Below are 143,191 nucleotides of genomic sequence, written 5' to 3'. Positions count from 1 at the left end.
AGGTAACGAGTGGGTTGAGAGAAGGGGCCGTTTGCTCAATACAGGCAGACACAGACACCCCTCCCAGTATGGCCTAGTGGAAAGAGCACGGGCCCGGGAGTCAGAGGATCGGGGTTCTAATCCCGGCTCCACCACTTGTCTGCTGTGTGGCCTTGGATAAAATCACTTAACTTCACTGGGGCTCGGTTCCTTCATCTACAAAACGGGAATCGTGAGTCACACGTAGGATGTAGACTTTGTTCAACATGATTAACTTGTATCTACCCCAGTGCGTAGTACAGTGCTTGGCACTTAGTGTTTAACAAATACCATAAAAAAAGACCCATGTGCAGGAGTGCCCATACACACACACAGTACTCGTGGTACCACTCTGAGAGCCGCTCCCCTCACGGCCCAAGACCAGGATCCTCTCCAGCAGGACCGGGGTGCTTAAGGCCTGCCACCACATCAGTTTGGCCAGTTCGGGGGTCAGGGAGCTCCTGCTGAGAGGCCCGGGGCCCCAGTCCCCACCCTGGGCTTTCCGGGGGCCACTTGAAGCATGACTGCAAACTCTTGTCAGTTCCACCTCACTCCCCAGCTGCCACCTCGGCCAACGCCCCTAGGGGCTTCTGGAAAATTCCCAGCACCGCAAGGCCACATCATGGCCACACCAGAACTCCTGGGAAATGGCCATCCCAACTGCCGACAGTGAGATGAGGAAGAACCAAACAATCGTACTATTGAACACTTACCGTATACAGAGCGCTGTACTAAGCGCTTGGGAGAGTACACTATGAGGGTTGGTAGACATGTTTGCTGCCCACAGCTAGCTTACAGTCTAGAAGGGGAGAGGAGGAAGAAGCTGTGGAGCCTCATCCCTCAATCCTCCCCTTTCTGACTGCCACTTCTTGGCAGTCACTGGAAACTTGAACCCTGGAGGTCATTCAGGTGGTGGGGTAGTCAGCTAAAGCAGACTGGCTCAAGGAAGAGAGAGCAAAAGGGACTGGAGGAACAGGAATATAGAGAGGATCTGCCCCAGCTGTTTCTCCTCAATTCACTTGGCCCTGGCTCTCCCCCCAACAGCCCCAGGACCAAACCATTTGCAACCGAAAGCTCCATGCCGCTTCTTTCTCCACCAAAAGCCAGATGGATCCGTTCCAGCTCAGCATTCCCGTCAGGAGACAAGCACAAGGTGCCACATCCCTAATGCCTGCCCCGAGGAGGGCAGCTGGAGGAGGGAAGGGGGGCAGGGGAGGGTGCAGAGGGCCTCTGGCAAAGTCTCTTGCCTACGGACGTGGAATTTCAGCAGCAAACATTCCCCGCCGTCTCCCTCGGAGGATTTTTCTAACACGCCTTGCAAAGCTATCAAATTTTCAACACCGCAGGGTTCTTGGCTTCTGCCTTTGCAGCGTCCCTGAGAATTAGCTGCTGGGCCTCTAATGACAGCTCCGGGAGCTCAACCTACGAGGTGACAGGTGGGGCCTGGGGCAGGGCTGCCTCCTCTGCCAGGCCAGGACTTTCCTGCCAGCCTTAGTCAAGCCCAGAGCCCTGGCTCGATTCTCCAGGAGCCCTTCCTCGATTTATCTCCCCATGATTGTCATCATTAATGGTATTATTGAGCACTTACTATGGGCAGAGCACTATACTAAGTGCTTGCCCATCAATCTGTGGGCAGAGTCCTAGGACCAGTAGACAGAGTCCCCTGCCCTCACCTCTCCCAATCCTTGGGAGTGAGCTGACGCTTGAAATCCCTTAACTCCCCTCTCCAACTTCCTTAGTAGGGTTAGACACCTGAAGAGCAAAAGGGCCCTCCCTGGTCACTGGGGAAGCAGCATGGCATAGTGGGTAGGGGACGGGCCTGGGACTCAGAAGGTTATGGGTTCTAATTCTACTGTGTGGCCTTGGGTAAATCACTTGTCTGTGCCTCACTTAACTCATCTGTAAAATGGAGATTGAGAGTGTGAACCCCATGTGGGACAGAGACTGTGTCCAACCCTATTTACTCGCATCCATTCCAGCACTTAGTAAATTGCCCGGCACATAGCGCTTAACACATACCACAGTTATTATTATTATTATTATCACTGCTGGCATCCTGTTGCCCTGCCATTCCTAGAAACCCTTCCTCCCACCCCATCCTCAGATTCCAGTTGGGCACAGGAGTAGAAGAAGCAGCAGCCATGGGAAGGACAGCCACGTGTTAAGCTAAAGAACACACTATCACCCACCTGCCTGAAGGCTATTTACACAGTTCCAATTGATTTGTTGTAACTTGTAATTATTTTAGCTGAATCTTTTCTCATGCTCCATTTGTTTCTCACTTGTGTGCAGACAAGGCGCAGAGAAAGCGGCACGGGTGATGGACGTTTACCCTTGCTATGTGCAGAGCACTGTACTAAGAGTTTGGGAAAGTACGACAGAATTAGCAGACACGTTCCCTGCCCGTAACTAATCCCAGATTTCTCTCCCTTTCCTGCCTTCCTTTTTCTCAGTGGTATTTGTTGGTGCTTACTATATGGCAGGCACTGTACTAAGTGCTGGGGTAGAAACAAGATAATCAGATTGGACACAGTCCCTGCCCCATATGAGGCTCACAGTCTTAATTTCTTTTTCATAGATGAGGTAAGTGAGGGACAGAGAAGTTAAGTGACTTGGCCAAGGTCACACAGCAGGCAACGGGAGGAGCGGAATTACAACCCAGGTCCTTCAGACTCCCAGGCCCGTATTCTATCCACTAGGCCACGCTACCGCTTCTTCTCCCCTTCCATTTTCTTTACGTGACTCTTTCACTGACTTGCTCGCTTTATTTATCCTCCCTTCCAACCCCACAGCACTTCTGTACATACGTTTAATTTATTAATATTGCTGTCTCCCTCTCTAGACTGTAAACTCACTGTGGGCTTATTATTTCTTATCCGGGTCTGAATAGTTTGCCTTTGCCCTAAGTGGAGCTATGGAGGACACCACTCTCCACCTGTAGGCTGCTGGGTCTGGGTTGAACTCAGCGAGATGTGACTGAGGAATCGCAGCTGAGCATGCAGGCGTCAGTCCTGGACTCGCTCGAGCTCAGGATATAGTTTGTTTCAGGGCTTGCTAGGGCCCTGCCGTGCCAGTAGGCAGTGAGAAGAGACCAGGGATCAGTGGGCAGAGTCCTGGGGTCTGTGGGCAGAGACCCAAGGCCAGTCAGTGAAGCCCCAGGACCAGTGGCCAAAGCACTGAGAACAGTGAGCAGAACAGATGAATCTCCAAGGTGTAAAGTGACACGAGAAAGGGAACAAAGCCCTCCTACCTTTCCCTTCCCTTATTTAGGAAAGGAGCTTCGCCCAGGCTGAGCGAGGCTGAGACGGGTGACTCTGTGGGTCCATGCTCACAGTTCAGCTCGGGCTCCTGGAATACTGCCCTGACGTATCTATGGTTCTCCCGTCATTTCCACCGCTATCACAGGCTCCGGGGATGGGGCTCCCACAGGGCCAGGACACTCAAAGACCCGGAGGATCAAGACTGCTGAGGTCGAGGCAGGTCACGGGAGGGGGAAGGGGCTGCAGGGGGCAGGGAAAGGTGGCAGCACATAGCTTGGTCCTCATGGATTATAATAATAATAATGATGATGGTATTTGTTAACCGCTTACTATGTGCAAAGCACTGATCTAAGCGCTGGGGGGGGGGGATACAAGGTGATCAGGTGGTCCCACATGGGGCTCACAGTCTTAATCCCCATTTTACAGATGACGGACCTGAGGCACAGAGAAGTCAAGTGACTTGCCCGAAGTCACGCAGCAGACAAGTGGCAGAGCAGGGATTAGAACCCATGACCTCGGACTCTCAAACCCGGGCTCTTTCCACTGAGCCACGCTGCTTCTCGCACCTGGAAACAGATGCAGGAACAGTGCAATCTATATACACTGCAATGTGCAGCATGATGTAATGATGTCATCCATTGCAGCATTCACAGCGTGACATGACGACATCAGGCGTCATGTAAGGGGCCCTGCAAAACTGAAATAGTCTAGAGACCCCCAGGAGGGCAGAGTGGCTCAGTGGAAAGAGCCCGGGCTTGGGAGTCAGAGGTCATGGGTTCGAATGCCGGCTCGGTAACTTGTCAGCTGCGTGACTGTGGGCAAGTCACTTCACTTCTCTGTGCCTCTGTTACCTCATCTGTAAAATGGGGATGAAGACTGTGAGCCTCACGAGGGACAATCTGATGACCCTGTATCTACCCCAGCGCTTAGAACAGTGCTCTGCACATAGTAAGCGCTTAACAAATGCCAACATGATTATTAATCTGGCCCTGTCCTTGACTGACTATGGAATAGCAGCAGCTATTCCACAAATAATGCTAACCCTCTGCATCCTCCCCTCCCCATACCTTCTTTTTCCCTCCTTCCATTCTCCTTTGTTCCCCCTTTCTCCCATCATCCTCATCTTCCCCTTTCCTCTTTCCCCCTTTCCTTCCTTCCTTCCCCTCTGCCCTTTTCTTCCTGTCTCTGTCTCCCTCCAAGTCCATTCCCTCTGCTGGGCTTGCCCACTTCCACCCCTACTAGCTTCCATCTAAGCCTAGATCTAAGCCGGTTGGGCTGAGGAACCTTTTCAAACCTTCCATTTGGAGAACTGCTAGTTCAGGAAATGGAAAGAAAGATAGTATTTTTATGACTGGATTTTATTTTATGCTCTTTTGACCTAGTTATGATGCTGTTTTATTTTACAATGTGTGCTTGTTAAATGTTGATTTCTTTCACCCGAAGCTTAAGCCTTCCTTTAGCTACAGTGAAATACTTTTCATCTCCTTTCTTAAATAAAAAGAATTACCTGTGGATCTTGTGCTCTAGGTAGCAATATCCTTATTTGGGACCGAATGAACAGGAGTGGGGAAGGAAAGCCCCTCGAGGAATAAGTTTTCCTTCCAGACACAACCCGGGCTAGATTAGTGAATCCCAACTAATTCCAGTGCAGATCTGGGGGAGGGTGATGACCGTAATAATAATTGTGGTACTTGTTAACTATGTGCCAAGCACTGTACCTAGCCCTGGAGTAGGTACAAGATCATCAGCTCCCCTGTGGGGCTCCCAGTAGGAGGGAGAACAAATATTGAATCCCCATTTTGCAGATGAGAAAACTGACGTATACAGAAGTCAAGTTCCTTGCCCGCAGAAATCGAGTAACTTGCCCAAGGTCACGCAGCAGCCAAGTGGAGGAGCCAGGATTAGAAACCAGTTCTGCTGACTCACAGGCCTCTCTCCACAAGGCCATACTGCTTCTCCAATAAATGTAAATCACTGGGTGGTGACAGGGAATATCACACGTTCAGGTGTGCTCTAGCTCAGAGGGGCTGAGTTCCTGAAGTTTACAGAGACCTTAACACGTTCAGACAGAGTCGGTCAAGTCTACCACACTCAGAAGATGTCCTTTAGGGTTTTCATCCCGAAAAAACTCCAGGGATAAAAGCCTGACACATCAGTAATCATTTTTCTCCACTTATCAACGGCACAGAAAGGTGACAAAGAGAGTGAGGGATCACGGCGGCCCTTGGGGGAAGTGGCTGGATGAAAATGTTTGAGAACCACGGATAGAGATTTATAACCACAACCCTCCAGTTATATGCGAAGTGTATATGAATATGCCAAACGCCATCATTTCCTTTGTCCACACAACAGGGAAGAGCAGGAGTAATTCTCTCCTTTTTATAAGCAGCAGCACGGTTCAGTGGATAGAACACAGGCCTAGGAGTCTGAGGACTTAGGTTCTAAACCCGGCTCTGCCACATATCTAGCCCCTGCCACTCCCCAGGCCTCGAATTCTCCATTCCCCCACTTCTTTTGCACCACCACTGGGACAGATCAGCTCCAGATCATCTCTTCTGTAGCTAAATAAATATATTAATGCTAACCTTCTACTTACCAGTCTTACTCCCGCACCCCAATTAGACTCTAAGCTCTCTGAGGACAGGAAGGAGCCTAGAACAGGGCTCTTTCCCCAGGGACACCCAATAAAGACTTTTTGACTTGTCTGTCTGTTGACTTGAAGATTCAGCTGTGAGGCCTCAATTGTCTGGCACACTGAGGTAAATTTGTCCTGGCAAGCGAAGCCAAGTGAAGCAATAATAATATAATGGGTTTGATAACCTCAGTAAAACAGTGCAGCTTTCCGATACTGCTGTTCTCCTAGGCAGATTTATCCCGCTAACATACGCGGAGAAGATAAATCAGGACCTAGAGCCGGGGGAGAAGCTGAAACAGAAGTGGAAGTTGAAGCTATAGCAAAGTCAAATTCGTGATCACCTCGGTGATCACAGATCACACCTTGGGAAGCAGTGTGGACTAGTGGAGCGGTATGGCCTAGTGGAAAGAGCATGGGTCTGGGAGTTGGAGGATCTGGATTCTAATCCCTGCTCTGCCACTTGTCTTCTGCGTGACCCTGGGCAAGTCATTTTACTATTCTGTGCCTCAGCTCCCTCATCTGCTAAATGGAAATTTAGTACCTGTTTAACCTCCTACTTAGACTGTGAGCCCCATACGGGACCTGATGACCTCGAAGCGGTGCTTGGCACATAGTTATTGTTATTCATTGCTATTTATAGCATATTTATTGCTATCGTTCTTGTCTGTCCGTCTCCCCGGATTAGACTGTAAGCCCGTCAAAGGGCAGGGACCGTCTCTATCTGTTACCGATTTGTACATTCCAAGCGCTTAGGACAGTGCTCTGCACATAGTAAGCGCTCAATAAATACTATTGAATGAATGAATGAACATAGTAGCCACTTAACAAATTCCATTTTTTGGTGACCGGAGTAATTTTACTGCAATAAATTAAATGACTTGAGAAAGAGGATGCCTAACCCGTAACCAGGAAATCTCCATTCATTTAATATACTTGGCTGAGGCTCATACAGTCTAAACAACCAGAAAAGCAAACGTAAAAGGCAGATAAATACCTTGGATTTCCAAGCACCATTTCCCCTTCAATGCTCAAAGCATTTTTCTCTCTGATGCCCTGTCTCTTCCCGACATCTCTGTTGAGGAGGAAGGAGCGGGAAATGTCCCTCTACAGAGGAGTCAAGCAGCTTGAGGAAGTCTTCCCATCTGTGTCAGAGAGCAAAGAGGGCCTGCAGGTGGATGGGGTTCCAGGTGAGGTGAGAGAGGCCAATTTAAAGAGAGGTGAAAGGGATGACTCCCACAGCCCTCAGGTTGAGATTTGAGGAGCGAGAGCCATCTACTTTGTTGCCATGGAAGTGAGTTTCAATCAATCAGATTTATAGAGCGCTGACTGTGGGCAGAGCACTGCTTGGGAGAAGACGATGTAACAGAATTGGTAGACACGTTCCCTGCCCATACTGCCTTCTCCAGCAATCTTTCAAGTTTCTCCTCTAGCTTGAATGACCAGCCCAGTCCCCTCAAAGCCCACCTCAGATCCTGTGGAATAGAGAAGCATCATGGCTTAGCGGAAAGAGCCCAGGCCTGAGAGTCAGAGAACCTGGGTTCTAGTCCTGGCTCTGTCGTGTACCTTGGTCAAGTGACAAGTTCTCTGTGCCTCAATTACCTCATTTGCAAAATGGTGATAATAATAATAATAATCGTGGCATTTGTTAAGCACTTACTACGTGCCAAACACTGCTCTAAGCCCTGGGGCGATACAAGGTAATGACACTGTCCCACGTGGGGCTCACAGTCTTCATCCCCATTTTACAGATGAGGTAACTGAGGCCCAGAGAAGTGAAGTGATTTGCCCAAAGTCAAACAGCTGACAAGCGGAGGAGCCGGGATTAGAACCCATGACTTCTGACTCCCAAGCCCATGCTCTTTCCAATGAGCCACGTTTCTTCTCCTAATTCAATACCTGTTCTCCCTCCTGCTTAGGCTGAGCCTCATGTGGGATCTGATTATCTTGCGCCTACCCCATCACTTAGTACAGTACTTGGTACATAAGTGCTTAAAAAATACCACAACTAAACACTTGTGTTCTCTTAGCCACCTGTAGCACTCGGGTACACGTTGTCTTACAAACTTCACTACTTAAGCCCTCTCATATACATATTCTCTTCCTCCTATTCGTAATCCATTTTAGTGTCTGTCTCTCCTACTATACCGCTTTAAGGAAGGGATCGTGCCTTCTAACTACCGTCCTCTCCTAAAGGCTTAGCACAGTGCCATGGCACAATACAGTACAGTATAGTAGGTGCTCAATAAATACAATCGATCCTTCTACTGATTAGTGCCAGCTTTGCCACTGATGTGCTGTTTGGCTTTGGGCGAACCAGCTATCAACCAATCACTTGATGGTATTTATTGGGCACTTAATGTGTACAGAACTCTGTACTAAGCACTTGGGAAAGTACACTCTGATAAACACAACCCCTGCCCTCAAGGAGCTTACGGTCTGCAGTTATCCTCCTTGGACTTCACTTTCCTCTTCTGGAAACTGGTAGCAATAATACTTGCACAGCAAAGATGATGTGTGGACAAAGTGAGATAAATGTATGGGCTGTGCAAAAATGAAAGCACTCTATAAATTCAACTATTCTATGACTCCTGCCTGAATCTCTGGCTTTCTGACAACATCTCTTGGAGTCTGGCTGAGCGTTTCTTTCCTATCTTTCTTCACTCTTTCTCCTGGAAACCACCCCCCCCCCCCCCGGCCCTTCACTCGCCCCCGACGCTCAAAAGGAAAAGCTGGCACTTATGGTCGCCCAGGATACACACATAGAGACAGACGCAAAGTTTGCATCTGGAGCCACCGAGCAGATCCAGCCAACTGTCTACACTTCCTTCCCACAGATTTTGATTTATTTTTTTTCCAGATCCCGAGGCAAAGTTCCCAGGTGCATCCGGATTCATTTCCCAGAAATGAAATTCAGTGTGTGTCCAGAACATCCATCTCTTTGTGATGCGAACATCTGGACTGCCTATCCACGGAGTACCTGGCTCCAGAAAGGACCACTCCAGTCAAAATTTTGTCCTCCTTCCTCAACTTCTCTGAGGCTCTGATGCTTAAAAAAACTTGGGACCAAAACATCAGTGAAACTCGGAAACTGAGTGTGTCTTCATCATTATCATAAACTCCTAGCGCTGGACGGGAGTTCAAAAGGTAACCTGGTCCAGTCTCCTGGCTCCAGGGAAATGAGGTCTAAACTGTCGTGTTTGTAAAGCTCCACAATACTCCCTTTTCCTAGGTTTAATTCTGTATGCAGTCCATTTTGCAGTCTCATTCAGTCCATTAGAGAAGCAGCATGGCTCAGTGGAAAGAGCATGGGCTTGGGAGTCAGAGGTTGTGGGTTCTAATCCCAACTCCACCACTTATCAGCTATGTGACTTTGGGCGAGTCACTTAACGTCTCTGTTCCCCAGTTACCTCATCTGCAAAATGGGGATTAAGACTGTGAGCCCCACGTGGGACAACCTGATCACCTTGTGCCTACCCCAGCGCTTAGACCAGTGCTTGGCACATAGTAAGCGCTTAACAAATACCATCATCATTATTATTATTATTGTTTTTCCTTTCCCTTTTGCCGTGACCTGTCCAATTAGCCCCCTCTGGGCCTCACCTCGGCCTCTTTTGGTCTCTCCCACACTTGTTCTGCTTAGTAAAAGCTTAGTACAGTGCTCTGACAGTAAGCGCTTAACGAGTACAATGAAACAAACAATAAATACCACCGAATCACTGATTGATTGATTCTGCTGAGACCCTTGGCTCCTTTGAGGGGACTAAGAAGGAAGGCAAAACTTCAGCCCTCTAACTGTCCTCGCTTTGACCCCATTCAACAGGGAATGAAGTTCTTAGGGGAAAGAAGAGAGGCTTCACTGCTCTGTGCCGGGTTTATATCTGTTTCACGGTACATGTTAAGCATTTTCCGTCCATCGAGCACTGTTCTAAGTGCTGAGGAACACACAGTCAGTCAGTCGTACCTACTGAGTGCTTACTGTGTGCAGAGCACTGTGCTATGTGCTTGGGAGAGTGCAATACAACAATATAGCAGACAAATTCCCTGCCCATAGTGAATTTATAGTTTAGAGGATGAGCTTACAGTCTAGAGGACCGATTATTCAAGATAAGCAGGCCGGACACCGTCCCTGCCCCCCTGTCCCACAGTCACAGTATAAGTAGGAAAGAGCACGGGTATTTAATCCCAGTTTTTACAGTTGAGGAAACTGAGGCACAGAGAAGTGAAGTGACTTGTCCAAGGTCTCACAGCAAGCAAGTGGCAGAGTTTGGATTAGAATCCAGATCCTCTGACTCCCTGGCCAGGGCTGTTTTCACTAGGCCACGCTGTTTCTCAAGGTCGTTACGCCAGCAGTACCAACTGGTCTCTGCAGCTGGGTACCACCTCGCCCATCTCCATGGATGCAGAGAAGAGGCGTAGGAGGCTGTGTTCAAGGCAGCAGGCTGGGGGAAGAAGACAGGGTTCATGGCCTCTCACTCACCCCCAGGCCTGTGCCCAAGCTCCTGGGGGAAGACAGCAGGGTCTTCTTTCTGATGTGGAACTGCCAAAGTTGCCAATTCCGTGTGCTGGGTTCCTCGAGGCTCTTTCCCACAGAAGGGAGGCTCTGGGGCTGCCTGCTCTGGGCTCAGTGCCAGCAGGCTCTGGCATTCTCGCTGGGTGGAGGCGGAGTGCAGAGAGCTAAAGAGCAGGATGCAGGCTGAATTTCAATGCCAGCGAGGAGGCAGAAAAAACCCGTGCTGCTTCGCTTTCATGCGGGAGGGTCCTGGAACAGAGGGAGAGCAGGAGAATGGGTGTTCGCTCTGTGTGTGTGTTTTGTTATTTGGGGTGCATATTTATATATCTGTGCATGTGGGCGGGGGAGGACAATAGAGGTTCTATTTGTGACCGGGGTGTGGAAAAATCTCTGCACCTCTGAATGTGGGCCTGTGTGAGTGTGCTCTATGTAAAAGGATGCATACGTGCGTGAGGTCAGGGGATGTATTTCTGGCCCACATGGGGTTCACAGTCTAAGTAGGAAGGAGAGCAGGTATTTGATCCCCATTTTAAAGATGAGGAAACTGAGGCAAAGAGAAATTAAGCGACTTGCCCACACACGGCACGTAGTTGCGTGCAGTGTGCTTAGTGAAGCGACGTGACCTAATGGATAGATCATGTGGCTGGGAGTCAGAAGGAGCTGGGTTCTAATCCCAGATCCACCACTTATCTGCTGTGTAACTTTGGGTAAGTCATCTAACTTCTCAGTGCCTGAGTTACCTCATCTGTAAAATGGGGATTAAGACTCTGAGCCCCATGTGGGACGCGGACTGTGTCCAACCTGATTAGCTTGTATCTAACCCGGAGCTTAGTACCGTGCCTGGCACTTAGTGAGGGCTTAACAAATATCACAGCAGGCAAGAGGGGGAGTCAGGTTTAGAACCCAGGTCTTCCAACTCCTGGGCTCTTTCTGCTAGGTCCTGCTGCTCTTCTGAGTGGGCATATGTGACCCCTCTCCAAAGCCCTACTGAGAGCTCACCTCCTCCAAGAGGCCTTCTCAGACTGACCTTCCCCTTTTCCCTCTGCTCCCTCTCTGCTTCCCCTCCGCCCTCCGCTCCCTCCTCCTTTCCCCCTTCACTTCCCCTCAGCGAAGTCCCCTTTCCCTCTGCTCCTCACCCTCTCCCTTCCCCTCCCCTCAGCACTGTGCTCATTTGTAGATATTTTCATTACCCTATTTATTTGGTTAATGAAGTGTACATCCTCTTGATTCTATTTACTGTGGCTATGTTGTCTTATTTTTGTCCATCTGTCTCCCCCGATTAGACTGTAAGCCCGTCACTGGGCAGGGATTGTCTCTATCTGTTGCCGAATTGTATATTCCAAGCGCTTAGGACTGTGCTCTGCACATAGTAAGTGCTCAATAAATGCGATTGAGTGAATAAAGGAATATGTGAATGTAGTGGGATCTTCCCACATCTCCGTGGGTGAGAGAGTGGCAGTGTCCACCGTGACCCGCCCAGCCCCTAACCCCACTGCAGCTCTTTCCGCAAGGGAAGATCCCCCAAGTCTCATCAAATCAATAACCTCTGTGGGATCCTGCTGAGCCTGCCAGATCAGTGAACCCCTCCACCGCTACAGCTCAGGCCCCTCCTGTCCCCCAAGAGACTGACCCCGCCCCACCCCCAACATGACTGGAGTCCTGGCTGATCCCAGAACATCCCACATGCCCGGCTCCGGCCCTCTCTGGAGTCTCCCAGTGCACCTCAAGAACTGGATCGTTTGCAACACTGGGCCAGAATGTTGCATGCCGGGTCAAGAGTCATTCATTCAATAGTATTTATTGAGCACTTACTATGTGCGGAGCACTGTACTGAGCCCTTGGAATGTACAAATCGGTAACAGTAGAGACAGTCCCTGCCCTCTGACGGGCTTACGGTCTAATCGGGGGAGGCAGACAGACGAAAACGATAGCAATAAATAGAATCAAGGGGATGAACATCTCATTAAAACAATAGCAAATAAATAGAATCAAGGGGATGTACATCTCATTAACAAAATAAATAGGGTGATGAAAATATATACAGTTGAGCGGATGAGTACGGTGCTGAGGGGAGGGGAAGGGAGAGGGGGAGGAGCAGAGGGAAAGGGGGGAAAAGAGGGCTTAGCTGAGGGGAGGTGAAGGGGGGGGTAAAGGGGGAGCAGAGGGAGGGAAAAGGGGAAGCTCAGTCTGGGAAGGCCTCTTGGAGGAGGTGAGCTCTAAGTAGGGTTTTGAAGAGGGGAAGAGAATTAGTTCACAAGAGTCCACATGAGAACTCCGTTAGAGAGTGCACTCCAGGGACGATTGTAGGTGGGCAAGTGGAGAAGCATTATGGCGTAGTAGATAGAGCACGGGCCTGAGAGTCGGACGGTCATGAGTTCTAATCCTAGCTCTGCCATTTGTCTGCTGCGTGCCCTTGGGCAAGTCACTTAACTTCTCTGTGTCTCAGTTACCTCATCTGTAAAATGGAGATTAAGACTATGAACCCCACATGGGACAAGCTGATTACTTTGTATCTACCCCAGTGCTTAGAACAGTGTTTGGCACATAGTAGGGTTTAAGAAAAACCATTTTTTTAAAAAAGTGGACAAGGAGGTGTCCGTGGGAGCATATGGGGGCTGGGGGGATGGGATGGGGGGGGGGTGAATGTGTGTGTTTGGTGGCTGAGGGGTAGGGGAGATGTTTGTAGAACCAAATGCTCCTGCATGGGTGACTGCATCTGAGTGCCTGGGAGAAACCACAATTAATCAACTGATGAGAAGCAGCCTGACCGAGTAGATAGAGTTTGGACCTGGGTGTCAGAGGGACTATGGGTTCTAATCCCGGCTTCGCCGCTTTTCTGCGGTGAGACCTCGGACAGATCCCTTAACTTCCCTGTGCCTCAGTTACCACATCTGGAAAATGGGGATTGAGGTTGTGAGCCCCGTGTGAGACAGAGACCGTGTCCAACCCGATTAGCTTGCATTTACCTAGCATTCAATAGAGCACCTGGCACATAGTAAACGCTTAACAAATACCATAAGAAAACGATATTTATTGAGCATTTGCCGTGGGCGGTACACTGTACTAAGCGCTTGAGAGACTACAGTATGACAGAGTTGGTAGACACGCTTTGTGGGTTTCAGTTGTTTATACTGGCAAGCTCTGAGAAGTGTCTGGATGTAGTCATGTACTTGTGCACAGGTGTGAAAAAGTCTGCATGTACCGGTATGATGTGTGAGCGTGTTCATGTCTGAAAGATTCCTGAGGTCAGACACCATATACTCTGCACACTGCTTTCTCCAAATGTGATGGGATTGCTCTATCGTCTGCCTGCTGAGCACATGCTGGAAGCATTTGGGGAGGTATTCAAGGGGAGGGGGGAGCAAAGGAGGAGAAGGAGAAATGGAGGTGAGCTCTGAATCCCTTCCCAAGAGGGAAACGGTGGCTCGGCAGTAAGTAGCAGATCTTCTCTAGCCCTGAGAATGCTTCCTGCATCCTTCCTGCACCCCCCCACGCCCCCAGTCGATGGGTCCCGGCTTCCTTCTTGATCCCTCAGTGGCCCCCAGCCTCACTGGCCCTGTGGCTGGTCTTCCCCGTCTCCCACCCCACACGCCCTGTTACCAAACGACGTGACACAGTGGCAAGGGCACGGGCTGGGGCGTTAGAGGACATGGATTCTAATTTCGGCCCCACCGGTTTCCTGCAGTGTGACTTTGAGCAAGTGGCTTAGTGCAAAGAGCACGGGCTTGGGAATCTGAGGTTGTGGGTTCTAATCCCGACTCCACCGCTTTTCAGCTTTGTGACTTTGGGCAAGTAGCTTGACCTCTCTGTGCGTCGGTTACCTCATCTGTAATAATAATAATAATAAAGATGGCATGTGTTAAGCGCTTACTATGTGCAAAGCACTGTTCTAAGCACTGGGGAGGATACGAGGTGATCAGGTTGTCCCACGTGGGTCTCCAAGTTTAATGCCCATTTTACAGTTGAGGTAACTGAGGCACAGAGAAGTGAAGTGACTTGCCCAAAGTCACACAGCTGACAAGCAGCGGGGTTGGGATTTAAACCCATGACCTCTGACTCCCCAGCCCATGCTCTTTCCACTGAGCTATGTTGTTTCTCTAAAATGGGAAGCAGCGTGGCTGAGTGGAAAGAGCCCGGGCTTGGGAGCCAGAGGTCATGGGTTCGAATCTCAGATCTGCCACTCGTCAGCTGTGCGACTGTGGGCAAGTCACTTAACTTCTCTTTGCCTCAGTTACCTCATCTGTAAAATGGGGATTAACTGTGAGCCTCAAGTGGGACAACCTGATTAGCCTGTATCTCCCCCAGCGCTTAGAACAGTGCTCGGCACATAGTAAGCGCTTAACAAATACCAACATTATTATTATTATTATAAAATGGGAATTAAGACTGTAAGCTCCACATAAGGACCACCTGATTACCTTGTATCTATCCCAGTGCTTAGAACCCTGCTTTGCACAGAGTAAGTGTTAAACAAATACCATAATAATCATTATTATTATTCTCTGTGCCTCAATTACCTCACCTGTAAAACAGGGATTAAGACTGTGAGCCCCATGTGGGACAAGGACTGTGTCCAACCTGATTAGCTTGTATCTATGCCACTGTTTAGAACAGTGCTTGGCTCATAGTAAGTGCTTAACAAATACCATAATGATCATTACTATTATCACTAAGACTGTCCACTTGGATGGCTCCCTGTATCCCCGCTTCCTCTTTATGCACGGGCAAGTTTCCACCAGGAGCTTGGCTGCTCCCGCTGACATTTCCCTCCTTGCACTTCTCAATCCCTCTCTCTCTCCCTCTCTCTTCCTCTATTTCTCTCTCTCTTTGTTTAATGAGGTATGGGAGGTAGGAACGGGCAATGGGATTTACCTGAAACTCCAGACTCTGTCAATCTCCATTAGAGGTCCAGAGATAGGAACAGTCAAAGAAGTTGGTACATCTCGAGGCCGTTACTGCAAATGGGTTTTATTAAGGGGAAACAGTCAACCTTCTCCCGTGTACTCCCAATCCAGAGATGCCCTGCCTTCTGGCCTCAACTTGGACTGGACGGGGGAAAAAAATGCTAAACTGAGATCCAGCTCAAACCAGGCAGTCAAGTCATCTATTACAGCTCCCAAAGGACAAAGGAAGATCGGGCCAGGGCGGTCCCGAAATTCATCTTTTTTTTTGAATCAAGAGAAGCACTCCAGCAGTTGGCACGATCACTACTGTGTACCACTCTAGCTGAGACTACTTCCTTCTTCTGGAGGTGTCTGCCTTGGTTTCTGGCGAGGGCACCCTTAGGCATCTAGTCAAGAAAAACTGCCTTTGCCACCGTCGACTTTCTGCTCTTCTCTTTTCTTTCCTCTTCTCCCACGCCCTTCTGTGTCACATTGACTTGCTTCCTTTATTTCCCCCCTCCCACCAACCCGCCCCATCCCAGCCCCATGAGACTTAGTTACATATCTGTCATTCGTTTATTTCTGTTAATGTCTGTCTCCCCCTCTAGACTGTAAGCTCACCGTGGGCAGGGAATGTGTCTGTTTATGGAAGCAGCATGATATAGTAGGTAGAGCACGGACCTGAGAATCAGAAGGTCATGGGTTCTCATCCCTGCTCCTCCGTTTGTCCCCTGTATGACCTTAGGCAAGTCACTTCACTTCCCTATGCCTCGGTTAACTCACCTGTAAAATGGAGAATAAGATCGTGAGCCCAGTGCGGGACAGGTACTGTGTCCAACCTGATTTGCGTGTATCCACGCCAGCTCTTAGTATAGTGCCCGGTACATAGTAAGCACTTAACAAATACCATTATTATTATTATTATTGTATACTCTCCCAAACGCTTAGTACAGTGCTCTGCACATAGTAAGCGCTCAATTAATACGATTGAATGAATGAATGAAGGGTCACCCTCTGCTAGCTAGGAGAAGCACTGCACACTACTGGTTTATTTATTAAGTGGTATTTATTGAGAGCTTTCTCTGCCAAGCACTGTACGAAGTGCTTGGGAATTTGACAATATAGTAAGTAGATACAATCCCTGCTCTATCAATCAATCATATTTATGAGTGCTTACTGTGTGTAGAACTCTTTACTAAGTACCTGGGAGAGTACAATACCACAGAGTTGGTAGACACATTTCCTGCCCGCAATTAATTTACAGTCTAGAGGGGGAATCTAGAGCAAATGAGTATAAAGATACGTAAGTAAGTGCTGTGGGGTGGAGGGTGGAGTGAGAACCTGAGGTCTGAGAAGCAGCATGGCCTAGTGGAAAGACCACGGGCCTGGGAGTCAGAAGGTTCTGGGCTCTAATCCTGGCTTGCTGCATGACTTTACCCAAGTCACTTAACTTCTCTGGGCCTCAGTTACCTCATCTGGAAAATGGGATTAAGACCGTGAGCCCCATATGGGACAGAGGCTGTGCCCAACCCAATTATCTTGTATCTACACCACCGCTTAGTACAGTACCTGGCACGTCGTGAGAGCTTAAAAAATTGTCTTATGCTGTTGAGTCTTCTCCGACCCATAGCGACACCACATCTCTCCCAGAACGCCCCACTTCCATCTACAATCGTTCTGGAAGTGGATCCCTAGAGTTTTCTTGGTAAAAATACAGAAGTGGTTTACTAACGTCTCCTTCCTCGCACTCAACTTGAGTCTCTGCCCTCGAGTCTCTCCCGTGTCACTGCTGCCCAGCACAGGGGAATTTTGATTTGTAGCAGATTGCCTTCCACTCACTAGCCACTGCACAAGCTAGGAATGGAATGAGTAGGCATCTGCTTGACTCTCCCTCCCGTAGTCGAGACTGGTAGAGTACTGGAAGCTCTCCAGGTGCGACCCTGAGAGGGGCCTTCAAAAATACCATTTAAAAAAAAGTTTGAGGAGTAGGGACTCAAGTACATCCTAGTAGTGGCTGGTATTGAGGTTCTTTCACCAAGTAAGTAGAAAGAGACCCCTACATTATGGGCACCCAGAGTCGGGGACAAGAATGAGAGAAACTAGGAACCTACCCCCAAAAGCAGGAATGAGAACAATGAGTTCAGGAAAAATAATGAAGCGTGGATCAGAGAGAAAATCTCCGAACCCAGGAGAGAAAGATCTCCCAGTTTGTCCCTGTAAAACTTGGGGTGAATTATAAAAGTAATGATAATATTGGTGCAACAAATTTATTTATGCTAATGTCAGTCTCCCCCTCTAGACTATAGGCTCACTGTGGGCAGGGAATTTGTCTGTTATATTGTACTCTCCCAAGCACTTAGTTAGTGCACACAGTAAGCACTCAATAAATATGACTGACTGACAGTTGTTAAGCATTGACTGTGCCCAGCACTGTGCTCACCACTTAGGTAGATATAGATCTAACCTGTTGGCATATCCATACCCCAGGCAGTGAGGCCAGAAAAGGCTCCTTCTACCCTGGTTCTGATCTCAAAGAAAAGGAAAAGATTGTAGAGCAGTGAGACATCCCTGCACCCATCACCAGTAGCACCACCGATCAATAATTCCCAAGGGACACTGCTTTAGAGAAGCCTTCTTGGGCCAGGGTCTTGGCTTTCCAGGGGTGGACCCTCTGTTCCTCCTCAGAGTCTCTTCTGGAAACTGAGAAGCAGCGTGGCCTAGTGAATAAAGCTTGGGCCTAGGGAGTCAGAAGGACTTGGGTCCTAATCAGGGCTCTACTACTTGTCTGTTGTGTGACCTAGGTCAAGGCACTTCACTGGCCTCGGTTCCCACATCTGTAAAAATGGGGATTGAGACTGTGAGCCCATGTGGGACAGAGACTGTGTCCAACCCAATTTGTGTGTCTCTACCCCCCACTTAGTACAGTATCTGGCACATAGTAAGGGCATAACAAATACCGTAATAATAATAATAGTGATAATTATTCAGTGTTCATCCTCTCATGGGTGTCCTTGCCCCCTTCCCTCAGCCCCACGGCACTTGTGTACAGATTTGTAAATTATTTATTTATTTATCTTAATGTCTGTCTCCCCTTCTAGACTGCAAGTTTACTATGGCCAGGGAACACGTCTACCAACTCTGTTGGATTGTACTATCTCAAGTGTTCAGAACAGTGTCCTGTGCAGAGTAAGCACTCAGTAAATACCATTGACTGAGTGATTGATTGATTGATTCAATGATGCCCACCAGCCCCCCTTTCTGGGAGTGTCTTAGCCTGGGCTGGCTAAGTTGTTAGCAGATCTGCCCATGGGCAGTGAATCGTGTTTGCTGTTTCCCAGAGCTCCTTAATGTTAGAGGAGCAAAGGGCTCAGGAAAATCTGGAACAGGGCAGGAAAGCAGCATCCTGGGCAGACAGAGCAAAGGATCCCATCTTTCCTTGGGAAAATCTGAGCCATCTCCCTTCCCCAGAGCCCCACCAGAGAAAGAGGGAATGATGGGGAGAGAGAGAGAAAAGAAGAGGCAGAGGAAAACAGGGATAGAAACAGAGAGTAAAGAGACAGAAGCAGTGGGAGACAGAAATAGAAATAGAGGAAGAGACAGTTGCAGAGATGGGGAAGAGAGATGGAGAACTAGAACAGACACAAAGAGCAAGACAGATCCAAAAACAGATGGGAGAAAGAGAAAGTCAGTGAAACAGAAACAGATAGCAAAAAAAAAAAATGAGAGAGACAGAGGCAGAAACAAAAACTATAGACTGTAAGCTCGGTGTGGGCAGGGAACATGACTACCACCTCTGTTGTCTTGTACATTCCCAAACGCTTAGTACTGTGCTCTGCACAGAGTAAGTGCCTGATAAATATCATCGATTGATCGAAACAGGGATAGAAAGAGGGGAGAGACAGGGAGAGAACCACAGGGGATTCACACAGAGAGAAAAATCATCATCCCTGGTCACTTGTCACCTGGAAGCCCAGCTATGGATTTCCTCTGGGCTGTGCCCTCCACTATCCCATTCTAGCAGGGGCTCAGAGCAACGAGCCAGTTAGCAAGAGCTGGGCTAAGGGGAGAGCAGAGCCAGGCACACCCCTGGGAAAGGCCATGGAAAACACTGGAGATGGAGAGTGAACCAAATCTGGGGAAAGGCCCCCCCTCCAGCCGCCCCCCGGGAAAGGCCATGGAAAACACTGGAGATGGAGAGTGAAACAAATCTGGGGAAAGCCCCACCCCAGCCCCCCTCATCCCCTGCTAGTTTACAGTTCCTGTCTGCAGGGTGTAGACATTCTCATAATCAATTAATGATGATGTTCTTTAAGCACTTAATATGCGCCAGGCACTGGGGTAGGTATAACGTACACAGATTAGATGCAGTCCCTGTCTCCCATGGGGCTCACTAACAGGGAGATAAGTATTTTATCCCCCATTTCATAGTTGAGGGAAATTGAGACACAGAGAACATGAGTGACTCTCACAGCAGCTGAGAGAAAGAGCTGGGACTAGAACCCAAGTCTCCTGACTCCCAGTTTTGTGCTCTCTCCACTAGGCCACACCAACTCCCAGTCCATTGATCTCTGATTCATCTGGGGGTGTGATAAAGAAGGAGTGTATGACCAGCTCCTCTGCCCAGCTTGGCCTACTGATAGAGCACGGGCCTGGGAGTCAGAAGGACCTGAGTTCTAATCCCTGCTCTGCCCCTTGCCTGCTGTGTGACCTTGGGCAAATAACTTCACTTCTCTGTGCCTCTGTTACCTCATCTGTAAAATGAAGTTTAAGACTGTGAGCCCATGTGGGACAGGGATTGTGTCCAACCCTATTTGTTTGTATTCGCCCCTGTGCCTGGCACATAATAAGCGCTTAACAAATACCATTATTATTATTATTATATTAAGATCCCCACCATGGCCTTCCCACTTTCTGAAGGTGGAACTGAGGGATGGAGATGCCATGGAGTCGGTTTCAGGAGTCAGAAATAAGAATCTAGGGCCCTGTCCCTACCTGCAGATCTCAAACAGCCTCATCTGACCTTGGGAAAGGAATCTCAAGAGCGTGAAAGTTAATAGAAAGGAAAAGGAAACAGAATCGATCAATGAAGAGAGGAAAGAAGATAAGGAGGAAGTTTCTGACAAAAGCAGGTTCTCTGAGATGAGGAGGACCTCTTTCCTAACCAGCCTTGTGTTGAAGGAAGCCTGCACTCTCTTACACATGTCAACTTGTTATGGGCAGGGATCGTGTCTGCTAATTCTGGTGCCCACAAGGAGCTGACAGCCTAGAGGGGGAACAAGGAGCAACAGACCTAAAGGGGAGACATTTGTCTTCAACCTATAGACCGAAGTGGGTAGATTTATTGGGGTCATCGGCTCCAAACCCTCCAATCAGTTCACTCAGCTCTCTGGCTGCTCCTAGCCTATGGGGACTGGCTGCTCGTCACACCCCTCAACCAGGAATCCAGCACGTGATTCCTTTCATCCCGTGGGTAAATAGAGGCAGGGACACCGGCCCAGTGCATAAGGGGAAATCGGACCTGGGCAGCATGGAAGAGAACTTGGCCTGATGTGGTGGGGATGTGGAGCAGAGATGGGTGCAGCGGGGCCTTGGGGAGGGAGACTGGAAGAGGCAGCGGCTTCCCAGTACCAGTCTTGATTGACTTGGGCTGGGATTGGCAGGAGCGCCTGAGTCCCTGACCACAGGAGGAATCAGCCCTCCACCAGACCATGCAATATTGCAGCCTGGAACACCTAAAAGAGAGGTGAAAGAGCCCTGAAGAATGATGTTAGGATGGGTTCCTGGGGAGAAGTGAGGGAAAGGCCCCAGAGCAGGTGGGAGCAGATGACAAGGCAGGAGCCCTGGCTTTTTTTTTTCCAACAGTGTCTCTTAAGTGCTTAATATGAGTCGAACACTGTTCTAAGTGTTGGGATAGGTAGAAGTTAATTAAGTCGGACACAGTCCCTGTCCCTCATTGGGTTCACAGTCTCAGTAGGAGGGAGAACAGGTACTCTTGCGGAAAATGAGGCACAGAGATGTGAAGTGACTTACCCAGTGTCACACAGCAACCAATTGGCAGAGCTGGAATTAGAACACAGGTCCTTCTGACTTCCAGGCCCATTCTCTCTCCTTCTTAGCTTGCAGGTAATGCATCACCAAACCAGCAGGAATCTAAAATTCCCTGTCTGCACTCTCTTCTCTAGGTCTGAATAGACATTCCCCAGGGATCCTGTTTGCCAACAAATAGTCCTAGGAAGGACTGCTCTATTCCTGTGGGCAGGCGTGGCCGGCGGACCCAGCCTAGGAATGCCAGAGAATGCCAGCCGGGCCTACCGCCAGCCCTTGTCAGTGATTCCATCCGATCACATTGGACTGAATCCCCAGGACCAGCAGTTTAGTACTGCATTTTTGTCAATTGGAAAATGACTTCTCTATTCAGAAAAGAGGCAGGGCAAGAGCAAGATGTCCGGGAAGAGGGTCGGGGGGAGGGGATGAGGCCAGGAAAGGTGGGGGCCATCGGGGAGTGAAAGTCTAACCAAGCTCATCGCTCCTGCCCTATTGTTGGAGGGGAGGAACGACTCCTCAGAAGAGAGACTCTCCCTAAGAGAGAGGATGGGCATGGGTTGAGCTGGAGAGAAAAAAAATACAGGAATGGGGTGAAAATGAGAGTGAGAAAAAGGGACAGTCAGAAACAGAAAGACCGAGAAACAGAGTCAGAGTGAGACAAAGAGAGAGAGAGGGCTGAGAGACAGGCAGAACAGGGAAGGGCGAAAGAGTGGGAGGGGAGGAAGAGCGGAACAATTAGAGAGTCAGATGAGGAACTCTGAATTTGTCCTTTTTTTCAGAAATGTGAGTCAGCAAAATTAAGAGCGTATAGGACAACCTGACAGAGAGTGACACATGAAGAAATACAGACAGGCACAGAAATGTTAAAAGGTTGCAAGTTTCACCGTCATCGCTGAGATGTACCAACAGAGCCGTGGCAAGAGCAAGGTGAGGGGGAAGAGAGTGACAGGCATGCTATGAGTTGGAGAGGGGATTGGGGTTTCATTAAGAAAGCATCCTGGAGGAGGAGGTGGCATCAAGTTGAGATGTGACTTGTAAGAAGGGTCACGGCAACACCGTACCAGATTTCAGGCAGCGATTTCTGTGAAATGTGAGTGGGAGGGAGAGAGAAAAAGACAGAGAGAACTAAAGACACAATTGGATAATAATAATAATAATGTCGGTATTGGTTAAGCGCTTACTATATGCGGAGCACTGTTCTAAGCGCTGGGGTAGATACAGGGTAATCAGGTTGTCCCATGTGAGTCTCACAGTCAATCCCCATTTTACAGACAAAGTAATAATAATAATAATGTTGGTATTTGTTAAGCGCTTACTATGTGCCGAGCACTGTTCTAAGCGCAGGGGTAGACACAGGGGAATCAGGTTGTCCCACGTGGGGCTCACAGTCTTAATCCCCATTCTACAGATGAGGGAACTGAGGCACAGAGAAGTTCCTGAGGCACAGAGAAGTTAAGTGACTTGCCCACAGTCTCACAGCTGACAAGTGGCAGAGCTGGGATTCGAACCCATGACCTCTGACTCCCAAGCCCGTGCTCTTCTCACTGAGTCACCATTATTGTTATTAACTCAATGAATGTCTTTAATATTGCAACAGCAATTGCAATAGTAAAAACACTATTGATTGATTGAAAGAAAAGATTGATTTTCCAACCGATCAGCGGCAGGCATAAGAAGGGAGGGCAGCATAAAGGCTCTCAGTGCTCAAACTGGCTGGAGGGGAAGGTTGTAATGGGCAAGGAAGATGTCTGTTAATTCTGTTGTATCTTGCTCTCCCAAGAGGTCACTACAGTGCTCTGTGCATAGTAAGTGCTCAATAAATAGAATTGATTGAAGAGGTCCACTCACCACCAAGACCTTTTTCGCTGCCTTAGATCGCCTTCTGTCTTTGCCGCTACCGCCAAGGTCACTCACTGGTCATTTGGGTGTGGCTAATTAGCATCCATAAAAACCTCCATCCCCTTAAAACACGGGACTTACAACCTATTTAGTCCCATTTTGCAAGTGAGGAAACTGAAGCTCAGGGAGGGCAAGTGACTTGTCCAAAGTCACCAGGTAGGCCAGCGGGGGAGCTGAGATTTGAACCCAGATCCCTTGACTCGAACTAGAACTGAGATGGGGTGGGCTGGAAAAATCCCTGAGACTAGATAGAGAACACTTCTCTCTCTCTACACCTCACCATCTGCCTTCACTTTCAAGGGAGTCCTGAGTATCAAGCCATATTAGCAGACATTAATAGGTCTAAAGCCTTTTAATAAGCTAAAAGTAACAAACGGGCTGGGTGATATTGTTGTGGAAGAATTGGGGATTTTTTTTGGTGGGGTTTTCTTTTTTTTTTTGGAGGGGGGACGTTAATTGAATCGCTGCAGCCCCTCCACCTACAAGCAAGTCTCGCACCCAGGCGGGATCAGCTCCCGAGAGTTTGCTTCCTTCTGTACAATGCAGATGCTCAGAATGCTCATCTGGAACCTTCTGATTTGCATCTCCAAAGAAATAAAATACATTCAATAAATGCTGTTTATTCTCCCGTCTGTTTTTGCTTGGCGAGGCTTGTTTTGGCTCCTGAGATTTCCGGGAAGTAATAGCAGGGTGATTTCTATTGTGTCTAGTTCATGGGGGTCTGTGAGACCTGCGACAACTGAAAACTGGGGGAGGGGAACCCACATAGGAGGGGCATGGAGAGAGGGGGGAAACACACAAAATCTGCCTGGCACAATTGCTGCTGCATTTACATTAGAGTTGTAGCCAACCATGAGAGAAAGAAAAGGTAATTAAATTCTGGAGCAATTACTGAAACTTCTCAAATATGACAAGAGGATTAACTTTTAAAAAGGAAACTGAATCCTATCTCCTCCAGGAAGACTTCCTGGACTAAAGTTTCCTCCTACACCTTTTTTCCCCGTCCCTATGCCTCTCCCAAGCACTTAGTCCCACCCCTTTAGCATTTATATACATATTTTTATACTCCCACCTCCACCACGCCACATCCTCACATTTGGTTGCTTCCTATGCCTGAAATTAATTTTAACATCTGTCTCCCCTGCTAGATTGTTAGTTCCTTGAGGGTGGGATCGTGTCCCCCAACTCTACTGTTCTCTCCCAAGCGCCTGGTATAATGTTCTGCACAGAGTAAACACTCAATACATACCACTGATCGATTGAAGTGAAGAAAGGAGGAGCCCAGGTGCTGAGAGAGCCTTTGGCTCTGCTTAGCTGGGGAGGGCATAAGGCTGGGTCGGAGGGAGAAGGAACCCTGTCTGAGAAAGGTTTGAACTCTGTTTTTCCCCAGCTTATCAGTTCCCTATCCCACCTAGTGTTTCTTCTGCCCTGAAGAAGTGGATGCTGACTGTAGTAAGGATGACATTTACTAAGTGCCTGTGATGCACAAAGTACTATATTGAATGCTAGGGAAAGGTTCCAGGATGCTGATTCAGCCCTGATCCCTGCCCCACAGGGGATCTGCAATCTAAATTAGAGGGTAGGGGCTGGAAAAGGGCAGTTCCACAGGGAGAGGAGGGAGGTGGTAAATTCAGCGAAAGTCCACACCAAGAACAATAAATCCAGGGATCCAGCCTTGCTGGGAGAGAATGGTCCTTGGGCTTGGGCTTCTCCCAGATCCAGAAGGAAAAGGGCTCTGTTTTAGGTGTCACAACCTTCCCGATGTTGTAAATGGAGGTACATCCCAGCTCTGCCACTTGTCAGCTGTGTGACTGTGAGCAAGTCACTTAACTTCTCTGTGCCTCAGTTACCTCCTCTATAAAATGGGGATTAACTGTGAGCCTCACATGGGACAATCTGATTACTCTGTATCTTCCCCAGGGCTTAGAACAGTGCTTTGCACATAGTAAGCGCTTCACAAATACCAACATTATTATTATTAGGTAGGCTGCCTCTGTCCTTTCCAAGTTCCAGGGAGAGTGGGCTTTCTCCAATCAGTCGATCGTATTTATTGAGACCTTACGGTGTGCAGAGTTCTTTACTAAGCATTTGGGACAGTACAACAGAGTTGGTAAACATGTTCCCTGCCCACAAGGAGCTTATAGTCTAGAGGGGGAGACAGACATTTAAATAAAATTATAGCTATATACATAAGTGTAGTGTAAGACCTTATAGACCTGAGCTCAGCTTAAGAGCTGAGGGTGTAGCGAATAAAAGATGCAAATCCAAGTTAAGGATGTCACAGAAGGGAGAGGGAGGAGGCAAAATGAGGGCTTAGTCAGGGAAGGTCTCTTGGAGGAGATGTGAAAGGGAAAGTGAGCAAAGTGGGAAGGGGCAGGACGGAACAGTCACCCAGCAGAGCCCCGTCTCCCCCAACCCCCTCCAACCCCGTGAGGATCCCAGAGCCTTGAGGACTTGGTTGGAGGCTGACTCTCTCATCAAACCTGTGCCAGCTCTCCCAGGGAATCATTGTCCCGGCTGTACCGAGCACCGACTGTTGGGCTCAGATCCCTGCCCTGGCCACTGTGGGCAGGGACAGAGGAAAGGGATGACCCAGTCCTTGAAAAGCAGACAGCCTAAATGGGGTGGCATGGGGGAAGAAGCCTATCCCACTACTGCCCCCTGTCAGTCGCTCAGTCAATCATATTTATTGTGCAGAGAGCACTGTAGTAGACCCTTGAGAGAGTATAATATAACAGACACATTCCCAGCCCACAGTGAGCACCCACACACACCCAGAAAGAGGTTGCTATGTTCTCCTGACTGGTGAAGATGGAAATAATGGGCTCTATCCAAGACTCCCACCCCAAAATCTCAAGTACTCCCTTTCCTTGGGTCGATTGCATCCCGTTAGCATCTCTAGCTATAGGATTCCCCTGGGAGAGAGGAAGCCATTCCCAGGTGTCCTGGGTTCCAATACTGAACTGCCCATTGACACTCACCCAACACTTCCCTGAGCCTGAAGCACCCCTCTGCTACCTGGGGCTGAAACCAGAAGCCTCTAAATAAGCATGTGCCTAATAGAAACCAGGCAACGGGCCTAATGAGACTCAGGCAGCTGGCCTAATGTGACATCTAATCTCTGTCTCTCCTCTCTCTTCCTCTTTGGGTCAGCTTCCCATTTCCATTGAGTAGGTTGGCTCCAAGCAGGTCCTGATTCCTCCTTACTATTACTGACTGAATTTACCGAGTGCAGACCATATTCAGAGTACTGATCTCTCTGCATGGAGGGAGTTGGGGGGAGGGTGAATAAGAGGAAGTGGGGAACACAGGGACACTTGACTCCCATGGGAATTTTTAACCTGAGTGGAATTTCTGTACTGAATGGTTTTGGAGGCATCACCTTAGACTACAAGCCAGTTGAACAGCCAGATGTGACTCCTGGGTTCTAGGTGTATGTTCTTTTGCAGAGAGAAGAGATGAATCAAAAAAGCATTTTATTATAGGAAGATTTTTTTTTTCCCCTCTTAGGTTGTTTTTCTGGGGGTGTAGCTGCAAACAGCCAGGCTGGCCAATCTGGGCCTTTGTGGTTGGCTGGTAACCATGGCAACCATCAGTATGCTTCCCCTCCAGCCTCCCCCTTTCTAGCTTCCCTGCTCCTCCTCGCTCCTCTTTCATGCGGAGTTATGATTAAAGAAAGGGCAGAGAGGGAGCAAGGATGTGGATTTTTGATCACCCCCAGTCCTGAGCCTGCTCCAGGTTCACCCTGACATGCCGCAAGATGGCTGAAAAGTCTGGGTGTTTCTCTCTTAGGAGAGCTAGAGTCAGGGCAGGAGCAGAGGAGTGGTGGTAGGTTAAGGGGATGGCCCTAGAGAGGACTTGATAGGGGCCAGAAGGGTTGAGCTCCCTGGCTCCTGCTGCAAGATTGGCCCACCTGGCCCTCCTGCCAGCCCCACGCCAGCGGAATTGGTGCCGTAGGCATCAGCTGCACTCGGGGATCTAATTACATGCTTGGCATTCTGTTCTCTCTGAGACCAGGTATTAGTTTTTTTAATAGAAGGACAAGAAGCAGGTGGGAGAAGGTGGAGCGAGAGAGAAGGGATGGAGAGAAAACTTTGAAATGTTCCTGCCAAGGTCCTGGAGGAGGGAATGCTGTAAAAGAGATTATTCCCAAACCCAATGGACCAGTTGGGAATACCAGTCCCAACTCACAATTTGAAAATAGTCTTTCTATTTGCATATAATGTACATGTTATCTATGTACATCAATGTATCAAATGTATACATTTGATCATACATACATCATGATATGTTACATACATACATACATCAATGTATGTTATCAAAACACACAAAAATCCCCCAGGACTTCTGGCTCTTTTTCTTCCCATCGACCACGCCCCTCTTTTTCTCCTCCCAGTATTCCCAACCCAGACCTTCGCTCTCAATTTCCCCTGGGGGTCCAGTGGTCTAGAGGATGAGGCTCTGTTTACAGGGAGAGGGGAGTAGGAGGTGGGCGGGGGTCTGGGCTTACCTGCAGCCTTGGGGAAAATTGAGGGGGCTGAACCCATCATCTTTGGGAGGAATGACACCACCACCCAACCCTTGTCATCTCTGTCTCTCCCATCCCCGTCAAACACTTTCCAACTCCCAGCTGTCTGTCAGCAGCTGCTTGCTGGGATATAAATAACTAATCATTGGCAGAGGTGCCTGGGAAGCTGGGGAAATGACGAGACTCAAGGGAAGAAAAGGGATTCCTGGGTCCTCTGCGGAAAACTGAGAGAGAGTCAACCCCTGAATTTAACTAGGGAGAGATCTCTGCTGTTCGGAAATGCCCAAGCCCTTGTCTCTTTATCCCCAGCAACCATCCAGGAGGCCGGAGTGGGCAGGAAATATACCCTTCCTCCTACTCTTCAGGCTGGGGAGGCCAAGTGAGAGGTCCTCAGTCAGTCAATCATATTTATTGAGCACTTACTGCTCTCAGAGCACTGTAGAAGAGTACCATGTAACAATAACCAGACACATTCCCTGCCTACAGTGAGTTTACAGTCTAAAGGGGGAAATAGATGGTAATATAAATAAATAAATTACAGATTTGTACATAAGTGCTGTGGGGCTGGGAGGGGAGATGAATAAAGGGAACAAGTCAGGGTGGGAGTGGGAGAAGAGGAGAGAAGAGCCTAGTCAGTGAAGGCCTCTTGGAGGAGATGTGCCTGCAATAAGGCTTTAAAGTTGGGGAGAGTCATTGTCAGATATGAAGTGGGAGGGCATTCCAGACCAGAGGCAGGATGTAGCCAGAGGTCGGCGGCAAGATAGACGAGATCTAGGCACAGTGATGGGTCCACTTCTTTGTTGTGTACTTCTCAAATGTTCAGTACTGGGCCCAGTGGACCCTTAAGTACTACTACTATTAAAAAGAACTTGCCTGATGTCCCCCAGTTCAGTGAGGGCAGAGAACCCAGGCATCCTGGCTCAGTCCTGCACTCCCTTTCCTAGAGAGTACTGCAGGAGAAGGGAGAACAAGAAGCAGTATTTGCTCAATTTGTAATGCTACTGGTTAAGCACTTATGCTGTGTCAGGCACTGTGCTAAACTCTAGGATGGATACAATCTAATCAGGTTGGACACAGTCCATGTCCCACTTGGGGCTCCGTCTTAATTCCCATTTTACAGATGAGGTAACTGAGGCATGGAGAAATGAAGTGACTTGCCCAAGGTCACACAGCAGACAAGTGGAGGAGGTGAGATTAGAACCCAGGTCCTTCTGACTCCTAGGCCTGTGGTCTAGCCACAAGATCATGCTGCTGCTCTAAACATTGAAAAGAGTTTGCCTTGAAATGTCTCTAAGTGGCCTTATAAAAGTTGGGGAGGGGACCCTCCCTTCTCTCTCCCCACTTTGCCCCAAGATCAGTTGGAACCTGACTTGGAGGTGCTCTTCCCCTCCTAAAATCCAAGTGGAAATTCAGCTAAATGCTGCTGGAGACACAGAACTGACATCTCCATCCCTTCTAACCTAGGGGCCAGGGTCTCCTTAGAGGGCTGGGGCAGTAAGCTGAGAGGTGAGGGTAATAATAGTAATCATTATCATTGTATTCGTTAAGTGCTTACTATGTGCCAGGCACTGTATTAAACAATGGGGAGAATACAAGCAGATCGGGTTGGACACAGTCCCTGTCCCACATGGGGCTCACAATCTCCATCCCATTTTAACAGTGAGGTAACTGAGGAACAGAGAGTGAAGTGATTTGCCCAAGGTCACACAGCAGACAAGGGGCAGAGATGGGATTAGGTATTATTAGATATTAGATATTATTATTAATAACAATAATAATGATGGTATTTGTTAAGTGCTTACTATGTGCCAAGCACTGTTCTAAACGCTGGGGTAGATACAGGGTAATCAAACTGTCCCCTGTGGGTCTCACATTTTTTAATCCCCATTTTCACAGATGAGGTCATTGAGGCACAGAGAAGTTACGTGACTTGCCCAAGGTCACACTGCAGACAAGTGGCAGAATCAGGATTAGAACCCACGACCTTTGACTCCCAAGCCCGAGCTCTTTCCACTGAGCCAAGCTGCTTCTTACCCATAACCTTCTGACTCCCAGGCCCATGTTCTATCCATACACCCAGCTGGTGGAGCATGGTGTTCGGACACAATGCGGGAGGGTGGCTAGAACATGGGTCTGGGAGTCAGAAGGACCTGAGTTCTAATCCCAGCTCTGCCACTTGTCTGCTCTGTGGGGGGGCATGGGGCTGCAATCTTGGCCTTTCTCACCAATGCAGACCTAGTCCTGAGCCCTTACCCAGCAGGAAACTGCTACTCCCCAGCCTCAGCAACCTAGGAATAGGAAATAGAAGGCAGAGTGGAGGTCAGATGGAGGGAAGGTAGAGCAGAATCTAAGACCCAGAAAGAAAATCCAGCCTTTCCCTTGAAAATGTAAAGATGAAGACAGGAGGATTTGAGGGTTATGGACAAAAGGGTGAAGGGGGTGGGATGAGGCATTTATGGATGGCTTGGTGAATACGTGTGTGAATCTGTTAGGGGGCCCGTGTGTATACAACCCCTTAATGACTGGGTCTATGCTAATGTTTGTGCGCATGCTGTTTTGCGTGAAGATAAACAAATATCTGTAGGTGTCGAAGTCCATGTATGTGTTGGAGTTTCTGGTAAATGCGTATATAACTGTGTCTAGGTGTGTGTGCCCTGCATATGTATTTGAAAACCTGTGACTATATTGTGGGTGTGCTTGAATATGTGTTTATATGTATTTGTGTGACTTCAGTGGAGGAGGAAGGGAACACCAATCGTGAGGATGACTGTCTGACAAAGCGAGGCAGAGACAGAGACGGAGAGGCAGAAAGAGAAAGAAAACAGGCAGAGGCAGATGGACTTCAAGAGGGAGAGGCCAAGAGAGGAGAGGGGTAGAGGGGACAGAATAGGGGCTGCTTGGGGGTTGTCATGGAAACACTGACAAATTTGACTGTGCTGGTAAATACCAGTGTGTGTGTGTGTGTGTATGTATGTGTGCGTACCTTTCGTTTAGCTGGAGCCCTGAGGCAAGCGGCACAATCAAGGAGAGAAAGGGACTGCAGAGCCTCTTCTGGGGAGAGATGTTCCCCCATCCTGTCTCTTTCACTTTTTCAGGGAAGTCCCCAGGGCCAGGACCTGAGTCGTGCTGCTGTCACTGGGACACCAGCAGGGTCAGAGGCCTGGGGTCCATCCCCTACCCCACTGGGATCCGAAGGTCAAATAGCCCAGCCACGGGAGGGTGAGGTACACCCATCTTGGCTAAACAGCAATGACAAAGCCAGGAGGGAGAGATCCGGAAAGGTCAACTCATCCATCCCCCCTACCTCCAGCCAGCCAGCTGGGCTGCAACCAAGATTGCTCCTTCCCCTTTTCCTAAAGAAAATAGAAAATTCTGAAGCAAAAGAAAGACTCGATAGTTTTCTCTCATTTTCCCTGTTCCCCCCTCTCTCGTTCCTGCCCTCTCTTTCCCCTTCTCTCAGGTTTTCTCTCCCTCACCTGTTTCCCTCCCTCCCTGAATTTCTCTTGTTCCCTCATTCGCTCTCCCTTGTTTTCTCCCCACCCTCCCCCTACTCGAATCGATACGGAAGCCAGGGGAGTAGATGGAAAAGTACCGCGGAGGGCACACGGGGAAAGGAGCCCAGGGATTGGGTCCTTTCTTTCTTCTACATTGAAACCAGAACAGAAATTCCTAGGACCACTTGCCTTTTGGGTTCAGCCAGCCCAGCTGGTTCACTCAGTCCCCACAGCTTCCACCTTGACATTGCCCTTCTCTACAGGAGCCCCAAGCCAGCTCAATCCAGATCAGGGGGAAGGGAAAGCCGGGGCAATTGAAAATATCTGCAAGAACCACAGCCAGATTGGAGATCCCGGGCGATCAGCTGGACAGGAAACCAGTGGCTCTCTGTGTCCAGAGACATGGCCCGTTGTGGAGAGAGCCAGGATCTTACTGCCCCGGGGCCTTGAGTGCCTAGCTCGGGGCGATGGTGGTGTTGATCAGAAGGCTCCCCCTGAGGCTGGTCTAAAGTATGGGAATCTGCCTTTGCCTGAATCACCCGCACCAAAACCCAACGAAGTGATGAGTGTTCGAAAGGTCTGCCATCCGTTTGCCATTGAGCCCTAAAACCTGGCCTCACTGAGGGGTGACTCAGGCAGTTCAAGGTGTGGTAAAGCAAGGTCAAATGCAGCAGTTTTTCTTGGGGGAGTTGGGAGAAGGGGAGGGGACTGAGAGGAATGTGTTCCCAACCCCTACCTGGATGTTACATTTCCCAGAGTTTTTTGCAGCCACAATGCAGGGAGCTTCAGGCTGGGGCTTGGTAGCCATTGTTGGGGTTTGGACCTACGGCCACAACATAATGATGGCTTTTGTTAAATGCTTACTATGTTCCAAGCACTGTTCTAAGCACTAGGGTAGATAGATACAAATTAATCAGGGTGGAGACAGTCCCTGTCCCACATAGGGTCCTATTCCCAATTTTACAGCCCAAGTAATTGAGGCCCAGAGAAGTGAACTGACTTGTCCAAGGTCACACAGCAGAAAGTAATAAACATAGTAATAACGATGGTATTTGTTAAGCACTTACTACTAATAATAATAATTAAGGCATTTGTCAAGTGCTTACTATGGGCAAAGCACTGTTCTAAGCACTGGGGAGGATACAAGGTAATCAGGTTGTCCCACGTGGGGCTCACAGTCTTCATCCCCATTTTACAGATGAGGCAACTGAGACACAGAGGAGTGAAGTGACTTGCCCAAAGCACAGCTGACAAGTGGCAGAGCCCGGATTAGAACCCTCGACCTCTGACTCCCAAGCCTGTGCTCTTTCCACTGAGCCAGGAAAAAAGCTTCTTGTGAAAGTAGAAGAGTAGCGATTAGAACCCAGTCCCTTTCGACCCCCTTTTGACACCAATAGGCCATGTGGCTCCTCATGCCTGATAGCTGCTGTTTGTTGACTCCCAGAGCTGGTGGCGGGTGGTCGGGTGGGGGATGGTGTCTGAAAAGATAGTGGATAGTGGTTATCCATGGTATTCAGTCGAGGTACCAGAGAAGATGGGTCCTGCCTTTCAAACTAGAGGGAGGACCCGGGAAACAAGCATCCACTCAGGAGTTCGTTATTCCATCCATTTCAGAAGCACAAGCTCTGTTACCTTACAGGGCATGACCCGGGGCCCAGTGGGGCCATTCCCAGAGCTGGAAGCCCCCTTTAATCTAAATCTTTAAAAAAAAAAACAGAAATACCTCACACCTCTTAGCTAGTTTTCCCCAGCCTCTACCTGTGAACTTTAAGCCTCTTGTTGTGGGTGGGGAATGTGTCTGTTTATTGTTACATTGTACTCTATCAAGTGCTTCGTACATTGTTTTGCGCACAGTAAGCGCTCAAAAATACAAATGAATGAATGAATGAACTGCCCAGGAAGAGACTCGGTCAATAAATCAATTGTATTTATTGAGTGCTTACCATCTGCCGATCATTGTACTAAGCACCTGGGAGAGTACACAGTGTAAGAGAATTGATAGACAGATTCCCTGCCCAAAATGAGCTTTCAGTCTAGAGGGAGAAACAGACATTAATATAAATAAGTCAGTTACAGATATGGACATAGTATATGGACATAGATATGGACATAAGTGCTGTGGGGTCGAGGGAAGTGCGAATAAAGGGTGTAAATCCAAATCACGGGCAGCGCAGAAGGGAGTGGGAGAAGAGGAAATGAGGGCTTAGTGAGGAAAGGCCTTTTAGAGGAGAGATGATTCTAATAAAGCATTGAAGGTGGGGAGAGTAATTGTCTTTTGGTTATGAAGGGAGAGGGAAGAAAGTCTGGTTTATTGAAGACCTTGAGGGATGGTGGGTTGAAAAGCACTCAGTATACTGCTCTACATACAGTAAGCCCTCAATAAACACCCTTGATTGATTGATACAGCCTCAATATACCCTAAGAAGCACGTCTCTTCTTCCCTGACAGAACGTAGTAGTGAGACAAATGTCATTTATTCAACAAGCCCTCTGCTAAGCCCTGTGAAAGAAATCCATGGATGAGATATAAACGTGGTCCCTGGTCCCCAAAGGGCTCACTATGTAGACTGTGAGCTCATCCTCTAGACTGTAAGCTCATTGCGGGCAGGGAACGTGTTTGCTAACTCTTGTTTCATTGTACTCTCCCAAGTGCTTAGTACAGTGCTCTGCACGTAGTAAGCATTTAATAAATCCCACTGATTGCCCTGCTGGATTGATGAATATAATTCAAAAGACTCAGCCACGAAGGAAAACAGGGGTTTTTATGGTATTTGTTAAGCACTTACTATATGCCAGGCAAGGTACTAAGCATTGGAGTAGATAAAAGCTAATTAGACTGGACACAGCGCATGTCTCACATAAGGCTTACAGTCTTAATCCCCCTTTAACAGATGAGGGAATTTAGGCACAGAGAAGTTCAGTGACTCCTCTAAGTTCACACAGCAGACAAGTGACAGCGTAGGAACTAGAATCCAGATCTTTTTTTTTGTATGGCATTTATTAAGCACTTACTATGTACCAGGCACCATACTAAGCACTGTACTGAGGTCCTTCTGACTCCCAGCCCGTGCTCTATCCACTAGGCAACACTGTTTCTCCAGAAAGAGGAACCCCATCTCCCTATGAATGAAGATTGTAGGCTGTAGCTGGATGGGAGCAGGCTGGGCTGAAGGGGAGGAGACATTCCAGCTCCGACGCTGAGGAAGTGGAGAGAGCTGCCCCGCAGAGATGGAGGCTTCAGCTGGCCCAGTTGCAAAATGGTCGTTGATTAGGAGGAAAACACGGGACAGGAACCCCAAGCCCATTCACAGCAATCTCGGGAGAGCGCAGGAGCCAATTTTAATCAGCCGAGAGACACCAGTCTCCAATAAACCACTAACCAATGCTGGAAAAATGGGCTGCTGTGAATGATTTCCAAGCCGTAATAACCTGCTGGTAAATCAAAGCGCAGCACATAAAGAGCACAATCAAATATACATAATTGTCCACTAAGGAGTTGCAATACGCAGGTCTGGCTAGGCAGCCTGTGGCTGGCTGGAAGAGAACTTGGGCTGTGCACTCCAGGGCCTCTGTGACTAGACCAGGGATCGTGGCCTCGCAGGTGGATAGTGGTCCTTCGGGATGGGCCCTGATGTTACTTCATCCCCTGGAACTTTCTGTTCTGAGGAGATATCAGAAGGAAACAGCCAGAATTCGGTTTATTAGCTGAATAGAAGGGAGCAAAACCACTAATAATAACTGTGGTATTTGTTAAGAGCTGGGCTAGATTCAGGATCATCAGGTCAGACTCAGCCCTTGTACAACGTGAGGCTCCCAGTTTAAGGGAGAGGGAGAACAGGTATTTCACCCCTATTTTTACAAAAAAAGAAACTAAGGCAACAAGAAGTAAACTTATTTGTCCAAAGTCACACAGCAGGCAAGTGGCAGAGCCAGGATTAGAACCCAGGTCTCCAAAGAGCCATTGAAGTGAGCTCAGACATAAGGAACAGTGGATGGTGACCTTGTGTTCCCCGAGAGCTCCCAGCTTCTACTAAGTTCGTTCATTCAATTGTATTTACTGAGCGCTTACTGTGTGCAGAGCACTTTACTAAGCACTTGGAAAGTACAATTCAGCAACAGATGGAGACAATCCCTACCCAACAACAGGGTCACAGTCTAGAAGGGGAGAGACAGACAACAAAACAAAACAAGTAGACAGGCATCAATAGCATCAATATAAATAAATAGAATTATAGATATATACACATCATTAATAAAATTAATAGAATAATATATTTGTACATATATATACAAGGCTGTGGGGCGCGGAGGGGTGTAGAGTAGAGGGAGGGAGTCGGGTCGATGGGGAGGGGAGGAGGAGCAGAGGAAAAGGGGGGCTCAGTGTGGGAAGGCCTTCTGGAGGAGGTGAGCTTTCAGTAGGGCTTTGAAAGGGGGAAATATGCTAGTTTGGCGGACGTGAGGAGGGAGGGCATTCCAGGCCAGAGGTAGAACGTGGGCCAGGGGTTGACGGTGGGACAAGAGTGATCGACGCACAGTGAGGAGGTTAGCGGCAGAGGAGCGGAGTGTGTGGGCTCAACTGTAGAAGCAGAGAAGGGAGGTGAGGTAGGAGGGCTCAAGGTGATGGAGAGCTTTGAAGCCAATAGTGAGGAGTTTTTGCTTGATACGAAGATTGATAGGCAACCACTGGAGATTTTTGAGGAGGCGGGGTGACATGCCCAGAGCGATTCTGAAGAAAGATAATCAGGGCAGCAGAATGAAGTATAGACTGAAGTGGGGAGAAACAGGAGGTTGGGAGATCAGAAAGGATGCTGATGCAGTAATCCAGTCTAGTTACACTGGAAAGAAAGAGAGAGAGAGAGAATAAGTTGTCAGTGCAGCCCAGTGGAAGTCCATTAAGCTGGGAGTTAGGCAACCTGGGTTCTGGTCCCCAGTTCTGTTCCTAAGTGCTGGGTGCCCTTCCACAAGTCACTTAGCTTCTCTGGACCTTAGTTTCACCTTCTGTTAAGTGGAGTTAATTCCTCCCGTTGCCCTACTTGTTTGGGTGAGATCTTTGCCAGAGGTTTGGGGTAATAATAATATTAATAATGATGATGTTGATGATAATAAGTGATATTTGCTAAGCAGTTACTATATGCCAAGCTCAATAGAAGATATAGGATAATCAGGTTCCACATGGGGCTCGCAGTATCAGTAGGAGGGAGAACAGTATTGAATGCTCATTTTGCAGATGAAGGAACTGAGGCACAGAGAAATTGTGACTTGCCCCAAGTCACACAGCAGACAAGTGATTTAGCCAGCATTAGAACCCAGTTCCTCTAACACCTAGGCCTGTGATGTTTCCACTAGGCCTCCCTGTTTCCTTGGGTCAGGGAGTGCAGCAACATGTGACTGCTTGGTATTTACAAATATACCTGTTCAATTACGATGCTCCAAACTGCAGTAGAATTCACCTCTGGGCTATAGTGGGAAGAAGGTAGGAGGAGTTTGGGATGTTTACTATGGGAGCTTGACGAAAACCTGATCAATTTCTGCTCTGAGCCCTTGGATGCCCCTCAAGATCTGACTCTCGGCCCTAGCCTACAAAGGTGCCGGTGCCAGCTTGCTCACCATGCCCTGATCTCATATATCTTGCCGCCATCTCCTTTCAGAAGTCCTCCCTCTGTCCTGGAACTCGCTCCCTCTTCATGCATGCCAGGCCACTACTCTCCCCACCTTCAAAGCCTTGTTAAGGGAACAGTTCCTCCAAGAGGTCTTCCCTGATTCCTCTTTTCCCTGGCTCCCTCTCCTTTTTGCATCATCTATGCACTTGGATCTGTGACCTGTAGGTATCTTATATTCACCCCATCCTCAACTCCACAGCACTTATGTACATATCCACAAATAAGACTTACAAATTATTGATTTATATTGTCTGTCTCTCCCTCTAGACTGTATGCTCGTTATGGGCAGGGAATGTGTCAATCAGTCAATCGTATTTACTGAGCTCTTACTCCATGCAGAGCACTGTGCTGAGCACTTGGGAGAGTACAATATAGAAGAGTTACTAGCAGAATCCTGAAGGCTTGGGGCCTTCTTCTTGCAGGTTTGGGAACATGGCCACCAGAAAATGAGACTTATCCCCTTGGATGGCTTTCCCCTGAAGAATAAGCACCCCACTTTTAAGAAGTCCTCTTTTTTAAAACTGATCCTTCTGTCCCAAGAAGTTTTTGAAGCAAAGTAACTTGCCCACTGTTTGTAAAATTCGGGGACAGGAAGAGGAAATATCCACCTTTCTCTTCTGGGATTGGCCATGTGAGTCCCTATCATGGAATTCCTCCCTGGCCATTGTCTAGTAGGGGCGTTGGGCTGGGGCCAAGACTGGTCAGAATGCCAGGGCAGAAAGCAAATTTTTTGACAGGAGTTGGGGTGGGGAGCTCTGGAACCTCTTTTCCAGAGAAAAATCTGGTCAAGGAGGAAGTAATGAGGAGGAAGGGGTTCGGACAGGAAGAAGACTGAGAGCTATCCAACTCCAGAAGGCCAGGGAAGGGAGCCACCGACCATCCTGGTATTCTCCTAAAAGCCCAAGCTGGAGTGGTGAACAAGCCAAACAGATCAGCGTCTATCCCTTTGTTCCTGAGAAAAATAGATATTCCAGATCATTTCACTGTGATGAAAGAGGGAGAACCGCTGAAGGAGCAGAGGAAATAAATTAATGCCATCTCAGCTAAAATCACACACAATTAAAACCTGGATCTGAATGTACAGTACTTTCCCGTACAGAGACAGCATCTTGAAAATGACATGCATTAGTCATCTGCTGCAGCCACTCTCTATTTAATGGAGAGAGAGAGAGAGAGAGAGAGAGAGAGAGAGAGAGAATGAGCGATCTCCTGAGAGGAGGTAGAAAGGGCAGCTCAAGTCTCCTCCTCCTAGACCAGTTGAAGACCCTGATTGGTTAAAGTTAGAGCCTTTTTTCTAAATTTTTAGTATCATAAAATCACTCAAGCTGACAGGTCATTTTATCCATCCCCCAGCCTCGAAGCAGAATGTCAGTAACCCATTCTGGACAGATTGCCAGTGGGGATGGGGTGGAGGCGGTGTCATTCCTTGTCCTTGAAAGACTTCCCCATGCTGTTTTAGAATCCCACAATTCTGGCAGAAAGTTCTTTCTTGTATTTAGCCTCCCACCCTCCTGTTGCAATTGAAGCCCGTCTCCTGGGCAAGAGGCTTGTTTCACCAATCAATCAATCAAATTATATAATTTACTGAATGCAAAGCTTGGGAGAGTACACTAGAACAGAGTTGGTAGACATGTCCCCTGCCCACAGAGAGCTTATAGTCTAGAGGTGGAGACAGACATTAATAGAAGTGAATTATGGATATCTACGAAAGTGCTATGGGGCTATGGGGCTATGGTGGGATGAAAAGAGGGTACAAATGCAAATGCAAGGATGACATAGAAGGGAGAGGGAGAAGAGAAAAGGATTAGCCAGAGAAGCCCTTTTAGAGGAGATCTGATTTTAATAAGGCTGTGAAGCTGGGGAGAGTAATGGTCTGTTGGATATGAACGGGGTGGAAATTCCAGGCCAGAGGTGGACAAGGGGATAGTGGCCAGATAGATGAGATCTAGGTACTGTGAGTAGGTAGGTGTTAAAGGAATGCAATGAGCCTGCTGAGTTATAATAGGAAATCAGTGAGGTAAAATAGGAGATGGCAGGGTGATTGAGTGCTTTAATGAGTTTCTGTTTAATAAATAATAGTAATTATGATGTTTATTTAAATGCTTACTATATACCAAGCACTGTTCTAAGGGCTGCTATAGATACAGGATAATCAAGTCCCACATAGTGCTCACATTTTAAGGAGGAGGGAGAACAGGCACTGAATCCTCATTTTGCAGATGAGGGATGTGGCACCAAGAAGTTAAATGACATGCCCAATGTCACACAGCAGACAACTGTTGGAGGTGGGATTAGAGCCCAGGTCCTCTGACTCCCAGGTGTGTATTCTTTCCACAGGGCCATGTTTCTTCCCAGGGGAGGTGGATGGGCAACCACTGGAGGTTCTTGAAACATGGAAAAATGGACTGAACTTTTTTTTTTTTAGAAAAAGGATCCAGGCAACAGAGTGAAGTATGGAGTGGAGTGGGGAGAGAGAGAAGGCAAGGAGGTCAGCATAGAGGCTGATGCAGTAGTCAAGGTGTGATAGGATAAGTGCTTGGATCAGCATAGTAGCTGTTCGGATGGAAAGGGAAGGGAAGATTTTAGTGTTGTTATGAAGGTTGAATCTAATCTAAACAATGGCATTTATTGAGTGCAGAACACAGTATGAAGGACTTGGGAGAGTACAAACCAACAGGATTTGGTGACAGATTGATTATGTGGGTTGAATGAGAGAGAGATGACTGAATGATAATGTCAAGGTTACAGGCTTCTGAGACAGGGAGGGTGGTGGTGATGGGAAAAAGTGGGAGGAAAGGGTTTATTTGGAAAGATAAGGAGCTCTGTTTTGGACATGTTAAATTTGAGGTGTCGGTGGGACATCCAAGTAGAGAGAAAAGCAGCGTGGCTTAGTGGAAAGAACATGGGCTTGGGAGGCAGAGGTCGTCGGTTCTAATCCTGGCTTCCCCCACTTGTTTGCTGTGTGACCTTGGGCAAGTCACTTAACTTCTCTGTGCCTCAGTTACCTCATCTGTAAAAATGGGGATTTAAAAATGTGAGCCCCACGTGGGACAATCTTATTACCCTGTATCTACCCCAGCACTTAGAACAGTGCTCTGCACATAGTAAGTGCTTAACAAATACCATTATTATTATTATTATTATTGTTATTATGTGAGTTCTAGAGTTCTGGACTGTGAGCCCATTGTTGGGTAGGAATTGTACTTTCCAAGCACTCTGTACAGTGCTCTGCACACAGTAAATACTCAATAAATACTATTCAATGAATGAGATGTCCTGAAGGCAGCAGGAATACAAGATGGGCCTGGGAGTCAGAGGACCTGAGTTCTAATCCTGGCTCCATCATTTGTCTGCTGCGTGACCTTGGGCAAGTCACTTCATTTCTCTGTACCTCAGTTACCTTATCTGTAAAATGGGAATGAAGACCGTGAGCCCCACGTGGGAAAAAGACTATGCCCAACAGTAGCTTGTTTCTACCCCAGAGTTTAATAACAATAATAGTAATGGTGGTATTTGTTGAGTGTTTACTCTGTACCAGGCACTGTACTATGTGTTGGGAAGAATACAAGTAAATTGGGATGAACACAGTCCCTGTCCCACGTGGGGCTCACAGTCTCAATCTCCATTTTTCAGATGAGGTAACCGAGGCCCAGAGAAATGAAATGACTTGCCCAAGGTCACACATCAGACGAGTGGCGGGACCGGGATTAGAAGCCATGACTTTCTGACTCCCAAGCCTGTGTTCTATTCATATTTATCAATACATTCAAAGAGAAAGAGACTGCAGAGGGAGAAAGATCAGGGCTGCAGGTGTGGATTTGAGAATCATCTGCATAGAGATGGTACTTGAAGTCATGGGAGAAAATGAGTTCCCCAGGGGAATGGGTGTAGATGGGGAATAGAAGTGGACCCAGAACTAAGCCTTGAGGGACTCCCACAGTTAGGGTTTGGGAGGCAGAGGAGGAGCCCATGAAAAAGACTGAGAAAGATCACCCAGAAAGGTAGGAGAACCAGGAGAGGACAGTGACAGTGAAGGCAAGGTTGGATCATGTTTCCAGGAGAAGGGGATGGACCAAGGTGTCGGACACAGCTGAGAAATCAAGGAGAATTACCATGGAATGGAGGTCACTGGACTTGGAAAGAAGATCATTGGTGACCTTAGAAAGGGCTGTTTCTGTGAAGTGAAGCGGCAGAAGCCACACCGCAGGGGGTAAAAGAGAGAACTGGAGGAGAGGAAGTGGAGGCAGAAGGTGTAGGCGATTCTCTCAAGGAGTTTGGAGAGGAACGATGGAAGGGAGATGTGGTCGTAACTGGAGGGAGCCATGGGGTCAAGGGAGGGGTGTTTTTTTTTAGGATAGAGGATATAAGAACATGTTTTAAGGCAGTGGGGGGAAAAGCCATCAGTGAGTGAATGGTTAACATTAGCAGTCAGGGAGGGAAGGAGGAAGGGGGGCAAGTGTTTTGATAATGTGTGAAGAGATGAAGTTGGAGGCACAGGTGGAGGGGCTAGATTTTGAGAGGAAGCAGGAGAACTCCTCTTTAAATCCTGCTGGGAAATATTGGAGAATTGAAGAGCTACAGTAAGAGAGAGGGGCTGGAGAGGAGCAGGGGAGATTTTAGGGAGAACACGCCTGATGATTTCATTTTTCTCAGTAAAATATGGGTCCAGGTCATTAGGAGAAAAAGACTGGGGGGAGGTGGAAAGACAAAGGATTTGAGGAAGAAGTTAAACACCTGAAACAACTGGCGAGGACAATAGATAAAGCTAATCCCATACCTTTCATAATAACCATTCCAGAGTCTTGAGTTGGATCTGTACCCTTAAACACTTGAAATTCACCTTCAGCTCCACAGCACTTATGAACCTCTTAGCTCACCTCGCTACTCTCCTAATACAACCCAGACTACGCACGTCACTCCTCTAATGCTAACCTTCTCACTCTGCCTCGATCTCGCCTATCTCATCACCGACCTGTAGCCCACGTCCCGCCTCTGGACTGAAATGTCTTCGCACTTCAAATCCAACAGGCAATTATTCTCCCCTCACTGCCTTCAAAGCCTTATTGAAGGCACATCTCCTCCAAGAGGCCTTCCCAGACTAAGCACCTCCTTTCCTCTTCTCCTTCTCCATTCTGCATCACCCTACCTTGCTCCCTTAGTTCTTCCCCTCTTTCAGCCCCACAGCACTTACAGACATATCTGTAATTTATTTATTTGTATTCATTCATTCAATAGTATTCATTGAGCGCTTATTATGTGCACACCACTGTGCTAAGCGCTTGGAATATACAATTCGGCAACAGATAGAGGCAATCTCTGCCCAATAACGGACTCACAGATATGTGTCTCAGCTATAAGCTTGTTGTGGGCAGAGAATGTGTCTATTGTTATACTGTACTCTCCCAAGTGCTTAGTACAGTGCTCTGCACACAATAATTTACTTATTTATTTTAATGTCTGTTTCCGCTTATAAACTGTAAGCACCTTGTGGGCAGGGAACTTGTCTACCAACTCTGTTGTATTGTACTCTCCCAAGGGCTTAATATAATGCTCTGCACACAGTAAGTGCTCAATACATACCAATGACTGATGGGTTGATTGACTGATTCTTTTAATCATATTTATTGAGCACTTACTGTGTGCAGAGCACTGTACTGAGTGCTTAGAAGAGTATGATATAATAAACAGAACCATTCCCTGCCCACAAACAGCTTACAATCTAGATGACCATTAACCAACCCCGAGACATTTGCCAGCCTGGAAGTGGGGAAATAATGCCATCCCGTCCTTAGGGGGTTCCACCTTGACACATATTTCACCACCTGCGATAGGGTGGGCACGCATCTTAAATTAAATTACATCAGGGGAAAGTTCATGCCGCTTAACCCACGCCTCCAAACCCGCTTCGTTTTTCAGGGGCGGCCCTGACACCCCTCCACGCTCGGAGAGGTTGTGTTCCCCTCCCAGGTCCCCTCTAACAGGGCCGATGTTTCCAACTGAGGAGGAGGGAGTGTGGATGCTGTCAGACTTTCCACCGTCACCACCCCTCTGATGAGGATCTTTGGGGCCGCTGCTTCCCTCCAGTACCTGTGGAAGCCAGTGCCTCCCAGCCTCTTGTTGCAGCTGTGATGACCACTGGGTCCGTTTCTTATTTATTTTAATGTCTGATGAATATGATGTCCCACCTTCACCACCTTGGGGTACCAATGAGTGAAGGCAGGGGATTGGATGAGTGACCGCAGAGGCCTCCTTCTGCCTGAGGAGTTAATGATTTTAGGAGGGAAGTTGCCTCCAGGAAAAGCTCTCCTGTGGGAGCAGAGGGTGGGATAGATATTGATGAAGTCCCAAGCCGGGGAAAGGTCACAGAGGTCAACTGCTTTCAAGGAGTCTCTCCCCCAGGTACCGTCCCAACAAATGATAGGGTGGAAGGAGCAGAAGGATCAAGCAGGACAGCGGTCGTGACAGCCAAGGAGGGGTCAGACTAGGTAAGCTGGTGGGAAGGGAAGATCCTGCCAGCAAACACTGTGCTGTCAGAATGTTCCTCTAATGCTAATCTTTTCACTGTGCCTCAATCTTGCCTATCTCACCACTAACCCCTAGCCCACTTCCTGCCTCTGGTCTGAAACGCTCTCCTTCTTCAAATCCGACAGACAGTTACTCTCCCCTCCCCTTCAAAGATTACTGAAGGCACAGAATAATGAGGCTTTCCCAGAAAAGGCCCTCCTTTCCTCTTCTCCCACTCCCTTCTGTGTTGCCCTGACTTGTTCCCTTGTTTTTTCCTCTTCCCAGCCTCGCAGAATTTATATATATATATATATCTGTACCTTATTTATTTGTATTGATGCCTGTATCCCCCCACATAGACTGTAAGCTCAATATGGACAGGAATTGTGTCTGTTTAGTGTTGCACTGTACTCTCCCAAGGGCTTAGTAAAGTGCTCTGCACACAGTAAGCGCTCAATAAATATGATTGAATGATTGAATTTATTTATTTCTTCATTTATTTTATGTACATTCATGTCTGTCTCCCCCTCTAGACTGTGAATTTGTTGCAGGCAGGGCAAGTGTCTACCAACTCTGTTATACTGTCCTCTCCCAAGCGTTTAGTGCAGTGACAGTAAGCTCTCAGGAAATATGATTGATTGATTGATTCACATGGGGCAACAGCCTCCCAACGGTTCATTCATTGATCCATTCATTCATTCGACCATATTCATTGAGCACTTAATGTGTGCAGAGCACTGTACTAAGCACTTGGAAAGTACAATACAGCAATAAAGACAATCTCTGCCCACAACGGGCTTACAGTCTAGTTGAGGGGGATACAGATATCAAAACAAGTCAACGGGCATCAATATAATTAAACAGAATTATAGATATATACATATATGCGTAAGTGCTCTGGGGTGGGGGGCGGAGAGCAGAGGGAGCGAGTCGAGGTGATGCGGGAGGAGAAACTGAGGAAGAGAGGGCTTAGTCTGGGAAGGCCTCTTGGAGGAGGAGCGACTTCAGTAGGGCTTTGAAGGGGGGAAGAGTGATTGCTTGGCAGATCTGAGGAGGGAGGGTGTTCCAAGAGAGAGGTAGGACGTGGGCCAGGGGTCGGCGGCGAGACAGGCAAGATCGAGGCACAGTGAGAAGGTTAGCACCAGAGAAGCAGAGTGTGCAGGGTAGGATGAAGGAGAGAATGGAGGTGAGGTACGAAGGGGCAAGGTGATGAAGAGCTTTAAAGCCATTAGGGAGGAGTATTTGTTTGATCCAGAGGTCGATAGGCCTGTAAAGATCCAAGGCCTGTAAAGAATAGGAAAGAAATCTTCAGCCAGGAGAAGTGAGAAGAAACCTGGAAGGGGGGAGATGGGGAATATTTACGTTCCTTGTTACTCTTTTGTGATAACAGTTTCAGAAATGTGATGTGTACAAATGAATAGAATCTGATTGGAAATGAAAATGGTCAATAGACCGGTAATGCGGAGCAGAGAGAATGAATGTGGGTGAGGAATGTCATTCTAGATGCTGAAGGACCTCCTGTTTGTACGTTACCCTGGAAAAATCTCTTTGGTGAAAAATGCCTGGGAGAACAAAGGAAACCGGAGACGGGGAGGAAGACGGAGTTCCTAGGCAAGAGGCACAGTACTTCACAGAGAGGACAAGTGACTATTATAGAGCCGGGCAAGGGGGCAGAGGAGGAAATCAGGGCCATTCCAGGGCCCCTGGACTCTTGCCTTCCACAATTGGCCAAGAGCAGCGGGCCCTAGTGGATAGAGCACAGGCCTGGGAGTCAGAAGGACCGAACTTCTATTCCCCGCTCTGCCTCTTGTCTGCTGTGTGACCTTGGGCAAGTCACTTCACTTTTCTGGGCCTCAGTCACCTCATCTGTAAAATGGAGAGTGGACAGTGCCCAATCTGATTGACTTGTATCTACCACACTGTTTAGTACAGTGCCCGGCACATAGTAAGCACTTAACAAATATCATTTAGAAAAAGCAACTGGTTGCAAGCAGGAAGTAGAGTGTCTTGCTTAAGTTTAATCAATCACTGAGTCAATAGTATTTATGGACGGTTGAGTGTGTGCAGAGCAGTGTACTGGATACTTGCGGGAGTCTATTAGTGTTATCAGGGGTTTGGAATCAGAGGACCCGGGGTTCAATCCTGGCTCTGTCACCCGCCTGCTGTGTGACCTTGCTCACTTGATTTCTCTGGGCCTCAGTTTCCTCAGCTATAAATAGAGATTCAATACCCGTTCTTCCTCTTAGTTAAACCGTGAGTCCAATGAGGGATGAAGGACTAGGTTCTACCTGATGATCTTGTATTCATCTACCCCCAGCACTTGGGCCAGAGCTTAGCACATAATAGGAACTTAGCAAATACAATTATTGTTATTAGTTGTGATCCTTGACCTCAAAAAAGTTCCAGTCTAGCAAGGGAGATGGTCACTGACATATATCACAGATAGGAGGAAATAACAGACGACACCAGAGGTTAACATAGGCGTTTCAGGGAGTTGTGGGTAAAGTGTTTATGTGGCACTGGGAGCTGGGGGATATGAGGTAGGAAAATTAAAAATGAATCAGGAAAGGCCTCTTGGAAAAGAAAATGATTTGAGAAAGGCTTTGAAGATGGGGAGAGCTGTGGACTGCAGGTTATGAAGAGTGAGGGAGCTCCAGGAAGGAGGGTGGATGTGAGCAAGTGTCATCATCATCAATGATGTTGAGTGCCTTCTTTGAGACAGGCACTGTACTAAGCGCTTGGGAGAGTATGACAGGGTTGGAAGATGTGTTCCCTGCCCACAACAAGCTTATAGTCTAGAGGAATGCATCAGCAGTGGAAGAGAAAATACCAAAGTGCAGTGAGATTGAGAAGAATAAGGCGTGCAAGCTCCGGTCTAGTAGGGTGAGGAGAGTGGATACATAGGAGGCGTCTAAAAACCGAGATTGTACTTGACGGGGAGAGGAATAGGCATCCGTTGGAGGTTTCTGAGGAGAGGCAAGATGTGTGCTGCAGAAGGGAGATGAGTGCATGCTTCTCTGTGACTGTCTCTTCCTGCTTTACATAAAAATGTGACTCGTTTGACCAACGGCAAAGACGGTGGCAATACGAAGAGCCTCAGCTGACCGGTTACGGAGGGATTCACGGGCCACAGAATCATGACCGTGAATCTTGTGACACAGACATCATCACCAAGCCCTAGTCACGGCACCCCTCGGTGCGGACAGACCCCAGTCAATCAATCGATCTTTCGTTCACTCATCACAGTTGAGTGCTTACTGTGTGCAGAGCACTGCACTTGGGAGAGTACCGTTTAACGGAGTTGGTAGACACATTTCCTGCCCACAGCGAGCTTTACCCCAAGACCCCAAATGACTTGAGGAACAGGAAGAGTTCTAGCGATTTGGTAGTCGGATAAAGCAGCAAGCTGTAGTGGACAGGGTATGGATGTAGAAGTCATAAGACACTGGTTCTAGTCCTCTCTCTGCCTGCTGGGTGACCTTGGGCAAATCACTTAACCTTTCAACACCTCAGTTGCCTCAAACCAAAATATAGCACGATAGTATTTGCCCATAGGATGCTGTGAGGACAAAAATGAACTGACATGAAGCGCAACATAAATTCAAGATATTAGAAGATCACCTCGCCACACCCCAGATGATTCTGTGGGGCATCTGTGGGGGTGGGAGGAGAGGGGAACTAGGACTTTGAACAGTCCCCGGTGGGACGGTTTAGGTCAAGGGCGACCAGTGTGGGCCACCAGTCTTGGCGGGGAAGGCTGGAGGGGGCAGAGAGGGGTCTGGAGGGGTGGCACGGGGGCAGGGAGCAGGGACGGGGCGGGAGATACAAAAGGGTGAAGTCGAGGCTCCGTGCCCGCTGCCGAAGCCGTGGAACAGGCTCGGAGGACGTTTAGAGGGGCGACCGGCAGCTGAACGGGGTCGGGGACTTCAGGAGGGAAGAATCAGTTGCCTCTTGGCACCTCGGAGCCTCCATCCCCGTTCTTCCTTGGGGAGTTGGGGCCGGGCTGGCCACTAAGGCGTTAAGGGGCAGAGAAGCAGAGGCGTTCGAGGGGCACGGACGTTCAGGTGGGTGGCTGAGGCTGGTGACAAGGAGTGGAAGGAAGAGGAGTAGGGGACGGGACACGCGGAGAAAAAGGAGGAGGGGGCGGAAGGAGAGGCTTTGCTTTCCCCACTTCACAAAGATGCTGCGAGGACAAAAAATGAACTAAGTAATAGGAAAGCACACCATTCCTTCCAGATATTCTAAGAGCAACTCCCCCCCCCGCGCCCCCTCCCCCCCGATGGATCTGTGGGGCATCTGAGGGGCTTGGAGGGGAGGCGGGGGGAGAGGCAGAGGGGGCGGGCCGGGCCGGGGGCGGGCGGAGCGCGGAGGCGGCGAGGGAAGCAGGGGAGAGGGTGGGAGAGCGAGGGGCGGCTGCGGGCCGGGAGCCCTGAGCCGGACTGAGGCTGGGGGGCTGGAGCTGGGGGCCGGGAGCTGGGAGCCGAGGCTGGGGACCGGGAGCTGGGGGCCGGGAGTTGGGGCTGGGGGCTGAGGCTGGGAGCTGGGGCTGGGGGCTGAGGCTGGCGGCTGGGAGTTGGGGCTGGGGGCTGAGGCTGGGGGCTGGGAGTTGGGGCTGGGGGCTGAGGCTGGGGGCTGGGAGCTGGGGGCTGGGGGGGCTGAGGCTGGGGGCTGGGAGCTGGGGGCTGGAGGCTGAGGCTGGGCGGGGGCAGGGGCAGGGGCTGTTGCTGACGGTCCGGGGAGGGGTCTGGGGCTCCCCGTGTCTCCCGCAGCCTCCGGGCAAGCGCCGGAGGGCGAAAGCAGCGTGTGGTCGGAGGCGGAGCGGTGCGGGCCGGTGTGCGGGGGGCCGGGGCGCGGGGGCCCGGCGCTCGGCTCCTCCGGCTTCGCCCCCTGGCCGGACCCCTGAGCCCGCACCCCGCACCCCGCACCCCGCACCCCGCACCCCGCACGGAACTCCAGCCGTCCGCTGGGCGGCTCTTTGGCCGGGTCCGGCCGCAGGCTGGCGGGGACAGCGGCCGGCGGACAGCGGCCAGAAGGCGGCCGGTCCCGGGACGGTGAGTCTCCCGCCCGGGCGCCGGATCGGGGGGCGCGGGGGAGCACGGAGGAGCTCGAGGGAGCGCGGAGGGGCGGCGGGGAGCACTGCGGGGAGCACGGGGGAGCCCCGAGGAGCCCCGGAGAGGGTCGGGGAGCACCGCGGAGCCTTGGGGAGCACTGTCCGGGGAGCACGGGGGAGTAGTGCGGGAGACTTGGGGAGACGGGGAGCATTGAGGAGCCCCGAGGAGCCCCGAGGAGCACGGGGGAGCCCCAGGGAGCAGCTGCAACCGAGCCGGCGGGGGGAGAGCGAAGGGGGCCGAACTGGCCCGGAGACGATGCCCGCCTATGGGCCTCCGGGCCTCCGGGCTGGGCCAGCATCGGAGGGTCGGCAGCGAAGGGGGGAGGGGGGAAGTAATGGGGATTCCGAATCTCCTCAAGCCCCCCTACATCCCCCCGAACCTCCTTAAGGCCCCCCTAGATGCCCGAACCACCCTTGGCCTTCCCGGGCCCGCTCCCCCATCGCCCCTCTCCGGCTGGCTGTTTTCCTAAAGTGGGGGGGTGGGAGGGTCTCCCGACGGGGGCTTGGGCCGGGGGGGGGGGGGGGGGGGGGGGGCTCGTGGTTAACCCCTTGGCAGCTGGACCCTCAGCCGGACGACACTGTTGCTCTGCAGGAAGGGATGTGTTTAAAGGGACGTCAGGGTGATAAAGAAGGGAGAGGGTGGGCTAAGGTTGGAGGGGAGGGGAGAAGAGACGTGAAAAGCCTCAGTCTCCCTCCCAGGCGGCCCCCCCCCAAGCCCCAGGGAGTCGAGGGTCTGTCCCCCAAAGGCCCAGAAAGGACGACAGCAAGGCTAGGAGAGGGGGTAGGGATGGACAGGGAGGCAGGCGAGGGGTGAGGGTGGGGGCTGAGTTGGCTCTTTACCCACGGCGGGTGGGGAGGGAGGGGGTGTTCACCGAGCCGGGGAGGGGGTGGGGGAAGGCTGGGGGCTTAGGGAGATGCTGAGCTAGGAGCTAAGGGCTACAGGTGGTCAGGCTGTCCTGCAGAGCAGAGAATGAGGAGGGGGCTCTCTGCCTTCTTGCCTCCCTGACTGCAGGCTTCGAAGGGGAGTTGAGCAGGAGCGGTGAGCCTGGGGCTGGGGTCTGTGGAGGAAGTGGGGAAGACTGTCCTGGGCTGGCTCTCTGCCTAGCCTCCCTGCCCCCATCAAGACCCCAACGGTGGAAGAAAACATCTCCTGGCCGTCTAGGACGCCCACCTCAGAAGCTACGCAGCTTCTAAATGGGTGGTGTTATGGCCTGGAGAGGGGAAGGAGCAGCCCGGGCCCTCTGAGAGGGATGCGCTTCCTCCAGGCCTGCATCCTGGGCCTGCATCCTGGGCCGGAAACGCCCCTGGCCGCCCGCCCCTTCGCCCCCCACGTCCCCCGGGGCTAACTCTGGTGAGGTGGGGCGAGGGGCCGTAGCCCAGAGCACATGGGCCTGGCTCGGGGCCCATGGCTCGGCCAGGACTGCTGGGGTCTGGCTAGCTCCCCGCTAGAGTTGTTCTGTTTGTTGTTGTACTCTCCCAAGCGCTTAGTACAGGGCTTTGCACACAGCATTGAATGAATGAATATCGATTTTGACCCCGCAAGTTGTGCCCTGAACCAGTAATCCCACCTAACTCCTTGGGTTCTTGGCATCGGCCCAGGCTTTGCCCCCGACCCACTGGCCCTTCTCCTTGGCTAGTAAGGGGGCTCCAGGGTTGTGAGATGCCCTCTGCCTTTGTACCTCCCCTCCCCACACCTGGGCACCCAGGGTGCCAGTGGTTCAGCCCCGCGGAGGGCTGGGCACGGGCTCGGAGCCCTTGGTGGCTGGACTGATGGGCAGGAATATGAATCCGGAAGCCCCTCTGGGCTCCTGGAGCTCTGGTGGGGGGATCAAATTAGAGTTTAGGGACCCCCACTCTACAAAGGTTGAGAATTGTTTGGGAAGGGCTGGTGCCCCAGGACCTGACCCCCCTCCCTCACCCACCAGCTCTTCACTCTGCCTTCACCCTGGGATTTTCCTTCTCATGACAGGGAGAGAAGCCAGCAAAGAGAGGACTCCCCTCCTGCCCTTCCCCTCCCTACTCCCCATCGCCTCTCTCTCATCTTCCCAGGGAATATAAAGCTATGTAAGGGAAAGAAGCCTCACAGCCTCAACCTAACAATTCTGACCCCCAACCCTAACCACTCAGAAAACACCCTCCAGCCTGCCCAGTTGACTGGGCTGATCCTTTCTCCAAGTCCCTCTATTCTTTGCTCTCCTTTCTTTCTTCCCTCTCTTCATCTTTCTTCCTTTCTCTTCTATTCCTTTATCTCCCTTCAGTATTCTCCTTTCTGCCACTCTCTGACAGTCTGCTTCTTTCTGTTTCCCTCTCTATGTACTCTCTTACTTGTCTTTCTTTTTTCTTTATCTTTTTTCTCTCCCTGTTTCCACTTCTTAGCTCTAACTCTCTCTGTTTCTCTCTCTCTCTCACTTAAATCATTAGACCAGCATGGCAGTGACGGTCTCCAAACAGCCTAAGAGTGGGAAAACACCCACTGTTGGATTTGCAATATCCTCCCTCTCTCCCTCCCTCCCTCCCCTTTGTTAGGGAGAGCTGCCTGGCCTTCTCTGACAGCTGCATCTTCCCAGCTGCCTCCCCTTCCCTCCAATATCCCCTCCCACTTCCCCCTTTTTCACTTGTGGGGAGAATTGTTTTCATATTTTTCAACCCCCCCCCCCCATCATTTGTGTCTTCGAGGGCTTCTATGTTGGTCTCCGGATTCATGGAACAGGAAATTAATAAGGCATCCAAACCTCTCCCTTAAGGATCATTGGCAGAGTAGGAGAGAGAATTATTGGGTACTGACAATAGAACAGAAGCCAGAAAATCGGTGATCCCTGCCCCCAAGAAATATACATTCTAAGGAGACAGACAAATCCAAAGTCTCTTTATCTTGGGGAGGGAGAGGCTATTCGTAGAACTCTAGAGCTGGAAGGGATGCCAAAAAGTCATCAATCAATCAATATAATTAAGCATTTCCTTCTTGCATAGTACGGTACTAAGCACTTGGGAAAGTACAATACAACAGAGTTGCTAAACATGTTCTCTGCCCATAACGAAATTACAGTCTAGAGGATTGTCCAGTCTAGTCCAGTCCCCTGCTTCCCAACAGATCGATGTTTAAATCAAACAAGGCCACTGGAGGTCTATTCTTTGTTGAAAGGGCCTTCAGAGAGTAGGATTCCACAACTTTCCAGTTTTCCAATATCCGATCTCCTTGTTGGGAAGTGCTCTGGTCTCATACGACCCTCTCCTGCACTAGCAATCTATTTCTTCCCCTTCTAGGCTGTAGTTTCAGATTTATTCTCCTGGAGAACATGCTGAGGTCCAACAGCTGTACCAGAAGTCAAAAGGGACTGGCTGGAGCTCAGCTCCGTTATAAGAAAAAGTCCGGGAATGGGAGGCTGGAGGGGCAGCGAAGGGGAGGGGACAGTAGTCGTGGTGGAGGTAGGGGCCAGGGGGTACAGTGCCCCCCAGATCCTGCTAATAATAAGAACTATGGCATTTGTTAAGTGCTTACTATGTACCAGGTACTGCATTAAGTGATGGGGTGGATACAGGCAAACCAGGTTAGACACAGTCCATGTCCACCTTTCTTCTCCATCCAAACTGCTACCTTGCTGGTACAGGCTCTCAGAATATCCCGACTGGATTATTGCATCAGCTTCTGCTCTGATCTCCCATTCTCCTGTCTCTCCCCGCTCCAGTCTGTACTTCATTCCGCTGCCCAGATTATCTTTCTACAGAAACGCTCTGGGCATGTCACTCCCCTCCTCAAAAACCTCCAGTGGTTGCCTATCAACCTTCGCGTGAAACAAAAACTCCTAACTCTTGGCTTCAGAGCTCTCCATCACCTGGCCCCCTCCTACGTCACCTCCCTTCTCCCCTTCTACAGCTAAACCCACACACTCCGCTCCTCTGACGCTAACCTCCTCACAGTGCCTCACGCTAACCTCCTCACAGTGCCTCATTCTCTCCTGTCCCGCCATCGACCCCGGCCCACGTCCTACCACTGACCCCAAATGCCCTCCCTCCTCACATCTGCCAAACTGACTCTCTTCCCCTCTTCAAAGCCCTACTGAGAGCTCACCTCCTCCAGGAGGCCTTCCCAGACTGAGCCCTCCCTTTCTCTCTGCCCCTCCTCCCCTCCCCATTCCCCCTACTCCCTCTGCTCTACCCCCTTCCCTTCCCCACAGCACTTGTGCATATTTGTATATATTATTACTCTATTTTATTAATTATGTCTATATATCTATGATTCTATTTATCTTGATGGTATTGATGCCTGACTACTTGTTTTGCTTTGTTGTCTGTCTCCCCTGTTTAGACTGTGAGACCGTAGCTGGGCAGGGATTGTCTCTATCTATTGCCAAATTGAACATTCCAAGCACTTAGTACAGTGCTGTGCACACAGTAAGCACTCAGTGCACACAGTAAGCGCTCAATAAATACGGTTGAATGAATGAATGAATGAATGTTCCACGTGGGGCTCACAGTCTCAAGCCTCATTTTACAGATGAGGTAACTGAGTCACAGAGAAGTTAAGTGACTTGCCCAACGTCACAGAGCAGGAAAGTGGAAGAGCCAGGATTAGAACCCATGATCTTCTGATACCCAGCGCCATGCTCTATCCACTACACCGTGCTGCTTTTCAATGGTCCTTCCGGTCCTCAGTCGTAGCAGCCTGGCCTCTCTCATTTCATGCTGTCCTAAGGTCCTGGTTGCAAGTCTGGTGTCTCGGTCAGGGGATCCCCCCACCCCACGCCCAGACTCTGGTGTCTCGGTCAGAGGCAAAATAGACTAGATCGAGGTACGGTGAGAAGGTTGGCTTTAGAGGAGCTAAATGTGCAGGCTGGGTTGTAGTAGGAAAGCTACAAGGTAAGGTAGGAGGGGGGGGTGCTTTAAAGCTTATGGTAAAGAGTTTCTGTGTGATGTGGAGATGGATGGGCAACCACTAGATGTTCTTGAGGAGTGGGAAATCAGTGGACTGAATGGTTTTGTAGAAAAATGATCTGCGCAGCAGAGTGAATTATGTACTGGAGTTGGGAGAGATAAGGAGGCAAAGAGGTTAGCAAGGAATCTGATGTGCTAATCAAGACAGGATAGGATAAGTCCTATGCTAGGTTTTGCTTTCCCAGCCAAAGATCAGGGCTCCTTTGCCTGCTTCCTTCACTGAATCCCCCATTCCCAATCCTACTCTTCCTTGAAACCAAATGGTCCCCTCTGCCCCTACTCTCCCAGGCAGGCACTGGTCTAGGGATGGGAAGGAAATAGGGGTGGTAAAAATGAAGAGGATAATGTCCCACTTTGGGCTCACAGTCTAAGTTGGAGGGAGGAGGATTCAAACCCCATTTTACAGCTGAGGTCACTGAAAAGTGAAGTGATTGCCCAAAGTCACTAAACAGGCAAGTGGTGGAGTCAGGGTTAGAACCCAGGTCCTCTGAGTCCCAGGCCCATGCTCCTTCCATTAGATCACACTGCTTCCCACTCCATGGTTAAGCTACGAATTCAGGAGCATGGTGACCTTTCCCATCATTCCTGGCAGGTCATAGATTCTGACACACTGTGAAATCTGCTTTCCAGGTAGTGCTAACATTTCATGAGCTATAAATTACTGGGGCCGCCAGCCTCACCCCAAGTTCATCTTGGACATCCCTCTGCCTCCCCTCTAGAACGTAGGTATCCTGAGGGCAAGGAATTGAGGGCAAGGGCAATTGTCTACTACTAATTTTTCTTTATTCTCCAAGGGCTTAGCACTCTGCTCTGCACCCAAGAGGTGCTAAATAAATGGTGACTTAGTGGAAAGAGCCCTGTCCTGGGAGAGGATCTGGGTTCTAATACTAACTCTGCCACTTGCCTACAGTTAGACCTTTTCTCATCTGTAAAATGGGGATAAAATACATGTTCTCCCTCTCCCTTAGATTGGGGGCCCCATGTGGGACTGGGTCTCAGTTTAGTATAATCCTTGGTATAGATTAAGCACTTAACCAATACCACAATTATTATCATTATTATTGATTGAGCCCATTCCAGGCTCAAATGAACTCATCCAACCGGGGCAGATATCTTCAGAGGAGCCTTCCTATTCACCGGTTTTCATGTCTAATTCTCCCAGATGGGAGAGGTTCTCATAATTAGAAAGTTCTATTTGAAGTCTAGTCCAAGTCCTTCCAGCTGCAGGCCTGAGTCTTCTTGTCCAGGAGAAAAGATGTAGCCCAGGAGTAAATGCAAAGGAGAATTCCATGATTTGGGAATGAGAGAGGAGAGAATCAATCAATCAATGGCATTTATTGAGCTCTTACTATGTATAGAGCATTGTACTAAGCACTTGAGAAAGTGCAGTATAACAGAGTTGGTAGGCACATCCCCTGCCCACAAGGATCTTGGTGTCTAGAGGGGTGAGACAAACATGAATATAAATAAATTATGAATATGTACATAGAGAACAGGGAAGGCTCCAAGCAGAAATAGATCTGTTTTGTCCTGGTGGCTGAGGGGGAAGCAGAGGAGTATTTTCTATTCACTGAGTGTCCCAGAAGGCAGGTCCTCTGGGAAGAGAAGCTTAGTAGCAAAAGGGCAATCATTGTTGGCAAACTGCTTGGCCCCCCCAGGAGAAGAGGGTCTGTCTAATCTGATTCTTTGGGGGAAAAAAAGAGAGCTAGAAAGAGAGAAAAGAGACAGAGGGCAGGAAAGGTTACGTTCCTCTAAAGTGGTTCTTGAAATGAATGTTCAAAGGAGACTGATGGAGGTGGCAAATCTTTGTCTTGAGGATCGGAGGTGACAGAGGTTGATGTGGGTGTCGGGGGAGGGGGAGGGGGTATGACCACTGAGAGGACTGGCTGGGAGTATGGCCCCTAGAGTGGTGGCCTTGGCCCAGGGATTCGTGGAAGCGCAAATCCTCTAGGTTTTGCTTTCCCAGCCAAAGATCAGGGCTCCTTTGCCTGCTTCCTTCACTTAATCCCCCATTCCCAGTCCTACTCTTCCTTGAAACCAAATGGTCCCCTCTGCCCCTACTCCCCCAGGCAGGCACTGGTCTAGGGATGGGGAGGAAATAGAGGTGGTAAAAATGAAGAGGAAGAATGGAACTGGGGGAGCAAGAATCACTTGTCTCGTCTTATGCCGTGGCGTCATTTCTGACCCTTAGCGACACCACAGACACATCTCTCCCAGGACGCCCCGTTCTCCATCCGCAATCGTTCTGGTATCATAGCCATAGAGTTTTGTTGGTAAAAGTGCAGAAGTGGTTTACCATTGCTGCCTTCCAAGCAGTAAACTCGAGTCTCCGCCCTCGACTCTGTCCCATGCCGCTGCCACCCAGCACGGGTGAGTTTTGACTTGTAGCAGATTGCCTTCCACTCGCTAGCCACTGCCCAAGCTAGGAATGGAATAGGTAGGCCTCTGCTTGACTCTCCTCCCATAGCCAAGACTGGTAGTGTACTGGAAACTCTCCAGGTGCGACCCTGAGAGGGGTCAAGAGTCACTAGCCAGAGCCAAAACAGAGATCTCTGAATAGGGGATCTCCATGATGGGATGAGATTTCAGGGAAGATCCCTGCTATCAGCAGAGAGAGTTTACCCATTTCATCTAGCATCCCGGGTGCCTGAGGCTATTTCATCCTCCCCTCTGCTTCTAGGTAACACCACTCATTATTTAGACCAAGAGATGGGAGCCCCCTTTAAGCCTTAAAGCCCTCAGAAGGGGGAGATTCCATAACCACCGTCATGCTCTTCACCCTTAAGAAGTGAAAAGGAGGGGAGGAGGAGAAGGGAAAGAGGGGCAAAGACCAGTTCCAAAGTTGGGGAGCAGTCAGATGGAGAGGGGAGAATGGGGTAGCAGAATTTAGAAGGACTGGAGGAAGCTGGGGACCAGGCTGGGGGGGGGGGGGGGTCGATCATTTCCCATAAGCAAGACACGGAGAACTGAGTCAGGGCTCTGAGGCTCAGGCATGCAATACAACTGTCTCGAGGCTGGCCAACCAAGACCAAAGAGGAAGGTTCAAGGCACTGGGGATTATTTAGCCTCAGCTCTTAAAACAGTGCTTGACACATAGTAAGCGCTTAACAAATACCATTCAAAAAGAAAAAAAAAATTAATTTTTCCTGTGTTAAATCTAAACTCTTTCAGCTGCAATTCTGGTCCATTTGCTCTCATCTTCAGTGGAGAAGGAGGCCAGTGGGTCACCCACTTAGAAATGATCATTGTTCACAGTCTTCTCCTCTTCTGACTAAATAATCCCCAGTGCCTTGAACCTTCCTCTTCGGTCTCGTTCGGCCATCCTCGAGACCATTGTATTGCCGTGCCTGAGCCTCGGAGCCCCGGTTCAGCTCTCCGTGTCTCACTGAGGGAGAATCTTTTTGGCCTCCAGCCTAGTCCTCAGCCCTTCTCAGTCTGCCACCCCATTCTCCTCTCTCCACCCCACTGCTCACCAACTTTGGAACTGGCCTTCCCTCTCTTCCTCCTCCTCCTCCTCCTCCCCTCCTTGTCACTTTGCTCCCTGATCTTCACCGTGGACTCCAATAATTCTTGTTTAATGGTATTTGTTAAGCAATGTGTCAAGCACTATTCTAAGCACTGGGGCAGATTTCTCAGGCTGGACACAGTCCCTGTCCCACCTGGAGCTCACCGTCTAAGTAGAAGGGAGTAGGATTTAATCCCCATTTTATTATTATCATTATTATTAATTATTATTATTATCCCTATGCTCCCTGATCTTCAATGGAGACTCCAATAATTCTAGTGATTATTAATAATACAATAATTATTAATGATGGTTATTAATAATAATAATAATAGTATTTGTTAAGTGCTTTCCAGGTGCCAAGCACTGTTCTAAAACTGGGGTAGATACAAATTATTCAGGTTGGACACTGTCCACGTTCCACATGGCGCTCACATACTTAATTCCCATATTACAAGTGAGGAATCAGGCTCAGACAAGTTCAGTGGCTTGAGCATGATCACACCGCAAGCAGTTGGCAGAACCGGAGTTAGAACCCAAGTCCTCTGACTTCCGGGCCTGTGCTCTTTCCTCTAGGCCATGCCACTTCTCTCTACTCCCTGGGGCATTTCCTTTCTAAAAACCCGGAGATGACTTTGCTGAGAACCATTAGGTTTCATGGCCCAAGAAAGGCAGTTCCCTCCCCTCCAGTGTCCATCCTCCATGTAGAGGAAGAGCCTCCCCACTAAGGAGTACCCCGCTAGCTGTAGCCCACTGCTCCTGGGTTCAGCCAGTCGTGGCAATCTGAGTCACTAGTGTTGCGCAGGGCCTCTCTGAAGCAGGAACCTGGAGACCGAACCAGCCTCCGCAAGGTTCACCTGGATGCCTTCACGCTGAGAAAATGCCCAAAGGAAGCCAAGCTTCAGGCATCCAAGGTGAGGCCATCCTGGGGGTCTCATCCCCAGGCTCTCCCAAGAGCCTTCTGGCCTCATAGCCAGGCCAAGAACAGAGAGGAAAGGAAGGGAAGCAGCCACTGGGAAATAACGAGCTCTTGAATTCCCCTCACATCTTCCCCTCTATGAATACAACACTTTCCCCGCCCTGAAGTCATTCTTCCTCCCTGAGAGACGGAAAGGCCTGAGGATAAACCTTTCCATTTCACAAGAGTGGAAGACTGAGGTGCGGAGCGGTCGAATGGTAGGGTTCAGGTCCACAGTGCAGAAGGGGCAAAACTAAGGCTAGTGCCCAGGGCTCCAGACCCACAAGACCCCGCCAAAATCAAAGGACCACGGGAACTCAGAGAACCTAGAGATGCTCTCACAAAGATGCCCTTTATGTCCTGTGGGACTAAGCACCCTCTGTCTCTTCAACCCAGTGGTCCTTCACCAGAAACCATGGTTCCCCACCTGGGTTCTCCTGATTGTCTCTATCTGTTGCCAAATTGTACATTCCAAGCGCTGAGTACAGTCCTCTGCACATAGTAAGCACTCAATAAATACTATTGAGTGAATGAATGAACCACAGGAAACTACAAACTGCACCGTAAGCGCTTCATACTAGCCCTGTAGTAGCCTAAAAGCACTGGGAAATGGGTCAAGAACGGCCCAAGGTGAGAACGGGGAAAGGCAGGATCGTGGCTTTGTTACCTTTCGAGCCTCAAACCCCTCCCCGGCTCTGTTCCATCTTCCCACCTTCACTCCCAGCACCCCATCGTCTGATGGAGCCGCCCGTCAGAGCTGACAGATGAGCCCTGGCGTTGAGACTTGGGGACTGCGAGTCGGCACGAAGAAATTGATTCCAGCACGGGTGGTTGCGGGGGGCATCGCGCTCATTGCTCAAGTTAGCCAGCTCCAAGCAGAACTGGGACTGGAACCCTGGAATCTTGATTGCTAGAGCAGGGCTCTTTCCATTAGACCAACATCAGGGTTAATATTAATAAAAAATAATGATGGCATTTGTTAAGCGCTTACTATGTGCCAGTCACTGTACTAAGCGCTGGGATGGATATAAGCAAATCAAGTTGGACACGGTCCCTGTCCCATCTGTGACTCACGGTCTCAACGCCCATTTTACAGATGAGGGAACTGAGGCAAAGAGAATGAAGTGACTTTCCCAGGGTCACACAGCAGACAAGTAGCAGAGCCAGAATTAGAACCCATTACCTGACTCCCAGGCTGGTTCTCTATTCACTAGGCCATAATGTATGGCCCCTTCCACTCTGTTTTGGTACCGCATTGGGGAACCCCCACCCCTGGCCCCCTGGTTGGCTTAAATCCTCAGTCCTCGAGTCTAGACTGGGCACTTTTCCGCTCGAAAGCTTGCGACCCGGATCTCCTCCTTCTTGTCTGTTTTTCCCAAACGTGGGTAGCGGAGACAGACCAGCTGACCGGTCTCCCCAGACTATGGGGCCCCTCAGGGAAGCAGCCAGGGGAAGAAGCAGTGTGCCCTGGGTGCTGGGGTGAGGAATAACAGCTTCCTGCCGGCTCCCAGGACCGCCAGCCCGAGGCAGGGAAGATGCTGGCGTGGCACCCTGCAGTGCCCCCTGCCCCTGCTCCTCTGCGCCCAAAGTATAAGATGGCATTTATCAGGCTAAAAAACAGCCGGTGAGGGAGGGAGCAGAGCAGGAGGGGAGCAAGAGGAAAGCAGGAGTGGCAACTTCCAGAGAAGAGGGGATGAAAGATGTACCCGAGCGCCAGCCCTCCGTGGCGGAGCCGATGAAACCGGTGTCTATTTTTGCTAGGGGCCACGGCCAACCCCCACCCCGTGGCCGGGGGCACACACCTGAGCAGCCTGAGGCCCAGACTTCGGGGGCCTGGCAGCTCCCCGTCCGTCTCCGTGGCAACCCCCACACTTGCGGCATCCGTTCCTAATGACTTATTGGCATGGGTAGTAATTTACCGTGCTTGGAAGGCAGGGCTGGGGGAGCGAGGCGAATAGTGACTCTCTTCTCTCCTTCCCCACGCTACCGCCCCCCACCTCCTCCCCACGGAGCAGGTGAGTCCCTCCTAGCTGGGTCCATCAGCTTAACTACCCAGCCCCCAAATCCGACAAGCTGGCCAAACTCAGAAGCTTCCCTGGGGTTTTCCAAGCTCCTCCTTGGCCTGTCGGGCACCTCTTGGGTGTGATGTCCTCGGCTCAACAAGGCAACTGTGCTTGGAAGAGGACAACGGGGGTGGGAATGGGGAAGAACTAGCTACGGACCAGGGCAGCAGTAGATGAGAGATGCTGGTGAGGTGGACAGGTGTTGGGGTAGAAACCAGGAGGAGAGAGATGGGGGTGGAGAGGGAGAGGAAGGGAAGGATGAGGGAAGGCTCCATTAGCCCCAACCTCTGGTAGCCCAGCCCTCTTCCCGTGGCCTGAATCCCTTGGGCTGGCCTAGGGGGTAGCTAGGAATGGTTCACTTGGTTAATTAGTCTTCCAGACCAGAGCTCAGAAGTAGGAGGGTCTCTTTTCTTTTTTCTTCATCTCTCTCTCTCTGTCATCTAGGAAATATCTCTGTTACAACAGAGACCTCTTACAGGGTAAAAATCGAATGAAGGGCTAGAGGGGGAAAGTTGTGTATTTGATCACACTGGAGTCAACCCACCCCTTTGGGGGCAGGGGAGCAACAGCAGAAGGAGCCCTTGGCTAGTGAGCCAGCTTTCCTCCCTGAATTCTCCCCATGCTCTCCCCACTCTCCCCCGCATCCTCAGACTACAGGAGGGAGGGTAGAAGCCGCCCTTGGCTAGTGAGCCAGCTTTCCTCCCTGAACTCTCCCCATGCCCTCCCCACTCTCCCCCGCATCCTCAGACTACCGGAGGGAGGGTAGAAGCCACGTTACCTTGAGCAGTCCGGCCAGTATTCAGATCAAGCTACAGTGATTCGCATGCCTGAGCTCTGTGTGGGGAGAGGGGATTGTCACTGATTTAGCACTCAGTCGTTTTAATTGAGAGCTTCCTGTGTGCAGAGCACTGTTGTAAGCACTGGGGAGAGTACAATTCAGTGATAAACAGACACATTCCTTGCTTACAATGAACTTACAGTCTAGAGGGGGTCTCTAGCAGGTCTTTCCTCACTCAGCCAGCTCCTCCCTGAGCCCTCCTGCACCTTGGCAGGCTGAGGTCCCCAAAGGGGTCACCCAGCACCTCTGCTGGCCACAGGCTCACTTACCATATTTACCAGCATATAACCAACTCCATTCTTTAACTCCCCCTGATGCCCCATTCCCCAGATCTCCATCCCTCCATTTTTCTTTTTTTTAGTGGTACTTATTAAGCATTTACTATGTGCCAGGCACTGTACTAAGTGCTGGGGTAGATCCAAGCTAATCAGGTTGGACAAAGTCCCTGTCCCACATGAGGCTCACAGTTTTAACTCCCATTTTACAGATTAGGTAACTGAGACACCCAAAAATTGCCTAAGGTCACACAGCAGGCAAGTGGCAAGGAAGCAGGCAAATGCTACCACATTAATGCAAGCACTTATCCTATCACACCTTGATTATTGTATCAGCCTCCTTGCTCACCTCCCTGCCTCTTGTCTTTTCCCACTCCAGTCCATACTCCATTCTGCTGCCCGTATCATTTTCCTTCGAAAACATTCAGACCATGATTCCCCACTCCTCAAGAAACTCCAGTGGTTGCCCACCCACCTCTGCATCAAACAAAAACCCCTCACTATTATCTTTAAAGCACTTAATCACCTTGCCCCCGCCTAAGTCACCTCGCTACTCTCCTACTACAACCCAGCCCTCACACTTCATTCCTCTAATACAAACCTTCTCACTGTACCTCAGTCTCTTCTATCTCGCCACCGACCTCTCGCCCATATCCTACCTCTGGCCTGGATTGCCCTCCCTCCTCATATCAGACAGATAATTGCTCTCCCCCACTTCAAAGCCATATTGAAGACACATCTCTTCCAAGAAGCCTTCCCGGCCTAAGCCCTCCTCTCCGCTTCTCCCATTCCCTTCTGCGTCCCCCTGACTTGCTCCCTTCATTAATCCTCCCTCCCATCCCCACAGCACACATGTATAGATCTATATAGAGCTGTTATTTATGTATTAATTTATTTATGTATATTAATGTCTCTCTCCACTACACTGTGAGCTTGTTGTGGCAGGGGATGGGTCTTTTTGTTGTTATACACTTCCAAGAGCTTAGTACAGTGCTTTGCACACAGTTAGTGCTCAATAAATAAAATTGAATGAAAGTGGCAGAGCTGAGATTAGAACTCAGGTCCTCTGACTCCCAGGTCCATGCTGTATCCACTAGACCATACTGCTTCTTTAAACTTTTCCTTTTAAAAATTGGGGATTGAGAAGCACAGGAAGTGTTAAGGGAACTAAAACAACCAATTATTAAAAAGGCCTGAGTTGTCTCAAAATTAGCAGGTGCCAGTTTTCATTTCGATTTGCCTATTATTCATGGCCTGTCAGAATGAATAGTCATCTACCAGGTCCCTGCTTCTTTCCTGCCAGGCTCTCCCAGACCCTGCTTTTTCAGGTTGAGGTGGTAGGGAGTGGCAGAAATAACTAACTGGGCTTTGGACTGGAATCCGGCTCCAGGCCCAGACTCTCTGCCGTATCATCTGGAGAGAAGCAATCCCCCTTTAGGAGGAGGGAGGAAAGGGGTCCCTGGAGACTTCATTAAGGAGGATTTGTAAAATTATGTGAAATGGAACCCGTAATGAAAGGTACCAAGCACCAAGTTAGATGAACCAACTACAAAAGATCAGTGCTTTGGATTTGATCCTGGGCCTTCTGCCCAAGGAGAGGAAAAAAACCTCAACTTACCTGCAAGATGATAAGTGTGGGAAGCAGCATGGCCTACTGGATAGAGCACGGGCCTGGGAGTCAAAAGGACTTGCGTTCTAATTCCGGTTCTGCCACATATCTGCTGTGTGAACTTGTGAACTCATTTCTCTCTGCCTCAGTTACCTCAGCTGTAAAATGGGAATTAAAACTGTGAGCCCTATGTGGGACAGGGACTATGTCCGGCCTGATTAACTTGTTTCTAGCTCGATGCTTGGTACAGGGCTTGGCACATAATAAGCGCTTAACGAATAGCATTTGCAAAAAAAAAAAAAAAACCCAACAGGGTCTTTTATGTCACAATGGGAAGGTGGCCACGTTCCCAGTGATTTCACTGGGCCATCTGCTCTGCTCACAGCAAGCACCTAATAAATACTATTACTACTAGAAGACACACTCCCTGTCCTCAAGGAGCATACAGTCCAGCGGGGGAGATAGACACTAAAACAAATAACTGGTAGGGTAATAGAGTCTATGTACAAAAGTGCTCCAGGGGATGTGGTAAATTGAGGGCTTAGGTGGCACAGAGGGACTGCAGTGAGGAGAAATGAGAGGATTCTCCTATTACAACCCAGCCCGCACACTGGGCTCCTCTAATGCTAACCTTCTCACTGTGCCTCAGTCTCACCTATCTCACTCCAGACCCCTGGCCCACATCCTGCATCTGGCCTGGAACGCCCTCCCTACTCAAATCCAACAGACAGTTACTCTCCCCCTCTTAAACACCCCCCTTTCCTCTTCTCCCACTCCCTTCTGCATCACCCTGATGTGCTCCCTTTGTTCTCCCCAACTCCCAGCCCCAGAGCACTGTTGTACATATCCGTAATTTATTTATTTATACTAATGAATGCCTGCCCCCTCTAGACTGTAAGCTCATTTTGGGCAGGGAATGTGTCTGTTTATTGTTGCATTGTATTCTCCCAAGTGCTTAGCACAGTGCTCTGCAGACTGTAAGCGCTCAATAAATATGATTGAACGAATGAGATGGGGAGAGAATTCAGGCTGGCCTCCTGGAGCAGATATGAGCTCAGAAGGGACACCCACCATAGCCATTGCCATCTGCCCTATTTCCCTCCACCATGGCCGCTGCTCCAGACTAAAGGGAATAAGTGTGTGGTGGATATCAGGGTCTGGGGCCTGAGGGCATTCTGGAATGGGCAGAAGGGAAGAATCTTGATCTGGGGTGTGCACTTTCTCCCCTTGGCCTTGATCCTGGCTTCTGGCTGCCTGCCGGTCACCTGCCGGCCACCTGCCGGCCCCTTGCATTCCATTTCTGCATTCCGGCCGCGGCATCCATCTCACACTTTGGCGTCCTGTCAAGACTAAGTGTAGGTTCCCAGATGGGAAGCTGATACTGAGCCTCCTGGGGGGTCTGAAGAGAGCGGTCTCGCTGGAGCGGGGCCTCCTGAAAGGGACTGCCCACTTCACCAGCTCTCCAACCAACTGAAGAGATTAGATCTGTGAATCCTAGTTTCCCTCTGCCGTTCAAGTGCTGTGTGACCTCGAGTGAACGACTTAACTTCTCTGGGCCTCTGTTTCTCTTGTCTGTAGCCTGGCGGTTGGTGAGAGCCGCCTGTTCTCTGGGACCACTGGGAGGAGCAGATGAATGATGCGTAGAACCATGTGCAAATGGGAAAGCACAAATAATGAAAAAAACCAGAGGCTTTTACTGCATAGTTTCCCCCCAGATTAAGAATCTTTCCTCTTTAAAATGGCAGGAGCCTCCTGAATTATGCTGGATGGATCCAGCTTACTTGTCCCTTTGGAGCCATTAGATGGCTACACACCATTCTGCCTCTGCTGGAACAGCTGTCACCGGCCACGGAGGCCTCAAACACAGGCACGACCGTCACTGGTCGTCACTCACTCCGAGATAGTTTGGTCTGGGAGGCCCGGGCCTGGAGACCAGAGGGGGCAAGGTGGATTCGAGGTGGAGTGCTGAAGTCTTCCCCTTAATTAACAATGAGCTGAGTCGCTCACTGCCCACGGGAGATCCCCTGCTCCTTGCCACCGGCCCGAGACCTGCTGCAGATCAAACCTGCCGCGCTCTCTCTTCCGAGAGCTTCTTCTCGGGCCCAGCACTGCTACGTTGTGCTGTTGGGTTAAGAAGCAGCATGGCCTAGTGGATAGAGCACGGGAGTGGGAGTCAGAAGGACCTGGGTTACAATCCTGGCCCTGCCGCTTGTCTGCCGTGTGACCTTGGGCAAGTCACTGTGCCTCAGTCACCTCGGCTGTAAAATAGGGATTAGGATCGGGAGCCCCATGTGGGACGGGGACTGTGTCCAACCTGATTCGCTCATATCGACCCCAGCACATAGAACAGTGCCTGGCACATAGTAAGCGCTTAACAATTGCCACAATTATTATAATTATTGCCGGGCCCTCTGCCTCATCAGGTGTTGGGGTCAAAATCTCTCTGTCAGATTAGGACTAAACATCTCTAGTGGTCAATTTGGCCATTCCCCCAACTCCAGGCCCAGCCAGATAGGCTTCTCCCTGTTATTTATGGTTTCCACAATCTCCCATGCTGACCAAATTTATTTTCAGCCTGAATCCCTTCTCCTGCAATCCCAGTACATTGTGCCCTTCCCTTGGCGGAAACAGAGCACAGCTGGACCCACTCCCCATCCCCACCCCCCTGGTGGGGACATAAGAATGGTGGCTCAGTGCTCCAGTCACAGCTTGGAGCGCTCCCCGCGTCCTCTCCTTCAGTACACACACTCTAGCTGGGCAGCTTGGCCTCTGCTGGCAGGCGACACCTATTGCTATGCTGTGGGTGACCTCGGCCTTGTTCCGCACTTAAGAGACCAATTTAAGACCCAAATGAAGAGACAAACGAGACAAAAATTGCAACGGACAAGCTTACAGCATGTTGGTGAGTGTCAATATTGACACCGTGATATGCAGCTTAAATTTCCTGATTTGGGCCAGCTTCCTGCAGTTCCCCTGGAATCAGAGGCAATCTACAGTGGACAGACTCAGCCTTGCTCCCCTGGAAGAAGGTACTGGAGCAGGCCAAGAGGACCGGGAAGGGAGATGGTGAATCAGGGAGGAGCAGAGAGAATGAGAGAGAGGAAAGGAAACGAAGACTGTGAGCCCACTGCAGGACAGGGACTGTGTTCAACCTAATTATTTTGTATCTACCCCAGAGCTTAGAATAGGGTTTGGTACATAGTAAGCACTTAACAAATATGATTTTTCAAAGAGAGAGAAAGAGAGAAGGAAGTAGGCACAGAGACTGAGGCTGTTTAGAAGAGGAGAGGATGAGAGATATTGAGATGGAAACAGACAGAGGCAGAAGTGGAGAGGGAGATGGAAAAAAGATATTTAAAGAAAACAAGAAATGATCAGATTCACAGAGAGAGGGAGGGAGAGAAAGAAAGAGAGACAGATGAAGGGAAGGAGACAGAACAAATATAATGTCCAGACTGGACTGTGATTGCCAAATGAGGGATGGAGGGTACCTTAAAGACAGGAGCTCAGAGAGAAGCAGCATGGCCTAGTGGATAGAGCATGGACCTGGAAGTCAGAAACACCTAGGTTCCAATCCCAGCTCCACCTCTAGTCTGCTGTGTGACTTTGAGCAAGTCACTTAACTACTCTGTGTCTCAGTTACCTTATCCATAAAGTGGAGATTTAGACGGTGATCATTTGATGGGACAGGGACTGTTTCCTACCGGAATAACTTGTATCTACCCCAGTGCTTAGTACAGTGCCTGGCATAGTCAGCACTTAACAAATACCATTAAAAAATTAATAAATAAAACAAAGAGTTGAAAGGAAGGAGACAGAGAACCAATGTCCAGGCCGGACTGTGATTGCCGAATGAGAGATAGAGAGTGCATTAAAGACAGGAGCCCAGGCAGGTGGAGGCACAAACACACTGATTGGACCAGAGGTAGTAATTGTGCCTGTTCAGCCAACATCCCCAAATTGCTTTTCAGACATTGCCTAATGATTCCTTGATGATCTGTTGGTGGGGATGAGATCCACAGCCCTGATGGGTGACTTGGGGATGGAGAAGGGACAGGTTCTGTAGTAGGTTTGTCCGAGGAATGGGCTCTTTGTCCAACCCAATTTGCTTGTATCCACCCAAAAGCTTAGTACAGTGCCTGGCACATAATAAGTGCTTAACAAATACCGTAATTATTATTCTCCAGACACAGGCTGGGCTAAGGATAGGACCCAGGAGGCCGGAGGAGAAGTCCCAGGCGGCTCTGTAACGCCATCTTACAAATAGGTGCAACTCCAGAAAAAATTTCCTAGCCCACCTTCTACAAGTGGATGTCCTCAGGGTTCATCCCTCCTTGTTCTAGGGAACTGTTACTCTCCCACCAATACCCTCCACCACCCCATGTTCCCCACCCAGGGAAAATGGGTTGGTAGAGGAGAGGCTGGGTGATGTTCTCCCCAGAGAGAACCATGCCCCCATTCAGCAGTCCAACCGCCAGTTTCTAAGGAAATCCCCGGGGAATCCCTGGTCACTGGATTTGTACTACAGGAAGGATTCCGGAGGCCCTGCCCAAGGACTCTGTTTCCCTTTTCTGGTGCTTTTGTTAGCTTTGATCGGGCAGTTGCTGGGGCTGCTGAGCTTCAGCCAGACCAGGGAACTGTTTCCATAGCAATGAAAATACTTCAAAGGGCAAAACAGCAAAGAGAGACTTGAATGGAAGAGAGAGAGGAGCAGAGAGACAGAGGTAGAGGAAAGGAGGGAAAAGGGGGGAGAGGAAAAAGAAAACAGGGAGAATTTTCAAGACCATAGGCAATGTCATTCTAGATCTTCAGACCGATGGTCCTTTCAGCCCTGGTTTCCGTCCTGAGTGGCCCCAAAGTCTGCCGGGAACAACCATGTGATAGCTGCCCTCTTTGACAATCTTTTTGGTTAGGTATGAACCACCTAGTAACCTTAACTTTTCCCCCTGCTAACCCACCATATGCCTACCATCTAGGAATCATCCTTCTTGCGCCTCTTCACCTTCCTCTAATGCCCCTGACCATCCTTGTAATTGCTGCTTAAGGATCGCTCCTTGATGGATTTTTCCGAACCCTTCTTGGACCTATTGACGTTTTCAGCCTGCCCACCTTCCCGAGACCTTGAGTTCCATGGGTTTCCTTCAGCTGTATGAACAAGAAGTAGTCCATCCTGTCTGGCTAGGAGGGGGAGGAGAAGGAGGGATGTCCAGAGGGAAATCAGGAGTGGGCAAAGCGATAAAGGTTTGGGGAAGATGGATTTAGCCTCCCCCTCGCCCCCGCCCCCTGCCCAGAGGAATCTGACTCGTCCAACCCAGGCCTGGAAACCTTGACTCTCACCCACATAGACCCAGCCTGGACTATCGTTTGGGGGACTTCGGAGAAAATAATGAAACTGGTGATGGTTCTGGAGTGCTCAAACTGAGCAACACCTCGGTACCCCTCCAGAAGGAGAAGACGAAATTGCTCTGCTGGAGTACAGGGAGGATCTGAACAGTTTGAAGCAGGGAGGAAGTTTGAGGAATAATGGAAGGCAGGAAAGGGGAGTCCTGGGGAAATATTTACAAGGAAAAGGACGGGGTGGTCTTTCTCTCTGTAGGATTTTTGAGAAGGGGATGTCACTTGGACTTGCCGCTGGGGAAGCAGTCTGGCTTAGTGGTTAGAGAACAGGCCTGGGAGTCGAGGACCTGGGTCCTAATCCCAGCTCCACCACGTCTGCTCTGGGACCTAGGACAAGGCACTTAACTTCTCTGTGCCTCAGTTTCCTCATCTGTAAAATGGGGATTACGAGTATGAGCCCCATGTGAGACAGGGACTGTGTCCAATCTGATTAATTTGTATCTACCCCAGTGCTTAGAACAGGGCTTGTCACATAGTAAGCACTTAACAAGTACCATCATTATTATTATCATTATATTATAGGGAGAGAGAGAGAGGAAAAAATAGCTTCTTTACCACTGCAGTAGTTGCAGAGTCAGGGAGTCTCAACCTATTGCTCGGGAATATCACAGTGCTCCTTTACAGTGCTCAAGAGCATCAAACACAGGTCAGACAGAGGCTGGACACACTCTCTCTCTTTCTTCTCTTCTAAGCTTCTCTTCCCAAAGAGGGACCTGACCCTCCACCCCAAACCCTCCCTTTAAAACCTTTCCCTGCCTATCCAGTTATATTTTGACTTAAATAAATCATCTTTTTAAAAAGTTAAAAAGAAAGAACACATTTTGTCTCCCCAGAAACAAGCCTGCCATGAAAAGCGAGGTTGGAGGGGGCCACCCAACCACCACCGTGCATCTCTGCTCAATTTAGTCTCGGAGACACGGCTTTGCCCGCGGCTCCGCTGCCATGTTCAGAAAAGACGGAGCCTGATGCTCGCGTCCCGAGAGGGATAAGAAGATGATATGTCAAGATTTGGATTTTAATTATGCAAGAGGCGTTTCATTCCCATCTCACACTCCCCTCCCCACTGCTCCCCACCCGGGTACTACACCAGGCCCATAGATCTTCTTGTTAATAAAAGGAAGTGATCGACAGGACAGATTTCCTGTTCGGGGTCAATGGGTGTGGGGAGAGGGCTGCCCAGGGAATCTGGCCCCAGCAGGTCATGTGACCCCCCTCTTCAGCTGTTTCCCTTGGGGCAGGTCACCGGGGGATATTCTTTTGCCCTGTATGTTCGTCCTTTAGACTGTAAGTTTGCTGTGGGCAGGGAATGTATCTGTTTATCGTTATATTGTACGCTCCCAAGGGCTTAGTACAGTGCTCTGAGCACAGTAAGCGCTCAATAAATACGATTGACTGACCCAATGATTCTGTGATTACAAGGTCCTCGAGGGCAGCATGGCATAGTGGCACAGGCCTGGGAGTCAGAAGGCCATGGGTTCTAATCCTGGCTCTGCCACTTGTCTGCCATGTGACCTTGGGCAAGTCACTTCACTTCTCTGTGCCTCAGTTCCCTCAACTGTAAAATAGGTATAAAGACTGTAAGCCCCACGTGGGACAGAGGCTGGCACATAGTAAGTGCTTAGAAAAATCGTAATTATTTTTTATTATTGTTAGGGCAGAGACCTCCAATCCATTAATTGCATGAAAAGCATCATGGCCTAGTGGAAAGAGCACAGGCCTTGGGAATCAGAGGACCTGGGTTCTTCTCCCAGATCTCCCACCTGTCAGCTGTGTGACCTCGGGCAAGTCACTTAACTTCTCTATGCCTCAGTTTCTTCATCTGTAAAATGGGGACTAAATCCCACTTCTGCCTACCTACTATGTGTGCCCCATGCTGGACAGGGACTGGGTCCAACCTGATAACCTTGTATCTACACTAGTGCTTACAGCAGGGCTTGGCACACAGTAAGTGCTTAACCAATAACATATTTTTTTTAAAAAATGAACGGTCCCTGTAACTTCCTCAATCCCTCAGACAGAATTGTGCTTGGGGCTCTCCTTTAGGAAACAGGCATGGTCCCTTCCCTCAGGGAGTTTGCCACCCAATAGAGGAGACAGAACAGACACCCAGATCATCCACTTCGATAGGTCCAAATCGATAGTAAAACATATCTAATTTTGCCACATCCCACAGTTGGATTTGTGGTGTCTGGTCTGAGCATCAGTGAGGGGGGAGCCAGGCACAGAGGTGGAGCTGGGAGGGAAGACCTGGAGCTGGGAAGGGAGACAGAGCTCACGGGGAAGATGCAGAGCTGGGTAGCAAGACACACTGCAGAATTGGAAGGCACAGAGCCAGGCCGGGAGCACAGAGCCAAGCAGGGAGTGATGGATATCGGTGGAGAAGAGACAGCCACAGGAGGACAAAAAGAACTCCTGAACGTGCCATTCTTCAGCTACCAGTGGCCTAGTGGAAAGGGAGTCAGAAGGACCCGGGTTCTAAATCCAGCTCTGCCATTTGTCTGATGTGTGACCTCGGAGAAACCACTTAACTTCTCTGTGCCTCAGTTGCCTCATCTGAAAAATGGGGATTAAGGTGTGAGCCCCCAGTGGGACATGGACTTAATTAGCTCATATCTACCCCAGCACTTAGTCCAGTGCCTGGCATATACTAAGCACTAAACAAATACCATTTTTAAAAAATGACGGAAAGGGATGAATCAGAGACAGCTCCTTGAAAGGGGTGTTCTTGTGTGCTAACTGAAAGGAATAGAAGGGGTGGAGGCTAGGGACAGGAAGGCTGTCCCAGGCTTCTCCAGATATAAAGAGAAGCAAGGGCAAAACCTTGAAGAGAGAGTGGGAAGAAGCAGCCTAGGTAGGCTGGAGCAGAAGTAGAACAGAAGAGAGTCAGGGGACAGTGTGAGCTGTCAAGGACTTCTGAAAAAACTTCTTTTGAATTCTCAGAATGTGGGGGAAAGGGTGAGTCAGAATCCAAGAGTAGGAATGGCTTTAAGAGGTCATCCAAGAGCACAGGTCTGAGAACCCGAGGACCTGAGTTCTAATCCAAGATCTGCCACTCGCCTACTGTGTGACCTTGGACAAGTTGCTTAATTTCTCTGGGACTCAATTTCCTCATCTGTGAAACATGGGAATTCAATACATGTTCTCATTCCTACTTAGACTGAGTCCTTCATGGGATAAGGACTGTATCAGACTTGATTATCTGGTATCTACCCCGCACTTAGTATAGTGCTGAACACATAATAAAAACTTAACAAATACCCAATTATCATTATTATTAGTCCCACTTCAAGACAGAACCCTACCTCAACCATCCCAGGCAGATAAGACTAAGTTTGTAAAAGCCCATCGTCGAGCCTCAGTCCTCTGGTCCACCGTCTCCCTATAACTCCTCAGTGGCAGAAGTTTTTCCCTTTTTCTGACCTTAATTCTTTGTGTTACACTTTAATTAGGTCTACAGTAAGAAGAACTGCAAATTACATGTCCCATTTCCACTTTTAAATGCTTCCTTCTCTTTTCCTTCTCGTGGTTCTTTCAGAGTCCAATTAGGAAAGCTAATTGGTGCAGAGCCCAAGATAATCTGGTGGGATGGGGCAGTTCGATTTGACTGAATCCACCTGTATTTGGTCCATTAGATTGTAAATTTCACAAGTGCGAGGACTTCTACTTTTATCATATGCTCCCTAGGGCCCAGTACAGTGCTCTGCACACAGGATGGGGGTCAATAACTGCTGATGACAATGAAGGCTGGGAAGCCATGGGGCCCAGTGGAAAGAGCACAGGCCTGGGAGTCAGAGGGCCTGTGTTCTAATCCCAGCCCTTCACTTGCTTTCTGTGTGATCTTGGCTAAGTAACTGAATTTATCTGTGTCTCAGTTTCCTCTGTAAAATAGGGATTCATTACCTTTTCTCCCTCCTACTTAGATTGGGAGCTCCGTGTAGGACAGGGACTGTGTCCGACCTGATTAACTTGTATCTACCCCGGTGCTTAGACTAATGCTTGATATATAGTAAGCACATAACAAATACCATAATTATTATTATTATGCCTGGTGGCAGTTCCAGCCCAAATGGTTGCATCAGTATTATTTACTGAGTACTTACTCTGCACAGAGAACTGTACTAAGCCTATGGGACAGTACAATAGAGTAAGTAGACATGATCACTGCCCTCAGGGATTTTATGATCCAGCGGGGGAGACAGATATTAAAATAAATCAGCTTGGTATGTATCTGAGGTTTGGGGAGTGTGGGGAAGAGGAGAAGGGGAGGGGTGAGGTTTTGCTCTTTGCTTTCCATGAAAGATGGGGAGAGGAAGGTAGGGGCAGAGATGGACATTCTCGTATCCATCCAGGGCTTGCTTCTGACATTTGACTGCCCTGAGGCAGGGAAAATTTTGCGACTCCCTCCTGTGCCCTATGACATCGCTGTGTTACTCTGTGTGCATTATTCCAGGCATGCAGCTTAGCATAATGCAGGAGAAGCAGCATGGCCTAATGCATAGAGCACGGGCCTGGGAGTCAGAAGGACTTGGGTTCTAATCCTAGCTCTGCTCCTCATCTGCTGTGTGATCTTGGTCACTTCTCTGTGCCTCTATTACATCATCTGTAAAATGGGGATTAAGCCTGTGAGCACCATGTGGGACAGGGACTATGTCCAACCTGATTACCTGATATCTACCCCAGCACGTAGGTGCCCGGCACTTATTAAAAGCTCAACAAATACCATTTAAAAAAAAATATCAGATGCAAGTCCTCCTAGCCCAGGGCCTTCACTGTTCCTGCTCCCATCTTGCTCCCACACCACAGCATTCCCCTCACAAGTCCCTGTGAAGCCCAACACCCCTTCCACCTTGATTGGAGGGAATCATCTCCAATTCTCAAGCCTTCAATTCTCAACCGTTGCCACCTCCCCCCCAGAACTCCAACTCTGACAGGCATCCTGAAGCTCATTCACTCATTCACTCAGCCCTTAAGCTGGTCCTGCTTCTATCCCAGAGTCCGGAAGTGGAGCCTTTGGATTCATGCCACCATCAGTCTGAAAAGCCTCTTTAGAGAGCACCTTACTCTCCTTACTCCTCCAGCCAGGTCCCTTGCCCATCTCAGCCTGAAGTTTGAATACCCAGTTCTGCCTCCACAGGAATCCCTTAATCCTAGTGGAGTCAGGAGATCTGCATCCTAATGTTGGCTCTGCCAGTTGCGTGCTTTGTGACTTTGCACAAATTATATCCCTTCTCTGGCCCTCAGTTTATTCCTTTGTAAAATGAAGGTTAAATTGCTGATCTCCCTCTCCCTGCATCTGGGAGTCCCCTATAGGACAGGACTACATCTGATCTGACTGGACTATGTCTGATCTGATTGGATTATATCTACCCCAGCATTTAGCATTCCCTCTCAGGCTCTCCCCTGGAGAGTTTCCAGTCAATACTCTACCAGTCTTGACTATGGGAGAGAGAGTCAAGTAGAGGTCTACCCATTTGTAGCTTGGGCAGTGGCTAGAAAGTGGAAGGCAATCTGCTACAAGTCAAAACTCACCTGTGCTGGGCAGCAGCGGCATGTGAGAGAATCGAGGGTGGAGACTCAAGTTCACTGGATGGAAGGAGGCACTGGTAAACCACTTCTGTATTTTTACCAACAAAATTCTATGGATCCACTACCAGAATCATTGCAGATGGAGGCGAGGGCATTCAGGGAGAGATGTGTCCATGGTGACCTTATGGGTCAGAGATGACTCGACTCCACGGCATAAGATAAGCATTTAGCATAGTGTTTGACACACAGTAAGCACTTAGCAAATACCAAATCATTATTATTAAGCGATTCCTGGAGTCCTGAGGCCTCTGTCCTCTGACTCTCCCACCTAGGGGACTCCCAAAGGAACCCATTTCTATTCCTATCTGGCAGGAGGCTGAGGGGGTGGCAGGGCGGGGAAAAGCAGAATGCTGTTGTGCCACTTTGAGGTTCCAGAGAGTCCACCTGGGACTGAGAACAATTCATTTCCCCAATCTGCAAAGCGATCAGCTTCTGAGGGAAACAATTAGCTGGGCACAAATTGTAATTGTCATCTCACTTCTAATTTTAATTTGGACTAATGAGGGCTAAGTGTTTCCCTCCCTGCTCCCCCTCCAGTCCTCCCTCCTGCCCTCACCTGCTGCTGTGGCCTTTAACCCTTTCCTTCCTGGAAGAGGGGTAGGCCAGTCCCATCTACCCCCAGGGGACGGGGAGCGTGAGCGTGACAGACAGCCCCGGCCTCACCAGACCGAGGAAAGACCGACCGAAAGGCGTTGGTTTGAGGCCCAGGCCCGCAGTCCGAGCTCCACTGACTGGAACTGACTGGCCGCACAATCGTCTGTCACATCTGGCTGCCTCTTCCAGTATCCTGCTCTCTTGGGGAGATCTCTGTCTCCCGCTGACAGGGATTTTTGTCACTGGGGGAATCTCTGGCTGCCCACTGCCAAGGATTTTTGTCTCTGGAGGGATCTCTGGCTCCTGCTGCTGGGGATTTTTATCTCTGGGGGATCTCTGGCCGCCCACTGACAGAAGCAGGGCATTTTTGTCTCTGGGGGGATCTCTAGATCTCCACTGCAGGGGATTTTTGTCTCTGGACTTCGCATACAGTAAGCACTCAATAAATAAGATTGAATGAATGACTCTCTAGATCCCCACTGTAGAGGATTTTTATCTCTAGGTGGTATCCCTTGCTGCCCGCTGCTGGGGATTTTTGTCTCTGGGGAGATTCTCTGGATCCTCCTGCCGGTGATTTTTCTCCATCTTCCTCTCCCCTTCTTCCATCTTCCGCCGCTGTTCTTTCACCCCTTGAAGCCCTGCCTTGTTGTAATGTCGTTTAGACTGTGAGCCCGTTTAGACTGTGAGCCCATCATTGGTCAGGGATTGCCTCTATCTGTTGCCGAATTGTATACTCCAAGCACTTAGCACAGTGCTCTGCAAATAGTAAGCACTCAATAAATACTATTGAATGAATGAATGACTGTTGATGGTGGGGGTCCACTTTAACTCCTCTCTAGGACTCCAGCAGACCAGAGCCAGTGCCAGGGCTGGGGTTTTTGAGGATAGAATCTTTGGACTGGAAGGCTCTTGCCACTGATTTGACACTGGTCCTTTAGGCAAGTGGCCTAATCTCTCTGGGGTAGGGTGAATCTCCTAACCTCTCTGGGGCCCAGAGGAATCTGCGATTCCAGAGCTGTATTAGGCATCGGATCTGATGACAGCAAGATGAGGCCATGTCCGGATTCCGGTTCCCTTATAGCTCTTCAGCGTGGCTTAGTCCCTCTGTAGGGCCCTAGGATATTGGCGAGCCACAACTCCATTAGGCGGCAATGTTTAATTGATATTTCTCTACCTAACAAGGGAGGATTAATTTGGTAGCCACCAGGCAGAGCCCAAACCCCCTCCCTGCTTTCTCCTTCACCAGCTCAGCTTCTCTGTGTGCTCCCTTGCTGCCTTAAAGGCTGGGCCACAGTCTGAAGCCCCCCAGGACTTAGTCCCTGCCTTTTGGCTCTTATCTCCAGGTTCATGGACTCCCTACCGCCCTAGCAAATGCTGTTTCCCTGTTAGGGAGCCATCAGTCTCTTCTCCCCTGCATCCAACCAAGCCCAGAGAAGAGCCAAGACTCCTTCATCTCCCCACTCAGCTTCCAGTTCTGGTGTCTAACCACTCTCTCCGAGGGGATGTTCTTCCTGAAGACTAACCCAAATCTTTCCTCCTGCAGTTGAAACTGCTTATTTGTTCTTAGGGGAGCCACTGGCCAGTAGCCTTGGAGTAAGAGCCCTGTAAACATTAGAAGATTGATTTAATTGCCCTTGACTCCAACAGACCACAGCTATTTCCATAATCAAAACCCTCCTAAAATCCCATCTTCACCAACTAGCTTTCTCCAATAAATTTCCCAGGATCCCGAGGCATAAGAACTCAACAACCAACTTTAGCATTTATATACTCATTATTCATTTATTTTATTTATTATGGTACTTGTTAAGCACTTACTATGTGCCAATGACTGTCCTAAGCGCTGAGGTAGATACAAGATAATCAGGTTGGATACAGTCACTGCCCCTACTTCAGTCCAAGTAGGAGTAGGATTTGATCCCCATTTTACAGATAAGGAAACCGAGGCACAGAGAACTTGAGTGACTTGCCCAAGGTCACAAACACATAAATTGCAGGGCAAGGATTAGAACCCAAACTTTCGACTCCCAGGTCCTTGCTTTTTCCACTAGGCCATGCTGCTTCCCTACTGATACCCAGCCTTAGTATTCTTGTGTATTTATTTACTCAATTGTATATTCAATTGTTATTATTATTATGGTATTTATTAAGTGCTTACTCTGTGCCATGCATTGTTCTAAAGGTTGGCATAGATACAAGATAATCAAGTTGGGTACAGTCCCTGTCCCACCTGGGGCTCACAGACTAAGTCAGAGGGAGCCCAGAAATTGAATCCCCATTTTACAGATGAGGAAACCAAGGCACAGACTTGCCCAAGGTCACACAGTGGGCAGCTGGCAGAGCTGGCAACAGTACCCAGGTCCTCTGACTCCCAGGCCCAGGCTCTTTCCCCTAGGCCACACAGTGATTTATTTTAACTAGTCTAGTTGTAAATATATTTATGTCTGTCTTCCCCATTAGAGGAAGCTCCTCTAATGGGTAAGCTCCTTATGGGCATGGAATGTCTCACTGCTGCTTTCTGTAGTCCCCAAGAGCCTAATACAGTGCACTGTGTCTAACAACTCTGTCATATTGTCATATTGTACTCTTCCAAGTGCTTAGTACAGTGCTCTGCACACAGGTAAAGGCTCAATAAATACGATTGATTGAAGTGGGGGCTCCACAAATACTACTATTATTACTCCTGCTACTATTCGGCTAACCATCCCGGCCTCTCCTGATGAATCTTATCACCTACATTTGGCAGGAAAAGGCAAAATGGGAAGAGGTGGTTAGGGACAGTAGTTGAGCTAGTCCTGAGGTGATCCAGGAGATCTGACTTGGCATAGCTAGGCCTCTTAACTGGCCCTGGCAGGAACCTACTTCAGGAATATAGAATAGATGGAGGGAGGGAGAGGCAGAGAGAGTGGGAAATGGAGGGAGGGAGAAACAGAGGGAGAGAGGGAAAGCCACCTCTCAGCACAGAGCTAGTGGAACCCAATTCATCATTCAACTGCCACCCGCTCCTGAGCCCTTCTCTTGGCGGATGAAGTAATCAGGGCTGATCTCTGAGGGGCTGCAAAGGGTGGCAGATCCTGGTGACAGAGTGGGAAAAACTTCTGCCTCAGCTAGAGATTTTGGGCTCTGGGGGTAACCCTTGCTCCCTGCCTCTGTGTTTTTTTCTACGATGGCCATATTGTCCTCCTGTCTTGGTCCTTTGAGCTACTTCTTTCTTCCACCTGAAGATCCAGGCCACAGAAGGCAGGGAGGGGTAGCCAGGGACCAAGCAGCTGGTGAGCAAAACCTTTCTTGCACTGAGCTGGTACTCTGTCCTTCTGCCCCTCCTCTGCCCAAGGACCACGAGGACTGTAATTTATTTTTATATACTTCTTTATCCATAATTCATTTATATATCTGGAATGTATTATATGCCCATCATTTATTTATATATCCATACTATATTTATAAGTCTGTAATGTATTTATTTATATTAATGCTCCCTCTCTAGACTGTAAGCTTGTTTTGGGCAGGGAATATGTCTCCCAATTCTGTTATACTATACTCTCCCAAGTGCTTAGTACAGTGCTCTTCACACAGCAAGCACTCAATAAATATGATTGATTGATTGTACCCAAGCCACTTCCTAAAGGCCACAGATTGATTTGGCTGTGGTCTGTGGCCAAGATAAGATTTCTGGGAGCCGAGGAACTATTAGGTCCTTCGAATAGACTGACGCCAGCCCAGAGCTGTGGGATCCTTAGGGTCTGGTTCAGGGCCCATCCAGCCCAGGGCTACTTCAGGAAACCCCTCCCTTCAGCAGTGGTCCCCAGGAATCCAGACTGGCCCCTGTAAACCCCTCTCTCTGCAGCAAGCAGAAACTCATGACCATTGGCTTCAAAGCCCTCAATCGGCTCTCTCCCTCCTACTTATCCACTCTCTTCTCCCCTGTACCCCAGCTCACATTTTTCATTCCTCTCAAGGAAGCGTACGCACTGTACTTCATTCTCCTCATTTCTGCCACTGACCTCTCGTTCATGCCTTTCTTTTTGCCTGGAACTCCCTCCCCTTAACAGTTCTACCCATCTCTAAAACCCTTCTGAAATCATATCTCCTCCAGAAGGCCTTCCTTGTATATGTATTATATACACTATTAATCACTCTTCCTATAATTTATTTAGGATTCTTACTCCCCCTCTGGTCTCTAAACTCCTTGAAGCCCAGGTTCATGTCTTCTAACTCTTCTGTACTAATTTAAGTGCTAAGTCCAGTGTTCTGCACATATAGGCAATGAGTAAGTTTTACTGACTGATTAATATTCTTAAGAACCCCAAGAAGATGGGTTGGTTCTGCTCCCTTCCCTCTTTCCATGGGTCTAGGTCAGTGATTCCCAAACCCCAGAGGTCTCATTCTATTTGGAAGTCTCTAGGCATCCCTAGGCCAATGAAACTGCAAACTGATGATGATAACTGTATTTGCTAAGCTCCTTATGCCAAGCACTGAACTAGCTGTTGGGGTAGATACAAAATGCTCCAGTTGGACACAGTCCCTGTTCCACATGAAGTTCCCAGTCTAAGTGGGAGGGAGAGCAGGTATTGAATCCCCATTTTACAGATGAAGAAACTGAGACATAGGGAAATTAAGTGACTTGCCCAAGATCTCTTAGCAGGCAAGAGGCTGAGCTCAGATTAGAACTCAATCCAGACTCAAGCTCTTTCCACTAGGTCACAGATTGTTGCAGAGAGCTCAGAAATATCTCTATCCCACCAGGGTCAGTGGGCCAAGGTAACCCAGGGATACTCTGGAGTTATGGAGTTTCTGCCCCTACCTATGAATGCCACCCCCATTCCCTACCCCCTCCAACCACCACCACCTCCAGAGCAGCCAAACCCACCACAATCCTAACCAGAGAGTTTCATGTAGGACCACCTTAAATCAATCAATCAATGATATTTACCGCTCACTTACTGTGTCCAAAGTAATAGACTAAGTGCTTGGGAGAATACCATACAAAAGAGTTGGTAGGACCATTCCCTGACCACAAGGAGCTTACAGTCTAAAGGGGAGCTTCAGGAAACTTAATCTCAGAAAACCCTCAGCTTTCTGCTTCTGCCCTGCAGCCAGACTTGGGTTTTTCCTGAGGGAGAGAGAAGGCTGATCAAAACCAGTGCAGCAAAGTGAGACCAAATCCAGACCTAAGTCTGCCTGACTGTCTGTCTGTCTCCCCCACAACCATTCTGGGAGAGGAGCTTGCTTTCTTTCTGAAATTCTGGATTTTTTTCTGGATTTTCCCCATCCCTTCCTCATTCCTTGCACCTGTTCCCTGTCGCGCCCCTCCCCCTCCCCTATATACACAGACACACACCTTTCTTTGGAGAGGGGCCTTCTTTCTTTCTGAGCTTTGGAAGCTGTGTTTCTGGATTTCTCCTGTCCCTCATTCCTTGAGTCTGTCTGTCTGACTCTCTCCACCCGCTTGATGCCCACCTTTCCTCTTCCACTCCTCTGTCAGACAAGAAACCTTTAAATAGGTGAGACAAAGGTGACAAATGTTCCTCATTTACATTTGGCTTCTCTCTGTTTTGGTAAACCTCGCTGAATGGCATCTCTATCAAAACATCTCATTTGGAAACGTCAGCTTGGCTTTTGATAAGTCATCAGTCATTCTGATGGTGGTTGACAGACACCCAGTTACAGCGCACCACTATCTAATATTCTGTTGAGCAAGTCTTTTGCAATTGGGAATTATTTTATTTATTCCTCATGGCATGAAATCGCTCCTGGCGGGAAGAAGGTTAACTCTGACAGAGCTGACCAGGCTACCTTGGTTCTTACCATTTTCTTCTTCTCAGAGGCTCCAAGGATGCTTTCTGCCCTTCCGTTTCTGTTTTTCTGCTGCCTATCACGGACTAGATGCACGCCTTTTCCCTCTGCCTGCCACAGGCTCCCTCCTGCTTCTGCTCCGCAGTCTTCCTCAGGTCTCCCCCTGCCAATGTCAACCTCCCCATTCTGGGACTTCTGAGAAATGGGGCTTGGGGCCTTCAGGATCCAGAGCCAGAGTTTCTTGATCCCTCCAGCCCTAAGCATAGATGGTCAAGGTAACGATGAGGCTGCTGGAGGGCAGAGGTCCCAGGCCTGAAGACTGAAGGAAAGAGAGATGAAAATAAAATGGCCTCTCTGGATTCTGTACTTCCCTTCCTCGGACCTGACCACTGACCTCTTGTCAGACCCGGAAATGTTCTAAAGTGGATTGTCTGTAACTATGCAGCTGTCTTAGTGTGAATTACTCTTGGAGCAGCTTTTTAGCGGAAAGGCTGACATACTCTGAGAGGTCAGACTGAAGTCAGTGAATCAATCAATCGTATTTATTGAGCACTTACTGTGTGCAGAGTACTGTTCTACTTGCTTGGGAGGGTACAGTATAACAATCCAACAGAATTGGTAGGCACATTCCCTGCCCATAATGAACTTACAATCTAGAGGGAGAGATAGACATTAATAGAAACCAATTACAGATACATATGTAAGTGCTGTGGGGCTGCAGGAGAGGTGAATAAAGGGAGTAAATCAGACTGACAAAGAAGGGAGTGGGAGAAGAAAGGGAACTAGACAGGTTGAACTTTCCAAGTACCTTTTAACCTGAAAATCTTATGACTTCAGGTTGGGGTTTCACTCTCTTTCCCTTTGCAATCTTTCTAACATTCTTTCTCTCCTACTTTACCACCACACATCCTCAGTTCGTGATCAATCAATTAGTGGCATTTATTGAGTGCTTACATGTGCAGAGCACAGTACTAAGCACTTAAGAGAGTACATACACACTCTAACAGGAGCTTGCAGTCTAAAGGGGGAAACTCCTTTCCCTTCCCTTGTGAAGCTCATTCACTCTCATGGCTTCATTTCCTATTTTGTGAGTAAAATCCAAATCTATCTCTCTAGCCGTGACCTCCCATCTGACCTAAAATCCCACATCTCCTCATGCCTCCAGGACATTCTGCTTCGGTGTTCCACTGCGACCTCAAACTTAACTTGTTCTACCAGGATTCTAACCTCTGCCACATGACCTTAGCCAAGTCGCTTCACTTCTTTGTGCCTCAGTTACCTCATTTGTAAAATGAGATTATATTTGTAAAATGGGATTAAGACAGAGCCCAGTGTAGGACACGAGGTGTGTCCAACCTGATTTGTTTGTATCTACCCCAGCGCTTAATACTGTGCCTGACATATAGACTATGAGCCCGATATTGGGCAGGGATTGTCTATATCTGTTGCCGAATTGTACATTCCAAGTGCTTAGTACAGTGCTCTGCACATAGTAAGCGCTCAATAAATACTATTGAATGAATGAATATAGAGCATAAGAAATAACCCCCGAAAAACTCCAAAATTTAAACCCTTAACTTGTCCGCTAAACCCACTCCACCCACTGACCTGCTTTTTTTTAATAGTATTTATTAAGTGCTTACTATGTGCCAGGCACTGTACTAACTCCTGGGGTAGATACAAGCAACTCAGGTTGGACACAGCCCATGTCCCACATGCTACTCACAATCAATCCCCATTTTACAGATGGGGTAACTGAGTCACAGAGTAGTTAAGTGACTTGCTGAAGCATACATAACAGATAAGCGGTAGAGCTGGGATTAGAACCCAGGTCCTCCTGACTCCCAGGCCCCTGCTCTTCCCACCAGGCCATGCAGTTTTTAGTCTCATGATTACACCACCATCCTCCCTTTAACAGAAGCCAGCAACCTTGGTGCCATCCTCAACTCGTCTCGATCATTCAACTCTCATATTCGGTCTACTGCCAAATCCTGTGGGTTCTTCCTGCACAACGCCCACCCCTTCCTCTCCATCCAAACTATCAAGCCCCAATCTCCCCACGGCATCAGCCACCAGCCTCTCCCCCGCTCCAGTCTACATTACCGGCTGCTGCAGCTGTTGCGTGGATCCTCTTCCTGAAGTGTTGCTCGTCCCAAATCTCTCTTCTCCAAACTCAACACTGGCTCCCTGCATCCCTTTGCACAAAAACTGCTCACAGTCAACTTCTAGGCTCTCCACCATCTGGCCCCAGTTTAACTATCTGCTCTTTTCTTCTGCTCTTCCCCAATTTAGTCTCCACTCCTCCAACCCAACCTTGTAGCTGTGTCTCGCTCTTCTTGACTCTCCCACCTCTGCCCCTCATTCAAGCTGTTCCCCAGGCTTGGTGCTCCCTCCCTCCCCACCTCAGAGCGACCGACCGCAGCACTCCTCATATTCAAATCACTCCTAAAATTCCACTTCCTCCAAATGGCTTTCCCCGACTCATTTCCCAGCTCCCCGGGACGTATCATTTCTTCAGCCAACTTTAATCCTTATTGAACTTTTTTATATTCATCCTTGGCACTCATATGTCTTCTCAATTATTTATTTTGACCCCTCAGGTTGTAATATTTTTATGTTTTTCTCCCCTGTTAAGAGTAAAAGCTCCCTGTGGGCAGGGAATATGTCGCTTTTTTATTTTCTCCTTCCCAAGCACCTCATATAGTGCACTCCATAAATGGCCATTCAATATTGCTGCTAGCTACTGTTACTTCTTCAGAAGCCCCCATACAGTCCCTTTCACCCTCCTCCCAGACCCTTCTCCCAGCTTAACTGTTTGGTTCAGAGGACCCCTTGTGCACTCTGGCCCTGGGCCGGGTAGGACCCTTCATTTGATTGTAAGTTTCTGGAGGGCAGGAACCATCTTTTCCACCTGTATTGTTCTCTCCCAAGCATTAAGTACAGTGCCCTGCCCAAAGTAAGTGTTCAATAAATACACTGATTGATTGAGAGGTCCCAAATGCTGGGTGCATTGGTTCCCAGGAAAACCTCCTTTGGGAATTCATTCATTCATTCATTCAATAGTATTTATTGAGCGCTTACTATGTGCAGAGCACTGTACTAAGCGCTTGGGATGAACAAGTCGGCAACAGATAGAGACAGTCCCTGCCGTTTGACGGGCTTACAGTCTAATCGGGGGAGACGGACAGACAAGAACAATGGCACTAAACAGCGTCAAGGGGAAGAACATCTCGTAAAAACAATGGCAACTAAATAGAATCAATTATCCAGCCTCTAGACTGTAAACTCATTGTGGGCAGGGAAAGTGTCTGTTTATTGTTATATTGTATTCTCTCAGTCACTTAGTACAGTGCTTTGCACACAATAAGCATTTGATAAATACGATTGAATGAATGAGCGAGAGTTTGGACCAAACCGCTGTCCTGCCTGCTACAAAAACTGCCCATCCTCTCCTCCGCTGGCCAGTCCTTTTTCTCCTTTCCCTTGGGCCCCCGGCATGGTGGGAGGAGAAGGAGAGGGCAGAGAGATGGCTCTGGCCATGCCTCTGGCCCTTTGTCTGTCTCTGAACAGAAGCTGTTCCTCAGCTGCTGTCTCCAGCGTTCCCTCCCTTACTCCCTCCTTCCTTCCTCAACCAGTCTGCTGCTGTCACTAAGGGCCACCCCAAACCCTCAAGGATTGGCACCTGATTTCCTGCAAGACCCTGCCAGGAGCTCAGAGGCTCTCAGCCAACCCGACTGACAGTCAGATAGACAGGCAACCTCAAGCCCACGGGACAATGAAGCAGAAACTGGAGAGATAAACATCAACATGATTGGATTGCCTAGGGAGGAAGCACCCGGTGGGTAAAGCATGGCTTGGACTGGTGTGTGCGTCAAAGCCTGGCCCAACTCCAGCCTCTGCCAACTGGCGAACCAGTGGTGGATTATCCCAGTTCCTCAGCGGCTCGACATTCCCCTGGCTCGCTGCCGTTGACCATTTCTCGGCTCTCTGATCCCTTAGCCCCGCGAGTGGGCTGGGGAAATAAAATGAAGTGATCTCCAAGAACTTCATTAGCTCCATACTGGTAGCTGCAGGGAAAAACTACAGTGAAGGTTGTTGGTTCAAAAAAAAACAAAAACTGTCTAAATTATCTGTGGACTCTGAATCCCTCCACGCTGCCTTTCACCCAGAGCCCAGGCAGGTTTGAAGATGGTTTTGGGCTCCCTGAGGATGGTTGTGCTTACCCCAGGCGCCCCCCGTTCTAGGGAGGGACACGATGGGGTAGGGATCTGGGTGTGACAGAGGAAGGAGTGATTGCCTTATGGGTTCCCAGCTGACACCAGGTTCCCCCTCTCCCTCCTTTCCTCTCTCCTGCCCCTCTGGCAATCTCTCTCCCTCCACTCCTTACAGCACGCACTCCTCTAATAGACCTGCCTAATCACTTGTTTAAACTAGACATTTGCTGGGTAATGAGTCCTGGCTGCAAGCAGAAAGTCATCCTCCACTGCCTGACCCCGGCTGAGGACGGCCAGTCCCCTGCGGCGGAGCCAAGACCCAGGCGGGGGTGGAGTGAGAGGGAGGGGACCGCTGGGGTGTCCAGGGAAATGGACCAGGGAACAGACTTGGCCCCAGGCCTAGGACAGGGTGCAGTATGACACACAGGGGAGAAGGCAGGGGGGCGGGGAGTCCCCTTGGGGCAGGCCATTGAAGAATCCCGATTTCATCAGGGATAATGGAGCCCTGGGCTGGGAGGCAGGAAGCTTGGGTTTTATTCCCAGCTCTGGCACCAACATGCGACGTGAACTTGGATTTGCATTTCTCCTGGGAGTCGGGGTCCCCAACCGGGAGCTCAGGATGGAATCAAATCCTTTCCCCTCCTCAGAGAGGAAAGCACATCCACCTGATCTGCACAGAGCTATGCGGGCCTAGGAGAGAGCCTCTGGAGGAAGATTAGCTTCTGCTGTATTTATTAGTAGTATTTTTATCATCGTTACAAGGGGACAATCTCCCCTGGGGTAATTCTTGAGGTACGTGATGGTGAAAATGAGCTGGCATCACCTGGCCAGGTGCCACATCTCGGACTCCAGGTCACCTCATTCGTTCATTCAATCGTATTTATTCAGCCCTTGCTGTGTGCAAAGCACTGTACTAAGCGCTCGGGAGAGCACAATACAGCAATTCACAAACAGATTCCCTGCCCACAGTGAGCTTAACTTCTGGGCTTTTCTCACTCCTCCGGCGGGGTGGTGGTAGGGGGCCCAGCTCAAGGAATCTCCCTGCTGGGTGATGACCTTACTGGTGTGGTGCCTTGGTGTTGAGGGTAAGGGGCCTGGGGGCACTGGGATGCTTCTTTGGCCATGGTCAGGCTGGGCACTGGATGCCACTGTCCCAGAGGGTTTGGTGCAGGTTCCCAGCTCCTTTGGGCCTGGAGATTGGGGAGAGGTGAGAGAAGTAGCTAGGTAGCCCACACTCGATTGGCTCTCCTGTCTTCCCAAGTTCTTTAGGGCTTTGAGGGGGAACTTGCGAGATTCCTACCCCTATTCCCTTCTCCACCCTCAACCCTCACCATCTCCTCGCAACCTCTCGGTCACAGCTTCGGTTCAGCCCTTGATCAGCCCCTTCCTCTCCTGTTCCTCTTCTGTGCCCAGCACTGCCCTCCCCCGTCCCCCTCCGCCTCTATAAGAGAAATGCTGCCGGGGATGGGAAACTGGGCTGTTGCCACGGCTACCGCAACCAAGAGTGAGACTCCGGGCAGGGGAGAGGCGGGGGAGAGGCAGAGCGGGAGGGCTGCAGCAAAAGCCGGGGGCCGCTGGGGGCTGCAGGGGCGGAGAGATGGAGGTAGAAACAGGCACAGACCAAATGACAAAGCAGAGGGAGAGAACAGAGAGTGAGATGCTGAGAGAAAGAAAGGGGAGAAGAGCAAAAGAAACTGCTCTACTCTTTTTCTTCTCTTTGCCTTTCGGTTTTCCATTCCATCTGGAAAGCTGTGACTCCATTGTTTCACTCCCCGCCCAGGAAGAATGTTTGACTGCTTTGGGAAAAGGTCACCTGACTTCAAACCTCCCCACCCACACCCTCCCCACCACTCAACCCCTCCCAGCTCATGTCCCTCTTCACCCACTCTGAGTTCTTCCTGGGGCCCGGCTGTAAACAAGGGCATGTTACCCTCCCACTGGATCCTGGACATGGACACCAGATGTGACTGGCCCTATTTCAGGGGATTCCTGAAGGATAAGGGGGATGGCAACTGTCCAAAGCCCAGAATGTGGGAAGAGGGCTATTGATGGCTGAGGGCCAGGAGGGGGGTTTTGGGGGGCGAGGTCTACGCCAGTCATCATCACAGAGTCAAAACAGTCCACGAATTGGCCTTTTGCTTGAAGAGAACCAGTGTCGTTCACCCTGCTGACCTCATTGACATCACTGTGCCTGAGGATAGATAACACCTTCCTCCTCCTCCCACATTTGGCCACAGCTACAAACCCCAGAACCTAGGTCACAGGACCAGAGTTAGGTCATAAAACATAAAACAAACCCACCCATCTCCAGAGAGCAGGGGGCACCTTACCTAGCTGTTTGACCGTCTCCCACAAACCCTGTATCTAATAATAATAATTGTGGTATTTGTTAAGCATTTACTATGTGTCAGGCACTCTTCTAAACACTGGGGTCGATACAAGATAATCGGGTTGGACAGAGTCCCTCCCACATAGGGCTCATAGTCTTGATCCCCATTTTACAGATGAGGAAACTGAGGCACAGAAAAGTTAAGTGATTTGTGCAAGGTCACACAATAGACAAGTAGTGGAGCCGGGAATAGAACCCAGGTCCTTCTGACTCCCAGGTCTGTGCTCTATACTCTAAGCTACACTGCCTCTCTTATCTAAAGACCTAGATCTGAAAAGAGAAAAATGTCCTGGACTTTTTGTTGTTGTTTTTGTTTAGTGCTTACTAAGTGCCAAACACTATAATAAGCCCTGGGGTAGATACAGGTTAATCAAGTTGGGCACATTCCTTGTCCCACATGGGACTCAGAGAAGGGAATAGGATTTCATCTCCTTTTTACAGAGGAGGTAACTAAGGCACAGGGGAATGAAATGACTTGTTCAAGGTCACCCAGTGATAAGTGGCAGAGCTGGGATTAAAACCCAGGCTTTGTGTCTCCCAGGCCTGAGCTCATTTCACTAGGCTATGACGCTTCTTTAGTTGGGTCTGGACCAAACCCAGAGACTAGGTCTTCTCCCCTGCCTCTTGGGTGAACGATCAAAATTGCCTACTCCTAGGCCCAACCCTGTCCTTGAGGTGTTCCCCATCATTCCTCACCCAATCAGTCAAAGCTGTTTGTTGAGCATTTACTGTGGGCAGAGCACTGGACTGAGCACTTGAGAGAGCACAGTAGAGTTGGTATCCTGCCCTCAAGGATATTACAATCTAATGGATGAACCCTAGGATCCAGAGCTGGAAGGGCTGGCCAGAGGTCATCTCGTCCAGCTCCTGCCTCTGGGTGGATGTACACCTTAACTGTTCAGGACAGGTAGATGTCAGTTGCCTTTTCTAAATATACTCTCAGATGGAGATTCCCTGAGTAATTTGTTCCAGTGTCCAAGCCCCCTGAGAGTTAGGAAGTTCTCCCTTTATGTCCAACCAAATTAAGCTCATTTCCTCTTGTTCCGGCTTCAGTAGTCTTGGAGAACAGCGAATCAATATTATCCTCCTTATTCAGTTTCCCATCAGCCTATTCCTCTCCTGGCTAAATCCCCAGCTCCTTTAACTGTGCCTTAAAGGATCCATTTTCCACTTCTTTCATCATTTTTGTGGCCTTTCTCTGGATCCCTTCCAGCTTCTCCATGCGTTTTAATAGGGAAGAACTCAGCCTGGACCAGTAGACCCAAAGAGTCTGCCGGGACAGAGTCTGGCAGCAGAAGGATAACTTCTTGGCACCGATATGCCTTCAGCCAGGTCTAGGCAGGCCCCTCTTTCCATCAGAAGGGACAAGGCTTGGGAAGGCAGGATGAGGAACGGAGGGGAGGAGAGAAGAGCTTAGCAGCAACCAAGTCCATTCCGGACAGAGCAGAGTGGCTTAGTGGAAAGAGCACGGGCTTGGGAGTCAGAGGATGTGGGGCCTAATCCCAGTTCCACCACTTGTCTGCCGTGTGACCTTGGGCAAGTCACTTCACTTCTCTGGGCCTCAGTTACCTCATCTGTAAAATGGGGATTAGGACCGTGACCCCTACATGAGACAACCTGATTACCTTGTATCTACCTGAGTGCTTAGAACAGTGCTCGGCACATAGTAAGAGCTTAACAAATACCATAATTATTAGGATAACGGCTCAGCCTGGAACCCGTGGATCTCCCAGATGTCGTTCAGCCAAGCTGCCCGATGGCCCTATCACCGGGGTTGGGCTAAGTGACCCAGTGCCAGGGTCACTCCTGCTCAGGGTGATCTGACCTCTGGATCCCTGATTTCCCCTTGTCCTGGAGTCCACCAAACAAGCTGCTTCTTGTCATTCATTCAGTCGTATTTATTGAGCGCTTACTGTTTGCAGAGCACTGTACTAAGTGCTTAACGGTGCCGGCCCAGCTGTGCGGGAGAAGCCGGGAATCCAGGTGATGACTCCAAGGGCTCGACTGGGAGCCCTTGGTCCCTTCTGCTTGATGAGTCCAGCAGTTCACAGAATTACTGGACAGTCTTTCCCCAGCTGCCATGAGCCACAGTGAGTGTCAAGAAAAAAAGAGCCACGTTGGCATCTACCCTGTGGGCATTCAAGCAAGCTGCTCCTCTTGGCTCTCGCTAAGCAACAATCCTCACCCCACACCCACCTCCCTCCTGCAGGGGGAAGCCAGCTACAGGATCTCACTAGTCAGTCAGTAAATCAGATTTATCGAGCACTTACTGTTTGCAGAGCGCTGTACTAAGCGCTTGAGAGAGTACAATGCAACAATAAAACAGACACATTCCCTGCCCACAATGAGCTTTCGCTGTAGAGGGGGAGACAGACATTAATATAAATAGATTATAGATATATACATAAGTGCCGTGGGGCTGGGAGGGTAGATGAATAAAAGGAGCAAGTCAGAACAATGCAGAAGGGAGGGGGAGAATAGGAAAGGTGGGTTTAGTCAGGGAAGGCCTTTTGGAGAAGATGTGCCTTCATTAAGGCTTTAAAGGGAGAGTCACTGTCGGATTTGTAGGGAGGGCGTTCCAGGTCAGAGGCAGGACATGAGAGAGAGGTCAGCGGCAAGATAGATGAGAATAAAGTACAGTGAGAAGATGGAGGCACACTACCCTCCTAATGTGGCCAGGGCCCTATCTGTCACCTGCTCTGCAAAGGCCGGTGCAGGGAGGGAGAGGAATGGGGCATGGCTAGATCAGGAATATCACTTTTAAAAATCATTCCTCTGAAGATATCCCCCAGGGCCTTCGAAGTCAATTCTCTGCCCTCCTTGTCACTTCCCTCTCCACCTCCTGCTCCATGCTTCCCTGGGCTCAGAGAGTCTCCTCTCCCTCTTTTCCACCCCTTCCCCCAACTCTCAGTCACTGAGCTCCATGGAAACCTAACACAGAGGAAAAGGAGAAAGGAGAGGCTGAGGAGAGTCTATGAATTTAGGCCCAGATGTCTGGTTTCCATTATTAGACCTATTGCTTGCTTTCCTTTAAGCCCATGGCCTGATTTCCTTTAGTTCTGCCCTGATTCTTTTCAGACCTTGGACCCAAAAGCCTTGCTTATTTTCATGGCTCTGATGCTGTTTCAAAACCTCACCGCATCTATGAATTTAAAAAGAAAATGAAAGGCAGATGGGATTTGGGGTGGATCCTAAAGAAGAACTTGGGCCCTAGTGGATGGAGCATGGGCCTGGAAGTCAGAGGGACTAGAACCCAGGTCCCGACATTGCCACTTGTCTGCTGTGTGACCTTGGACAAGTTACTTGACTTTGGTGTGCCTCAGTCCCTCATATGGGGACTCAAAATAGGGATTAAGGCTGTGAGCCTCATATGGGACATGGACTGTGTCCAACCTGATTAGCTTCTATGTACCACAGCTGCTGACAGTGGCTGACACATAGTAACCATTTAGCAAATACCATAAAAAACTTCCCATCAGATTAATCAATCAATCTATCATCCTTTTTGAATGTTGACTGTGTGCAGAGCACTATCCTAAGTGCTTGGGAGAGTACAATATAACAGTAAACAGACACATTCCCTGCCCACAACAAGCTTACAGTCTAAATTCATTTGGTGGCAAATTCAGTATGTGCCAGTATTTGCAATGGGAACCAAAAATCGACCCAATTTTAGCAAAAAAAAAAAATGCTGAGAATAGGGATTTGGGTGACTGAAGGGAAAGATTAGAAAAATGTCCAAACCCATGCAGCTGGAGGTCTAGAAAGGCAACCATCTCACTGGTCCTTGAAGAATTTCTTTGGTGCCCCCTCAGATCCGGAATAGAGGGCTGGATGGACCATGGGTCTGATTCAGAATAAAAATAGTTGCCTATGTCCTAGATGGTTTAATTCAATCAGTGAAACAATGGTATTTATTGAGTGCTTACTGTGTTCAGACCACTGGGCTAAATGCTGGAGAGAGTACAACACAACAGAGATGGAAACAAGATCCCCAGCCACAGGCGCTTATAGCCTAGAGGGGGAGACAAACATTAATATAAATAATAGGGTTATGAGTGGGGTGAATATCAAGTGGCCAAAGGGTACAGAGCCAAGTTTCAAGGCACTCGATCAGCTCCTTGCCTCCTACCTAAGCTCGCTCCTCTCCCACTACAGCCCAGCCTGTACTCTTAGCTCCTCTAACACCAACCTACCTTCTGTGTCTCGCACTCATCTCCCCTTTTTCAACCCCTTGCTCACACCCTCCTTCCCTTCCTGGGACTCCCTCCCTCTTCAGATGTGAGAGACCACCACGCTCCCCATCTTCCAAGCCCTAACTAAAATCACATCTCTTCCAAGAAGCCTTCCCTGACTCACGACTCATCTCTCTGACAAATTCTCTCTCCTTTCTGGGTCACCTATGCACTTGGGTCTGATTGACTGATTACCCTCTACGCACTTGGATACTCACCCCACTTTAAGAGTACTTACGTTCACATCTGCATACTTTGAGGCTTTCTCTACCTGTAATTTATTTTAGATACATTGCTAGCTTGGTGGAGGCAGGGATTTTGTCTACACACTACACTGTACAAAAGAGACCAAGCCTCTTAGTGGGGAGGAAGGAGAAGGAGGGAAAGCCCCACCAGGTCCTTCAAAGGGAGCCCCTCCTGAGCTGCTCTGAGTGCAGGAGGGCTGTACAATACAATGGAATTTCATAAAATGCCTCTGACAAAGTTTGTCCGCCGCCAGATCCTTAATTAAATTGCCTAATGCCACTCTGTGATCGCAGCACAAACTCTTGTGTTTAAAGACCACGGCGTTGCCATGGTGCTCCCCAGCGGGCCGTGTGCGGGTGTGACGGGGCATAGAGATGAGGGGGGTTGGGGCCAGAAGAGGAGGAGGAGGACAAGGATGAGGATGATGAGAAGGAGGAGGGGGAGGACGAGGAAGAGGAGGAGGGAGAGGAGGAAGAAAAAGGAACCGGAGGAGGTGGAAAAGGAGGAGGAGAAGGAGAGGGGACAGGCTGAGGTAGGTGGTGGGGGGGTGTAGGAGGGCTGGGCTCACCATCTACCCCCATCCCCACTCTCTCTCTCTCCTCTTTTCCAAAAAAGAGCCACCAGCTGCCAGCTGCAGATCTTAGACTTCAGGTGGTGGAGTTCATGGGCTAAAGATGGGGAGGGGGTTCTGAGCTCTCCCAGGGTGTGAGGTCTAACACATCTCTTCCAAGAATTCTGAGCCACAAAGCCCCCTGTCCAGTACCCCTACAGGGAACTCACTAGGATGGGAGAGGTTCATACTGAATGAATCAGTTTGAGTTCAGAACTCTGAAAGTAAGCAAATGTCACATCCTGTTTCCCTTAGGCACTGTTCCCTATCTGGAATATATTTGAAAGCATCTGTTTCCCCTTCTGGAGCATAAGCTCCTTGAGGGCAGGGATCATGTCTCCTTACTCTACTGCACCCTCCCAAGCAGTGCTCTGCATAGAGTAATTGCTCAATACGTAGTATTGATCGACTGATTGATCCCCTGTTCCTTCCCAGCTTCGAGGGGGTGAGATTGGGAGGTCATGACACTTCTGCTCACTGCTGAGCTCCCTTCTGCAAACCAAACATTTCCTCTCCCTCTTCCACCTCTAGATACCTGCCTGGACCTGAATGTGATGTGTTCTAAGGGACATCTGTGAATGTACCCACACCCACAGCGCCTCATCCTCGTGTTAGCCGCCAACACTACCAAAAACCATCTGCGACAGAGCCGATTGTTTGCATATCAACCCTTCTTCACGGAAGCTGGGTGATCGATCCTTGAAAAACCAGAAAAACTGAAAGGTAACCTTCATCCTAGCCCTAAATAATAATAATTAATAATTGTGGTATTAGTTAAGAGCTTACTATGTGCCAGGCATTGTAATAAGCACTGGGGTGGATAAAAGCAGTTTGGGTTGGACACAGTCCTTGTCCCAGGTGGGGTTCACAGTCTTAATCCCCATTTTGCAGATGAGGTAACTGAAGTGACTTGTCCAAGGCCATACAGCAGACTAGTGGCAGAGCTGGGATTTGAACCTAGGTCCTTCTGACCCCCTGGCCAGGGCTCTTACCACTAGACCACCCTGCCTCTCAAAGTCTAACACTCACCCTACCACGGACTTCAGCTTTCAGCAATCGATTTTGTGCCTCAGCGCCCAAATCAGCCAGTTGTCCGTGAGTGCCGCCTCAGCCAGTTTGGCTTTAGGATTGCTGCTGGTGGTTTGGGTCAACAATGTGCGTGCTTTTCTGTTAGACTAACAGCTCCCTGAGGCCAGGAACCCGATGTCTAAATGCTCTAAAACCACAATACCCTTGCTGCAGAAAAGTGCCAAGAAAATAATAGGTGCTCACTCAATACCAGTGATAAGAGAAATTATTATTATGCTATTTATTCAACTTTTACCCATGTGCCAAGAATTTTGCTAAGTGTTGGACTAGATAATTGGGTCAGGTGCCATGCCTGTCCCATGCAGGGCTCAAAGCCTCAGGGTTTATATAATAGTGATGGTATTTGTTAAGTGCTTATTATGTGCCAAGCATTGTTCTAAGCACTGGAGCACTTTTCTAAGCACTTATATCTCATCCTCATTTTACAAATAAGCAAATTAAGGCCACAGAGGTTAAGGGATTTGCCCTAGGTCACATAGTAGACTGGTGACAGAGCTGGGATTAGAACCTGGTCTCCTAACTGCCAGTCTCATGCCCTTCCCGGTAGGCCACACAGATGAAAAAAAAAAAGGAGGAGGAAGAGAAGGGAGAGGAGGAGGACGACGATGTTAAGGGTAAAGATGACGAAAATGAGGGTGAAACTGACTAGGGTGATGGTGATGATGAGGGTGATGATATTGAGGTTGAGGGCGACAATGAAATTGATGATGATGGGGAGGGGGCCAATGATGTGGATGGTGATGAGGATGGTGACAATGAGGTTGAGGGAGGGATGATGAGAAGCAGCGTGGCTTACTGGAAAGAGCCTGGGTTTGGGAGTCAGGTGTCGTGGGTTCTAATCCTGTCTCTGCCACTTAGCTGTGTGACTTTGGGCAAGTCACCTGGCTTCTCTGTGCCTCAGTTACCTCATCTGTAAACATATAAATGCTTAACAAATACCATCATTATTTTGGAGAAGCATTGTGGCTTAGTGGAAAGAACACAGGCATGGGAGTCAGAGGTCATGGGTTCTAATCTTGACTCCACCACTTGTCAGCTGTGTGACTTTGGGCAAGTCATTTGGCTTCTCTGTGCCTCAGTTACCTCATCTGTAAAATGGGGATTATTCTGTGAGCCCCTCGTGGAATGACCTGCTTACTTTGTATGTACCCCAGCGTTTAGAAAAGTGCTTGGCACATAGTAAGCGCTTAACAAATACCATAATTATTATTATTATGTTGATGATGAGGATGATGTCTGTGAAGACATAAAAGCCCGGGGCTGCCAACTACGCTCACACTGTTCAGAGAAGGCCATCCACATCCTCAGCAGGAAGAGTTGGAGCTCTTGCTTGGCTGCCTCGCTTCGCTCCTGGCTTTCATTCCCTTTGAAAAAGACAGATCTCGTGCATTGAGTAAAAGCGTATCGTTAGGGATATTTATTTAAAATGAACAGCACTAAAAGCAGATCCAGTCCGAGATACCAAAGAGTCGTGATGAATGGGGATTCCATTTCCGCCCACTCGCCGTCTTGCTCCCCTCCCCCTACGTCTCTTCCCAGCAGCAAAGCTCTCTGGGTCTGAGATCTACAGGAAGGCTTGGTCCAGAGCCTACTCCAGGACCCAGAGGGAGAGAGAGAGAGAGCATTCATTTTCTGTGCAGCCCACTGGCTCTGTGCTCATGCCAACCAGAGATGCCCTTTGCCAACCATTCATTCATTCGATCATATTTATTGAGCACTTACTGTGTGCAAAGCACTGTACTAAGCATCTGGGAAAGTACAACAACAACCAGAGATGCCCACTCTCTGCTTTCTTCTCCCACCCTGCCCAGCAAGGCCCAGAAGGAAATTCCAGGGTCAAATCAGGCTTCTCAAGACCAGACAGGGTTGCCCTTCCTTCCTCAGGCTTTTCATCCTGCAGACGACGTCCTTAAGTAGGCTTGGGATCTGAATTATCAGCACCGAGTCTAGAGTTCACCAGCAGCAATTCCAGGACAGAGGATAGGCCAAGCAGGCCAAAATCCCAGTGCTGCCCCTCTCTGGCCACCCCCTCCCCAATATCAAAATAATAATTGTGGTATTTCCACTTATTATATGCCAGGCGCTTTACTAAGCACTGGGGTGGATACAAGCAAATCGGGTTGGACGCAGTCCCTGTAACCACATGGGGCTTACAGTCTCAATCCCCATTTTACAGATGAGGTAACTGAGGCCCAGAGAGGTGACTTACCCTAGATCACCCAGCAGACAAGTGGCAGAAGCGGTATTAAGTGGGGCAGGGGGAGAAGAAGCTTTCCCAGAACAGGTTATCGATGCCAAGAGGATTAGTGGAAATGGGGGTTTCGAATCTCAGCATGCTGTGGGCTGCAGCTGGCTAACAGACGTCACCCAGTCCCCACTCCCTCCTCCTCGTACTTACACACACCTCCAATGGCTGCAGTCAGAGCCTCTCCAGAAAACCGCTTGCCAGCTTCATTTCGGACATGCTGCCGTAGCTGCTGTTCCTGCTCCTGGCTGATTCCTGTAGTTAATAAAGATAATGATGGTATTTGTTATTAATAATAATAATGATTATAGTATTTGTTAAGTGCTTATTATGTGCCAAGCACTGGGGTAGGTACGAGGTTATCAGCTTGGATGCAGTCCCTGTCCCATGTGGGGCTCACATTCTTAATCCCCAATTTACAGGTGCGGTAACTGAGGCCCAGAGAAGTGAAGTGACTTGCCCAAGGTCACACAGCAGACAAGTGGTGGAGCCGGGATTAGAACCCAGGTCCTTCTGACTCCCAGGTCTGTGCTCTATCCATTAGGCCACACTGCTTCTGTACTCTTCCTTGCCTTTTCCTGGTCACTTATTTGGAGGGGCAGGATCTCATTTGTTCTGACTGGGCCTCGGGGTGAGGGAAATCAGAAGTAAAAAGAGGAGGAGGCCCAGAAGCTCCAAGAAGCAGTGTGGCTTAGTAGAAAGAGCCCAGGCCTGAGAGTCAGAAGACCTAGGTTCTAATCCTGGGTCTGCCAGTTAATAATAATTATAATGTTGGTATTTGTTAAGCGCTTACTATGTGCCGAGCACTGTTCTAAGCGCTGGGGTAGACATAGGGGAATCAGGTTGTCCCACGTGGGGCTCACAGTCTTAATCCCCATTTTACAGATGAGGGAACTGAGGCACAGAGAAGTTAAGTGACTTACCCACAGTCACACAGCCGACAAGTGGCAGAGCTGGGATTCGAACTCATGAGCCCTGACTCCAAAGCCCATGCTCTTTCCACTGAGCCACGCTGCTTCTCCACATGTGACCTTGGGCGAGTCACCTCAATTCTCTGCACATAGTAAGCACTCAATAAATACTACTGAATGAATGAACTTCTCTGTGCGTCAGTTTCCCTCATCGGGAAAATGGAGATTCAATGCCTTTTCTCCCTCCTACTTAGTCTGTGAGCCCCATGTGAGACAGGGACTGTGTCATTCATTCATTCATTCATTAGTATTTGTTGAGCGCTTACTATGTGCAGAGCACCGTACTAAGCGCTTGGAATGTACAATTCAGCAACAGATAGAGACATTCCCTGTCCGATGACGGGCTCACAGTCTAGACGGGGGAGACAGCAAAACAAAACAGAACAAAACAAGACATCATCATCAAGATAAATAGAATCAAGGAGATATTCACCTCATTAACAAAATAAATAGGGTAATAATATATACAAATGAGCACAGTGCTGAGGGGAGGGGAAGGGGGAAGAGCAGAGGGTGGGGCGGGAGGAGAGGGGAGGGGGAGCAGAGGGAAAGGGGGGACTCAGACTGGGAAGGCCTTCCTGATTAACTTGCTGCTAACTGCACCGGTGCTTAGAACAGTGCTAAACACACAATGATGCATATACCGAATGTAATAATAGTAATAATAATAATGAAGACTACACTGCCAGGTTGTAGTTACTAGAGTGAAAAGAGAAACTCGGTAGGGGAGAAAAGGAAGGAGGCTTGGGAGCTGCATTGTGTGGGTACAGTACTAACTGCTGAGGTTAGCAACATAAACCTTGTACCCGAAACCTTTTCCCTTACTGGTTTCAGCTCTGGGGAAGCAAACTCACCTGGTTGGAAAGTAAAGATGACAAAAACTTCAATCTGGAGCTCCTTCCTTCTGTTGCTCTTCCAAAATGGTTATGGTTGAATGAAAGCAAAATCAAGAAAAATTGGACTCCTCTTTCCTAGACAGTGAAAATCATTAAAGCTCCCTTGTAATTAGTTTAGCTTGGAGACATCTGAATATTATTGATTTAACCTCCACCCCTTTGCATCTGCAGTTGCCGGTGAATTATCTCCCTTTTTCCCAGGCAGACTTTTTAGTGAGATATTTTTGTCTACAATCAGTTAATCAAAGGTATTTATCGAGTGCTCACTGTGCGCAGAGCACTCTACTAGGCGTGGCTCAGTGGAAAGAGCACGGGCTTTGGAGTCAGAGATCATGGGTTCGAATCCCGACTCTGCCATTTGTCAGCTGTGTGACTTGGGGCAAGTCACTTAACTTCTCTGTGCCTCAGTCATCTGTAAAATGGGGATTAAGACTGTGAGCCCCACGTGGGACAACCTGATTCCCTTGTGTCTACCCCAGGGCTTAGAACAGTGCTCTGCACATAGTCAGCGCTTAACAAATACCAACATAATTATTACAATACAACAGTCTTGGTAGATGCAATCAATCCCTGCCCACAGGGAGCTCACAGTCGGCACTTCAAGATCCCAATCCAGACTTTCCCTGGGCTTGGTCTCCAGGACGCCTGGGAAGGGGTTGGTCAGAGCTGGGTGATTGGGCAGCTCTGAACCACCCACTGCCGGGCTGATGGTGTCATTGTCCCAGGGCTGTCTGGAAGATATCCACGATACCCCCACGTCACAACTCCCTAAGGGCCGGCAGTGTCAACCCGAGACGGACCAGAGAGACACGGGAAAATGGAGAAACAGTTGAGGAGAGAAGCAGGGTGGCCTAGTAGGAAGACCACAGGACAGGTAGACCAGAAGTTGCTAATCTACAACTTTCAAACTGTACCACCTACCAATACCAAAAAGAAAAAAAAGAGAGTGCAAGTGAGACCCCTGAGTTTTGGGGCTCACATTTTATCCCCCGCGGTTCACACGAGCCTGGGAGTCAGAAGGACCCGGGTTCTAATCCCAGCTCTGCCACTTGTTTGCTGTGTGACCTTGGGCAAGTCACTTCACTTCTCTGTACCTCAGTTCCTTATCTGTAAAATGGGAATTAAGACTGTGAGCCCCATGTGGGACAGGGAATGTGTCCATCCCGATTATCCTCTATCAACCCAAGCACGTAGCACAGTGTCTGGCACATAGTAAATCCTTAACAAATACCGCAGTTTATTACTATTATTATTATTATTAGCACCACCTCAAGGGTGTAGTTACGTTGGCCACTTCCCCGCCCACACTGCCCACTGCACAGACTTATAACAATAATAGTAATAATAATAATCACAGTATTTAAGTGCTTACTACGTGCCAGGCACTTCACTAAGAACTGGGGCTGGTACAAGTTAATCAGGTTGGACACAGTCCCTGACCCGAATAGGCACTGGTCTGTTACATATACCTGACATGACCGTTACACTCCCGCTATGTAAAAACTGTCATCATCACTGTGCATGTCTGTTTGGCATAACAAGGGTGGAGGTTAACTAATCATTGGTCAACTCTACCTTCATCCCGGTGGGCGGGGGCTTAGCCAGTTTCCAACTGGTTCCAACTAGTTCCAGCAAGTCTGTTTCCCTCTTTGTACCCAATCCCATCTGGACCTTGGAGGGGTTGCTTCTTCATTTTTAAAAAGTAAACACTTCCTATGGGCCAGGCACTGTACTAAGCCCTGGGGTAGATACAAGTTAATCAGGTTGGACGCGGTCCATGTCCCACCTGCGGCTCACAGCCTTAATCCCTATTTTACAGATGAGGCAACTGAGGGACCGAGAAGCGAAGTGACTTTCCAATGTCACACGGCACACAAGTGGGGATTAGAACCCAGCTGTTTCTGACTCACAGACGCGTGCTCTACCTGCTAGACCGTGCGGCTTCTCTAGAAACGATCTCCCTTCAGTGGCCCCTCCACATTATCCCTTTTCTTCCCCAACAAGGGCTAGCAGGGGCGCTTCTCCCCAGGTTATAGCGGCACTGATTCTAGAGAGTGGGTTCTATTTCTTCTGGGGCTGCCAGGCTGGCTCTGGCTGCCTTAGCCAACCAAACAATTCCTGACCGGTGAGTCCAGAACTTGGCCCAGCCTGGTGCTTGTTCAGCTCCGCCATCCTCCCCTCGGCCCCAAAATAGGGAAGAAAATGGGTGCCGACGGCCCCGCCCACTGACTGAGTGTGCTTAGAACAGTGCTCTGCACACAAGAAGTGCTCAATAAGTATGATTGACTGACATTTTAGCCTCCAGTTTTCTCAGGACTTCTTTGAAACTTGAAAAATGTCAAGCGGGAAGCAGGGGAGACACCAAAATTTCCTTCTTAAATTGGCACATCTGGTCACCTGTGGATAGGCCCAGAGACCGGGTGTTAATCAATCAGTGATATTTGTGCAGTAGTTAAAAGAGCAATAATAATAATTATTATGGTATTTGTTAAGCGCTTACTATGTGCAGAGCACTGTTCTAAGCGCTGGGGTAGATACAGGGTAATCAGATTGTCCCACGTGGGGCTCACATTTTTTTTTTAATCCCCATTTTTACAGATGAGGTAACTGAGGCACAGAGAAGTTAAGTGACTTGCCCAAGGTCATCCAGCTGATGAGCGGCGGAGCCGGGATTAAAACCCATGACCTCGGACTCCCAAGCCCGGGCTCTTTCCACTAAGCCACGCTGCTTCTCATCTAAAGAGTACATAGAACAAAGACAAGGGGATAAGGAAATCAATAACCAAGAAACAGTGTGGTCCAGTACTTAGAACAGTGCTCTGCACATAATAAGTGCTTAACAAATACCGACATTATTATTTATTGAGTGCTTACTGTGGGCAGGGCACTGTACTAAATGCTGCGGAGAGTATAGTTCAACACAGGTGGTAGATACATTCTCTGCCCTTAATGAGCTTACAGTCTGAGGGAGAGACAGACATTAATATAAATAAAAGAAGTGCCAATCTTCTCTTATGGAGGGAAATGCACTCCCGTCTTTTTGGAAGCCCCATGTGGGACACAAATGGTGTCTGATCTGATTGTATTGTATCTATTCCAGCATTCAATATCACGGTGTTGTTGTTTTGGTTGAGAAGCAGCGTGGCTTAGTGGAAAGAACACGAGCTTGGGAGTCAGGGGACGTGGGTTCCAATCCCGGATCCAACCGCTAGTCTGCTCTGTGATCTTGGGCAAACCACTTAACGTCTCTGTGCTTCAGTTACCTCATCTGTAAAAAGGGGATTAAGACTGTGAGCCCCACGTGGGTCAATCTGATTACCTTATATTTACCCTAGTGCTTAGAACAGTGCTGGGCACATAGTATGCGCTTAACAAATACAATTATTATTAGACTATTTTTATTAGTGTCTCCCCGACTTCCCACTTTAGGTTTTTCAGGTTTCGAAGAAGTTCTGAGAAAACAAGAGGCTAAGATGTCAGTCAATCATATTTACTGAGCCAAGGAAACATGGCTTGGTCCTCAGCGGGAAACAGTCAACTCACAGGACTCCCAAGGACCAAAGCAGGAATCAGGTCCTGCCTTGACTGAGGTGTTGTGAGAAAGAATATCAAGTAAGAGGTGAAGTTCTACCACCCTGTAATAATAATTGTAATATTTATTAAGCGCTTACTAGTTGTCAAGCACTGTCCTAAGCGCTGGGACAAAGTCATCATGTCACCCTGTAAAACAATGGCCCATCTGCACCTGGAACATCGTGTACCGTTCCGGTTGCTGCCCCTTGGAAAGGAAATATTAGAGTTGGAGAAGGTAGTGGAGAAGGGCAACTTTAAGCTCGGTGGCCGTGAGAGTGGAGGGAAAGCTTTCTGATGAAGATAGACTGAGAAGATTAAGAACCTTCAGTTTGGAAATGCAGACTGAGTGCAACATAATTGAAATTTAAAGGACCATGAAGGGTGTGGGCAGAATGAACATGGAATTGTTGTTCATCAAAAACTCTAACGGGATGAGGCGGGAAACCCACTGCAGCTTGAAGGTGGTGGTAGGTTCAAGGCAAACCAAAGCCAAAATATTCTACCAAGTGGGTAGAAGTGTGGAATTTGATTGGATTGGAACTTGTGCTCATATTTAATAGGGAGTGTTGGATAAATTCGTACATGAGTGGTTCATAGTTCATTGGGGAAAGAGATTGGTTGGTTGTATGGCAGATTGTAATCACGATAATAATTATGGTATTTTTAAGTGTTTATTCTGTGCCAGACACTGTGCTAAGCACTGGGGTGGATTCGGTACATTCAGATCAGACACCATCCTTGTCCCACGTGGGGCTCATAGTCTAAGGGGGAAGGAGAACAGGTATTGAATGTAGAGTATGACCTAGAGCCTGGAAAGATCTTGGGCCTGGACTAGAGAACCTGGGTTCTAACCCCAGCTCTCCCATGTACCTCCTGTGTGACCTTGGGCAAATCACTTCACTCCTCTGTGCCTCAGTTGCCTCATCTACAAAATGGGGATTCAATACCTGTTCCCCCTCCTATTGAGACTATGAGCCCCATGTGGGACCTGACTCTCATATCTGCTCCAGTGCTTAGTACAGTGCTTGATACATAGTATACACTTAACCGATACCATAATTATCACTGTTATTATTATTTTACAGATGAAGAAACTGAGGCACAGAAAATCAAAGAGAGTTGCCTAAGGTCAAGTGCCAGAGCCAGCATTAGAACTCAGTTCTCCTGACTCCCATTCCTGTGCTCTATCCACTCGACCACACTGCTACTCAATGTGAACCTCATTATAGTTATCAATTAGGGTCAGGGTGCAGGAGAGCTCCCATTATGCTTCCTCCAGGGATTTTTGGGGGGGGGGTGGTATTTGTTAGGTGCTTAGTATATAAGCGCTGAGATAGATAAGAGCTAGTCAGGTTGGACACAGTCCATGTCCCTCAGGGGGCTCATAATTTTAATCCCCATTTTACAGATGAAGTAACTGAGGCCCAGAGAAGCTAAGTGACTTGCCAAAGGTCACATAGCAGACAAGCGGTAGATCAGGGATTAGAATCCAGGTTCTCTGACTCCCAGGCCTGTGCTCTATCCACTAAGCCACGCTTCTTGTTACCACCATCGTCAGAGATTGAATCTTGGGCTGCATTCCAGACGTTCAGTTCAGTACTCAGTAGAGTCAGTAGAGAAGCAGCGTGGCTCAGTGGAAAGAGCACGGGCTTTGGAGTCAGAGGTCATGGGTTTGAATCCCGGCTCCGCCACTTGCCAGCTGTGTGACTGTGGGCAAGTCACTTAACTTCTCGATGCCTCAGTTACCTCATCTGTAAAATAGGGATTAAGACTGTGAACCCCACGTGGGACAACCTGATTCCCCTGTGTCTACCCCAGCGCTTAGAACAGTGCTCGGCACATAGCGCTTAACAAATACCAACATTATTATTATTACTCTGTACAAAGTAAGCGCTCAATAAATAACTTTGACTGATTGGATGCAGGGCCGGGACAGGGGCCAGATCCAACTGGGCCCCTGAGTGGCCAATCTGAGCCACATCCACCACCACAGGGCATCACGATACCACTTACCACCACATGGCGATACCATTTAAACTGTACCCACTCCAGTGCTTAGTACAATGCTTGGCACGTAGTAAGTGCTTAACCAGTACCACCGTTATTCCAGACAGCTTCACCCAGAGCCTGCGAGAAAGTGCATGCAACCATAGTCAGAAGTACAGGATGATGATGATGATTATGCCATCCCTTAAGCTTTTACTCTGTCAAGCACTGTTCTAAGTGCTGGGTGCGGAAGCTCCCTTTCCTCAAATTCATCCTTCCTGCCTCTCTCCAGTCTTCCTGTCAGGTATTTCCCAGTTTATAGAACAGGCCAGCCCTGGCTGGATGGGGTCACTGGGCTCACCCAGTAATGCTATTTTCTTGCGTTCTGCCCTTCTGACTGGAATTTTAACAGGATAGAATGCAGGGGAAAGGGCACAGGTCCAATTTTCCGCTCAGCCCGGTCACCCTACCCAGCTCCGCCTCAGCCTTGATCTCTCCCGTGTCAGGCGCAAAATCTGAGCAGATGGCATCCCATCCCCCATCCTCCTTAGAGCTGAGTTCCTCTTGCTTGCCCCTTGTAAGCAGAGAATGGAACAGGGTGGAGGGGAAGAGCTAATGGGTATTTTCCCCTGTTTCCTTCCCAGGGAGGGTGGGGGAGGCTGGCGAAACACCTAGATCAGACTCAAGAGAGGGAATAGCTGAAGAAGCCTGTGCATAGGAGCTCTCCTGTGCAAGTGGGGTTAACGGGTCACTTAGGCAAGAGAGAGCCGGGGACTGAGGTTAGGTCAGAGAGAGACAAAGACCCCTGGCATTGAAAGGCACTTGGACCAAACCATTCTCTCTTTGCCGGTGAGTGGGTGCCTAAGCCATCCAGGTCAATGGGATGAGAGTGTGTATGGGAGTTGGGGGGGAGGGGCGGAGGCGGGGATGGCAGCTGGGGTTGGGGGCAGAGGCACTTGGGCTCTCATCTTGAAAATCCTTCCAACAGCTTGTCTTGGCTGGCTCTAGCCGGGACTGCATTCTGCTGCCTGACCACCCCAACTTCATCATCTTTCTTTCCCTTACTCGGTCTTTCCACTTCACAATGTTTCCTCAGGCTCTTAACAATAATAATAATTATTATTATTATGGCATTCGTTAAGTGCTTACTATGTGCCAAGCACTGTTCCAAGCGCCGGGGTAGATACAAGGCAATCAGGTTGTCCCACGTGGGGCTCACGGTCTTAATCCCCATTTTACAGATGAGGTAACTGAGGCACAGAGAATTTAAGTGACTTGCCCAAGCTTACACAGAAGACAAGTGATGGAGCCGGCATTAGAACCCACATCCTCTGACTCCCAAAGCCTGTACTCTTTCCACTAAGCCACACTGCTTCTCTTCATCCTCTGCCATCCCTCAGTCCCCACTTTCCATTTTGTCCTTTCCAACTGCTTTTCCTAAACTGAACCAAAGAGCAGCCCGCAGCCAGCACTGCCGGGACCACCTCCCCTTCTTGGCCCTGCAGGGAGCACCCCACCCTTCCCTACTCCCAGCCTAGCGAGGAGCACCCCCGACCCTTCACCCCAAGCCCAGCCAGGCACCATCAACCCCCAGACCTCCTGGCCTGGCCCAGTAGGGAGCTCCCCCAAACCCCGGCTAGGCAGGGAGCACCCCCTCACCCTCTGGCTTTGCAGGAAGCAGCCCCATCTCCCGTCCCCGAACTCCACGTGAACACTAAAGGAGGGGACGGTCCCTGTGCCGTGTGGGGGCGGCAGGCCCCGCTCACTGCAGTAGAGGGGCCCCGGCTCCGGCCGCAGCCATTCATCTCCTCCGGCCGCCCTCCAAGACAGCTGACGGCGGGAGGGAGCCGCGGCCACAGCCGCCAGAAGCCGAGCTTCCTTCTGCCGCGTGATTTATCTCCCAGTTTCCTCTGGCAAGCCTGCTGACGGAAGGAGTCTCCTTTTCTTTCTCCGCCTCATCAATTTTCATTCCCATTTCATTTTCCTTTTCCATCGGCAAGGGTTTCTTGGTTTAACTCTTTGGGCCCCTCAGTCCCTCTGGCTCCCTCGTCGTCCCAGAGGTCCACCATCAACCTTTCAGCTTTCCCTGTGTCCCCTCCGCCATCCTTGGCAGCTGTGGGGGTGGGCACTGCCCCCTTCCTTTTTCTCACAGACTGAAGATGCCCCAAATACCCTCTACTTCAAAACCAAGATGTTCAGCCTCATTCTCTTGTTCTGAGGCGTTCTGGGTCCCCTAGGGAGACCTGACCCTCAGGGTGTGCTATGTAGGGGACATGGGTTGAGTGTTACCTGGGATGGAGTGGGATGTTAAGAATGAGAAGGAGAAGGGCTAATCCCTTCAGCTGGCCAAGCCCGATATATCGGGGCTCCAGGAGCTCCTCCATACTGACCGCCACATACAACCTTGACCTGCACGTAACCCCATCTCCTGGGCCTGCTGGCTAGTAAATCCCGGGGGTGAAGTCCTCCTCCTCATCCCAATAATAATAATAATAATAATAACACTAGTATTTAAAGTGCTTACTATGCACCAAGCACTGTACTAAATGCTGGAGTAGCTCCAAGTTCATCAAATTCCGCATGGAACCCACGATCTATGTAGTAGGGAGAACAGGTATTGAATTCACATTTTGCAGATGAGGGAACTGAGGCACAGGGAAGCAAAGTGACTTGCCAAAGGTCACACAGCAGGTAAGTGGCAGAGTCAAGATTAGAACCCAGGTCCTCTGGCTCCCGGGCCCAAGCTCCTTGTGCTAGGGCGAGCTGCTTTCATCATCATAATCATCATCATCATTATCATGGCTTAGCCTTCCCTAAGCATCCCCAGGTGCTCCACTTTATGTCACCAGGCACCCAGCAGAGGTGAGACATACCCCTTCATCTCCAACCCTGTCCTCAGGAAGCTTATTTTACACCTAGTGAGGGGTGGCAAAGTAATATTAACAGTGACAGTTTTTATTAAAGGCTTACTAGTTGCTGAGCACTGAGGTAGATAGAAGACGATGAGTTCAGACACAGTCCCTGTCCCGTCCGAGTCTCACAGTCTAAATAGGAGGGAGGACACGTATCTTATCTCCACTGTATAGATGAGGAAACTGAGGCACAGGGAAGTAAAGGGACTTGCAGGTAAGTTGGCTGGGCTGGGAGTAGAACTCTGGCCTCCTGATTACTTACAACTTCATGCTCTTTCTGTGTGGAAACCGCTAAATCAGGTGGTACGATGGAGGGCGAGGGGAGATCCCAAGACCTCCAAGCTTCTCCCTATCCCCATCCAGGGAATGTTTGGCATTAGCGTCTGGGAGGCCAAAGCCAGGGATCCCAAGGAAGAAGATTCCTTCATGCAACCGCCACACCCATAATCTGCCCCCCGTGTTCCTTCTTAGGCAGAATCCTGGGGTCTCCAGCTCCTGCAGGGAACCCTGAGTGCAAAGGGAGGGTAGGGGCAGAGGCACCCTCCCACCCACGGGCCTGTTGTTGTAATCCCGGGCATCTCCCCCAGCTCAGGAAGGCCACATATCTGCTGTTCCCCAAGGACGTCCCTCTCCCCTCAGCCAGGGACATCCCTCTGACCTCCGTTCCCCTCCCACCCAGTGTCCAATGAAGCTCCTGAGGGTGGAGGCTGATGCTGGGCAATAGTGCCCCCATCTCTGCCCTGGGGGCCTGTCTTGGACTCTCACACCCCAGCCCTGGGCTTGGGAATCCGAACCACGGAAAGAGGAGCTCAGCACAAAGTCTAGCCCACTCCAGCTCATCCAGAGGACCCTTTGAAGGGGGCCCATTTGGTGGGACCAATCTCAGGGTTGGGTCACTTCTAGAACAACCCCGGATCTCTAGATCAATCAGTAGGATTTACTGAACACTTCTATGTGCAGCACACTATACTACGAACTTGGATGGGTATAGTACAACAGAGTTGATAGCATTCTCTGCCCACAAGGAGTTTACGATTTAGAGGTCGAATCCCTGAGCCCAGCGGGAGCCCGGATCGATTGCTTCTCCCAAAGCCAAATGCTCTGGGGCTCTCCCATGCTGTTCTGCTCCCCTAGGGCTGGGGGCAGTCTGTCTGCTGCTCCATCGGCTGAGCCTCGTAGTATGCACTGTGAAGCCCCAGGACCTTAGAGCCCTTTCTTCCAACCCCAGAACTGACCTCTTAAAGGGCCCTCCACCTCTCCAAGAAGAGACCGTGTAAAAAGGAGAGGCAGAGAAGGGAGGGGTAACTTCCACAAAGCTTTCTAGGCTTAGTCCTCCTACGGGCAGTGTAGCTAGGGAGGGTTTAGGTGGGATCCCATTTGCAGCCCAAGACTGGGAGGGGATTAGGTTGTCGGCATGGGAGGGAACTGGAGCGATGGGAAGTGGCAGGGAGAGACGAGTGTGGGCAGGGAGAGACGAGTGTGGGCAAGAAGAAAGATGAGCATGGCAGAGTGAGAGACGAGTGTGGGTAGGGAGAGACGAGGGTGGGCAGAGAGGGGAGGGGTGGCTCTCACTCCTTGCCCTCCAGTCCCTTTTTGGTGCAGCGCAATCAGTCAGAAAATGACTTTGTCTGCTCCCTGCAGGTGTCCTCGGCTCCTCATTAAGCCTAATGAGGCAGGCCCCACGCCTGTGGCAGAGCACTGGGAGTGAATGCTCACAATGAGCCTGCCATGTGCCCACCCTACGCACTCACCACCCAAAGAGATTCCTTAGGGAGGATGGAACAGGTCCTGCTTTCAACACCCCCACCCCCCGCCCCAACCCAGCCCAGTCACTCCTCCCAGCCTCCCCAGCTCCCAGAAACCTTGGGCTGTGGACAGGTTTGGTTAGGGGAATGACAGTTTCCTGCTTCCCCACTCCAGCAATCTCCCCAAGCCCCGCCTTGATTTCTCATCGTACAGGGGCTTTGGGATACATTTAAATCTTGCAGACCCGCTCATTACCTCGAAAGGTCATCTTATCCAGTCCCCTGACTCAGCACAAGATTTCATCAAAACTATTCAAGGCAAGATGGAGGCCGTTAGCCCTGCGGAAAGAGCTACCACTCAGCAGAAAGGCTGTCTGGGGGGGACTCTTCCAGGATACACAGTGCAAAATGGGCAGGAACTTCAGCAGGAAGGCTTTAGGCTAGACCTGAGGGTAAAATGCTGGAGTAGGTATATCCAAGGTAGGTCTTCTTTTCCCTGGAGGTCTCCAAGAATAAATACACGTTTTCCCTCCCTTTGATATATGAATCCCTTGTGGGACAGGGACTGGTTCTGAACATTTTTTAAAATGGTATTTCTTAAATGTTTACTATGTGCCAGGCACTGGACTAAGCCCTGGGGTAGATATGAGCTAATCAGTTGGATACGGTCCATGTCCCACATAGGGCTCACAGTCTTAATCCCCATTTTACAGATGAGGCAACTGAGGCACAGAAAATTTAAGTGACTTGCCCAAGGTCACACAGGAGACAAGTGGGAGAACTGGGATTAGAGCCCAGGTCCTTTTGACTCCCAGGCCCCTGGTCTATCCATTAGGATGCGGTGCTTCTCATCAAAATGATCTGATCATCTTTTATCTACCCCAGCACTTAACGCAATGCTTGGCGCATACTAAACGCTTAGAGAAACTGCATGGCCTAGTGGCAAGGGCATAGATCTGGGAGGCAGAGGACCTGAGTTCTGTTCGTGGTTCTGCCACTTGCTTGCTGCGTGACTTTGGGGAAATCACTTAACTTCTCTGTGGCTCAATTTTCTTGACTGTAAAATGGGGATTAAATCCTATTCCTTCCTACTCAGACTGTGAGTCCATGTGGGACAGGGACTGTGTCCCAAATGATAAACTTGTATCTACTCTAGTGCTTAGAACACTGTTTGACACATAGTAAACACTTAACAAATACCACAAAACAAAACAAACAAGCTTAACAAAAAACACAATTCTTATTTCACCGGGAGAGCTATGAATCTGTAAATTCAAGCTAACCAGGTCAGACACAATCCCTGCCCAATGTGGAACTACCAGTCTAAGTAGGGAGAACAAGTATTTAATTGCCGTTTTGCAGATGAATTAACTGAAGGGCAAAAGAAGTTGTGATTTACACAAGGTCACAGCTGGGCATGGCCCCGCCTGGAAGCAGAGGGGGAAGGATGTGTGTCTTCATGCTGCAAAAGTTCCCCTTATAACTGGGGGTTCTATCATTCCTGGTGGGCATTTGGGTGGCAGTGAGCCCGGGGGTGAGGAAGGAGAGAAGAGAGTCATTGTGGAGGAAGCAGGATTTCTGCTTCCAGGAGGAGTTTCCATCAAGTCACTCCGTCCAGTGGGCCTTGAACGCCCAGGTGGCAGAGTCTCTATCACTCCCCTCCCCTCCCCTGACTCCCCGCCCGTCCTGGCCTGATCAACAGCCAAAGAGGCTGGAGTTTATCAATGTTCAGTTTGATTACTCTGGCCATATGTCTCCACCGGGCCGGCGGGCAGGCAGCCCAGCGGCCCGGCACCCCGGAGGGACCTGACTCGGAAACGGTTGGGGCTGGGCGGGGACCAGCTCATCCATCACAGCTCTGGGGCTGCAGGGGCCGGCCTGGGGCTCCTCCCTGGAGGCCGACCGGGTGGGAGCCAGGGATGAAGGGTCGCAGCTTCACGAGCCCACCCCCGGGCCTACACCCCTAAACCGATGGTCTCCTGAGCAGACCGGGGAGGCCAGGAGCCGGGGTTTAAATCATCTCTGGTTTCGATTCCAGCCTGGCAGATAAGCACCAACCCACCCCAGGGTTTTGCCAGCCAGCAGTAACCTTCAGTCGCCACTGGCAAGGGGCAAGATCAGACACATCAGAACCATCCCAGTGGCTTCTATTACCCTGGGAGATTGGGATGGGTGGGGTGGGGCGCGCAGGGAGGAGAGGGAGATTTTCAAGAAAGACTGATACTGAAACTATGATAATAATAATAATAGTAACTGTGGTATTTGTCAAGTGTTTATTATATGCCAAGCACTGTACTAAGTCCCTGGGTAAATACAAGATAATCAGGTCAGACACAATCCAGGCCCCAAGTGGGGATTCCAGTTTAAGTAGGTAGAACACGTATTTAATATTCCTATTAAACACTATTCCTAGCCCTGGTACAGTGCTGTGCACATAATAAGCGCTCAATAAATACCACTGATTTATTGGTTGTTTCACTCATAGGTTTTTCCTGGAGAGAAGGAAAACTGAGGCAACTGAGGCATAAAAGAAGTCAGGGAAGCAGCATGGCCTAGTGGATAGAGAAGTGGCTTGGGAGTCAGAAGGATCTGGGTTCTAATTCTGGCTCCGCCCCTTGTCTGCTGTGTGATCTTGAGCAACTCATTGCATTTCTCTGTGCCTCAGTTACTTCATCTGTAAAATGGGGATTAAGACCGTGAGCCCCTGTGGGTCAGGGACAGAGTCCAACCCAATTAATTCATATCTACCCCAGCACTTACTACAGTGCCTGGCATAGAGAAGCAGCACAGCTCAGCGGAAAGAGCACGGGCTTGGGTGTCAGAGGTCATGGGTTCGAATTCTGACTCCACCGCTTGTCAGCTGTGTGACTATGGGCAAGTCGCTTAACTTCTCTGGGCCTCAGTTACCTCATCTGTAAAATGGGGATTAAGACTGCGAGCCTCATGTGGGACAACCTGATTACCCTGTATCTACCCCAGCGCTTAGAACAGTGCTCCGCACGTAGTAAGCGCTTAACAGATACCAACATTATTATAGTAAGCATTTAACAAATACCACAATCATTATTATTATTATTATTAGAAGTTGAGTGACTTACCTAAGGTCACACAGCAGGCAAGTGGTGAAGCCAGGATGAGACCCCAGATCCTCTGACTCCCAGGCCCGTGCTCTTCCCCCTAGGCCATACTGCTTCTAGGTCACATTGTGTGTGGACGGGGAATACCTTGGGTGGATCTGGGAAACGGTGAGCCAGAAGAAGCTCAGAGATCCCCAGCTTCATTGCTAGGGTGGGTGGCCAGTTGTCTGCTTTTACACCGGACAGTCTTGTTCTCACCTGATCTCAGATCCTGGACACCTTTATGTCAGGTGGCTTTACTCCAACCCCCCAGGCACCCCCTCACTCCTGTTTCTACCACTGGGTCCCGTAGCTTGGGAGTTAACACCCATAGGCCAAAGAAGCCAGCAGCGGAAGCCAGTTGCCCGCGGCCGGTTGGAGAAACGCTCTACGTTTGGGCATCACCCACCTTATACTCGCACTCCCACGGTGAACTTCATGCTCTCCTGTCTGTTACAGCCACACCCTCTTCTCTCCAGGAAAAAGCTATAAGTGAAACAACCAATAAATCAATGGTATTTATTGAGCGCTTATTGTGTGCACATCACTGTACCAGGGCGAGGAATAGTACAATGCAACTGAATAGGTAGACACATTCCCTGCCCACAAGAAGCTTACAGTCTAGACGGGGAAGCAGCCATTAGAGAAGCAGCATGTCCTAGTGGCAAGAGCATGGGCTTCGGAGTCGGAGGACCTGGGTTCTAATGCCGGCTCTGCCACTTGTCTGCTGTGTGACCTTGGGCAAGTCACTGAACTTCTCTGTACCACAGTTACCTCATCTATAAAATGGGGATTAAGACTGTGAGCTCCATGTGGGACACCTGATTACCTTTTATCTACCCCAGTGTTTAGAACAGTACTTGGGACACAGTAAGTGCTTAACAAATACCATTACTATTACTACTGCTACTAATAATAATAAAATAGATCATAGATATGACATAAGTGCTTTGGTGCTGAGGGTGAGGTGAATATCAAGGGAAGGTACAGATCTAAATGCATAGATGACACAGGAGTGAGAGGGAGTAGGGGAAATGAGGGCTTAGTCAAGGAAGGCCTCTTGGAGATGAGGCTTTGAAAGTGGGGAGAGTGGTGGTCTGTCTTATATGGAGAGGGAGGGAGTTCCAGGCCAGAGGGAGGATGTGATCAAGGGGTCGGCGGCGAGATGAGATTGAGGCACAGTGAGTAGTGTGGCATAAAAGTGAAGTGGGCTGAGACTGGGTTGTGGTAGAAATCAGTGAGGCAAGGTAGGATGGGATGAACTGATGCTTTAAAGCCGATGGCAGGAATTTCTGTTGCCTGCAGAGGATGGGCAACCGTGGAGGCTTTAGAGTAGGGGGATGTGGACTGAACTGTTTTTGAAAAATGATCCGGGCAGCAGAGTAAAGTATGGACTGGAATGGGGAGAGACAGGCGGCTGGGAGGTCATCGAGGATGCTGATGCACTAGTCAAGGCGGGGCAGGATAAGTGCTTGGATAAGTGTCGTAGCAGTTTGGACTGAGAGGAAAGGGCAGATTTCAGAGACGTTGCGAAGGTAGAATTGGCAAGATTTTGTGGCGGGTGTTGAATGAGGGAGGTGAGTCAAGGATAATGCTAAGTTTATGGGCTTGAGAGACAGGTAGGATGGTGGTGTCGTCTACAATGAAGGAAGAGGCTGGGAGAGGACAGGGTTCAGGTGGGAAGATGAGGAGCTTTGAAAGGTTAGCTAATAATAATAATAATGATGGTATTTCTCAAGCGCTTACTAGGTACCGAGCACTATTCTGGCTAATCTACTTCCTCTCTCCAGGCCCAAACCACCTTAACTTTCCCAGCTCAGACAAAGTCTTATATGAAGGAGACCCCTCAACATCCCAGGATCAGCTACTCTCTTGCAATTTTGGAGCCCCTTGTCTGTCTATATTTCTGCATCTTTCCTTTCCCCCCAATTTGGTTGCCAAGTTCCTCAAGTACGCAATGGGTCAGGGCTGCTTCAGAAAGCAGGGTGCCCTAATGGAAAGAGCGTGGGCCTGGGAGACAGAGGACCTAGGTTCCAACCAATTCTGCCAATTTCTTGCTGTGTATCCTTGGGCAAGTGGCTTAACTCCTGTGCTTCAGTTTCTTCAACTGCAAAATAGGGGCTCAATACCTCTTCTCTCTCCTACTTAGACTGCAAACCCCATGAAGGAGAGGGATTGTGTCCAACCTAAGTAACATGAAATACCATCACTATTATTCAGAAGCAGCATGGCACAGTGGATAGAGCATGGGAGTCAGAAGCTCATGGGTCTAATCCCGGCTCCACCACGTGTCTGCTGTGTGATCTTGTGCAAGTCATTTCACTTCTCTGTGTCTCAGTTACCTCATCTGTAAAATGGGGATTGAGACTGTGAGGCCCACATGGGACAGGGATTTTGTCCACCCCGATTTGCCTGTATCCACCCCAGTGCCTTGTACAGTGCCTGGCCCATAGTAAGTGCTTAACAAATAGCATAATTATTTTGCGAACCTACCCCACTGTTTAGAATAGTGTTTGACACAGTAAGAGCTTAACAAAACCATTAAAAATGGTAGGCTTGAATGCCAGAGATACTGCTTTTCACTGCCCAGATGAGGAATTCAAGTCCTGGAAAGATTAAGGAACTTTTCCAAGGTCACACCATATGTCTACGGCCTCATGACCACTGCTCGGGAAGTCACCCTTTGGGCACTACCACCTTCCTAACAATCATTCATTCATTCATTCAGTAGTATTTATTGAGCGCTTACTATGTGCAGAGCACTGTACTAAGTGCTTAGAATGTACAAATCGGCAACAGATAGAGACAGTCCCTGTCCTTTGACGGGCTTACAGTCTAATCGGGGGAGACGGACAGACAAGAACAGTAGCAATAAATAGAATCAAGGGGAAGAACATCTCATAAAAACAATAGCAAATAATCCCTTGGCTGAAGTCTTGGTCTTCGGCAAGGGGACCCAGGAAGTGTTCCTCTCTGTGGGGTGGCAGGGGTCCCCAGGATCTGCGGGGGCTCTCAGAGCCAAGAGTGATATTCCCCATTTTGCTCTCCTTCTTACTTCCCCTCCTGGCATCCCCTCCTGGTGGCTTCTGAGTCCCCTGTCCCTCCTAAGACCCCACCCTGAGATCCCCAGCCTCTCTCCTGGGCTGGGGATTAGATGTCTATATATTTGTGAACCCAATTTACCCAGCTTTGGGTGCACAAACTTCCCCACGCAAAACCTCCGTTAATTTTAAGTCACAGTTGTTGTTTCCCACCTACAGAAATAGCAGCGGAGGAATATTTGCATTGAGAAAACAAACAGACGTGCAGCCTACCGATGCACAGTGGTTGGGGGGAGGTGAGGAGGCAGGCAGAGACGCACTATCCAGGCTCTCAACATTCTCCTCATGAAAGGTGAACACTCAGTTCACCTTTGTGCTAACCCCAGACTCCAGGTCTGCTGAGGGAGGGGCACCTTCTCACCTTGGCGCTCACCCCCAGGGCAACGTAACCTCCTGGGAAGAGCTTGGGTGTAGGAGTCACAGGACTTGGATTCTAATCCCACCACTTGCCTACAGTGGGATCTCGGGCCAGTCGCTTCACTTCTCCGGTCCTCGGTTTCCTCCTCTGTAAAATGGGATAAGATACTGCTCTCCCTCCCTGTTAGACTGTGAGCCTCATGTGGGACAGGGATTGTGCCAGATTTATTATCCTGTGCTGCCCCATCGTTTTATACAGTGCTTTGCACTTAGTGACTGCTTAACAAATACCAGTTACTATTTATTAGGACGGTCCTAGGATCTGGTCCTCCAGGTGCTTCCTGAAGCCACCCCAATCTCCTCGCCTGAGAGAGGCCAGGGATCGATCTGGCTCTCATCTGGTCTGAACTTTGGGTTGGGTCAGAGCTGATCTGATCTCCAGCAGAAAGAGACAGAGGGTGTGGTGGGTTTCCCAGCCAGAATCCCTCAACCCTGGGGTCTCCCCAGGATGGAGCTGGAAGGAAGTGGACTGCCCCCCTCCAGTCCTATAGCCTGTTTATGCTCAACCCGGAAGAGAGGAACAAACAGAAAAAGAGGGCAAAGCAGACAGGAAAGAGGGGGAAAAAAGACAGAGACATGAATAAATAGCACTTACTGAGTACCTACTGTGTGCAGAGTACTGTACTTAGTCCTTGGGAGAATACAACAGAATTAGTAGACATGATCCCTGCCTTCGAGGTGCTTATAATCCACCTAGCAGGAGGGATAGACACTAAAATAAACTGTAGATTGGAGAAGGGAGTAGAGAATAAATATAGGATGAAACGTGGTGAGGGGCTGGGTGAGAGGAGGCTAGAGATGGGTGCTATGGGGGCCTCAGAACCTTGTCTGGAACTAGAGTCCCTTGGTTTTAATCCTGGCTCTGCCACATGTCTGCTGTGTGACCTTGGGCAAGTCACTTAACCTCTCTGTGCTTCAATTACCTCATATGTAAAATGGATTAAGATTGGTGAGCCCCACATGGGACATGGACTGTGTCCAACTTGATTAGCTTCTATCTACCCCAGTGCTTAGTACAGTGCCTGACACATAGTAAGCACTTAACACATGCCAATTCAAAAAAAAAAAAAAAAGGCCAGGGTTGGGAAAAGTAGAACTACTACAACCATGACTTCCTTCTTTCCAGGGTGATGATGATGATAATAATAATAGTAAATCCTTATTATGTGATAAGTACTGTATTCAGCACTGAGGCAGATATGAGATAATCAGAAACAATCCCTGTCCAACAGAAGGCTCACAATTTAAGAGGGAAAAATAGGTATTTTACCCCCATTTTACAGATGAGGAAGTTGAGACTCGAGAAATTAGGTAACTCGCCTAAAGTCACACTGCCGACAAGTAGTGGAGCCGGGATTAAAATAAAAATAAAATAAATGATGGTATTTGTTAAGCACTTACTATGTGCAAAGCACTGTTCTAAGCGCTGGGGGATACAAGGTGATCGGGATGTCCCACGTGGGGCTCACCGTTTTAATCCCCATTTTACAGATGACATAACTGAGGCACAGAGAAGTTAAGTGACTTGCCCAAAGTCACACAGCTGACAAGCGGCGGACCCGGGATTAGAACCCACGACCTCGACTCCCAAGCCCGGGCTCTTCCCACTAGGCCACGCTGCTTCTCTGATATAGAATCCAGGTCCCCTGGCTCCCAGTCCCATTCTCTGTCCACGAATAAGAATAACGAAGACAAAACAATCAGCACTGCCCTCGCCTCTTATCTTTCGCTCCTCTCCTTTCTCTCTCCCGCCTCTTTCCTCCCAGGGAGAAAGAATCACATTGAGAGCAGGAAACTGAGGCAAAAAGAACTGCAGATTTCTGACCCCCCTGCTCTGAAGTGTCTGGGGCTGGGCACCGGGAGTCCCGCCTCCCAGGTCTCCCCTGGAGCCCTCCCCCACTTGACCCCAGCGTTGTCGCGGCCCCGTCACATCCCTCTCTGCCCCCTCCCGCCCATCCGGCCCATCTATCCTCTAACCCTGGTGTTCTGCTCTTCCAGGTCAGACTCCGCCAGGCTCAGCGGGCGATGCGACGGGGAGGACCAAAGAGCGGCCGGGCCCAGGGGAGGACCGGGAGGACCGGCTGCCCCTGGTGAGGGGGCGTGGAGGCTTTCTGTCCCTGAGCCACCGCCGGTAGCATGACCGCCTCGCAGGGGGAGCCCGGCGCTCCCCAGCCCCCTGAAGGGACCCCCCCTAGCCTGGGAGCAGCAGCGGCCAGGGGAGTGGGCCCCGCTGGGGCCGAGGGGCCAGGCCGGAGGCTCCCAGTGGTTCTCGGTCAGCCTCGCGGCCCCGGGATGCGTCCCCTTTTCGGGGTGTGGCTGATGCTCTGGGCGGTGGCGGCGGGGGCTGCGGGGGTGCCCGTCGTGCCCTGGCGGGTACCGTGCCCCCTCCGATGTGCCTGCCAGATCCGCCCCTGGTACACCCCCCGCTCGGCCTACCGCGAGGCTGCCACGGTGGACTGCAACGACCTGTTCCTCTCAGTGGTGCCCCCGGGGCTGCCGGCGGGCACCCAGACCCTGCTCCTCCAGAGCAACAACATTGCCCGGGTGCGGCCGAGCGAGCTGGCCCACCTGAGCAACCTAACGGAGCTCGACCTAAGCCAGAACAGCTTCGCGGATGCGCGGGGCCTGGGCCTCCAGGCCCTGCCCCAGCTGCTCAGCCTGCACCTGGAGGAGAACCAGCTGGCCCAGCTGGGAGACCACAGCTTCGCCGGGCTGGCCCGCCTCCAGGAGCTGTACCTCAACCACAACCGGCTGCGGCGCATCGCGCCCCGGGCCTTCTCTGGCCTGGGCAGCCTCCTGCGTCTCCACCTCAACTCCAATCTGCTGCGGAGGGTGGATGGCCGCTGGTTCGAGGCCCTGCCCAGCCTGGAGATCCTCACGCTGGGCGGCAACAAGGTGGACGCCCTCGGAGACGGGACCTTCCGGCCCCTGTCCGGCCTGCGGAGCCTGGTGCTGGCCGGCATGGCCCTGCGGGAGGTCTCGGACCGGGCGCTGGAGGGCCTGCGGGGCCTGGAGAGCCTCTCGCTCTATGACAATCAGCTGGCCCGCGTGCCCAAGCGGGCGCTGGAGCGGGTGCCCGGCCTGAAGTTCCTGGACCTCAACAAGAACCCGCTGGCGCGTGTCCGGCCCGGGGACTTCGCCGACATGCTGCACCTCAAGGAGCTGGGGCTGAACAACATGGAGGAGCTGGTCTCCATCGACCAGCTGGCTCTGGTCAACCTACCCGAGCTGACCAAGCTGGATGTGACCAACAACCCGCGCCTGTCCTTCGTGCACCCCCGCGCCTTCCACCGGCTGCCCCGGATGGAGAGTCTGATGCTCAACCACAACGCCCTCAGTGCCTTACACCGGCAGACGGTCGACGCCCTCCCGGGCCTGCAGGAGATCGGCCTCCACGGCAACCCGCTCCGCTGCGACTGCGTCATCCGCTGGGTCAACACCAGCCGCAACCACGTCCGCTTCCTGGAGCCCCAGGCCACGCTGTGCGCCGAGCCCCCGGACCTGCGCCGCCGTCCGCTGCGCGACGTCCCCTTCCGTGACATGGCCGGCCGCTGCCTGCCCCTCATCTCCCCACGCAGCTTCCCCGCCCGCCTGCGGGCCGCCCGCGGCCAGAGCCTGGCCCTCCACTGCCGGGCCCTGGCCGAACCTGAGCCGGAGATCTACTGGGTGACGCCCGCCGGGGTCCGGCTGGCGGCCCCGGGCCGGGCCGGGCGCTACCGGGTGCTGGCCGAGGGGACCCTGGAGATCCGCCGGGTCACGGAGGAGGAGGCCGGCCTCTACACGTGCGTGGCCCAGAACCTGCTGGGGGCGGACACCCGCAGCATCAGCCTGGCGGTGGAGCGGGCCGCCCCGGGGGGCGCCGGCGGGCGGGGCGGCGAAGGGCGGGGCGGCGGGCAGGGCCGGCTGGAACTTTGGGTGCGGGAGGCCCACCCCTACCGCGTCCTGCTGGCCTGGCCGCCTTGCCCCAATGCCGTGGCCGCCAACCTCACCTGGTCCAGCTTCTCCTTCCGCCACGGGCCGGGGGCTGGCAGCTGGGCCCGCCTGCCGCGGGGCAAGCTCAGCTACAACGTCACCCGGCTCCGCCCGGACACCGAGTACTGGGCCTGTCTGCACGTGGCCTTCGCCGACGCCCAGACCAGGGCAGCCTGCGTCAGCGCCAGGACTACGGAGGCGGCCACCCGCCTCTGGGTCTCGGGATGTCAGCCGGGGCTCCTGGCCGCCTTGGCCCTTTCCGGCCTGCTGCTCGCGGCCGGGCTGGCCGGCCGCTGGGGGCTCGGCCCCGCCGGGATCTTGGGGCCCAGGAGGCCGGAGGGATGGCAGCCGCCTCTCCCGTTCTGGGCCCCTTGGGGCCGGGGCCCTCGCTCTATGCGTGTGGTATACCCTCCATGCGTCCAGCACTGGGATCCGGGCCGGAAGGATGGCCGGCTCCCAGAAGTGGAGGCTGTCCTGGCTGGAGCCACAGATTCCTGAAGCTTGGCGTCTTCGGGGCGGGAGAGGGCGGTGAGGTCTTTCTCTCACCCGAAGTGCGGCCGGGGCTCAGGACACCCCACCGAGATCAGAGCCCCATGGACACGGGCGGCCTGGCCTCATCCTCCTCCTCTCCCCCCACACCCTTGTTCTTCTGCTGGACATCTCCATCAACTCGAAGAACTGAGGCGCTCAAGTCCCACCCAGGGATGGACTCTGGGCTGAGACAGCCCAGCCGTGACTCCGCCTGGAACTTCCCCCAGGCTCCAAGCCAATGTTTGGCTTTGCCTTCCTCTTCTCCTTTGTACAGTAGGCCTCCTGTTCTTACCAGCCTCCAGTAGGGCAGAGGGAAGGGGTAGGGAACGGGGGCAGCTTGGGGTGGGGGGTGGGGGGAAGGTGCAGCCTCCAGGAGGCAGAGGAGTTAAGACTCGAACCTCGGGGCCTCTGGACCAGGGGATCTCAAGCTGGATTTCCAGGCTATTTTGTACCTTTGTGGATGCGCGTGAACCACCCACCCCATCGATTCTCGCTTTCCTCTTTTGTAAAAAAAAAAAAAAAAAGAAAAAAAAGAAAATCCTTTGTATTACCAGTGTATAGCTAGAAAGCGTTCAGCTCTGCAATCATCACTTCAGAACTGGGAGGGGAAATGGGAGAGAGAGAGAGAGAGAGATTTATGCAAGGGATGAGGAAGAGATAAGAAAAATCCAGAAACAATTCAGAGTTTCAGAGCTCAGAAAGAAAGAAGGCTCCTCTCCAAGGAGGTGGGGGGAAAGGGGGAAAAAGAGAGGGAGGGGGAGAGAGAGAATGGGGAAGTAGAGAGGTTTGGGGCATGCAGGCCCTTCTCCTTAGTTTCTGAAATCTGGCACTTGAAGCACCTCCAAGTCAAATCCGAACCGAATCACTGGAAACGTCCTAGGAGATTTCAGATCCAGAGAGAGGTGGAGAGAGAAACAGAGAGGGGTGGAGAAAGAAAATTTGCCTTCTCAAACACTGTCATCCCTTCTCCTTCTCTGATCAGCAATTAAAATTGCAAATGCAACATACCAGTGCAGAGCAATCACTTCCCAGCCTATTTCTAATTAAACCAATGGAGGGCCAGAGCCATGCGGAGAATTGCAAATCCGCAGAATGGAGAAGCTGTTCGGCTCACCCCTGCTCCCAGGGCTGGGCAGAGCTGTTGAGGTGGAAGAGACAATTGAGTTTCGATTTCCATTTCCATTATTGGTAGATTTTTTTGTTAATTTATTGGAATGATTTCTTAGGACCCAATGCCAACAGCGACATCTGTTTAAAAATCATTTTCTTCCGAAGGAGGGTAACACAAGACCCCATTTGAAGACTGCTCTGGGAGAACAGAGTGCAAAACTTGGCATCCCTTGGGATGAGGCAGCATTTGACTCTGGGGCTCATCACAGAATTTAAGGCTCCATCGGTTCTGCCTCCTCCTGATTCTCAGGGATGTGTTGTTAACACATCCTCCCCTGAACCCCCGCCCCCAACACCACCTCCGGAAACTCCGGCCCCTCTCCGAGCTTTGGATGCCCCCTTAGTCAGTCACTGAATCAATTGTATTTATGGAGCACTTACTGTGTGCAGAACACTGTACTGAGCACTTGGAAGCATATAACAGAATTGGTAGAAACGTTCCCCGCCCATGATGAGCTTACAGTCTGCCAAGCTTTATTTATTCATTATAATAATAATAATAATGGTATTTGTTAAGTGTTATGTGCCAATCACTGTACTAAGTGCTGGGAAGAATGCAAATTGAGTTCGACACTGTCCCTGTCCCACCTGGGGCTCACAGTCTCACTCCCTATTTTACAGATGAGGTAACTGAGGCACAGAGAAGTGAAGTGACTTGTAAAAGGTCACATAGCAGACAAGTGGCAGAGCTGCTGGCAGTGGGTCTCACAGTTCTGCCGCTCACTGGGAAGGGATCAAGAAGCCACTTCAAGCAGGACCAGGGCCCAGAGGACCTGAAGGCTCAGATCTAAATCTAAACAGCCAGTCCCTCCTTTGCCTTCTCTTGCCAGGGCCCCAAGAAACGGATGTGTCTTTCTTAACATCCATCCACTGGGACTTTCCCCCTTTCTCCAGAAGCAGAATTCAGGTCAGGTCAGGCTGGGCACTCCCCTCTTATGCCCAGTCTTGCCTTATCCTGGCTGGTTGTGTGGCAGGGCCGCTGGGGTTTCTTCTGTAAAATCCAGGCCGCCCTAGAGGCCGAGGCACGTGGGTGGGGTGCGTTAAAGTGACCTGCACTCCTTCCCCAGGCTGCGAGACTAGCCAGCCACCACTCTCTAGAGGGTGGGACAGAGGATGAAGAGGTGGGCACAGGTGGTCCAGCCCCAGGGCAGCCGAGCCAACAGGCAGGAGGGTGGCCTTCTCGGTCGCGTCACTCTGCTTGCCAGTTGCACACTTCCAGAAAGCTCCCTCCGAGGTGGTGCAACCAGGCATGCTGAGGCCTGACAGGCTGTTGTTTTCCCATTAGGCCACATGCCCAGGAGCAAGCAGGCAGTGGAAGTATTTGCCACGTTGTCCCCACTGCCAGGCAACTGATGGCTCTCAAGGTCAATCAATCAATGATACTTATTGAGCACTTATTATGTGCAGAGCCCTGTTTGGGAGAGTACAGTGCAATAGAATTAGCAGAATTCAAGTCAGGTCAGGCTGGGCCCTGCCCCCTTATGCCCAGCCTTGCCTTGTCCTGGCTGGGTGTCTTGGGAGTCTTTTTGCCTGGCTGGCAAATCCACCCCTGATCCTCACCAGTTGAATGCAGAGTTCCTAATAATGATAGTAACAATAATAATAATTGTGATATTTATTAAGTACTTATTGTGGGCAGGGAACGTACCTGCCAACTGTTGTACTCTCTCAAGTGCTTAGTACAAGGTAAACAATAAATATCACTGATAATACGCTAAGCGCTGGGATAGAGACAAGATGATCAGGTCGGGCCCAGTTCCTGTCACACATCGTGGGGGACTTTTAAGGGGAGTCATGGACTTAAAATGGGCTGTTGGCTAGCGATGGAGCCGGCAGCAGTGGTTGGGCTGATCTTCTCCTGGTCCTGGGCTCTCCCCACATGCTCTCCTTCCCTAAGCCTATTTGATCTAATGCCCACCAAGAAACACATGAACTGGACATTGTTCGGGGGTGGCCACTGAGGGGGTCTCCTGGATGTAACTTCCTGAGTCTTCTAGGACGTTCAGGGAAACAGGCATCACTGCTCCAAAAATGGCTCCTGCTGCCATCCACCGTGCCCCCACGTGGGGTCCGAAGGCTGATGGCACTGCCAGTCTTCTTGTCAGGACTGGGAATGAGAGAACATGGGTACAAATCCTGGCTCTGCCACATGTCACTTGGGCAAGTCACTTAACTTCTCCGTGCCTCAGTTACCTCATCTATAAAAGGGGGATGAAGACAGTGAACGCCATGTGGGACAGGGTCTGTGTCCATTATGATTGGCTTGCATCTACCCCAGGGCTTAGAACAGTGCTTGGCTCCTAGCGCTTAACAAATACCACAATTATTACTGCTATTATCATTATTATTACCGGTCATCATGCTGTCAAATTCCCCCGCCAGCTGATACTGCCTTGGGACCAGCTGGTCTTTTCCTCACTTGCCAATGACCACATCTCTCCCAGCCCATGCATCCTTGGAGAACAAACTCTTGTACTCTTACTGTGAGCAGAGCCCTATACTAAATATAAGGAAGGGTTGTAGAGTAGCATAGTAGACAGGATACTTGCCCTGAAGTAGTTTAGAATCTAGTCGGGGAGACAGGCACTAAAATAAATTACGGACAAGAGAATAAAGAAGCAGTGTGGCTTAATGGAAAGAGCAAAGGCCCGAGAGTGAGAGGACCTGGGTTTTAAAACAGGCTCTGCCAATTACTTGCTGTGTGACCTTGGACAAGTCACTTTATATGGCCTTGGACAAGTCACTTAACTGCTCTGGGCCTCAGTTTCCTCATCTGTGGGAAGTCAATGCCTGTTCTCCCCCACCTACTTAAACTGTCAGCCCCTTGTGAGACAGGAACTGTGCCCAACCTGATCAACTTGTATCTACCCCAGTGCTTGATACATAGGAAGCACTTAATAAATGTAATAATATAATAATAATAATGAAAATGCCAACCATTGTAAAGGAAGGCAGGGAAGCTTGGACAAGTAACCAGGGCAAGTGGGGAGGGCACTTGGTGATGTGGTGATGGATGTGGACACGGTGATAGTTGTCTGCCAAAGGTCAGGAGATGCTGGATCAGATTCAAACAAAGTCTTTGTCAAACCAGGGATCCCCCTTATCAGAACAGTACTGACACTATCTTACTCCTTCTCTAGCCAGGTAGAAGAACTTTTCACTGGGGCTTTTCAAGCTAGGCTTTTCCATCAGCCAGGCAGTTAGGCTGATGCGGCGGTTCTCTGGCCAGGCTGGGAGGTGGGAACAAAGCTTATTATGTGCTTGATACAATTCCCCCTCCCAGCCCCCACCCTGACAATTTCACAGTTTCATGTTAAGTTTATCCCACATGGATTTGGGCCCAAGAGTTTTCTCTAGGAAGATTCTCTTCGGAAAGAGAGACCTAGCAAGCCCTGGATCACTGCAGATCTCATTGCGGGCCTAGCCATGAGGAATCGGAAGGAAGAGGAGTGATGAAGCTTCGTTGGCACGTACGTGATGCCAGGAAGGTACGGCAAGAGCAGTGTCACCCAGCTTGTTCACGCCAGCCTTTCCCCATCTCAATTCTCACCCGGCTTCACTCCACCGGCTGGTCTCAGCTCATAGGGAGAGAGCCCAGGAGGGGCTGGGGGTGACCAGATCAACATCAGCAGGCAACAGTGACGGGGAAGGAGAGAGCTTTCTGGAATAGAGCACTGCGGGTAGGGGTAGAGGATGAGCACTTCCCAGGGAGCCCAGAGCTAGGGCTCGACATTCACCTCCCCCATCTACCTGTCCCCTGTCCCACCAGGACCCCAGGACCCTGCAATTCACAAACCCATTCCCTTCACCTCAGTGACATCTGACCCCGGACCAAGCCAGATGCTACTCTGTGTAAGCTCCAAAAAGCTCAACTGGGATTCGAATTTGGAGACTGACTGCCATCCTTGCATCCTTCTCCCTGTTTCACGGCATAAGGGAGCCCCAGGTGAACCTCCCCTTTTGAATTATGACTTGGCCCAAACCTATGGTGGGGGGCTGGGAGCAGGCTAGGGGGCTGCCATTTCTGAAGAAGGGCTCTGCTGTACCCCTGTAGCCCAGAGGATGGAATGGGATAGGAGCTGAGAGGTGGGTGGGGGAGCGAAGGAGGAGGGCAAAGGGGTTACCAGAGAAGGGACTAATGGCGTTCCTGTTGCCCTGCCCTGTCTGTCCTGCATTCTTCTCTTATACGCCTTGCATCTTCCCAGGAGCCGGGGGAGGATCTTTTTGCATCAAGCATTGAGAACTTCAGATGGGGCAGCCCACTGTGAGGTGGATTACTGGTCAGTGTGGATCCTGCTCCAGAAAAACCAGCTCCTTCTGGCAGTCTTAAATGCCACCAGGCCCCTGCAGTGCGCCCACCTGCCCCGGTCCCATCAGTGCTCTGCACCCCACTCCCGGCTGTGAACGAGGTCGGCCACCACCTCGTGACATGGGGCCACCCCTTCTGACTCCAAGCTCTTGCAGGTCCCTAAATCCTTTTTTCCCCCTTCTTCCTCTCTTTCCTCTCCCCTCCCCTCTCTGTCTCCTCTTCCCTTCTACCCCTGTGTAAACAGCATTGTGAATTTCATAGGCAACTTTGCTTCCCGATCTCCAACTCAGAACCTTGTGTGCCAGATTCTATTTTAAGCTCCTAATAAAAAGGTTTTGGAATGAAGCCTCGGGTGTCCTGACCCTCATTGGTCTGCCAGAAAGGAGATGGGTGGGACCAGGGACAGTCCCCCTGCCCTCAGCGGAAGGAAAAATGTGGTAAAATAAGCAGAACGGGGACCTGGAAGTCAACTACCTGAGCTCTCTCTGCCTTCCTAATCCCCAAAACAACGAGGCAGGTCCATTCCCGACTCTCTTCTCTTATGACTTGGCCCAAATCTCAGTGCCCATTGTGGGGGTGCTGGGGGCAGGTTAGGGGGCTGCCATTTTGGAAGAATGGCTCTTCCCCTTGGCTCTCTCCGAGAATCATAGGATTCTAAAACAGGAAATGACAATGAAAGTTCATCTTGTCCAGTCCCCTGCCTCTGCCCAGTCAAGTTTCTCAAGCGTCTCCAGAGAAGGAGACTTCACAGCCCATTCACTCACACAAACTGCTCCTCCTGCAATTTTATCTGGGGGGAAATTCTAACATCTCCCTGAAATCTCTTCTGCAGTGGAAACATAAGAGAAACCCCAAGAGAAACCCCAAGGCCCCAAGAGAAACTGAGTGATGGCAGACATCACTGCACAGCTAATTGGTACCCTCAGTGGCATAATAATATAATACTAATGGCAATAATAATGGTACATAATAACAATAATCGTGGTGTTTATTAAGCACTTACTGGGTGCCAGGCACTGCACTAAGCACTGAGGTGGATACAAGCTAATGAGCTTGACACAGTCCCTGTCCCACATGGGGCTCAGTCTCAATCCCCATTTTACAGATGAGGCAACCGAGGCTCAGAAAAGTGAAGTGACTTCCCCAAGGTTGCACAACAGACATGTGGCAGAGCCGGGATTAGAACCTAGGTCCTTCTGACTCCCAGGCCCGTGCTTTATCCGCTAAACCACATTAATTCTCTGCGTGATGGCATCCCACCACCTCTGATTAATGTTGGTATTTGTTAAGCGCTTACTATGTGCAGAGCACCGTTCTAAGTGCTGAGGTAGATACAGGGTAATCAGGTTGTCCCACGTGAGGCTCACAGTCTTCATCCTCCTTTTACAGATGAGGTAACTGAGGCACAGAGAAGTTAAGTGACTTGCCCACAGTCACACAGCTGACAAGTGGCAGAGTCGGCATTCGAACCCATGACCTCTGACTCCCAAGCCTGTGCTCCTTCCCCTGAGCCATGCTGCTCATCCCAGACCCCTGAGCAGTGCCCACAATGGCATCCCATCACCCCCAATTCATTCATTCATTCATTCAATAGTATTTATTGAGCGCTTACTATGTGCAGAGCACTGTACTAAGCGCTTGGAATGTACAAATTGGTAACAGATAGAGACAGTCCCTGCCCTTTGACGGGCTTACAGTCTAATCGGGGGAGACAGACAAAAACAATAGCAATAAATAGAATCAAGGGGATGAGCATCTCATTAAAACAATAGCAAATAAATAGAATCAAGGTGATGTACATCTCATTAACAAAATAAATAGGGTAATGAAAATATATACAGTTGAGTGGGTGAGTACAGTCCTGAGGGGATGGGAAGGGAGAGAGGGAGGAACAGAGGGAAAGGGGGGAAAAGAGGGCTTAGCTGAGGGGAGGTGGAGGGGGGCGTAGAGGGGGAGCAGAGGGAAAAGGGGGAACTCGGTCTGGGAAGGCCTCTTGGAGGAGGTGAGCTCTGAGTAGGGTTTTGAAGAGGGGAAGAGAATTAGTTTGGCGGAGGTGAGGAGGGAGGGCATTCCGGGACCGCGGGAGGATGTGGTCCAGGGGTCGAGGGCGGGATGGGCGAGAACAGGGGACGGTGAGGAGGTGGGCGGCAGAGGAGCGGAGCGTGCGGGGTGGGCAGTAGAAAGAGAGAAGGGAGGAGAGGGAGGAGAGGGTAAGGTGATGGACTGCCTTGAAGCCTAGAGTGAGATTAGTACCCAAATAATAATAATAATAATGTTGGTATTTGTTAAGCGCTTACTATGTGCCGAGCACTGTTCTAAGCGCTGGGGTAGACACAAGGGAATCAGGATGTCCCACGTGGGGCTCACAGTCTTAATCCCCATTTTACAGATGAGGTAACTGAGGCACAGAGAAGTTAAGTGACTTGCCCACAGTCACACAGCTGACAAGGGGCAGAGCTGGGATTCGAACTCATGACCTCTGACTCCAAAGCCCGTGCTCTTGGTATCCCATCACCCCTGATTTGTACCCACAGCAGCATTCTACCAACTCTGACTGGTACCCACCATGGCAACCCTCCACCCTCGATTGGTATCTACTGCAGTATCCTTAGTATCCACTGCAGGATCCCACTACCCCTAATTGGTACCTACTGCAGGATCCCACCCGCCTTGATTGATACCCACTGCAACACCCCCCCCCCCAACCCCGATTGATATGCACTGTGACATCCTACCACCCCTTGGCTTTTAGGCTTCTGAGCTGCAGGGCCCAGGAAATCTATTCCAAGGCAATCCCATCCTCCCGCAGTACATCCTGCTTCACCTGGCCCGGAGGCCTGGGAGGGAAGAAGCAGGGGCAGAAGCCTCAGGAAAGGACTGAAATCTGATCCTTCAGGAAGACTTTTCCCCAACTGCCCGAGGTTAAGAGCTAAAGCATGGACTGTCTCCAGACCAAATCTCTCAACCTCTCCCCTTCCCCCAGCCCAGGGTGTTCTCGGCCTCCCTTGACTCATCTCTCTATGCCTCTGCTTTATAAACCTCCTGATTTTATTTCCACCCTGTGTTAACTTTGAGGCTTCTTATCGGGAAGTCAGTCAGTAAGCTGAACTGAATGAGCTCAGCGGGCCGAGCTCGGTGCCTGAGGCTGCCTGGAACAACAGAGGAAGGAGAAAATAATCCAGTGATCTAATGGAAGAGGCAACGCAGACAGAGGCATTCAAATGTACAAACAGACAAAAGCGAAAACAAATGACAGAAATATAAAGACATATTTGTGGAAATAAATGGCATATTGACAGGGCGAGGAGAGGAGGGCGGAGAGGATGAGGGGAGAGAGTCAGGGTTGATCTAGGAAGCCCTCAGGAGTCGTGTCTACTTAATCTATTATATCAACCAATAAATCATATTTACCGAGCACTTACTGGGTGCAGAGCACTGTACTAAGTGCTTGGGAGAGTACAATATAACAGAGTTGGTAGACACGATCCCTGCTCAGAATGAACTTCGAGTCTGGAGTGAGAGACAGACTTTAATAGAATTGTACTTTCCCAAAAGCCTAATACAGGTGTTCTGCACATGATAGGTGCTCAATAAATACCATTGATTGATTGGTTATGGTGAGTTTTGAAGGAGGAGAGTGTCAAGGTTTAATACAAAGCATAAATAAAGGTGAAAAGGAACGAAAAGAATGGAAATCAAATCAAACCCAACTCTCCCCCTATCAATCTCCTTTGTCTTTTCCTCCTATTGTGAGGGGCCCAAACTACCCAGTTTCCAGAACAGACCCCTTCGTGCTTTTGATCTCGGCCAAGCCACCCTAAATCTTGAATCATGTCTTATAAATCTTTAATTACAAGAAAATTGCCACCCGAGCTGTGCACAAACCAACAGCATGGATAAATATTTAAAATTGCTACAGCAACAGATCTGAGGGGATTAAGAGAAGATCCGTTGGAGTGACAGTTATTAAACACTAAATCCCAGGAACCATTACAGTGAAGATAAATAATGCAGAGGCCTGACGGACAGCCATGCCTTAGCTGATAAGACAGCAGAGACCATCTGCTCAGAGACAGGGGACAGGGGTGGGAGTGGATTTGGGATTGAGGCATCCCCACACTAGCTTTTATTTACAGATCGTGAAAGCGAAGTGGGAGGCAGCAAGCCATTTCCTGAAAATTCCCACTCGATGTTTGTCACTCCTCCACGTATGAATCCTTACTATGGGATTCATCCTGGGACTAACCCAGAGATTTAAGGGGGCTGAGAACTGCGGGGAGATGTGGTGAACGGTGGAATCTTCTTCCTTGGGAGACTTGCCGACCAGAAGCCCAGAGTAGGGATGTGGTGCCAGGCCTAGACAGAGTCTAGTGAGTCTCTTGGATTCATGAGGGGGAAGAACAAGGGTTCCAGAGGAGGATATGGGCTAATTCAGGCATCTTCCAGTCCTGAGGACCCTGGAGAAGAATTGTTTCTCTCTGGGGGGACACAGTCAACTTAAGGGCCCTTGGGATTTCCCTAGGCCCATGGAGAAGTGTGGCAACTAGTTCCGCTGGTCCCCACACTTAAAAGTCAGAGGAGGAAGCCAGGAGAGTCACTCCTTGGTTCCCTTCCTTGAAGTGTAAGCCATACTAGGCAGAGAAAAGGACTGGGGAGGAGCGCACTGGGAAGAGGGAGCATCTCAGCCACCTTGAGGCAAGGGGAAGTGAGCCTGGGAGAGCTTGAGTAGTGGACCCTGGCACAGAACCCAGGGAGGGATTGGAGAGGATCCTTGGAGGTTCAAAGCCCAACAACCAGGACTTTGGAGAAACAGGGCTCCCGCCCCTAAGCAGAAGAAGGATATGAGCCCCAGGACTCCTACAGGGAAATAGAGAGGATCCTGGTGGGAACAGTATTAGATCCAGAGAAAGGTTGTTAAACTTAGATTTGTTACGGCTGTTACCTTATTAAGAATATATTAAATATTGTAGAGATGCCAAATCTTGGCATCTGCCTGTGGTGGGGGCTCGGGGAGAAGCTCTGGGTTTTAGGGAGACATTTGATCTGGGAAAGAGCTATTTGTCCACGGGCTTCCTGGAGCCAGTGCCTGGAAGGGGGTGATATGCTAGTCCCCGATGACCTCTACACCTCAGAAAAACACCTTCGACCATAGAGTTGTGGCAATAAGAGGGGTGCAGGGATTTGGAGAACAATAAGTAGGGTGGCCCAAGACCTGCGGTGATAGAATGAGAGATGTGGAGGTCTTTAAGACCTAGTAGAGGCTGGCTGGGGTCCAGGAGCTCCTATAGTGATTCTGGGGTCTCTTTCCACCTGGATTTAGAGTGTTAAATTGGATGGGGAAAAGGGGAAAGATAAGGCAGCATGAGAAATGCTGGCCAGGCAGGGATAAAGGAAGGACAAAAGAGGATCTGCCCAGAGGGATAAAAACAACATCACAAATTGTTTTGGATTCCCAGCTTTCAAGACCAGAAGCTTTGTCAGTTAAAGGAAGAGAAAAGTATTTTAGTGTTACCTAAGTGGAGTTAAAATGAAGCTGCAACTTTAAATGTCCAGCACACAGCCCACAAGATAAGGATATACTGGAATATTTAAAACCTCCCTGGCCTGAATTATGGATGTGGTTTTCTGGCGGCCTGGCCCTCGGTTCAGGAGATCTCAGGTGGACAGATGGACTAATTAAAGGGCCTAGGAGACCAGCAGAGACATGAAGCCTCAAGTTCCAGTTTCAAAGATCACCAAACAGATAATGATAAATAAGAACCCAGAGGCACAGGACTAGGCAGTAGCCAGGCCAGGCAACCTCCCACCAATTTGCCAGAGAATTCTTCATCCCGGAGAGACCCCATGCATTGGTCACCTGTCCCGACTCACTGGCAGCCAGATGGATACTTCCTAGAATATCTGGAGCCAGACGCCAGGAGCAGATGGGGAGCAGGCACAAGACCTACCCCTCGCCCCAGCTATGATGTGAAGATGAAGAGGAAGGGAAGATCTTAAGGGCGTGTGGAATTCTGCTTCCAATCCCTTCTCTCAAAGAGAGATAGAGAGAGCACAGTGAATGGAGTCTGGACTGACCTTTAGCACAACTCCCCTCTTCTCCCCTCTCAGCCTGGCCTCTCTTTTTTCCTGGTGACTCATTCCATTGCGGTGGAGAAACGGTCACAACCTTCAGGTCTCCGCTAGCTAATATACTGAGGACAGGGGCCAGCTGCTCACCATCTCCCGCTGAAGCCAGGAGAAGAAATGAGCTACCATCGCCCTAGAAGGGATGCTCATAAGACATCATCCCTGACTCGGCCCCTTGCCTACTGTGTGACCTTGGGTAAGTCACCTAACTTCTCTGTGCCTCAGTTTCCTCATCTATAAATTGGGATGGCATACTTGCTCTCCTTCCCCCTTAAACTGTGAGCCTCATAAGGGACACAGACTAGGTCTGACCTGATGATCTGGTATCTACCACAGTGCTCTGTAGGCTGCCTGGCACACAGGACGTGCTTAACACATACCACAGTTTGTTATGATTACTTGGAGAATAACTTCCCTAAGGTGAGAGAGATGTATTTCTAGAGCTACAGAGAGCCTTGGAGGAGTTTCAAATTAGGCCACCTTCTCCTTGCCTCAACTCACCCCTTCCCTTCACTAGAGCTTCCTACCACATAGCCAAAGGCCCTGCTCCTTCAACTGGGCCCTTGACAGGCATACAGTTTGCAAAACAGTGGAATTACAAATTTGTCTGGGCATTCTGTCAGTTCTACCATCCCTGAGGCAAAGGGTTTGAACCATGACCAAACATGGCACGGCCTTCCCTGCCAGTCATGTGACTCAATCTCACGCTGGTCTGGTGCCCATCCCCTGCATCTATCCTGACTCCCATCCCTCCCAGAGTTCCAAACAGGACAGTTGTGGCTGGTGGCAGCAGCCAGTCAGTCGTATTTGTTGAGCACTTACTGTGTGCCGAACACTGTACTAAGTGTTGGGGAGAGAACAACACAACAATAAACAGACATATTCCCTGCACACAACGAGCAGCGGTGCCTTTCTGTGTCTGGCCAGGAGAGCCCATCCCTGCTCCCACCCCTCCCGCGGTCCTGAGGGCGGCAGTGGCAGTGTTGTTGGCAGTTATCCGTGCCCGGCCGGGAGAGTCCCGGCTGCGGCGGCCCAGACTGGGGGTCCCCTCCTGCCCCTGCCACAGGCATCGGCTACCGAGGAAAGTTCCGCTTTCCTCTCCCGCTCGCGCCGGCCCTGCTTAGCAGGACTGGGGACTTCATAAGTTAAAAACATGCAGACACCAAAACGAGAGGTGCTAAAAGCCACTCCTTTATGGGATCGTCTTGAAGGATTTCGGCTGGATAACCATTTGTAGTGCAAAATGAGCCAATCCATCATGGGAACTTCCCACTTTCCAACAATTCCCCTCTTGTGTCTCTGCTCCAGTCAGCGGTCACCTGGGACCATGGGCCAGAGTCCTCTGCCTGAGGCCTCTCTTTATATGGCTGGCCAGACCAACTCTGCTGAAGAGGTGGGGCTGGGATGGGCGTGGGGGTCACCTGGCCTGCCGGTTCCCAGTACCCAGCTCTGCTCCTGCTTTATGAGCCAGGAGAACATTTTATTTCCCACATAAAATATCTTTATGGGCTTGCAAACCTCAGACTCTGTAATGGCCGCTTGGTCGGTTTTATACACCTGGGGGTGGCTGAAGTCTGCATATCATTCCAATGTAGACAGCCTCTGGCTTTTTGTTGTTAATAGGCTTGCCCCCAGAGAAAGTGTTAGTGTATGTGTTTGTGTGTGTATACACGTGCACACACTCCGCCTTTGTATGAAGAGATGATGCCACTTGATGGTGAAATTTAGCTGGGAGTGACTGTGGCTCAAAAACCTGTTCACACTGAGTCCACAGACTCTGGCCTCTGTCTTATGATGTTCACTGTTTCCAGTGCCTGGAACCATTCTTATTTCAGTCTCCTGATCCTCTTGAAGGCTCAGAAAGTGGATAAATTGTGGAAGCACTTAATTTAATCTCTGCTATGTATGTAACAGTTTCTTTAAGAAATTTTCTAGTCTGCAAGCTTTGTTATAGGCAGGAAAGGTGTCTACTAATTCTGTTGCACTGTACTCTCCCAAGCACTTAGAATGGTGTTCTGCATATAGTAAGTGCTCAATACCATTGATTGATTGCTCGGAGGGACTACCTGCATTTACCTAACTTGGGTCACACCATGTCCTTGTAGATATCTGTAAATATATTTGGGTGATGATGATAATACTTGTCCACACCAGCATTTTCCCCAAACAAAGCTCTTCCAACCAATTTCCTCCAAGGTATGAATGCTTGTCATATCCCACAGCCTCCTCACTCTCTTTGCTTCCAGCCTCTCCCCATCCAGTGTTTCTAAAACATCATTCTGCCCACATCTCTCCATTTCTCCAAAACCTTCAGTGCTTGCCCATTTCTCTCCACATAGAGCAGAAACTGCTGACTTCTAACTCTACAGCCTTCGGGCAGCTCTCTCCCCCTTATTTTCCAGGTCTCTTCTCCCCAGTCCAGCTCACTCTTGTTCCTCTTCTCATTGTGCCTCATTTTCAAATCTCCTGCCTCTGATCTCTTGCTTTTTTAAAAAAGTATTTGTTTAGGACTATGTGTCAAACACTGTTCTAAGCACTGGAGTAGGTAAAGGTCAATGAGGTTGGACACAGTCCCTATCCTGCATGGGGCTCACAGTCTAAGTAGGAGGGAGAACAGGCATTCAATCTTCATTTTACAGATGAGGAAACTGAGGTACAGAGAAGTGAAATGACTTGTCCAGGTTACACAGCAAGCAATCGGCAGAGCTGGAATTAGAACTCAGGTCCTCTGAGCCCCAGGCCCGTGTTCTTTCCGCTAGGCCACGCTGCTTCTCACATCTTTCCTCCTGCTTGGAAATTCTTACCCTCTCCTCACGACCCCAAGTCCGCCAGAACCCAGCTCTCCTCATCATCTTCCAAGTCCTCCTGAAATTCCACCTCCTTCAGGAGACAGTCCCCAGTTCCACTCCGCGTACTAAGAACAGGGCCTGGCGACAGCTGCCCTTCGCACTTGTATTCGTGCACTGTCACACTTCTGAGTACACTTTACACCCATCTATTTATTGCGTGGAACTGAGATGTCAACAGCGACAGTAATTGCATAACAGCATCTTAACCCAGATCTGGGAATAGATGCAAAGTCCTTGATTTTGTGCTCATTCTTAGCTCAAACCCAACCTCCCCGAAACCCTGAAACATCGCTCTGCTATTCTCAGTAGCTCCCCTGAGATCACCCCGGCCACTGGACCCTTCTCGCTCTGAGCCCAGGGACCCACTACTTTTCTGACCCTGTTTCAGGGCAGGGTCTCACTCTATCTCCTGGTTTGGAGATTATTTGTTTTCCTTAACCCAGCCTGCATACTTTGCTCCTGTAATGTTAACCTTCTCACTGCACCTCTATCTCACCACCGACCTCTTGCCCACGTTCTGCCTCTGGCCTGGAAGACCCTCTCTCTTCCTATCAATCAGACCATTATTCTTCCCCTCTCCTTAAAAGCCTTAATGAAGGCACATCTCCTGACTAAGCCCTCTTTTCCTTTTCTTCCACTCCCTTCTGCGTCACAGTGAGGCACATCTCCTGACTAAGCCCTCTTTTCCTTTTCTTCCACTCCCTTCTGCGTCACCCTGACTTGCTCCCTTTATTCATCGCCAAGCCTATCCCCACAGCACTTATATACATATCTGTATTTTATTCATTTATACATTTCTGTATTTTATTCATAATGCCTGTACCCCCTCTACACTGTAAGCAGGGAATGTGTCTGTTATATTGTTAAACTGTACTCTCACAAGTTCTTAGCACAATGCTCTGTGCACAGTAAGTGCTCAATATATACAACTGACTGACTTGGTCCCTTTTCTTTGTTCTTTTTTCTTTTTTTTTAATATGGTATTTTTTAAGTACTTACTACATGCCAGGCACTGTACTAAGCCCTGGGGTAGATCCAAGCTAATTAGGTTGGACGCACTCCCTGTACCATATGGAGCTCACAGTCTTCATCCCCAATTTACAGATGAGGTAACTGAGGCCCAGAGAAGTGGTTTGTCACCCTTCTAATAGGAGTGGTTGTAATGGGTAGGGAGACCTAGAAATTAACTGACTTGCCCAAGGTCACACAGCAGATAAGAGGCAGAATCAGGGTTCTCCTGGCTCCCAGGCTTGTGTTTAATCCATTAGGCCACACGGCTTCTTCCTCTGGCATTGGCTGTGCTCCAGCTGATGTCATCATTTGAATGACTGACACCTCGTGCCAACTATCTTTCCCACTGGGAGAGGGTTACTGGAGGCTGAGCAGTTTGCTCATTCCATAAGTTTTTCAAAATTACCTCTATCCATGGGCCTGGCTTGAACCTCCTAGGTCACCCCCTGGAACCTATTCCTGAGAAACAACTTGGGGAAGGAAGGTTTAGGATGCCAATTTTCCTGCATACCCATTACAACCACTCCTGTTAGAAGGGGTGAGAAATCACAACTTCTCTGTGCCTCAGTTACCTCCTCTGTAAAATGGAGATTAAGACTGTGAGCCCCAAGTAGGACATGTACTGTGTCCAACCTGATTAGTTTGTATCTATCCCAGGGCTACTTAGTACAGTGCCTGGCACTTCACAAATACCATTAAAAAGTAAAACAAACCATTTTTTTCTTGAAATTCCCTTTCAGGAGAGCACTACTGAATTTCATTACCTACAGTGCTCACTTCCTTATCCCAAGTTTATTTTGTCTTCAGGATTCTCCCCTCCCATTGAGTATGTTCACTGACTTGACAGAATGAATGACCCATTTAAATTTAGCATTAATGATAACACACCTATTGGCAGAGGTAATGACAGAACTTCTAGCACAATGTGCCATTTTGCTAGAGTGTGAAAAATAACAGTGAACCCTGTCCTCCCTGTGACTTTCCCATCACTGTAGATGGCACCACCATCCTTCCTGTCTCACGGTCCTGAAACTTTTGTGTTATCCTTCTTGTCTCACGGTCCTGAAACTTTTGTGTTATCCTTGACTCTGCTCTCTCATTCAACCCACATTTATTGTTATTGTTCTGGTCTGTCCATCTCCCCTAATTAGACTGTAAGCCCGTCAAAGGGCAGGGATTGTCCCTATCTGTTACCAATTTGTACATTCCAAGCGCTTAGTACAGTACATTCCAAGTACTTAGTACATAGTAAGCGCTCAATAAATACTATTGAATGAATGAATGAATTTTCAGTCCATCACTAAATCCTGTCGGTCCCACCTTCACCGCATTGCTAAAATCTGCCCTTTCCTCTCCATCCAAATTCTTACCACATTAATACAATCACTCATCCACCTGGATTACTGCATCAGCCTCCTTGCGAATCTCCCAGACTCCTGTCTCTCTCACTCCAGTCTGTACTTCACTCTGCTGCCCGGATCATTTTTCTACAAAAACATTCAGAACATGTCACCCCACACCTCAAAAAACTCCAGTTGTTGCCCATCCACCTCAAACAAGAACTCCTCACCATTGGTTTTAAATCATTCCACCACTTTGTCTCCTCCTACTTCACCTTGTTTCTCTCCTTCTACAACCCAGCCCACACACTGCACTCCTCTGGTGCTAACCTTCTCACTGTGCTTTGGTCTCGCCTGTCTCACCGCTGACCTCTGTACCACATCTGCCTCTGGCCTGGAAAGCCCTCCCTCCTCAAATCCGGTAGACAATTCCTCTACCATGCTTCAAAGCCTTATTGAAGGCACATCTCCTCCATGAGGCCTTCAGACACTAGGGCCCCCTTTCCTCTTCCTTCACTCCCTTCTGTGTTACCCTGACTTGCTCCCTTTGTTCTCCCCCCCCCCTCAGCCCCACAGCACTAATGCACATATCTGTAATTTATTTGTATTGATATCTGTCCCCGACCTCCCACCATGACCGTAAACTCACTGTGGGCAGGGAATGTGTCCGTTTATTGTTGTACTGTACTTTCTCAGAGGTTAATACAGTGCTCTGCACCCAGTAAGTGCTCAATAAATATGATTGAAAGAATGAAGTATCTGTAATTCTGGATTTAAGACATTTCAAGTTAAGTCAACCAGAGCCAGGCTGCTTTACAACATTTTGGTTTCCACTTTACCACACTAATCTCCTATATGGCCCTGGATCCAGTGGTATGGGCAGTGTGGTGGGCAAGAACACAAAGGAGCTGCAGGAAAATGGGAAAGCATCTTTAAAAGCCACAGTAGGGATGGAGAAGGAAGCAAAGAGAAGCTAGATGGATCCTGCTTAATTCTGATTAAGCAAAAATAGGCCACGCTATTGTGAAACCTCTATGACTCAGATATAAACACATTAATGTAGTGGTATCACTCATCTGTGATTGTTTGAGTACATAATTCTGGGTAATTTTGGTAAAAATAAGATAACTGAGTTTGGACCAGGAACCATTTCCCCATTTATAACACTGTTCTAATGTGAAAATTGGTTCCAATTTACAACATTTCGATGACAATAATAATGGTTCTTATTAGGCACTTACTATGTGCCAAGCACCATTTTTCAGGAACCATTCATTCATTAATTCATATTTATCGAACACCTACTGTGTGCAAAGCACTGTACTAAGCACTTAGAGAAGCAGCCTGGCTCAGTGGAAAGAACCGGGGCTTGGGAGTCAGAGGTCATGGGTTCAAATTCCAGCTCTGTCCTTTGTCAGCTGTGTGACTGTGGGCAAGTCACTTAAACTCTCTGTGCCTCAGTTCCCTCATCTGTAAAATGGGGATTAACTGTGAGCCTCACGTGGGACAACCTGATTATCCTGTATCTACCCCAGCACTTAGGACAGTGCTCTGCACATAGTAAGTGCTTAAATACCGATATTATTATTATTACTAAGCACTTGGGAGAGTACAAAACAATTACAGTCTCCTCTAGACCGTAAGCTTCTTTTGGTCAGGGAATGTGCCCACCAACTCTTTCATTCATTCATTCAATCACATTTATTGAGCGCTTACTGTGTGCAGAGCACTGTACTAAGCGCTTGGAAAGTACAATTCGGCAACAGATAGAGACAATCCCTACCCAACAATGGGCTCATAGTCTAGGGGGAGACAGACAACAAAACAAAACAAGTAGACAGGCATCACTACCATCAAAATAAAGAGAACCATAGATAAATGCACATCATTAATAAAACAGAGTAATAAATAGGTACAAATATATACAAGTGCTGTGGGGAGGGGAAGGGGGTTGCCTTGTATTCATTCATTCATTCAATAGTATTTATTGAGCGCTTACTATGTGCAGAGCACTGTACTAAGCGCTTGGAATGAACAAGTCGGCAACAGTTAGAGACAGTCCCTGCCGTTTGATGGGCTTACAGTCTAATCGGGGGAGACGGACAGACAAGAACAATGGCAATAAATAGAGTCAAGGGGAAGAACATCTCGTAAAAACAATGGCAACTAAATAGAATCGAGGCGATGTACATTTCATTAACAAAATAAATAGGGTAATAAATATATACAGTTGAGCAGACGAGTACAGTGCTGAGGGGATGGGAAGGGAGAGGAGGAGGAGCAGAGGGAATCTGCACAGAGCAGGTGCTCAATAAATGTTATTTATTGATTGATAGATCCAAGGATGAACTGCTTGGTATTTACATCTGCACACCAAACAAATTTAATTCAAAATGTTTCATTATTGGTACATATTTACATGACTATTTGATGATGAAGCTACAGATTTAATGTTTTTGAAATATTTATATTGTTTTCACCAACATGACCTAGTGGAAAGAGTACAGGCCTGAGAGTCACAGGATGTGGGTTTTAATCATGGCTCCACCCCTTGCCTGCTGTGTGACCTCGGGGAAGTCACTTCACTTCTCAGTGCCTCAGTGTCCTTATCTGTAAAATGGGGTTTCAATGCCTGTTTTCCCTCCTACTTTGATGGGGAACCCCATTTAGGACAGGGACTGGGGCCAATCTGAATATCCTGTATCTACCCCAGCACTTAGTACAGTACTTGACAAATAGGAGATGCTTAACAACTATTGCAATTATTATTACTTTTTGATCTTGAGACTGTATTAATGCATTTTACATTATTTCCTCTGTGAAACTAATGATAATTGTAGTATTTAAGCACTATGTGCCAAGCACTGTGCTAAACACTGGGGTAGATAGAATACACTCAAACCAGACACAGTCCCAGTCTCTCAGGGAGCTCACACACTAAGTAAGGAGGGAGAACAGATACTGAATCCCCATTTTACAGATGTGATAACTGAGACCCCAAGAAATTAAGTGACTCGCCGAAAATTACAGAGCAGGCCAACACAGCAGGTTACATAGCAGGAGTTTCCTGACTCCCAGCCCTGATTTCCTTCTGCTAAGCCATGCTTGGTTTGCTGGAATCTTTCATCATGGAACCAACTCAGAACACTAACAGGGGTATAGGCAGTATTTTTTTAAATGGTATTTGTTAAGCTTCTACTATGTGCCAGGTACTGTACTAAGCACTGGGGTAGATACAAGCTAATCAGGTTGAGTCAGTTCAAGTTCCACATGGGGATCACTGTCTTAATCTCCATTTTCAAGATGAGGTAATTGAAGCACAGAGAAGTGAAATGACTGCCCAAGAGCAAGCAGACAAGTGGCGGATCAGGATTAGAACCCAGATCCTTTTGACTCTCAGGTCTGTGCTCTATCCAGTAGGCCGCGCTGCTGACGGAGCAGGATTAGAACCCAGATCCTTCTGACTCTCAGGTCTGTGCTCTATCCATTAGGCCACACTGCTAACTAGGACAGAAGCTCTGTGGTGCCCTTTAGCAATGGTTCATCAAACCCTAGGAGGCAGAGCCACCGTCCGGACATTCTTGAGCTGGGACCAAGGGGACGGGGAGCTCCATCAAGCCAGTTATCCAAGAGCCATTCCACACTGTCCTAGGCCACCCATATCAGCATTCATTCATTCATTCATTCATTCACTAGTATTTATTGAGCGCTTACTATGTGCAGACCACTGTACTAAGCACTTGGAATGTACAAATCGCTAACAGATAGAGACGGTCCCTGCCCTTTGACGGGCTTACAGTCTAATCATCTCACAACCCTGAGAGCCCCAAAAGTTCTACCTAGCCCCACTTAATTGTGGTATTTGTGAAATATTTACTATGAGCCAAGCATTGTACAAAACTCGGGAGTAGATTCAAGATCATCAGGTCCCACTTGGGGCTCACAATCTAAGTATGAGGAAAAATTGGTATTGAATCCCCATTTTGCAGATGAAGGAACTGGGGCACAGAGGAGTGAAGTAACTTGCCCAAGGTTACACAGCAGGCCCAAGCCCAGGCTCCTTCCCATAGGCCATGCTGCTTCCTGTGTGACTTGAGTCTCATATCTCTGTGTCCACAGAGTTTAGTGGGGGAGAGTCCTGAGCTGGGAGGGGGAGATTTTGGGGTTCTGCTGAGACTTTGGGGAGTTCACTCCGCCTCTCTGGGCATCAGTCTTTTCTTTCTGTGGAATGAGAGGAATCCCCCCAAACCCGTCCCTGTCGCCCAGAGATGTGGAGATAAAGAAGAAGGAAGCAGATGGGATAGCACTTTGGTACCAAAGATACTATAGAAATACAATGTCTCACTGCCAAGATCCTTAACTGCTGTCCCAAGACGCATTTCAGTCCCGCCCCCTGTCCTCCCAAATGTCTGAGGAGCCTCTGAGTGGGGAGGGGTTGGGGGCTGGTAACAGCTCTTTTTGCTTCCAAGCTTTGAACAGAACCCTCCATGAGTGACGGGCAGATAAAGCGTTTTTCTTGCCCACTTGGGGAGAGTTAAAATACTAGAGCAGCTGGTGGAAAGAGAAACACAACCCAACCCCAGCACCCTAAAGTGACACAGTTCCCTAGTTCTTCCAGATGCAGGGCCAACCAGCCAGTAAATCGCTGCACCATCCACCCCATAAATCTTTAATTAAAGGAAGCCGCTAATCAGTGGGGGCACGTAGGGACTGCCTTGGCGGCAAATATTTGAATGGTGCCCAACAAGAGAGCCAAAGCCAATTAAATTCACCCCAATAGAGCTATAATTCCTGCGATGCCAAGAGGGAGCTAAATGGAGCCATCAACCAGGGAAGGCATTTGGCAGAATGGGATTAACAGAATAGAGTTGGGGGCCAGGTTTGGTGGGGGGGGCGGTCTGGAACAGTGGTTGACCTCTGACCCCTCTCTCTCTGACCTTTCTCTCTCTTCTCCCCTGACAACAGAATCATAATATCCTGTGGCAAGTGCAAGTCCTGTGTGGGACAGGGACTGTGTCCGATTCAGTCATTCATTCGACTGTATTTATTGAGCGCTTACTGTGTGCAGAGAACTGTACTAAGTACTTGGGAGAGTACAATACAACAATAAACAGACATCTTCCCTGCCCACCACGAGCTTATAGTCTAGAGGGGGCTGAGGGAGACAGACATTAATACGAATAAATAAATTACAAATATGTACGTAAATGCTGTGGGGCTGTGAGGGGGGAAGAGCAAAGGGAGCAAGTCAGGGTGACACAGAAGGGAGTGGGAGATGAGGAAAAGGGTGGAGGGCTTAGTCGGGGAAGGGCTCTTGGAGGAGATGTGCCTTCAATAAGGCTTTAAAGGGAGGGAGTCTGTCAGATTTGAAAAGGGAGGGCGTTCCAGACCAGAGGCAGGAGGTGGCTAGGGGTCAGTGGCAAGATAAGGGAGATAAGGCACAGTGAGAATGTTAGCACTAGAAGACTGAAGTGTGCGGGTTGGGCTGTAAAAGGAGAGTAGCACGTGAGGTACGAGGGGGCAAGGTGGTGGAGTGCTTTAAAACCAATGGTGAGGAGTATTTGTTTGATGCGGAGGTGGATGGGCAACCACTGGAGTTTTTTGAGGAGTGGGGTGAAATGTCTTCAACGTTACTGTAAAAAAATGATGCGGGCAGCAGAGTGAAGTATGAACTGAAGTGGGGAGAGACAGGAGGCTGGGAGGTCAGCAAGGAGGCTGATGTAGTAATCCAGGCGGGACTGGCTGAGTGATTATATTAACAGGGTAGCAGATAGATGGAGAGGAAAAGGCGGATCCAGCATATCTATAGTATATCTATAATATATCTACCCCAGCACTTGGCTAATAGTAAGAGCTTAACAAATGCCACAAATACAAGATCATCAGGTGCCACTTGGGGCTCACATTCTAAGTAGGAGGGAAAACAGGCATCGAATCCGCATTTTGCAGATGAGGGAAGTGAGGCACAGAGAAGTTAAGTGACTTGCTCAAGGTCACAAAGCAGGTAAGTGGTGGAGCCAGATTAGAACCGAGGTCCTTTGACTCCCAGGCCCAGGGTTCAACAAGTTTCAAATCTGCCTTATTAATGAGGGCTAGAGGAGAGAGCACCTGCCGGGGACGATGGAGTAGGGTGATTAGGTTCCGGGCTTCTGAATAGCAGAGGATTGGAGAGGTTACCCTGAATCCCCATGTTCTGCCTAGGAACTTCCTCCTTAGACTATGAGCTCCATGGGGAACAGGGACTATGTCCAACTTGACCACCTTGCATCTATCCCAGCTCTTAGTACATAATAAGCATTTAACAAATACCATTAAAAAAAATCTCGAGGGGATTGGTCCTCAGTGAGAACAAAGGGTATCTTGAGGGCACATGAAAGCAAGGGTCAAGAAGTTGGGAATAAAATGTGGAAATAAGGTCCTCCAGGGGTGAGAGGTAGGAAGAGGTCACCCTCCAGAGACGACTCAGCCCAAAGGCTAACAATAATAATAATAATGTTGGTATTTGTTAAGCGCTTACTATGTGCAGAGCACTGTTCTAAGCGCTGGGGTAGACACAGGGGAATCAGGTTGTCCCACGTGGGGCTCACAGTCTTAATCCCCATTCTACAGACGAGGTAACTGAGACACAGAGAAGTTAAGTGACTTGCCCACAGTCACACAGCTGACAAGTGGCAGAGCTGGGATTCGAACTCATGACCCGACTCCAAAGCCCGTGCTCTTTCCACTGAGCCACGCTGCTTCTCTGCTCCAGACAGTGCACCCAGGCCTGGACGGCCCATTCTGCAGGGTTGACTTCTCCAAGATGGCTCCGAGAGGATCCCGGTGACCCATCAGACCCTCTTTCCCAAGTTCATGCATTCTTCTAGCCTCCCCAACTCTGGAGGGTATTCAGGTTTGCTATCTTCCCCCTTTGAAATCTGGTTTGCTATTCCACCAATCAGCCATGGCTGCTAGATAAAGTGCCCAGCATGGAGAAAAGATTTTTTTTTTAAATGGTATTTTTTAAGCACTTACTATGTGCCAAGCACTGTACTAAGTGCTGGGGTAGATACAAGCTAACCAGGTTGGACACAGTTCATTCAATAGTATTTATTGAGCGCTTACTATGTGCAGAGCACTGTACTAAGCGCTTGGAATGAACAAGTCGGCAACAGATAGAGACAGTCCCTGCCGTTTGACGGGCTTACGGTCTAATCGGGGGAGACGGACAGACGAGAACGATGGCAATAAATAGAGTCAAGGGGAAGAACATCTCGTAAAAACCAATGGCGACTAAATAGAATCGAGGCGATGTACATTTCATTAACAAAATAAATAGGGTAATGGAAATAGATACAGTTGAGCGGAAGAGTACAGTGCTGAGGGGATGGGAAGGAAGAGGTGAAGGGGGGGTGGTAGAGGGAGTAGAGGGAGAAGAGCTCAGTCTGGGAAGGCCTCTTGGAGGAGGTGAGTTTTAAGTAGGGTTTTGAAGAGGGGAAGAGAATCAGTTTGGCGGAGGTGAGGAGGGAGGGCGTTCCGGGACCGCGGGAGGACGTGGCCCGGGGGTCGACGGCGGGATAGGCGAGACCGAGGGACGCTGAGGAGGTGGGCGGCGGAGGAGCGGAGCGTGCGGGGTGGGTGGTAGAAAGAGAGAAGGGAGGAGAGGTAGGAAGGGGCAAGGTGATGGAGAGCCTTGAAGCGTAGAATGAGGAGTTTTTGTTTGGAGCGGAGGTTGATAGGCAACCACTGGAATTGTTTAAGAAGGGTAGTGACAGGCCCAGATCGTCTCTGCAGGAAGATGAGCCGGGCAGCGGAGTGAAGAATAGACTGGAGCGGGGCGAGAGAGGAGGAAGGGAGGTCAGAGAGAAGGCTGACACAGTAGTCTAGCCGGGATATAACGAGAGCCAGTAGCAGTAAGGTAGCCATTTGGGTGGAGAGGAAAGGGCGGATCTTGGCGATATTGTAAAGGTGAAACCGGCAGGTCTCGGTAACGGATAGGATGTGTGGGGTGAACGAGAGAGACCCCACATGGGGTTCACAGTCGTAATCCCCATTTTA

General features: G+C 49.6%; 1 protein-coding gene, 2 long non-coding RNA genes and 2 other non-coding genes across 6 annotated transcripts in view; 3 read left to right on the top strand and 2 right to left on the bottom strand.

The window, feature by feature from the left end:
* The window catches only part of LOC120638530, a 16,717-nt gene extending 7,725 nt beyond the window's left edge, over nt 1-8,992 (top strand). The window contains exons 3-4 of the long non-coding RNA XR_005660226.1: nt 1,063-1,171; nt 8,771-8,992. This is a non-coding gene — a long non-coding RNA (uncharacterized LOC120638530). The remainder of the gene's footprint in view (nt 1-1,062; nt 1,172-8,770) is intronic.
* Nucleotides 8,993-17,118: 8,126 nt separating this feature from the next.
* Nucleotides 17,119-17,256, bottom strand: LOC114813575. The gene has a single exon (XR_003761292.1). It is a non-coding gene; the product is annotated as a small nucleolar RNA SNORA7 (small nucleolar RNA).
* A 30,151-nt stretch (nt 17,257-47,407) lies between these two features.
* On the top strand, nt 47,408-118,690 carry LRRN2 (leucine rich repeat neuronal 2). 2 transcript variants are annotated; one of them, XM_029069935.1, is made up of 3 exons: nt 47,408-47,502; nt 92,327-92,518; nt 115,845-118,690. In XM_029069935.1, the coding sequence occupies exon 3, from the start codon at nt 115,983-115,985 to the stop codon at nt 118,314-118,316; it is 2,334 nt and encodes a 777-aa protein (XP_028925768.1). In that variant the 5' UTR covers nt 47,408-47,502; nt 92,327-92,518; nt 115,845-115,982; the 3' UTR covers nt 118,317-118,690. The 2 variants fall into 2 exon arrangements, with proteins under 2 accessions (XP_028925768.1, XP_028925767.1); XM_029069934.2 differs by lacking the exon at nt 47,408-47,502 and adding an exon at nt 48,377-48,489.
* On the bottom strand, nt 55,861-55,997 carry LOC114813411. The gene has a single exon (XR_003761131.1). It is a non-coding gene; the product is annotated as a small nucleolar RNA SNORA7 (small nucleolar RNA).
* A 3,691-nt stretch (nt 118,691-122,381) lies between the features above and the next one.
* LOC114813166 lies at nt 122,382-124,173 on the top strand. The gene is made up of 2 exons (XR_003760801.1): nt 122,382-123,465; nt 123,725-124,173. It is a non-coding gene; the product is annotated as an uncharacterized LOC114813166 (long non-coding RNA).
* The last annotated feature ends 19,018 nt before the right edge of the window (nt 124,174-143,191 follow it).

This window comes from Ornithorhynchus anatinus, chromosome 7 (genome assembly GCF_004115215.2).
Source record: "Ornithorhynchus anatinus isolate Pmale09 chromosome 7, mOrnAna1.pri.v4, whole genome shotgun sequence".
Lineage (NCBI taxonomy): Eukaryota > Metazoa > Chordata > Mammalia > Monotremata > Ornithorhynchidae > Ornithorhynchus > Ornithorhynchus anatinus.
The sequence above is the reverse complement of the archived record's forward strand: the minus strand, read 5'-3'. Positions and strand labels throughout refer to the sequence as shown.

Bases quoted from the DNA above. Each gene is read 5' to 3' on its own strand.
- LRRN2 (XM_029069935.1), top strand. From the start codon at position 115,983: ATGACCGCCTCGCAGGGGGAGCCCGGCGCTCCCCAGCCCCCTGAAGGG.